We start from the raw sequence: 125,976 nt of genomic DNA, 5'->3' as shown, positions 1-125,976 counted from the left end.
TCAAGGGGTTTTATTTGCATGGATCTTTAAAATAGATAAACTTAATCCTTACACAAAAAAATGTAACTGCTCCCACAGATGATTCATACCTGGGAAATTTCAGACAGAATGGTTAACTTTTAGTTGTGACCTGGAAAACACAAATGAGTATAATGGAAAACTAGCTTCATTGTTAACTGTGGAGAGAACAATGTCTTTCCATAATCAATCAATCAATCACTTAGTTTTTTCCAGTGCACCCTTCATGCCAACATGCCTGAATGCTTTACGGTCATTAAATTAAATCAAAGAACACACCACAAAATGGACAAGGCCAGATCAATAAATCTTAAAACCTGATTCAAACTTACCAAGGACTCTGAACAAGTAACCATGAAAGGAAGAATGATTCCATTCAGAAGGGCATGTGTGCGGGTGTAAAACCGAACCAAGATGTAGGTGATGCTAGCCAGAAAACAAAAACATTTAAAGGAAATGATCATTCTTACAGCATCACCCAACTACCACGCACTCTACCCAGAACACATGGTCTTAGAGCCTTTTTGGACTTCTGAGTGACATTACAGAATAACTGTGGTGGTGAGGACTATTTACAACTGACCAGACAGCTATAGGCTTCAGGTTACATACTGCCTAACTTCAGATATTCACCTGTTCCTGTTCTCTGCATTTGATTATTGCAGGACACAGTATCAAAGAAAGATGCAGCACACGCCATCTGGTATTAAACATCGTGTGACTCCACACATCTTCATGGACCATCCTAGCAATTTGATCTATGTAATCACTCTGTACTGGATGCAGATCCAGGCCAAGACCTTCAGCTAGTTTGGCAGAACCTCTCTCTCTCCTTGTTTCAGAGAAGAGCTTTATGAAACCACAACAGCCTTTATGAAACTACCAATTAACGGGAAGCTTTGTACATTTTGCTTGTACAAATTTCTCAGTAGCTGCCACAAGCTATGAAGGTTCATTCACAGAGCAGATAAAATGACCACGGGCCTAACTACATCCCAAACCAAATGCAAAACCCAGTTCTTCAACTTAAACTTGCCTCCCTCCATAATTTTGCAAGGCATGTGCTCCTTAGTCTGTGAATTGGATCAAAAGTATTGCCTAGAGGCAAAGGGTCAGAGGAGATTCCACACATGAAAAGCAGGAGGCCCTCAAGAGGGTGCAACCTCAGTTGCTGAACAGACACCACAAATAGCATGGATAAAAGCCCACATGAGACTCTGGTGTGTGAGCAAGCAGAAGCTGACAGTTGCCCCTCAGGAATACAGTATAAAGCTCTCACTTCTGCAGGAGACGTGATCTGAAAGTCTGCTTCCTGGGAGCAAGCAGACCTGACCTGTTGCATGGTGCTGCAGTTGCATAATTTAGTAGTTGTCACGATTCATCCCAAGGTGAGTGTTCTTGGTCGGCGGTAGTAGACAGATAAAATTTGTAAGTCATTAGGGATAAAAGGGCCTATGCAAGAAGAGGTCAGACATTATCCTCATGACTGGCAGAAGGGGTCCATATTAAAACAAAGAAGGTATTTGATTTTCTTTTGAACGTGGGCAGATGATTCCGACCCACCTGCCCTTCACATGCTCTGTCTCTCCCCTTCTCATCTCCTCTCTTTTGAAACAGATTTAAGTCCATCTACTTTTATATTTTCAAACAAAACTCATAAAAGGGCCATAAATATCATGACTCGCTAAAATGAAAGCTGTTTTCTTCTCCTCCCAGGAGACTCCTGCCAGAGAGAGACAGAAAGAGTTCACCTCTTTGAAAATTCCCCCCTCAGTTGAAGTAAAGCTGGTATCTAAGAGCAGTCTTCAAGGCTTTGTTCTTATCATCTTGACCCGGCTTTGTACCGGCTTCTCTCTGTGTTGCTGGTGGAAGTGTGAAGGACGGGGTGAGGGGAAGGAATTTTGGCTATCACCGGCAGAGCAAGGGTCATGCTTGGAGAGGGATCTCATTGTGGCTTCAGAAAGTGTTATAAACTCAGTGCACCAGCAGAAAGAATGAAGAAACTCATTCCCCTGCTGGATCAGACCAGCGATCCACCCCTTCTCTCTCTGATGTTGGCCAGAACCAGATGCATCTTAGAAGGTACAAAGAAAGCTTAAGTGGGCAATTATGGGATAACCTGCCCTGAGTCAAATTTTCTCCCCGCCTGGCCCAAAGCCCTCCTTCATCTCTCTGCCTTGGTTAGAGTTCAGGTTTCTGCCCTGAAGCATGACGGCTTCTCTCCCTTCCAAACTGCTTTTCATCCTGGCCTGTCTAATGCAACTTCCCATGACAGTGTTGTGATGGGATGTATAGGTCTTGTCCATTGAGAGTCCGTGACAGATCACAGCCTTATTGGAAAGCAAGGCAGAGAGGTGAAGAGAAGGCAAGGGAGGAGAGCATAAACTCAGATGAAATATCCATCAGGAAGATGGAAGGAAGAGTGAGTGGCTGAGAAACTAATTGCTGCCTGCTGACCTGGGCTGTGGAGATAGCTTGCAAGTGAGCATTTTTGCTTTTCAGAAATTTCAGCCTGGAGCGCACTAGGAAATTCAGCTCTTGGTTGAAGCTAGTGTTCATCAATACTTCCCCTTTTATATATATTTTTTATTACAGCTGTAGAAGTATTAGAGTAGTGCTGAGAAAACTATTCTGTTACATTCTGAGGGAGCTTTTTCCTCCGCTGCAGTTCATTACTCATTTCTGAAAAGGAGTATTGGAGTAATTGGGAGCTACTAGACATTGAACGCCAATGAAAAACAGGTTGTTTTTCTACTGCCTGAAAAGGATTTGGGAACCTAAAGTCAGGCATTCCTCTGTAGGACCTCGTCACCTTCGTATGAACAGGGATGGCTGCTCATATATCCCAGGTAGAGCAGAAAGCTTATCTGACAGGTCAGGGTCTCAAATGAAAGAAAAAGAAACAGGAGGGTCATTAGTAAGATAATCTAAACCAATGTGTATTTTCTCATTCAAGCTCATTTCTTCCTCACAACAAAAAGGAATCCCAGTTGTGAGATAGCATCATATTGTAAACAATAGAAAAAAAAGTCTGTCTCTTGGAAAGCATCTCCTTTGCTAAATCCTAGGGATCAGCTTAGTAAAGTGTTCTTTTTGTTTGTTTGTTTCTGTATTCGTCCTTCTTAACACTGGAAGCAATATTATTTTTCCTACAGGCTCCCTGGAGAGGTGGCTGGGATGTTTCTTTCCAGCAGTAGACCTCTGGCAGAGCTTTGCGTTTTCTGCTTCCTTGGGTGACCCATGCCCAGGCTTTCTCAGTGCTAGCTAAAAGATTTCCCCCCCCACTGGCTACAAGGGATGCTAGAAATGTAGGATTTTAGTGCTGGCTATTTCTCATGCCAGATTTTCTCTGCTGAGCAGATACGTGGGTGAGCCTTTTACTTGAACAATCTAACAGGCAATCTGTAGCACAACAGAGCTGTTACCCTTTTAAGCTGCCATTTACAAGTTCAAACAACTAAGTATTTTCTTCTAATCCCATAACACAGTACCACTGCCTGGTATGGATGGGGTGATAGGAATATTATTTCTCTGGACTGATCTCATACATGTGTCTGCAGCTCGGTCTGATGACAGCTATATACCATAAAATAACCCCTCACGTCATCTGCAATCTCTCTCCTCTATCCACAACTAAGTCCCCTTTATAACTCCATTTCTGCCATGATGACAACAATGCAGCTATTTCAAGTGCATAGAAATTGTGAATAACTTGCCTATTATTTTTCCTAGTCACCTTTCTCCTCATCTCTCCTTCAGTTATGAATGCCTTGGATAAGAGAGCATCCTTGCTTAGCACCTGGAAATTCCTTAGCTCTTTGGGGGAGCTGCAGTAAATAAAAAATGATGCTAGATTCTATTTTCACTCAAAAAAAAAAAAAAAAAAAAAAAAGAGCCATGTTATGACCTGATTCGGTGTGATTATACTGTAAACAGGCCATAAACAGTCAAAGGGAAAATAACCCATAGTATTCACACCATTTAGAGACTGTGTATTGGTAATCAGTTTTCCTCCCCGCTGTTCAAAATATTTTCCAAGTATCCCTGAAACTGCATTGGCAGCAAAATGTGGCCCAATTCAAGGGCTTTAATGCTATTGCTAAGTGGAAATGATTTTTCTCCTAGAAATTTTCAGTGAAATAGTCTCTGTTTTGCAAAAAGGAAATCACAGCTATTCCACTACAAAAGCATTAGAAACAGGCAGAGACCATCAGAAGTATTTCTGAGAAGTCAGACCCGTGTTTTCAAAAAATTCGTCCAATTAAGAAAAAAGTAGTGATGTTGAATTTCAAAGATAGAGTGGCGTTTGCTACGTGATGATGTCAAATATTTTTTGCAGTGTTGGTTGCTGAAGTTAATAGGGAACATAGCCTCCATTTTATACACGGGGGGACAGGAACAGGTTTTTTTTGTTTGTTTGTTTTGTTTTTTTTCCTCTAGCTCATTTTCCACCCTTTTTCCAATAATTGTTATACTTTCCTTGTCACACAGAAAATGAACATTTTAAACCAGTGGTTAACTTTACCCCTACAACTACAAACCTTCTTCAGGAAGAGAACTGGGCCACCTCTGCCTGTCATAACACTATTGAAGAGCTGTGCCTGATGACCATTTCTAGCCTTGATGCAGACAGACTTATCCTCCCCTTTGTGGTGAAGTTTTTTTTTGTTTGTTTGTTTGTTGTTTTTTTTTTTTTCCTGATATCCATGCTGAACACTTCCAGATATTTCTCCTTTCCGACCTCTTTTTATGTCTCAGCATCCTTTTGGACGTTTCTATATGATAGAGTAACAGCTAAAGATGTTATGTACGTTTTCTCCATTAGCATCCAGAGGTTTTCACCAGCACCCAGGCTCCATTGTAATAATACAGCACAGAGCACAATTCAAGATGTTCTCACCCTAAAAGAGGTACAAATTAAATGAACAAAGTGGGCCCAGGTTGGGAGAAAGAGCTACAGACTGGGAGAGGAATGGTTGGAAAGCTGCCAGGCAGAGAAGGACCTGGGAGTGATGGTTGATAGTCGGCTGAATATGAGCCAGCAGTGTGCTCAGGTGGCCAAGAAGGCCAACGGCATCCTGGCTTGTATTAGGAACAGCGTGACCAGCAGGGCTAGGGAGGTGATCGTCCCCCTGTACTCAGCTCTGGTGAGGCCGCACCTCGAGTACTGTGTTCAGTTTTGGGCCCCTCGCTACAAGAAGGACATGGAGGTGCTTGAGCAGGTGCAGAGAAGGGCGACGAAGCTGGTGAGGGGCCTGGAGAACAAGTCCTACGAGGAGCGGCTGAGGGAGCTGGGCTTGTTCAGCCTGGAGAAGAGGAGGCTCAGGGGTGACCTTATTGCTCTTTTTAGGTACCTCAAGGGAGGCTGTAGCGAGGTGGGGGTTGGCCTGTTCTCCCACGTGCCTGGTGACAGGACGAGGGGGAATGGGTTTAAGTTGAGCCAGGGGAGTTTTAGGTTAGATGTTAGGAAGAACTTCTTCACTGAAAGGGTTGTGAGGCACTGGAACAGGCTGCCCAGGGAAGTGGTGGAGTCACCATCTCTGGAAGTCTTCAAAAGACGTTTAGATGTAGAGCTTAGGGATATGGTTTAGTGGAGGGCTGTTAGCGTTAGGTTGGAGGTTGGACTCGATGACCTTGAGGTCTCTTCCAACCTAGGAAATTCTGTGATTCTGTGATTCTGTGATTCTATTTGAGACCCAGAAGCTGAGCCCAACGTTGTACAAGAATAGAGGAAGTCTGCTGGAAAAGTTCAAAAGACTGAAAATTCATCTCACTAACAAAGTCATTCTCCCTGAGCAATCACTCAGCTGTACGTGGCACAATTAAATACTCGCTGGCCTCAAGAGAGCACAAGCATGACTCTAAACTAGTGATTAAGGCGTTCGCCGGAGAGGGGGAGACATATGTTCCAGGCCTTTTTCCAGAGAATATACAATGTGAGAGAGTTAAGGGTTCATTAGTGCAGGCTTATCCCCTCCCATGTGAGCGCTCCTGACCGCCAACCACCAAGCTGCACTTCATCTTTCTGGCCCAAAGACTACTGAAATAATCCATTCCAGGGGAAATAGTTGACATGGAACTCGCTAGCAGCACCCCAGAACAGCTGATAGTGAAGGAAAAGAGCCTTCCGCGTCCACACGCACACAGATTCGGCTTCTCCTGGCACGTTAAAGCTCCATCTGCCATCTTCTGAGATGCCTGAATGCTGAGCGGGAAAAGAGCCTGCCGACAGCTGTTGCTCACGGGCCGTGTCCTGTCTGTGGGGAAGGGTTGGAGTCAGAACCTCAGGTAGAGGTCAGGGCTGTGGGATCAGGCTGGAAAGAAGCAGTCTCATGTTTAGGAACTTCGTTGCAGTCTTGTGTTTAGGACTAATCCAGGATAACGTCAGGGCAGCACACAGGCATCACATCTCTGACATCACATCTAGCGGCAACGTGGGCATGTCAGATCAGTGTGTTGATTTGACATAAAATTCATCTTTTGGTAGAGGTGAGGGAATGGTGTTAGTGACTGCCCTGTGGCCACCCAAATCGCTGTCTCTGAGATGAAGGAGTCATCATGACTCTGTCTCGGGCAAATCCCCAGATGCACCAACATAAAACTCCACTGTAAGACTGGAGCAGACCTATTCTTTTCTTTTTGCTTTGTCCTGTTTTCCCAAAAAGCCTGCTAATGCCTCTGGAGTACCGAAGCTCCAAGCCCAATGTAGACTGGCTTATATTTCCCTCAGCTCTGAGCATGGCAGCTACAGGGCCGGGATGAATGCTCCCCCTCCCTTATTCTACTACATGGACTGTTACACACCATAAAAATGGGTTCCTCACAAAAAGAGCAGAGTAAGACATGGTTTGGCTTAAAACTAGCCTGCTTATAAGTTAAATCTGTTATCCATCATATGTCTTTTGTTCTGTTGCTTTTATCTTGGTGGAAACTTTTCCTGGTGACTCCTCAGGCATTCATCAGGCCCTGACTGGTGAAAACTGGTGAAAATAAGCTCTCCTCATGTCACAAGCTGTAAGAACATGTCCTTGGTATCTTGCTGTCTCAACCGGGGGCGGGATGGACTTAGAGAACCCCAACTAGAGCACATCGGTCCAGTGTTTTTTCCTGTCCTCTCCTGCACAATTATTTTGGGGACATCTACTACTCTAGGCCAGAGAAACTACAATATCAACACCCACTATTTAAGCTTTCCACTCAGATCTTTTCCTTGCAGTAGGGACTCACACACTGTCAAAGTTGACAGCGCTACGCCGGTTTATTGCACCAGAAGACCTGGCCTTTTCTTCCCTCCCATCTCCTGAGCTCGGCTGCTCCCATTATACGAGCCCCGGTTCACGACTGTCCTTAATAAAATCTCTGTGCTCCATATGCTCCCTCAGCCTCACTTTGATTAGTGCTCCCGCAGTCTTCCTCACGGCTGACGTCGGGCGCGTGCACAGCTCTGCAATTTCCCGACAGCCCTTTTCAAACGCTGGCTTTTAATCAGGCTCTGTTTTACCAGCACTTCTTTCTTTCACAGTGCCTTTGAAGCGGTGCCGCTGTTAGTGGTGGTGTTCCTTCTCCACTGCCCTTTTTTGTCATTTCCATGCAGAATTTCTTAGCTTTTCAGATGCTCTTTTTTTTTTTTTTTTTTTTCAGATTTATTATTATTATTATTATTTTCTGTATCATGATCCTAATTTCCTTCAGGATTTCTCCTTCCTCTCCTGGGAAATTTGTCTCTATTTCTGGCATCTGTCCTTCCTAACCCTTCTCCACTTTTTTTTTTTTCCCTTTCTAAAAACAGGGGAAAAGAATCCATTTAATATTTTTCTGTAGTAACGTCTATCTCATCTGTCAATAAATTACCCTTTGCCATCTCTGGGAGACCCCTTTGTCTCCCTTCACTGACCTTATTCTGTACCTTGCCTGTCTTTTTTTTTTTTTTTAAGGGAGGATGCAATATCCCTGGGCTGTCATTCCATGAAGAACAGCTGTCATTCCTCCCATAGTGCCTGCGTGTGCATCTGAGGAGGGAGGGGAAAGGGAGGGGGGAATTAGGGGAAGACAGGGAGCTGCCACTGGGAAATATGTTGGCCCTGGTCACAGTGGTGAATGTTTTTTCATTCATGATATTCAGCTGGCAATTCTGTCTCTTTCTTCTAGTGGCTTCAGACATTGGTTTTCTGACTAACAGAAAACAGTTCTATATCTGAAACACAAGGTATTTATTAAAGTATTTATTAAACACAATTTTAAAAGTCATTATGCGTATAATTAATACGCTTATAATTGCTTTACACTTTCCGCAACTGCAAATGCTCCATCATTGTCAGAGTTGCAGTCTGATGCTACAGAGTAGGATGCAGGAAGCGTATCCATGTGGCTAAAACGCACGTGACTTTCCCAAGCGTTTTCAGCGTTACAAACCCAAATGCTCGCTGATAGGGTTAAAGAGCACGGTGTACTCCCGCATGCAGCTAGCTAGCTGTGCAGACCTGCATGAGGAAGGGATGAATCCTTGAACGCAGTAATTTCTGTCCTTTCCTTGCCCCTTGTGCCGTGTGAAGCACTGCAGGCTCCCAGGGAGGTCATCACGCATGCTGGACACATGAAGCATGGATGCAAGTTGCTGTCTTTCTGCCCCTGCTCCCCTGCACAACGTAACCATAAACTAGAACAGTCTGGGAAAGCAAATTCTGGCTTTGATCAAATGCCCATGTCTTTTTACCCATATCTTTAAAGAAACAAAAGAACTGAAAGAAAGCTATTGAAGGTGCCTCACCTCTGTAGCATCTGGTAATTACACTGCTAAATGCATTTATTCTCACAATATCTACGTGAAGTAAGGAAATTCAGTTATTACCCTTATGCAGGCATCCAGCAGAGTCTCAGAAGCTCTGTCCAAAGTGACCTGAAGGCACAAAACACAGCACATGGCCCTCACCCTCCAAGCATCTGAACCAAAAGCCTGGCATAATGCACTGTGACTCGTTTGACCCACCCCGACATTTCTTTTGTTTGGAAACCAGCACACAAGCACCAAGTGTGTGCCACAGGACCATGGTCGGGCCAAATCCAGACACAGACAGGTACCCTGTGGACCTGTGAGCCCACAGGTGGTCCCAGGCCCCACATTAGCCAAAGAACTCACATTCAACCAGAAAAGTGTGATGTACACAGCAAACTTGCCATTTCCTTGTCCTGTGCTAGCAGGACATCGGAAGAACATCTTTTCTCTTAAAAGCACTACACTACTTGTTTTACAGCTGCTTGGTGAGTGCTGTCTGGTCTGGCCCTTTCTCTCCTGTCTGACAGCTCTGACTAACAGACTCTGTTGGATTTAGCTGCCCTAGCTGGCAAGGTAACCCATCTCCCCAGCTGGGGGCAATAAACTCCTTATTCTCCACAGTGATATATGTTGATATGATCCTGGATTAAATCACTCCTTTCTGCATTTCTTGGTCCAGGATATCAGAGTAAAGTGGTACCAGTGGTGGTTTACATTGGTGCATCAGGCTATGAGCTGAAATGGTTAGCAGTGGACACACCATTTGTCCAGCCACCTCTTCTTTGTGTTAACTCCCTGCGGCACCTCAGCAAGGCGGGTTGAAGACAGCAGTTTCTTCAACTTCTCCGGGGTGAGTCACTAGGGCTTGGGAACCAGAGCCCTCACTTTCCTGGGACATAAGGTCACAGTGCTGGAAACAGTCTCAAGCCTTCAGGAAATGAATGAAGCCCTTCAGGAGCTAAGGCTGTGATTTTCATACGTGTCCTCCTGCTGGTAACACCAACCCTGCATCACAGCATCACAGTGCTGGGAGGCTGATGAAGAATGGCTCCCAGCTGCTGCCATCTTCAGGACTATACCATGTAATTATTCAGGTCTTTTGTAAAATGACACCTGTGGCAACTGGCAGAGCACCTGCACAAACATTGCTGGCCCTCGGGCTGAGAAATTTTTAAATACCCTGAGTATTATAATACTAAAACCTTGATGATGAGAGAGCGTGGGTGGAATAATTGTCTGCTCTGAACAAGGCGCCTTTTTCTCATTCAGTGCCTGTAGCTGAATCCTTATCTCCTGGATAAATAAAAACAAACCTCCCAGGTTATTATTGTTCTCCTTCACCTTTTGACTCTTGATTAGATTTACCGCAGACACTTCCCTTTGGCAATGAAAGTGGAGCCCACGCGTTTGTGATGGGTGCCGGTGAAGCCCTCACCCTGCTCCACCTCAGACCCTGCAGCTCCTGGGTGCTGCACATTACCTGTCCCTGCAGCTTGGACCGAGACACGCCTCTCCTAGTGATTGCTGGCTCTGACCAACATGCTCCATACCGCTTCGAATCTTTATCTCATTTTTCACCCTCGCCACTTGGAGGCAAATCTGATGCCCTTCCACAGAGAGAAACTTGTGGCGATAGCTGCCCCGCTCAGGCTGCTTCCCCCTTCTATATTTGTTAGCGTTTTCCCTGATGAGGCCCCAGGATTATTGCAAACCAGTCCCAGGAAGAAATGCTGCTCAATTAGGCGAAAAGAAACTCGAAGGAAAAAAGGAGTAGAGCCAGCAAATTGCTTGAGATAACAATCTCCCCCCACCCGTGTGTCTCTGTAACTAAGAGGATTAGCTGAACTTTCTGTGTCACACCAAAACTGACAATAAGCAACAGTGACTTCCCCCCGCTGGCACTTGTACCTTCGCATGTTTCATTTTCTTGCCCATACTACTGCCTTGCCCCTTGCTGATTGTATGACAAACTTGGGGATGAACGTGATGGCTCCTTCCTTTCCTTTAAGATTTATGACTCAAAGCCAAACAAAAACCAACTCTAGTTATTACATGCTCTGTTTCCTCCTAACAACAACTCACTTTTAACAGTATAAGCTAACCAAGGAAACATGGAAATATGGTCTACTTGATCTCACCCCAGCTATGTGCTGCTTGCCAGAGACACAAACAGCAGCCTCAGGTCTGCTGCCATGGAAGTAGGCATAAAGGCTTCCCTGGGGAGCAGGACCAAACCTGCAGTATATATGAAGCTGAAGTCCCATCAAAAGTCAAAGTGACAGAGGTTCATGTAGATACAGCACTGCCAGCAAGGACATGCATGAAATAATTCCCGTTTCTCCAGTAAACCCACTGCATTTTGCTGAGCTGCCTATAAAGGTTTTAAAGCAGGTGAGCGTCTCCTTGTGCTGAGCCTGCCACAGAACTTGTACTTGGAGAGGAAGTTTGTTCCAAAGGCAGATAGACTGATCGAGGAGGATTCACCCATCGCAACACGCTGCCTCCCCTTCTCCCTCTTCCCCATGAGCTTCCACAGAAGACCACAGCAGGAGGCAGTGGAAATATGCAGGGTGAATCTCTCTGATACCTGAAGGGCAGCGTGCGGGCACACCGACAAAGCAGACGCACCACAGTAAGGAGGGAAAAGGAAAGCCAGAGGAGAGAGGAGGAGCAGAAATATTTTCAAATTGATGTAAAATGCCGTGATGAAACAAATCGGGATGTTTGCACCAGGGTTGGGATTCAGGTAAAATGCTGACAGAGCAAAATCTGCAAGAAATATTGGGGTTGGGTCTTAAAATGCTTGGGATTTGCCCGCTTTTGGAAAGTGTTTTACTGAATTAGGCATCTGTGCTGCCTACCCTCTTGTTGCTACACAGCTCCCTGAACCTAAATTAATTCACTATGGCATTTCTGCCGTGTTAAATGGTGTAAGCAGGTACTCTCAGGCCACATAAATTCAGCAAAGTAGTGTTTTGGGGGGTCCCCGTACAGCTTTATTTAAGATCAAAGGGTATGCGTTGTGGGGGAGAAATACCTCCAGACAGACTTTTACTCAAAAAATTTGTTCAGACTGAGGCATTGTGAAAAACGCCTGATGTATTGCCACGGGGTAAGACTGCCTTGTCACTCTATAGCAAGCCCTGTCTCGCCTATATGGAGCAGCAGTTTTAGTTCAAAGGGGTCTAGGTCCATTCTCTTTCTCCATATACGTGAAATGGGACCAGAGCGGAGCGTGGCAGCCTTTTAACAGTGCCCCACAGCACTGCGAGAGTTCAGACTACAGAGTGAAGGACACCGTGTCCAATTGAAATTACAGAGGAATTTGGGGTAGGCAGAATATAATTACACAATTGGAATTTAAACTGTGAAATTAAAAGGAAATATTCAAGGATGAAGGGGCAGAGAGAATCCCTAATCTCCAGCCAGGCTAGGCTGTGTGCCAGAAAAGTCCTTTCTGAAGAGGGAATAAGCAAAGCGCCTGTCCTGGAAGAAAGGGAGGTAGAGAATAAAGACAATGTTTTCAAAAGCACCCCAACTCCAGCTGTGTGTTTGTCTCGCGGGCTGTGTCTATTCGACAGAAAACCTTGTGGTTGCTAAAAGGTGTCAGATGCATCCCTCTTGGCCCCCTCTTCGCTGAGGTCAAAACCAATTTGGTTCCTCGTGTAAGCAGCACCAAAGCATTCCCGAGGGCTGCAGCAGAAAGCGCGCTCTGGGGCTGGCTGGAACAAGTGCAGCCAGCACTTGTTTCTCTATTTCACAGAGATGCAAAGCACAATTTGTCCTGTTACTGTAAAAGTCGGTCAAAAAAAAAATCACTTTGGAGTTTTAGAAAGCAGGCATTCTTTAATTGCGCCGCCGGATGCACAGGGCTTCACTATACCTAGGGTGCGGGTGGAATTGTTCAAGCTACAGGGATTATATACAATCAAACCATACATATTCATTGGGTTTCCAAGAAATAATTCACTTGTTCTCACTATTTCCTGAAACTCATTAAAGTATGTAAATATCCCTGAGTATTCACATTTGTTTCTAATGGTGGTCTTTCGGGGTCTTCCGGTGGTGTGGTTGTCAATGGCCAACTCAGGCATGCATACTAAGCTAAGTCATTTACACGTCCAAGGGCATATGCATACCATGAGTTCCTCACCTGATCTTTTCAGAGGCATCCTCCAGGCCTGGGTCACCATTTACACACACAAAGTTTCTAAACTTCCCTCCATCTCACTTAACACAGTAAAGGTTTGGCCTATCTGTTCATAAAACATTTCAGATTTTGGCCCTATTATTCTATCAGGGAGAGAACCATACCTCCTTCTGGCATGGTATCACTTCTATATGGGGTCTGCCAGGCTGCAGCCCCACTAATATATCGCCGTGATCTCTGAGCACTTCCCAAGGATTAATTAAAAACTTGAAAAATTTTCAAGTGTTCCTTCGCAGTGAGGTGGGAGGCAGAGAAAAGCGACAAAAAGCGTGGCAGTTTTGAGCGGCAGCTTGGATCAGGCAAATGGAAATCCCACTCCCCAGGAGCTCCGAATCAAGCTGCAAGACCCCAACCCTGTCCCTCTGTGGGCGGAGGGACAGGTTGTGGATCTCAGCGAGCTGAACAGGGTCCTTTCATCACTGCAGAGCAGGGAGAGATGGGGGCTCCTCTTGCACTGCCCTGCCACACAGGTGGCTGAGGACACACTCCTGGATCCCCTGCCCTGGTTTAGCATTGATAAAAAGGCACAGCGACAATTTCCTGAACCTTCTGAGTCAGTGATTTGTAAGATATAAATGATGGAAACTGGAAGGCGCTCAGAGGCTGCATTGATGACAGACACTGAAATGCATAAAAAAAATCAAGCTAGAGAAAGTAAATGCAGCCAAAGCAGCAGAGGGGGAGAAACGGATTGAAAAACCCACATGAAAAGATAAGTGTCCTCCTAGTGATTACCTCTCCCTTTCCTGAGGATGTGTGAAGGTTCTGAGTTATGTTTTTTCTTTTTTTTTTTTATATGAAAATGAAAACCATGTTTCTTTTTGTCTGTGCCCCAGTTCTTATCTCCAGAAAAGCAGTTAGCTAGCACCTGGGAGGGGTAGAGGTTTATGAGATAGCACAACTTCTCTGCTGGTTTCATTAGCTGGGAGGTTCACAGGACCAGCCACAGCTCTCAGCAATGAGAGATTCAGAGTCATCCTTTCTCCAATCCAGAGGCAACAAAAGAGGGACAGAAACAGAGCTAGAAAGCAGTTTGCTCCGAGGAAGCCTGAGGAGTGTGCAGGGGAAAATGAGAGCCTGCACGTGCAATGGACAGTCCACACCCCTTTGCTGCTCTTGATGCTCATCACACAGGAGCGGGCAGCGACTGATGGGACTGTCGCCTCCGTGCTGAGAAACAGGATGGGGATAGGGAGCAACACATGGGAGAAAGGCCAACAGCTCTGTGGTGGAAGGACTGGACTGCACAGCCTCAGTGCACCTTGGCCGAGGTCCCAGTCCCACCAGTGTCTGTGCTGTGACTGCGGAGGAACTGAGCGTGATGTGATCTCCACATTCTCCACTTCAACTAAGGAGCTACTGCTCCTATTTTTCCCTCATTCTCTGCTTGCCACCTCTCCAAATTGCAAGCTTTTGGAGACACAGGCTTCCTTTTTTTGTTTGTCTCTGCATTGTGTTAAAAGTGAGACTGTGTCCTCTGTAACTGCAACAGAGACTGCAGCAGAGAGGATGTCAGCTCTCTGTAAGGATGTGTATTACACATGAAAAGCAGTAAACAGAGGCATGCAGACAGGTTTAACTGAAGGTGAGACAATCTGAGCCGTCTAGAAGCAAAAGGAATGGGGAGGTTTGGGGTAGGTGTGCTTGAACACACGAGGGGCAAAGATAGGCTGTTTTAAGGCATAGGACTCTGCTGCAGTGTAGAGAAGGAACATGGAGAGCATAAGAGAAAGCTGCAGCCAACATCATTCTAGAAACTGAAGCACCCTGAGAAAGAGCGAAATCTGACGTGAAGAAAAAATGATGGAGAGAAGGGACATTGTGTGAGAAACGCAGCATCAGGGATTCAGATTGGAGTGGCGTAGTGGAGCTGGAGCAGAGCAGATAAGTTTGTTCTTAATTTCTCTGTGCATTAGAGCTGTGTGGTGAAAAGGCTCCTTTCCTTCCCGGTCTGCTTTCTGCTTAAATAATAGAATTCTTTTGTCCCTGTCTTCCCACCTTAAACTGTCTTTCTTTTGTCCCCTGCATCCACACCTTAATACAAAAACATATATTTTTGTCTCTGAAACAGTACTGAATTAATTCTGGCAGGAGATTTGAAATTGGGGAGGCAATATAGCCATCGTGGAAAATCTGGGGTTATAGGCACAAGTAGAGGAGGCCAAGGAGGGCTATGAATTAGGAGATATCTGAATCAAAATCAAAACAACAGACACTGATTTATTGCTGGGGTTTAAAAGATCCTGAAATACTATTTCTTCCCTTTGCAGGTGTATTAATTTTGAACTCTGTATTGTTTTTCACTGCCAGGAAGTATTTCTAAAGCAAAATCCCTGAAGGAAATCATTTTTACGGAGCAGACAACTCCAGTCAGAGAACAGAAACAGGGTGTCCTGCAAGATGCGCACCGCTTCGGGCCCTGCTTCAGCAAAGCATGTTAGCATGTGCATAACTGCAGCCTCACTGTCTGTGGCCAGATGACTCCAAGTTTTGCACTTCAGTCTTTCTGTGAAATGAATCTGGAGTGCTCAGCTTCTCATAGGAGTAAGCTTCATATCATTTTTGTGTCTAGCTGTCTCAAACGTTTCCAGCAATCTGCTCATGAATAAGCCACCGGTCAGGCATTATGTGGCAAATACCGTCTGTAGAAATCACAAGCTCTTTGCAGATAACTCACAATTCAAATAGAGGTAAAATTTACCTGACTGATTATTCATCATAGATGACTTGTCAGCTTTCTTCAATATACAGCCACAGGGACGTATGACATGTTGGGGAAGGCATCAGGTAGAGAGATGCATTTGAACCAAACTGGAGAGGATGCAGACAGAGACCCGGAGCAACTTTCACACGGGGAGGGTGAGCAGACCTGTGGCCAAATAGAAGGAAGTTCTCCTTAGAGCCAATTAGAAAACACAGAGCAGGTTAGCAGCTACTGGAAAAACCAGTAACTATTTGTTTTCAGACAGCATTTTTTTCAGTGGCTGTGGGTTCTAGCTCAGCATGCAGAAGCTGCGGGAGGGCAAGGACTAAACCAGGTGTACTGGGAGCAAATGCTCCCTGAAGAGAAGCTCCTGCAGGTGACTTGGAAGCAGCGTGCGGGACTGAGACGAGTCTGCGGGTGAGATGGGAAGATACGGGAGAATGTGGCGTAGGCAGGATTAGAGCTGTGCAGAGCCTTAATCTAGCCGGCCCTTTCTCTGCACCTTTATCTGTCACGGTGCAGCCACTGTGTGCTGCAGCGCTGGTATAACCTGGCCATAAAACTGGATTAACTGGCCCAGGAGGATCATGGCTGAGCAGAAGAGGGGCATGACAATATGCCTTTGTTTACATTTTCACTCCTGTGAGTTAAGCATAGATCTTCTGCATGACAAAGTGCTTAATTACCGGTAGGGAATATCATCTAATGAATGTGCAAGTGTAGAATTACAGCGTTAGGGCATGGGTTTTGCTGTTTCATAGCACAGTCCATTTCCATTCCTGCTTTCAGCAGTATGGAGGTGTTATTTTATAATAGAAACAAACAAACAAACAAACAAACAAAAAATAAAACAAAATGAAAACCAGAAAAAGTATTGCCAGAGGAGCTTCATTTGAAATGAAAATGCCAAGATTACCTCTTTGATTTGGCTCTCCCAGAGAAACCCTGCTGTGTCCCTCCCTCAGCCTTTCCTTTTTGGCTCTTCCCTGCAATGAAAAATTCCAGCAACTGCTTCTGATACAGCTCATAATTTCTTCAGCAACAGCCTGCAAGAATGAATTCTTGCTGGTTTATCTTATTCCATGACGTTTTGAGCCTCAGAAGAAAATTCAGCTTGGACTCTGACCCGGTGAAGTTAATGACCCTCGGAAAACGTTAAGACCCAGTCCTCAATGAACAAGATCGCACCTTCTGTTTGCTCTTCTTATGAATGCACGTTACAAAGCTTGGCGATAGCATATATTTGGTGCAATGTTAAGGCTAGGAACATTAGCAAGTTTTATTTTTCCTCTGCCAAATCTGTCAAGAGCCAGCAAAGTTCTGTCACTCTGCCTGCTTGGCTTATTGCTGTTGGGATTTGGAAGTTCTGAATCTAAACCTGATTTGCTTTGAGGGTCTCTCTAGCCTCTTGTTATTTATGCTTCGTAAATGATGGGGGCACGAAGCCTGATTCCTTTTTCCTTTGGGTTTAGGGAAATTTGAGGTGGAAGAGGGCAAAATGTTCATTGGTGAAAGATGCCCTATGAGCGTGGCAGTGCCCACGCCGTGAGGTGCGTTGTGAGGGGTTCCTTGAAGAGGAGACGGGTTTCCTTGTGTAATTGCTCTTTTCTGACGGAGCAACAGACTGCCACTCACACGCAGGACCGACGGCCGTTATTTCATTTTCCTTGTATTCAGTTCCTTTTTATTCATAGGGGATTAATTTCGCCAGGAGCTCGGGGCGCACCTGTCTCACGGAGGCGGTTTCTCTAATTTCCACCCCGCCACCTGCACAGACAGGTCTTTCGGAAACGCCTCCTCAGCCTACAACCTTTATTCCACGGAGCTTTTATTCCGAGCCTCCCGCACTTCGTCCCGACGCCGGGCTAACCGCCCCCTGGGGCGGCAGAACGGGAGGGAACGGCTCCCGCCGGCCGTTAACGGGCGGCAGCCCGGGGTGGGCAGGGGAGGGGAGAGCGAGCAGGTCAACCCGTCCCCCGGGAGGGCCGCCAGGTCAACCCATTCGCGGCAGCACAAGGCGGGGGGGGGCTGAGAGGCGGTTCGCGCCTTAACGACGCCGGGGCCGGAGGTGAAGGGAGAGCGGCTGCGCGGGGGCGCGCATGGAGGGGGGGTGAGGCGAGACGGAGCGCCGCGCGCACGCGCAGAGGAACAGGAGCGAGGGGGAGAGAGGGAGGGAGGGAGGGGGGCCGGGGGGAGCTCGGCTCGCGCAGGCGCAGAGCGAGGCGGCGGCGCCGCGGCTCGGCGGCTGCGCAGTGGGGGCGCGGAGGGGAGGAGGGGAAGGGAGCGGAGGGGGGGGGGCGGCGCGCGGCGGGGGGAGGGGAGGGGAGGAGGGCGGGGGGCGGGGGAGGGCCCGGCGGGCGGCCGATTTTGGTTAAAATATTCAAAATGGCGGACGGAGGAGCAGCGAGTCAAGATGAGAGTTCGGCGGCGGCGGTGGCGGCAGCGGCAGGTAATCATTACTGCGTTTTACATATTCATATTCATACTCGCACACGCGGCCCCCCCCGCCGCCCGCCCGCCCCGCTTAGCATAATTTATTAGTACTCCGGATTATTATAATTAACGGCGCAGGAGGGAGCGGGAGGGGGGGCGCGGGGGGGAGAAGGAAAGCAGCCTCCCCGTGCGGGCAGGCACACACACACACACACGCGCACACACACGCGCACACACACACACACACGCGCGTACACACACCCGGGCACACACGCACACGCCGCCCGCCTGCCTCCATCCCTCCCTTCTCCTGCCTCCCTCGCACCCAGCCGGGCTCGCACGGCCGGGGCAGCGGGGACACGGGGGGCGGCGGCGCCGCCGGTGGGGTCGGGGAAGGGGGGGGGGGGGGGCAGCCGGGAGGAGGAGGAGGAGGAGGAGGAGGGAGGAAGGCCGGGGGGGGGGGGTGTCCCCGCTCCCCTAACCCGCCTGGGCTCCCCCAACCCGCCTGGGTTCCCAAAACCCCTCTGGGTTCCCCCAGCCCGCCTGGGTTCCCCCCCCTTTTCCCCGCACGCCCCCCCCAAAAGCCGCTCGGCCGCCGGAGCCCCGAGCGGGGCAGGAGCAGCGCGGGGGGGGCCGGGGGCGCTGGGCCCCGGGGGGGCTGGCGGAGGGAGCAGGGCCGGGAGAGCCCCCCCCGACCCCAGCCCCCCCCCGCCGGCCGGGGTGATTTCCCCGGGGCCTGCAGGCGGGGGGTGGTTGGGTGCGGATGGCCTCGAGGAGGGGGGAGGGCGACGGCGTGCTTCGCCTTTATTATTATTTTTTTTTATATATATTATTATTTAAAGCCGCCCCCCCCGCCCCCAAAGGGCAGGCTGGGCGCGGGGTGGCTGCTCGTTTTGGGGTGGGGGCGGTGCGCGGAGTTCCGCCGTGCCCCCCCCTCCCCAGCCGCTCTTTACCCCATTTCTCCTCTTCTCCCCGACCCCCCCGCACCCCTTCCTTCCCCCTGCTTTCCCCCTTTTTCCCCCTTCTTGCCCCATTTTCCCCCTTCCCCACCCTGCGTGGTGCCGGCAGCCGCGGTGGGCTGGCGCTGGGGGTGCGGGTCCCGGCTCCCCCCCCCCTTCCCCTTCCCCTTCTCATTTGAATAATGTCTAATTCGGGGAGGTTTATATTATTGAAATGGCCGCCCGGCTTTCCCCGCCTCTCATGTTTAGTAATTCAGACCTTTAATAACAGCCACTCAGAGCCCAACGCCGTGTTTATATTTTACATTCGCCCCATGTGCTTTTGTGGTTCAATATGATTCTTCTTTCTCGCTCTCTCGCTTTTTAAAAATTTTCTTGGCAACCCACAGGGCCCCGAGATCAAACCCAGGCTGTGCGAGGAGAGGAGGGGGGAGAGCTAGGCCCTGGCTCCTCTGGCAGGCGCCTAGGCCTCACTCTCTGCTGCTTGATTTATTTACTAATAACCAAAATGACCCCCCCCCCCCCCCATCTCCTCTCCACCCCTGCCAGCAAAAACAAAACCCTCCTGGGGCTCGAGCAGCATCAGATCTGCTCATAGATTCTCAAACACTCATGTCTTTTAAATAAGAAGCTTATTTTTAATTTATAGCAACTCAAGACTGTAAAGCTGTGCCTTTCATATCTGCTTTTCAGAGGCTTGGGCATTTTTGGTCCCTTTGTCCTTGATTCTTTTCCTTAAAGGAGAGTTGCTTCTAATTTACGTTTCCTGGCACTGAGGGAGCTGTGGAAGACACACTCAAAATCTAAACAGCTTTTTTCCTCCTCCCTCTGAGCACAAACAGAACTGAATACATTGGGGATAATCTTATTCACCTTTTTGCTTAGTGTGGATTCAGTTTAACAGTGCTGTGTGTCAGATGCTTTTGTCGCTGGTTGTATCTCTGACTGCTCTGGTTGGTTGTTTCTTTTTTTTTCTTTTTCTTTTTTTTTTTTTTTTTTTCCCCATTTAGATTTGGCTTTCAAGGCAGAAGATGCTACTAGGCAGTACAGGGTCTAGAAAGGAAGATAAGTTTGCTGTGATTGTGCCCTAAGACCACCAAGTGAAAATTGAAATTAATCCTCTTAACACTGAATTACTTCAGATAATTTAAACCAGACATTAGGCTACTTAGAAAACAAATGGGCTACTTTATTAGGAAGAAGCAGTAATTATTTATGCAGGTATGGGTTTCAGATTTAAAAAAAAAAAAAAAAAAAAGGGGGGGGGGGGGTTCGTTCATGACTATTGTTTACACCCCATGGAGAAAAAGACCCAGCAGCAGGGTTCTTCAAAGTAACTGTGCCAGATTAGCATGTAAACATTTCAGAAGCATGCCCAGGAAGAGTTCACGTACAAATGCAGGCAGTGTGTTTTGCAGTCTGGTACTAAATTTAATTTGTATCAAAATGCTAAGCTGCAGCTAATGAAAAGCGTTTTGGTTTCAAAAAATAATAGCTCAGATTATTTATCCTTTTTTCTTCACCCTTGGTGAAGACAGGCCTTGAATACTACAGGAAAAAAAAAATTGCGGAAGCAGTAATGAGACTGTTCAGGTGACTGACTGTTTCACAGACCAAGAGCACAAGGCTGGCTGGACAAAAAGCAGTAATATGATTTCATGCCTTAAATAGCATATGTTTTTGCACTCGCTTCACAAGATGTGGTCAAGCCGATGATGTCATTGGCCAGAGGACAAGGTGCAGTTAATTTGATTTATTGACCTGGGGTGAGGTGTAGCACTGAAACCTTCTCATAGGGAAACCATTTATCTGAGGACAATTTCCTTTATAGCAGCAATTTAACCACTGCTGAGACTGTAGATATTTTATCCAGGATGATAAAAATGTACATTGCATCTTGCAAACAAAATTTCTTTGTCCCTGACGTTTTAGTAATTTTTATAGAACAGAACACTGGACAGTGGCCTTGCGCAGTCTTACAGCTGAGCTGGGGTTTATGGCTCCAAATTTAGTTACTTACATGCCAAAATACAAATGCTTTTCTCTCCAACATATATTTCTGTGCCTGTGTCGTAGCTTAAAATTTGACTGGAACATCCCAGTTGATGCGGATAGCAGTGTCTTCAGCAGGGAAGCCTATAGGCAGCGTGCTAGTGAGAAGTCCCTTTTCTCAAACCCTGGCCTCGTCTTTGCTTGTTGGAAGGTACTACGGCCAGTGTTGGGGTACTGCTCCTCAGCCTTAAACGAGGACTTCTATGATACTTTCCTGCTGATGGGTGTTGGATTTTAAGCTGCTTCTTGGGTCTTCTCTGTCACGAGAATAAAGGAAACATGTCTCTTCTTCCCTCTGGACTACCTGGCTGTGGTGAGGGTGGAGGGTCGCACTGCTGGTTTAGTGCTTCCTAATTATTGCAAGGTGAGCATGTTCTGGTACTCTGGCTGTCTTTTAAGCTTTTATTTTATTAGGGACAGAAGGAAGAAGGCTTGTCTCCCACATTAAGCAGTTTTACTGTCTGATTGCCTCTGCTTACTTATTCAGGTGGTTCTGCCTCTTTGTTTTCCCCTCAAAACTGACCACGACCGACCAGTCTAGCAGCTGGTTGGAAAAAAAGGTTAATCTGTGTCAGTAGCCATGCTGCCACATGAAGAGCAGAACTGGGAAGATGTGTGGATGTGTGTCAGTGTGGTAACCCCGTCGGCTGCTGGAGCTAGAGCTTAACTCCTCCCTTCCGAGAGGGAAGAGGAGAGAACCTGAGCTTCCCACCCTGTCATCTCGAGGGGAAATCTCAGTTTTGCTGTCACTAGCAATTTCTCAGAGATTACCCTGCAGTAATAATTCAAGCAAATAAGTGTTACACTGACTTCCTGATGTTGAACGCGGATAGCTTCTGAATGCTTGTCTTAGCGAGTAATGGTGATGATGTCTGGAGCTGCCTCAGTTGACGGGATCAGTGAGGTAACCATCAGCTCCGTCTGTCCATTCGGCCTGTGAAGCACCAGCGTATTCTCTGTTAGGAGCCTCTTGGGCTGTGTGAGGAACTGTTGTTCCCACTTGTGGTCAATCCCAATAATACCCAGAAAAAAAGATCCTGACTGCTACTGTCACTTAAATAATTATTGTCAAAGTTTAATAGTAAATCCCACATTTAAAGCAGCCCGTTTTTGCTGTTTTCGTTCTGTTCAAATATGCAAAGATGCATAGAACATCCTGTCCAGAATGCTGTTGATTGATCTGCCATCCAGCCTCTTTCTTTTACATAGTGTTTCTTTTCCAGACATGTTTTTTTTTCTCTCCCAATTCTCTGGAAAATTCGTGTTACTTGTTTGTACTATAAAATAATGTATTCATTTGCCTTCCTCAAATTTTGGAGTTCGAGACTTCCAAACAATTGCAGCGTTTTTAATGTGTACATCTAGTCAGCTTATTTTTGTACGTTTTTTTTCCCCCAGCAATACTCTCAGTTCCCCTCAAAGTGTTGTTGCCAATGAGACAATCTTGATATCGATGTTTTATACAGCTGACAATTAGGCAGCTACTTACAGTTATGGCTTTATTATTTCCATCTTGAGAGAATCAGTGGCAGTTCTGGCGAATGACTGCTTCATGACACATTTTCAATCTCTGTGACAAAGTTGTTGTCAAAAGAAGGGGTTGAATAAAATTAAGCATGACTTCAAATGTGATATGCGTGGTTTGGGTGCTTAAGCTAGTACGTGAATGAGAGACCAGCTCGTGTTGCTGGATAGACTTACAGTGCTGGCTGGCTGCTGCTGCAGAGATTTGCTTCTCTGTTGACAAATTTTCCCACCCCTTTTCCTTTTGTGCTGCATTGCAATACAGGCGAGTTAAGCGTGGGTTTCGCTGGACTGAGTGTGGGAGGGTTGATAAAATTAAGGGAAGATACTGGTCTTGGTTAGTGTATATTGAGCAATTGCTCTTTTTTGATTGAAATTGTTTGACAATTGTTAACTGAGGAAAAAAATATGCACATAACTACGTTTTCTTTTCTGTGGTTCTTTGCGTTAAATTTCATGAGTTTTATGAATTGACCCTTGCGTTGCTTCACGCGTGCTTATTTTTATCCCCAGAAGTAGAAATAATTCCTTACAATTTCAGTGTTATTCCTTTCTCTAGCTTCTTATTCCACAACTGCCTAGCAAATACCTGCTGTTGTTGTTAACGTAACTGTGTCAGAAACTGACCTCTCTGGTGCATTGCAAAGTCTTTGCAAAAGGGTTTTTTATTAGACTGCTACTGGCTAATTGAATCAGTTTAGGGTTAATAAACAGCGCAGCTGAGTGATGAGGTGGTGGTTCGGTATAGAGGATTTAGTGGGTTCCAATCCCGAGTTTGCCACCAGCTTTGCTTGCTTTGCAGTCCTGGGCTAAATCCGTGTAATGGGAATGATAGCGAACGTTTTCACAGGGGTGTTACCAGGGGAATAATTAGCTGATGTTTTATAGCGCTTCCGAGGATAAGAGGGCTGGGATTCTCCTGTTTGTGCGTGTGATTGTGTGAGCTCGTGCCCAGGTTAAACTTTGCTCAGGATGTTTCGGTGCTGACGCGTTTGTGTCCCCTCATTGGCGGTGGAGGCCTCCTGTTGTAAAGGCACAGATTACTGTCAGTTCTAACTACACCGTGATGTGGATCTGCTGTAGGGTATGCGGTTCGGTGACAATTTAAATCAGCCTGAGTCTGGCCTCCTCTCCCTGTGTGTTCCTGCCCCCTTCTCTGCGCTGGTGCAGATGCTTGCCTGATTCCTTTGCTGAGCGAGTTCGGGGAATTAAATTGGCAGAAAACAAGCCTTGCCAAAAATAATGAATAGGTTTTTTGTTGGTTTAGCTCTCTGAACTGGCTTACAATGCGATTAGACAAATAGCAGGGCCAATGAAGGAAGGGGACAAGAAGCACATGTGTTGACTCGAGTCTTCTCGTAATTTCATTCTATCTGATGGCTTTCCCGTTGGCAGAAACAGAGAGTCGTGCTCTCAGCAACATGATCGTACCACTTATTTGGCGCCGGTCCTGGCACCTACTGATTTCCAGGATGCTCAAATTTAACTTGCTAACCTGGTGGAAAACTAGCCCGAGATAATTTTAGATCTCTGCTTTTGTGAGTTGAAATAAGCTCAACAAACACCTGAAGCTGCATTAGGACCAGTGCAGGAGGGAGGGTGGGTGAGCCACGTGGGTGAAAGTGGAGGAAGAAGGGGAAAGAAGGAAGAGGATCAAAGTTTCCTCTTTTCAGAAACAGCAGCGAGCATTTTGGTTAGCTTAGTTGTATAGCTTCACCTTTAGGTTGACATAAACCACTGTGAAACTTCGGCTGATGAGCTCAAGGTGATCTCCAGCGGTGCTGACCCAAGGGAAGCGATGGGCTGTATGGCCACGGGTGCTGTGCAGCACCTCTTATTCTAGGAGTGGGCTGTACAGAGATGTCCGAAACTGGTGATGAAACTGCACTTAGGCAAAAGAGTGGCTTAGAGACCAACAGAGGCTGACAATTTGGCGTGGTTTATGCAGGCGCAGGTGTGATTGCATTAATGGTAGTCATGGCAGAAACGCTCAAATAAAAATTGTGAATGAGACCTCAGAGTGGCTCCTGTTGTTTTAGTGCTGCTTGCAGTGAGACACCCCTAAAAAGACCGTGGCTCAAAAGGACATACTAACAAAGGTACCTGGGAAGTTACACACACTATTACTTTTGCTAAATTTCCGACTGATATCCCTGCTTCAGCCATTTAACATGATCAGTATGAGACATGATCTTTCCTATAAATTATGGCATTGTGACAACAAACCTTTTGCTCATCATCCTTTTTTTTTTTTTTTTTTTTTTCCCCTTCCCAGAAATTAGATTTGGCTGTATAGAAATGAAGTAGCATATGGCAATCTCTGTAAAATGACAGTGTTTGACGCTGTATGACATGGCACAAAGTTTTGGAAAATGAAGACATGAATAGCTAAATTACTAAAACAGTAAATACTGTAGAAGACTTTAAAAAAAAAAAATATACATATGCACAAAAACCTGTTGAATGATGGTGGAGATGTAGCTTGTTTCTTTTTTCCCCTTCTCCTTTTCTTTAAGGCACAAGGGCTGTTAGGAAGCCACCATCCTTTTTGCAGTAAGCTCCTTCGCTGTTTGTTCTCTTTGTCCTTCTGATGATTCAGTTTTATTTGAAAAATACCATGTGACTTAGTAATTTGTGCCTGACCATACCAGTGTGAAGTTGTAGCTTTATACTGCTTGGATATAGCCCAAGGGGAGGAGTATACAGTGAATAAAGGTAGAAATGACTCAGACATTTGATGAATCACTCATTTCTATATTATTAGTTAATATGGTCTACTGAATGAGAAATGTGCTTTAAGTTTCTTTCAGGAATCCTGTTGCAAAGATGCCTTTCTATTTATCCATAATTCTGTTTCTTACCTGCTGATCTTTAGTACAGCAGGTTCTCTCTTCTATTTGAATTTTCAAAGATGGGTTTAAACAGGTAATTGAATTTGATTATTTCAAAGGCTGCAGAGATATAGCAATGCCAGGAAATGCTGCCCCCCTCCCTCCCAACCCACGTGAGCGTTTCCCACCCTGTCCTGCAGTACACACATCCACACACCCACACTTGTAGATGCTTTGGAAAATGTATGGGAAAGCTTGGGCTGCGGACGGTTTCTTCTAGTCCTAATTGTAGCAGGAAAGTCATTATTGCTTCTGACTGTGGAGTTTGCTGTTCCCTTGCGTATGTTGATGGGGCTGCCCGTGTGGGTGCTGTCTGATCTGTTTGGGTTAAAATTAGCTGGGTTAACAGGGACCGTGGTCGAAGCCGCCTGGAGTCACCCAGATAATTCTGATTGAGATCTGTGAGTGAGGGATTGGCTGAGTTGCTTTGTCATCATACCTGGGGGTACAGTTCATGTTACACTTAATCCAATTTAAGGGTGGGTTGCTGCCAAAAAGAAGTGGGAACAGAGGCAGGAAGAGTAGTGGGCTGTCACTTTTTGGCCTATTGTTTGTTGCAGTAAAGCCTATGCAAAACTGGCCGAAATGGGATGGGATCATGGGGAGAAACTGGTGGTAGGGGGGATAAGGGAGCAATAACTTTCCATTTGTAATGTTTGAGTGAGTGAGGGTATCTGTTCCAAGGGCTGGAAGTATGTGGCTTTCCAATGGTACTTTTTAATTGACCTTACATTGGTCTGAACTACAGAACGTAAATTATGAGTGCGTCCAATATCTCGAGCAAAAGGTGGGGCTTACTAGTTTCCCTTACACAGGCTTTGTCATAAGATTATCTTTACTTGCTGTTCCACTTCAGTCAGAGTGTAGTTTAGGAAAGCTTTTGGCAACAAAGCTGGTTGAACGTGGCACCTCAGGAGTACCTTTCAGATCAGCTGAGAACTCACTCTTTTGTATATTTGCTTAGTCCAGGTCTAGCAGCTTCTGATTTCAAATCAGTCTCACATGGCGAGTTGCTCTAATCACATCATTGCTAACCTTTATCCAACTATTATTTTACTGCTACTCTTTGGTTAGGCTAGATGTGCCACAGTAAGGAAGAAGCCTTCAGCTGCCAGGGTGCACCACTTCCTACCAGATTTAGCCAAGCACTGCCCTCAAAGACAGTGGTGAAGTAGCGGCAGTTGTAGGGCAAACTTCTGTGACTTATCAAGAGGAGACATCCACTAGAAAAGCGTAAACTAGAAACCTTATAATTTTCCAATGTTATCTTTACTCAGTTTTGAAAAAAAATAAATATGGATTTCCTAAGGCTACAGAGTTGTGGTTTTTTTTTTTTTTTTTTTTTTTTTCATGCATCTCAGTTTTAAACTGATTTCAAACCTCAGCTGCTTACACATTTGTCTGTGCATGGTACTACAAAGGAGGGCTAAGCAGACAGTTGCATGTTGTTCTTCACCTCTGGCTCAAGCAAGCACAGAGCTGCAAATTCTTGGCATCTGGGACCATAACCAAAAGCACTATCCCTGTGCTTGCCCTGCTTTTACACCTGTACCTGGGTGTCTGCTGTTGACTGTTGTTGGAGGGTCAGGTAGATCTTCAGTCCATGGTGATTTTGGTATTTTCTTCTTTCAAACAAATAGAAGGCTCTTCCCTACTAACTCTCAGTCCATTTTAGGCTTTATAGGTGGTTCTCTTTCCTATCCTAAAGTGCTCATCAGCATCAGAAAAGAGTTCCAGAAAGATGATGTTCCGTGCATGCTTTGCATGTTTCCAGCTCTGAAACAATCTGGTGGTTGCCCCTAGGTCTTTCTTACTAATTGCTTGCATGGGAACCAGAGAACTGGAATCTCTTTTTGCTGTCCCATACTTTGTGAAGATACGGGGAAGATAAGAGGGTGGGTGTTAAACATTCAGCCTTTGTTACTACTGCACAGAAAGGATCCTCAGCTGAGCAGATGTTCAGCTTCATGAGACATGTAGAGCATCTTCTAGAGGTATCCTGTGGGCAGAGACTGTGGAAATCTGCAGAATTTTGGAATTTGTTTTACTCGGAGATTGCTTCTTTTCTCATTATAGCAGGAGACAATGGCATTGTACAGAATATCTCAGTTTTGAGAGGTAGAAATGCTGTGCTCTATCATGATAGGATTTAATTTGTTTGGGAACCTACTTGCAGCACAGTTGCACCTTATATGGTTCTGTTCTGTGGTGCAGCAGGGACTCGCTCAAAATCTGCTGAGGACTGACTAAAGCCCACTGTCACAAAACTTCCAGAGAATGCGACAGAGCTGTGCCTGTGCTGAAAACTACTTTGTTAATATTGTTTCCAAGGTAGTTAAAATAGAAAATGGATCCAGGAACGTTTTGTAACAGTTTTAACAACATCCATAGCAAATATAACTATATACTTTGCTGTTAATAAATGGCATTGAATTTGAATGCTTATCATTTTTCTATGTTTTTAGATGATGAACTCTGCAGCAGTAGAAAGGATTTGCAGTGTGGAAGTTTGAATAAAGGGTTAAAGGGTTATTTTGCATCTTTAAGCTGCTAGAGCTTTTCAACTTGGTTTGCTGGAGAGAAAGGAGGGACAGGTAGAGTTTCTTTGCATTGTGGTGTCTCTGTCAGGATTGCAGGTGTTGTGGGCATCTCTAAAGATCTTAAAAATAAATAAATGAGTACTGTTAAAGGAAGCACCAACTGGTAAGTGAATAATATGAGGAAAAAATACCACATACAGAAACGTGCCAGCAGTTCTGTCTCATTCTCCATGTGTAGGGTTAATGTAAGCAAAGGTAAGGCTTGACAGAAGGGGTAAACCACATTCCACAAGCTCATTTAAAAGTTGCATAAAAAGCTCTCTGAAGTCTTGAGACAATCCGTAATTTTCTGTGTGCGTTCAGAGAAGACACGTTTGTTTTTAGTTGCTCAAGGGATCACTTAATCTGTCAATCTCTCAAAAAGCAAAATTAACTGCGGGCAGAGTGGTATCTTTTCATTATTTACTGAGGTGGTGATTTCATATGGTGTGGGGCTAAGCTCGAAACGATCTATTTACAAATAAGGAAGGGAATGTCGCTGCTATTTGTCGTGTAAAGCACAGACACTTCAAGAAATTTAGAATTACAGAGAAACTGAGAAATCTGAATGCATTTCTGGCATAACTTGCTTGAGGTTTTATCAACTTAGTAGCTTCTTGCAGTTTTCCAAGGTTGTGGCAGTTGTATTAACTGTACTTGGTGCATTAGGACTTGCGCCTATGTACACCAGTGATTATCACCAGTGGCAGCATCTCTTCATAAGGCTTTTAAAAACACTTGGAAGGCACCTTCATTTCTTTGCTCATTTCTGTGCTGGACAGTTTTTGTGTAATATACAGTCAAGTGTGGGCAGTTGTTTCCTGAGCACGCTTGGTGCTGTGGACGGGTAGTTAAACCAGGGGTCTTCCTGCTGCGCTCGTTCTGGTAGCGGCCATCATTCTTGGTTATATGTGATTGTATTAGCAGAACATGAAGATAAACACGTGGGATACAGCTGCCTGCTAATCATCTGCTTCTGAAAGTCCTTGCTTTGTTTGCATTCCCTGCTGTCTCTAATGCTCATTTGTTGAGACGAGTTTTATAAAGAGCGGGGACTGCAGAAGCAGATTACTTCGGTACTTCTTGTCCTTTGCTTTGGGTGTCATCAATGTGCTTGATAGCAAGAGAGGAAGGGTCCAACAAAGCATGAAGCCAGGACAGAAACGTGGTGCTGTTGTTTAGTTGGTAACCTGGACAGTCTTGTTTTCTTAAAGCTGACAATAAACATCAGAGCATACTGAAACGGTGCCGACAGGTTGACTAATTACATACGGTTGTGTGGAAGTGTTGTTGGGTCCGGCAGAAATTTATAGATTGCTCTTTAAGAACCATTGAGGTAGCAAATAAATGTACTTTGTACTTTGCTATATAGTGTGGTCTGTTCGTTAAAATTCCTTCTGAAACGATTGCTTTGATGCTAATCAACTCTCCTCAAGGTTGAGCTACAAAACGTTGTACATGGTATTGCTGACCTGAGTATGTGATGTTAAAGCTCCTAGTTTTTTATTCAGTGGGTTATTACGAAGAAGTTAATGTGCTGTTCTAATGCTGAAAAGATTTATTTTAATAAATGCCACAACTGATGCTGCAATCTCAAATATTTGTGCCTCTAATACTTAACCGTAAGTCAGAAAGCGAAGCGTGACCTGATAAATGGTTGTATTGACTGCCTAGCTTTTTTGGGAAAGATTTAATTTCTGAAGCTTTTACATTTGTTTGCAAACGGTGGCGAGCTGGGTATGGCAGCCATTCCTCATGGAAAAGGGCTGTTCAGAGGAAAGGGGTGAAGTTTTTATTTGCAAGACGACTGCTCTGCGGCTGCTCGTAGAAGCCTGCGGATTTGATGCACTGCATTTAGTGAGTGCATGAACAACACCCAACTGGTGTTTGAAGGCTCTGCTGGGGCAGCCCTTAAACAAAGGAGCTGTGGGCTCCCTGCCTTAGATTTTTTTTTTTTTTTTTTTTTCCCTTGGAGTCTTTCTTTACCCCGTGTTTCCTATTGGAACAGAGGTTTGTTGTATATGCCTGCAGATGCGTGTGTAAGGGAGGAAAGCTCAAATAGAAAAACTGCTCCGCGCTGGAAAAAACGATGAGCGCTGCGGAAGAAACCCATCAGTTTTTCAATTAGACCCTTTTCATCACGTGTATACTTTACCGGGCCTCTTCATACGTGCCCGAGCATTTAAAAGGTCTCACGCCAGGTGAACGAGACATGAGATATTGAAAAGGCCATTTGCTCGCAGCAATATCTGATTGCCTGCGCTGCTGAATCGCCGCGTGTTGGAGGAAGCGCGTTGCTTTGTGGCAGCCCAGGTGCTCCTGGTTTCTGCAGGGGAGGCAGGACTGGTCTGGAGACTGGCCAGTTGCCATGGCAACTAGTGTGATGTCATGAATTCAGAGCGGTGACTTCACTGCGGTCGGCTTTATCTTCATCCCCAGCTTCATCGCTCGGCGATGCTCCGGCTGGGCTATTAAATGGTAATGGCCGCTAACGTCATCCAGGCCGCTCCAATTAAACCTGATCGCTGCTTACCCCCAAGTCTGGGAAACTGACAGCTTGCATTTGTGTTTTTCTCATTTTTCTCAATTCCTTTAGCTCTGTTAGCCTGAAAAGTTTGCTGATGTGTTAGGAATGAAGAGGAGAATCAAGCCTTTAAAACCTGAAAACGCAACGTAGCAGTGGCTTGTTGTCTCTTCTCCCCAAAGACTTTGTTCGGTTCTGTCTTGCCTTTCTTTGTCCTGTTCTTTTCCGAAGCAGGTGAAGTATTTTCCTAGTCTCGTTTCAAGGATTTGTTGACCTGCAAATTGCACCAGGAAACTTCCTGCCCATCAGCCTTTGGAAATGGTCAGCTGCTTTCTGCTCTGTGAGCACTCCCATTTATCACTGGGCTGCGCACCTCCATTTCCCAGGTAGCAGGGCTGGCTGCTCGCTGCCTGCTCTCGCCCATCCTCCATTGCTTTCTGAGAGCCGAAGGAGTATTTAGCATTTTTCCTGTATTTGTGAAGAGAGATGATTTCCACGTTTAGCCCCAATAAAATGTGAATAAAAACATGGAGCTTAACTAGGTGCATTTATTTTGTTGACATAACTGTGTATCTGTTTAGAGCTGGCTTAATGGCTTAACTCAAAGGTTGCCTGAGACTTCGAGGCCATCTGACTTCTTACATTATCAGTGAATAGCACAAAGCGTGTTGGAGTGGCATGCCAGGTATTTTTATTTTTTCTACAGCCTCTTTGCATTGGCAAGGAAAAGATTCTTCACCTTTGGCTTAGTTTGACAAAGGTGGGTTTCTGTGTATAGATAGGGCCCGAGTTTGTTGTTATTAGAAAGGCTTTCAGCACTTGTAACAGCAGAAAATGTAGGATGTGTGGATTTCTTCTTGTGGCTTACTACTGCAGTTATTTGCATTAAATTGTATTGAGCATATATCCATTTAGGTGAGGTTAGAATTAAATGACCTCTTCACATTTTTCTTCCTCTGAAGAAAGATGGAGACTTGAAACACATCCACTAGCAAATGGGAGGATGTCACGGACAGCCTGTAAGGAAGATGAAAAACATAGCAAAATTAAAGTTGCAGTTGTCTCTGCAGACGAGAAAAAAGATATCCTGTGTAGCCTGTCATTTCTGATGAGCATATTATGGAAGTTGAATTCTGGCGTGCTGCAACTGGAGTTAAAAATGTGATTGAGATGTTTTTGTAATGAGCTCCTAATACAGAGCAGGCAGCAAAATGCTGTTGCAGGTGCTGTTGTTCCCATTATCTAAGTGTAGAGGTCCTGTGCTTGAAGATTTGCTGGTTTATGTTGGTAACAGTTGTGCTTAGTTGCTTTTTTCTTTAATCACCATAAATGTGCTATTGCTAGGATAGCTTGCGTTAAAATCTCTAAATGCTTTTTGAAAAACGCAAACATTTTTATCTTGCTGTAATGCCTTTGCACATGGAGGGTTTTATTAATTTGAGAGTACTGGTATGATTTGATTGCTAAAGCTTTTGGTCTTTAGGCTAGGTTTATATGATTCTCAGAGTAGTGTTTTGTAATTTAGCTGTTTTGTTTTTTTTTTTTTCTTTCTATTCATTTCTAAACACTAAACCACTGGAAGGAATACAGCTTCTTAATGACACACTGACGTAACCAACTATACATGAAAAATTGCTAACTCAAAACTCAAACTTTTTAGTCACATGGAGATTAGATCATTCAGTTCCCAGCAGCGTATGCATGAACTAGGGTTACATTTAGAAATAGTATTGTGGCAGTTAAAGCTAGACTGAATAAATACATGGATTTATATTTATGTGTGTGTGGAATTTAAAGCTCTGGACTGCAGGTGTCTTGGCAGTGGAAATTCTTCTGAAGTGAAAGGGGAGTGTAGGAAGTTCTTCTGGCATTCTTGGGAAAAATGATCACCTTAAACTCAAGTCTGGAAAAGGATGACAACTTTGAACAGAAGAAACAAAAATTAGCTTTACTGTGCAAGTCTTTTTACTGTCCTTAATGAACAGGCAGGCTTATGGCCTGTCTGCAATATATAGACCAGAAAAGAACCTGCTGCTGTTTCTTTCAAACTTAATTTCTAAGAGAACAGGATGATAACAGTCATGGTGGGGAGGAAGCAACAACAACCTCCCCTCTGTGTGTGTTTGTTGTTTTTTTTTTTTTTTTAAAGTATTAAATGAAACAACATAAACTGTTGATGCTTTTTATTTCACTACAAATTATTCTATGAGGGCCAGTTACGTTCTATTTATTTAGAAAATAAGTAAGCTAGTTGGAATGACCTCAGTTCAGTGCTGCTGCTTCTACGTGGAAATACAGTATGGAAATGAAGCAGTACATTAGTACTTATTCACATTAGAGACTTCTACGTGCTGGGCTTATACAGAGTCTAGAATCCACCTTGCAATTTACTGCCAGTGCTGGAATCGCATGAAAGAGTAGTAACGTTGGTGGGAGTATGTCAAAGTAATTAGCTTGCATTTCATGATATGGTGGCTAAAAGTGGCTTGAGTTTGCCTTTGTTCAGGGGTTGGGGCTAATGGTGGCCATTCAGTACTTTTGGCTGCAGCTTTATAGACTTTTTCCCCAGTTCAGCAGCTACAAAAGGATTTGGATGAAAAGAGCTAAGGTGCTTGATGTGTAGGTCACTTGACTTTTTTCACAGCCTAGAACCAAGCGTGGCTCAGAATCGGGCTGTGTGAAAGAGGAGTTACGGGAGGAAAGCAAAGGCTTGACTGAGTGAGGCTGCTAGCTTCTGCAGAAAGGTTAGGAGGCTGCAGGTTTCAGGGAGGTGTTTGGGGACACTGCTCGGTAGAAAGCTGAGCTTCTAAACTTGATCCTGCTCAGGGGTCCTGCCCAACCTATTCACAGGTCCCTCCGTCATGATCCTGCATATCAGGAGATGTTAAGCACCAGTCTTGTGCTGCTTCTGGATGCTATGGACCACATCGCAGGTTGAAAGACACCTCTTTAGAGGTGTCCTGTCCTCTAATAATAAAATCCGTCTTTAGAGGACAGGGTTTTATTGGCTTCATAAATTGCTACGTGTCTTGCAAAGACCTATATAGAAAATTCTATATCTCGCCTTATGATGCAGCAAGGGCTTGAAATTTAATGTTTTGCAAGCAATCAAGAGACTCTTCCTCAGTGCAGGGAGGCTGGCCTTGCCGAGGTTTTTCGAAGTTCTCGTGGGTGATTTTTTTTGTAAAACACATGAAGCACTAATTGGGAGCCTTGCAGGAATGTCCATGACGAGCTGGTGAACGGAGGCATGGGATTCTCCCCTGCACCTAGGTCTGTGCCTGGGAGTGCAGTGGGGTGCCGGGGTGACACGGTTATCTCGGCCTCAGCAGGCTGCCTGGCTCGCTCTTTCTGCAGCTCTCATTCAGATTACCCGGCAGCCCTTGTGCTTCGCTATGATCAAACGATACAGCGCTCGCGGAAAAATGTGCTGCTCAAAGCTCTGTGTGGCTCCTGTAGCCAACTTGATCTATACAATGGGAAATAGGAAAGCCTTTTTTATCTGATTAAACAGCCGACTTTGGCATGAAATCTCCTTTTTAATATCAACTTGCTGGAAGTGCTATGACAATAAAAATACTTTTTTTTTTCATTGTTGGGAAAGCAAAAAAATAACACTTCCTCGTTTCATGTATTACTGCCGGAGTGTTCTTTGACATTCTTTGGGTTTAATCATCAGATGTGATAGCATGGTTGTACTTTCTGACTTGCTATTAACTGCCAGCATCCATGCTACATTGCGGATGCTTTCCTGGTGACCTCAGCTATTGTTTCTTCTTGCTCGCTATATTGATGTTAAATTAATTGATAATGAAATGATACGTGTTTCAGCAGTAATCATTAAATTACAGAGATTGAATCATCAGTTTAGGAAATTGCTGTGCCTGTTTTAACAGCGGAACTCCCCTGTATCCCTGTATTTTTTTAGTTTTCCGTGTGCACGGTGTGTTTCCAGGAGGAAAAAATAAAGGCATTCTTTTTCAGCAGTTCCTTAATACAGAGCTCATCTGTCCTTTTGACATTAAGCCATGATTTTTCTGAAACAAACATACCATTAGCAGTTGAAGTACTGTGTTCCCATGCATCTTATTTTGTCCCAAAACACAGTAGAAGGTACTGTATTCAAGGCACAAACCTGAGCAAACAAGCTATTGTAATAACATGCTCAGAAAGAAAGGGTGATGGTTTGCTATAGCCCTTTGGGGATTTCCAGACCGTTACGTAAACGGTCTTAGGACAAATAAAGTTCTGAGTCCAGAACTTCCTTTTAAAAATGAATGTAAATCTTGGGAAATAGTTTGCTAGTTGACACACACATGTGAATGATATTTTAAAAGCAAAAGTATGCATGGTTGACAGGATAAAGTTTGATAAAGCTATCTGTATAAACCTGAAAACATAGGCACTTGCTTGTATTTATTTTAGGAGTTTTGTGTTCCTAACTAATTTGAGTATCCTGAGATTCAGCTCCCGAGGTTCCCTCTACAGTCAGAGTAGCTGATGGCTCCAGGCTGTAGCCCTGAAGCAGCACACCCTGTGTATCCAGGTCCTCATGCACAACAGGCACATCAGAACAAACCTCCCATGGTCAGTCTGTAGTCTGGTGATGGCCTCACATAAGGTGACTCTGTTTAATGATGTCAGGTGATCCAATTTTTTTAAAAACACAATTTGCTGTAAAATGTAGGCTGCCTCTGTAGTAAATGGAGAGAAGGAAAGGTTAATTTTAGTAATCTAATGATGGTCTTTATGATTAAGCTTGTGGGTTTGTATGGTTTTGCTTTTTCTAGACAAATCTCTTTTTTGGGGGGGAGGTAGGGGTAAGTGATGTGTTTACACCCTTCTTAATGTCTTGTGTCATGTTCTCACCTTGCTCACAGCACTGCAGCAGAAGCAAGCATGTGTGCGTGTTATGGTGGAGGAAAAAACTGGGGGAGAGGGGGAAGAAGCATGAAGATAGGGAAGTAAGCTATCAAAAAGTGTTTGCAAAAACTAAGGAAACAGGAGAAAGAGGAGCAGAAAAAGAACAGCTCTGGAGGAAAAGAATACTCCACATGCACTTCAGTCTGAGCAGCGCAGCATGTGGGTGATCTTCATGTCTATGCCAATGGTGTAGTAGGTATGAAGAGATACTTGCCTGGTTGTAATTGCAAAGTGTTGTTGGAGTAAATGCTTCTTGAGAGGAAAGTCTCCATGTGAAGAAGAAATCTTAGGATCGGTGGACTTGCTCTTTTTCATTCAATTACCTATTAATGCATGCATTTAAGAAGAGCAATTGGAGTGAGTGCAGTGTTTAAGTAAAGCAACCTCAAGATTTTAGGCAGAGACTGGTATTTTTTTTGGCTCTGAGTTTGTGGTATTTGCATTGGCTTCCACTTCTCATTTGTTAGCTTCTGAGATAGCATTGAATGTGTGGGAAAAAAAAGAGGGTGTTTACAATAAACACTTATCTTTCATTTGTAGACAGCAAACATTAATTATGGGGTGGGAATAATAAACAGGCAAGACGGATATCTAGTCAGACTGGAAAGAAGTACCCTCGAAGGGTTCTCCATAAAAAGGTTGCCCACAGCCTGTACTGCAGAGATGACAGCAGTTAGGGGGACATGGTGGGGCTCTGAGAGGATTGCAGGGTTTCCTATGTGATTTCTAGGGACGATTTCAGCTCTGAGAATATGCAGAGCATTGTGCTTGTGGCCCATCTTTTTTGAGATAGGGGAATTCCCTTTGCCATGTTTTACTGGATGCATGTACATTATAGTAGTCCAGTACTTTGTTCTAGAACGAAATTAAGTCTAGAGTCTCCTCATCTCAACGGGTTGAACTCAGTGGTGTTGTGTTTTGAATTTGTGCAGGGTCTACACCAGGGAGGAAACACAGACCTGTTAAGAAGAACATGAATGTCTGATATTTTCAGTTCCAGAACCTGTGCCTGAGAAGCTGTGTTGAATTTATTTCCTTTTTATATTTAAAAAAGACAGCCTGAACACTTGATTGTTTAAATACTGGGATGATGTGCCACTGCAGAGGCGTTTTCTTTTCATACTGCTTTCATTCAATAAGATGCGCATTTTTTCTGGATAAATGAACTCATATTCAGTAGTGCAATTGATGAATTCTCTTCTTTTCTTCCTGCTGTAACACTGGCAAGCAGTTCAGTTCATCCAGGTGTCAGTGCCTTTAGTTGTGTGATCAGAATTTTCTAATGAGGGGAGGACCCTGCAAGAACTGGTTTCAAATCACTTTTCAAGTTCCAAAAAAGAAAAAAAGAAGCGGAGCCATCTTAAAATTAACAGCTGGAATATTTTTTTCTTTATGGCACTTCAAAAGGGAAAGAATAGAGATTTTTTTTTTGCTTGTATGAGTGAAAGCTTACACAGCTTTCCTCCCATTTTTCTCTGGTGCTCACCCCCCATCTTTACCATAGAAATGTAATTCCCCCTCTGACTTTCCTCTGAGGTTTGTTCTCTGTGACGCAAGCTTAGTTTGGTAGTCACAATTTGATTCTGTTCCTTTCAGTTTTGCTCACTTTTCCCATGTCTCACCTTATTTTTGGGAGCACTGCCACTGTTGATTAGTTTTAATGACCTTTTCAGCGAGATTCTTTGCTGTGTGTGTGCAAAGGCAAAGCAAGCTGAATGCAGAAATAAAACCATGCTTGGCGGCTGCAGGGTGCTTAGGACAGAGCAGTGCCTGCACAATAGCACTCCGCCCCAGCCCGTGGAGAAAAAGCTCAAGTGAGATCTGCATTGCTAGATCGCAGTTCTTGTTTTCTTTTAGCAGTGGGGAGGAGAGTGATCGATCGCATTTAAATAATCATTTGAATGTTTTGTTGATGGCTCCTTTTTTTATTTTTTCTTTGAAAATGTTGCTATTAGGAGTGTAGGGATTTTTTCCCCTCCTTTCTCCTTCCGCAATACCCCAAGAAAGAAATGACAGCAGTTAACCATCCAGGCTTGCAGGATCATGGAATAAAAGCTCCCTATCTGAAGTGACTGGCTCCTGACCTTGCTCATTATCTCTGAGTCATGTCTGTTTTACGTAATATCTTGGAGAGAAAGAAGCAGTGCCAGATCAGAACACCTGAACAAATCTGTTGCTTGAAATGCATTGTTTTCTCTCAAAAGTACGCAGAGGCTGTGTTTCCAGGTACGGGATAGTTGTATGGCATTCAGAGTGAACTGGTGGGCATTAATGAGGTGCGTTTGGACTGCGATGTTGGGATATGGTGCTTCCATTTGACAAGTCTGATTTTTACCTCGTGAGGCATTGAGTGGTTAAGGCAGGTGATGGACTAGATGTATGTATAACTATTTCACTAAATATAGTGCTCTCATGATGTGAACACATCAGTGCTGCTGCTCTACTTAACCAAGAGAGTAAAAAGTGTTTTGAAATGTGAATTGGGACAGGAAGCTACGTAATACCTCGTGTCACTTCCAGACAGACAGAAGTTCTCCTGACAAGGCTGGTCAGAGACGGATACCTGCTAGTGTTACAGAGACGCGATGACACAAGAAACCGTATGAGCCAGACTGCTCAGGGCACTGATGCATTTGTTTCTGCCCACTGGAAGTTTGGTGTGTAAAGTCTTATGACTTGAAAAGATAGTCCAAGTTTACAGTAATAAAAGCCTATTTTGTATTTATAGTGAGAAAGTTTTTTGCCCTTCCAAAGTCTGTAGGAATAGAGTCTGTAAATGCATTACAAATTGAGATTGTAAACTGACAGCACAGTGCAGAACTGCAGTTGAGTGCCAGAACTTAAATGTGTAGTAGAAACAGATTCTCATGCGCCTGTGCTGCAAAGTGGGGCATTTGGTATTTAAAACAGTAGTTGGAAACAGCCTTCCCTGGGTTTTAGGATGAAGGCAGTTAGATTGCCTTTCAATTGAGTAGCAATTCAAAGACACTCTCTACCTTCCTGAAGCCTTGAATGTGAGGTTACCTCTGGAAGAACATGCTCCTCTCAGTAGATGGGTCTTACCAATGTGGCAAACTGTAATTCAAGGTAAAACTGGATGGACACATATGGAGAAATGATAGGGCACTTGTGAGCTTCCTGAGAAGCAAGCTTGTGGTGCCTGCTGCTGTGTACCAAGGCTACCCCAACAGTTAATTCTCAAGTGCAAAGGAGAAGAAATGAATATTCTTTCTGAATTCGTGCAGCTTGATGGAGTGCCAGACCTTCTGTAGAAATTGCTTGATGTTATAAAATAAATATTGTATTTAATGTGTTATTTAACGTCAACCAAGGGGAAATTATATCACAAGGTAATAAACTGTTCTTTTATAAGGTTGCTGTAGTTCTGATTACTTTCTTTGCAGAATGGGGAACCTGTCATTATAAAGCTTGGACAGCTTCAGCTTCCTTCAGCACTTGGAAACAAGCAGGTCTAATTCAGCAGCAACACTAAGTTCGCAGTTGCTTTTCACCTGAAAAAGATTATGTATATTCAGCTGTGATATTTCAAATCATTTTAATGACTTTACCAAAGTAACAGATGGTCTAGGAATGCTATTACAATTAATTAATAGTTAAAAACTTATTTTTGCATGGAGATCTTGGGGCTCTAGCATGCCTGGTCACCAGGATTCTGATGAAACGTGACAATAAATATGAGTGAAAGAATAAAAGCTGGTACTTGGATGAATAGGGATGGTTGGAAGTTTCCTTTGTACCATTGTAGAATAGTACTAGCCATGGCGAGAGGTAGGATTTTCTTTTTCAAATCATAAGTTTGGTGTGCTCGTGGAAATTTGCTGAAAGCCGGAAGGTTCAGCCTTTCAAAGTGGCACAATAAGCCAACGGTCTTGGCATTGTCTTCCTGCTTTCCAAGTCAGAGGCTTCAAGGTCTCTGAGCTTTGATCTTGGAGCCAGCGCCTGAGAGGCACTGCCTATTGCTGGAGTATTGCAGCTCTTGGCATCTAGCCATCATCACCAAATTTTAATTTTATTGTTGTTTAGGGATAATTTTGTCTCAACTGAAATTCCTTGAGGGGGTTTGTTTCATAAGCACGAGCAGGATTTTTTTTCCTTCTCCCTTGAACAAAATTCCACCCCGAGGTGTTGCTGTTTCTTGGCTCCATTAAGGTTGCATGCATTTACTTTGTGCATATTCAGCTACAGCTATTTCATATACATAGTGCAGTTGCTGTGTAAGGTTTTGGATATTGTTGGTAAGTGAGCTAGGAAGTGAGAAAACCAATTCAATGTGGTAAATACCAGGCTGTTAACTGGAAAGCAAAGAAATGTGATATGAAATATGTAATAAATTGAACAGTAATACTGTTTTGGCAACCAAATTGTGTGTTGACACAGCAAGAAAAAATTTAAGATACTAGGTTCCATAAGGCAAAACATAAAATGAAAAAATCTGGAAAATAAAGATTGATTACCAAGTAAAATATTAGTATACTGCTGTTAAATATGATCATCTGAGTAGCTCCAGAGATCAGAGGCTAGAAATTCATAGGTTTTCACCAGTCTATACTGCCTCTAAATAGTCTTAAGCAGGTTTCCAGGTTGACATGTTCCTCAGCTTCTCTGGGTGCGGGGCTTTGGTTTGTTTTCACTTTTCCTAGTTAAAAACAGAAACAAAAACCCACCCAAAACACCCCCACCTACCCACTCACACACACTTCTTTGTCTTGTTGGGTGCTTGAGGTTTTAATGTTTGGGAAGTATTTTGTGATCATTAGTTAAAATATACTAAATGAATATACAGTGATAGATAATAATTTTTTTTTCCCTTCTTCTCCCAGTATTTCAACTAACATTAAGTACTGCTTGAATAGGTAGTCCTTATCTTTTACTACTGGGACAGCGTTATTTTTAACTGCGTATGGTTCCATACAGAAAGGTATGTTCCTTTACTTTTCCTGCCGAAGAAATAGCAAGTGTCTTGAATTCAGTTTTTAGATTCTGATTTTTTTTTCTGAATCTCCAGTCTGTTTTGTGTTATTCAGTATTCAATTTGTCATTTTCACGGAGCATTATTCAAGCTGCAATAACCCTTTGCAGCATTTGGCTTCTATTGCACTACCTGCTCAGCTTTCTGCTTTCTGATTGCTGTCAAATATCTGCATTATGATATTCAGTTAGCTTTTGATAGTTCTTTTTGGGTATTCTGGAGCTGATAGCACTTAGTAGTAACCCAGCACTGATGACAGGAATCTTTTGTTTTGAATTCTCAATAATAACTAGTAAAAATAGCAAAAGTATGGCTACCAAGAAAGCTTTGACTCTGTATTACGTCAGCTTCCTGAAAACGAAATGACATCCAGATAGCAAAGCTATTGTACCAGTGGGCTTTTTTTGACTGAATTAGTAGTGAATGCTCTTAAAACTATCCTTCACTATTAACCTGAATCAGTTACTAAGACATGAGGATAGGTAAGTGAGGAGTCACTAACAGTGCATCACAAAAGGTAATTAATCAGTTGTCAGGAGGACTTGGTGCACTCTTCCCAAGTGGCATTCATAGGCTGCCTGGTGTGAGCTGCTGCTTCTGTGAAGCAGCAGTCGCGTATCTGCGATATCTTAATTGGTTGCTGTTAAAATGAAGGTGATGTCAAATGTTCACTCTTGCCATTTCAGTACAGTAAGACAAGATTGAATAAATTGCTAGGAAATGAGTCAGTCTGTGTTTAAATACCCATTAGCGAATGGTGCACAAAGCCTTGCCATGAGCGAAGTTGTTCCCTCTACTCTAGTTTCTTTTTAGTCTCTTGGCCACTCTAAAATAAACACAAAGGGAGGTTTTAGATGCTGTGGAAGTTGCACCATGCCAAGACAAGAGGTAGAATGACTCTTCGTGTGATTATAAAGGAGGTATCAGGGAGATAAGAGTTCTCTTGGTACAAAAAAAAAAAAAAAAAAAAGGAAAGTGCTGTTATCAATACATGGTAAAACAATGTATAGTTTTTACAGTACCATTTAACTGCAGCTTCTGGATTACACCAAAGCCATAGGTCTCAAGGCTGCTGTTTTCATAAGCTTGATTTGACAGCTTGTGATAAGGACGAGATTCCTTGTTTTTGTGCTCTATCAGATTTGGAGAGCTTAAGTAAACTCCCTGGCTGAGTTTGAGACTACTTGACAGTCTGTCCTCTATATGTACGAAACCGTCCTTCAGTTGGGGGACAGAAGTGCTGTCTAATCCTGTGTTTCTATAAGCAGTAGTGTACCCAGCTCTGTCATTCAAACAGTAGCCTTTTTTTTCCAATGGCAGCAGTTGGTGTGAGAGATGGATGGAGAGGCCAAAAAAGGGAGGGTTTCCAGCCCACAAAACTTGAGTTTCTAGCCCTTATTGCATAGGAAGAACTGATACAGTGACTCTCCTCTGTTCTTCTGCTTCCTTCATGTCAGTAGCAAGTCTGTATGAGAATGGCTCTTAAAGAAGGAAACGCTGCCTAAGCAGCTTTTCTTACATGCACATTCTTATCTTCTGGAAAAGGTTGTGAAGATGGGAATAGCTGTTGGTGGTGTGTTGGGCCACACTGTTTTTATACTGACTTTTGAATGGACAAATCGTAGAAGAGATAAAGAAGCAATATGGTAAAGTATCTTTGGCATGAGAAGATATTTGGACTAATTGCTTCCAGTTTTCATTTCTGTAGGCACTAAAAAGTCTAGAGTTCGTTCTTTGGTATGACTGAGAAAGGATATCAGAAATGTTTAAAAGGAGATGAGAATTTAGAAGGCTCTTATGATCATGATGTGGATTGTGTTTTTTTTTTTCCTCCGTATATCTAGTATAGCCTTTAAGTCTGATGTATCTTAAACCCCAAATACCAGAGCAATTACCTGGTTTTGGTAGCAACATTTCTGGAGACGTTCTTTGAAGTTTCCCTGAAGTATTCCCAGCGGATGCTCACAATTAAGAGAAGTAAATAGTTGGAGACAGAATACATAATCTACATAGTGACTTTGAGAATAGAAAGCCTCTAAGTAGAAAGGTGATTGCTGTGCACATCACAGGAGGAAGAAGACTCTGCAAGAGTTATTTATACAATATATGCATTCCCTTTCTGAAAGTGTATGCCTGGAAGCTGCACTAACAAAGTAAACAGATGAGATTTCTTTTTAACTTTAAAATAATAACACTGCTGCCTCCAGTCAGTGTCATGATGAATGACTTTTTTTTATGATCTGTATGCTGGATTAATGCAGTATGCTTTATTTGGGTTGCTTTATAAACTATTTTTTGATGACTGGTTCAAATACGGTATATGACTACTCTGCTTGTTGCCCTAAATGTTAAGTATTAGCTTTATTCTGGAAGTGCCTTTTCTTCAGAAGTTGTGATTAGCACCTTGTTCTCTAGTAACTTAGGATAAATCTGCTAAGGAATTAGTTTTTGACTGTTCTGCCGCTCAGTACCATCATGATATTAGATATTAGTTGTCTATAATGTTTTCTATCCATATACTTGAAACGTTCTTCATCCTACTTTTAGTCCCAACAACTAGATTTTAACAATCTCAGCTATTTGGTTTAAGGAAGAGGAAATGTTCTATGGGAATTGAAACATGAAACATATTACATAAAAGATCTTTTAAACTTTGTTTCCAGACCCCTGATTAACTTGCTTGAAATGAACCAAGATTTTAGAAATTTGACAAAAAAGCAGATGTATTTAGAAAATTTTCTGCAAGTTCCATGAAACTGAGTAAGGGGAGAAGAGGCATCCTAGGAGTGGAAGGCAGTATGATGGACTCATGACAGGCATTCAAGAGTTAACATTAATTAAAGCTGTCCTTAAAAACATTATATAAAAGAAAAAAATCAGTTAAACATGATGTAATGAAGACTTAGAAGACAAATCAGTGTTCGCAGGATGACATGTTTAAGTCGGTCAAGACTGGATTTGTGTAGAATAAAAGTAATTCTAATGTGTTCATGTATAGCTTGTTTTTAATATGGTAGGGGGATTCTCAGAAACAGAAGTCTCTGTAATCGTTAATATATTTTCTTTGCCAGCTGAGAGAATCTTAAATGCTTTCCAGCATCAAGTCAAATACTTGCTACTGCAGTTCTCTTCAGGTATATGTAAGAGCTTTGGGTGATAAAGGTAAACTACCTTTTGCAAAGAAACAAATGTGGGAGCAAACTAGATCCTACAGAAGGCAACAGGAATTCTGGATTCAGTGCTTCTACTCTTCCCCAAAGTTTCTTTAGTTTTAGTCTCAAATATTTTAGATTTCTATAATTAGCATGCTGTAAATATCCTAGTGCTGTCTGCTTCATATGGGTGTAACACTGTCAGTATTCAAAGTGTTTTATAAATGTAATTAATACTCAGAGGCACTCCTGCTGCACAAAACAGATTTGATTTTTATCTTCAATTGCTTAAATTGCTCTTTAAGCTCTTCGATCTATTTTTGCTTCTACTTAGTATCCATAATCTGAAATACATTATCTAGCTTGTAAAGTTGACATAATAAGAACAGATTCTGCAACTCTGTGGTGGAATTTCCCCCCAAATTATTTTTTTTAAAGCAGAATGACTTCAGAAAACACAATTCTTAATTGTACAAAGCAAGCTGCTGATAAAGAAACAACATTTCTACCAGTTTTATTTCATGATGTTTCCCAGGTTACCTTATGGGTGCTGTAGTAGGCTATCAGTCATTTTAGACTTAAGTTCCACACATAAAGGAAAACCTACGAAAGTAGGAAGCCTCTTTCCTCTTTCCAGACAAAGGGGTAAAATATATGATCTTAAAAAAGGGACTTGGGGTTAAAAAAACCCTGAACTCTGCATGCGTTTTGGCTTAGTTCTTAAGTTTGATAACTGTCAAGGAATCTCTTATTTTTTGTACATCAGGCAAAACAGTTTTTTAGTAGATGCCTGATCTTGTGAGGAATTTGTGCAGGTTCTGAAGCGGTAACATGGATTCTTGCCTTTAAGGATAGAAATGGTGGCAACATGAGAGGGAATCTCTTAGAGCACAGACAGCTAAACTCCACTATGTCCGTGGCTGCTCTGGCAGTCTGCTAGAGCTGTACTTGTTTGTGAGTTAGTATATAAATGTGCATGTTTGTATGATTTGCATAGGCTAATTGCGCATTTGGATTTCGAAATAAGATTAGCATTGTGCAAGCTCATCAAAATACAAATCCTTAAAAAGTAGACGCTTCATAGTGCTACTTGAAAAAAGAAAGAAAAAGGGGTGTAAGCTGTACCTGAACTCCAAATCTTTAAACTAATCCCGCCTTTTTTTGTTCAGATGGAGAAGCGATCTGTTCTCAAATTAGAGTAGTGAAGTAACAAGAAGAGCATTATCAAGTAGGTACACTGCATTATGGATGCTACTTTCTGCACTCTGGAAATAGTGTTCTGTAGGTAGACATTTATGTTGTCAGAATATGTAAATCAGTAGGGAGACAGGGTAATTGTCAATAAGGGACAACTTAAGATCCCTATGCATTAGAGGTCTCTTATGGAATTAACTTAATGATTAACTATTAATAATTTATCGTGATATTGACACACGACTGTATGCTTTGCAATCTCATTTTATTAGAAATATTATTGGCAAGGATGTTCAGTATATACATCGCAGATAAAAATCCACAAAGGAATATCTAAATTGCATGCATGTAGTTGCTGCACAGTACTGAGGGGAGGTGGTGGTCTAGAGAGAACAAAAAAGATGCTTGAGAAAAGTGCAGTCTGCAGTTATGAATTATTTCATATAAGTATTGCCTATGGCATGGATATTTAAAGAGGGTGAAAAGCCGAATATATTACGAGCGCTAATATTAACTGCTGTTGGTGAGCTAGTGGAGCATGCTCAACCAATTTCAAGCGGAGGAGACCAAACTTGGAAGTCTGTCTCAGATGCACCCTGATGTTGTGTTTTGTTTGTTGTTTTTTTTTTGATAACTGAGTTCTAGCCGCTTTGTATTCTGAAGAATTAATGTGGTGATTCCTACTGTAAGTAACGATAAACCATTTGGGGGGAGCTGGTGCTTCGGAGCAGTTTGTGTGGAGAGGTCTTGCGTGTTCTGCTGGAGGGATGCAGGCGGTGTTTGGCTGTGAGCTCGCCCCGCAGATGGCGCTGGTTATTTTAATGCTCTCTCGCTGCTGTCCGAGCAGGAATCGCTGTGCTGGGAATTCTGATTGGGCTGTGTGTAAAATGTATGCTTTTCAGGTGACTACTGGAAGCCAGATGTTTTTTGATAAGATTTTGATAAATGTATTGGGATCCACTGAGAATAAGATTTAACATGAAAATAAATAAAAAGCACCCTGGGGAATAATTCTATTGTGTTTATATTCCTTAGTTCAGAGATTTATTTATTTATATATTTTTGTTCTGTTCCTTCCTTCTACCTCTCCTTAATAAGAGCGCTGGACAATTTATCCCCATGATGAAATTATATGAAATGTTTTCTGCCCTTTTTTGAATCCAAAACCTTCAGCAATGCATATAGCACAAGTGAATTTTCAAAGGAAAACTCTTTGAAGTCCTTTTTTCTTTTTTCTTTCTTTGTGTCTGTCTCCCCCTTTCTCCATATTTCCCCCCTCCTTCTCTCTGTCAAGTTCAAGAGCAGCTCAGATGCCATGAATTAAGTGAAGCACAAAAGGGGAAAAGGAGACCCTTTTGAAGAACAAAGGCCTCCCATTAGGCTGCCGTGTTCTTTCTCTGACCAAAATTGCTCCCTACATGGTTTTTATTGCTGTCCACATGCTTGGCACATAAGGTAAATACAGTAGGACCCTCGTTACCTCACACTCTCTCTTCCTCTTCCCTCTTCAATAAATGTTTTGTCTCTTTGATGTCCCTAGTAATTCTTATACTGATTGTTCCCACCCTCATAAAAGCCCCAGGGGTAGTCATGGTGGTGGATAGCATTAGATACTGTGTAAATGCTTCCAGAAAAGAAGACAAACTGCAGCCAAAGAATTTATTTCAGGTGGAAGAGAATGGGAAGGAAATACAGATGTTTTCTTTTCTTCTTAACATGTTGTCTCTGTGTCCCTGCTACACTTGCATATCTCATTGAAGTTCATAATTTCTTCCTTTTTATTTCAAAAAGGAACAAGAAAATAGGACTAAATCAGAGTTATGAGGAAATGCATGCCACAAGACTTTAAAGGTATAGAAATCTTTTCTTAAGCCTTCTTATTTTTCTGTATGATTTGGACAGCTATTTGTTCCAGAGTTTTGGTGAAAAGTACCAGCAAAGGTTCAGACCTGGACAGGTTTCAAATTTGAACTTAATCAAGTGACACTTAAAAATAGCATTGAAAAGTATCAAGCATATGCAAAAACTTTAACTAGTATAAAATGCTGTACCTTAAGTCTAAAACAGCCACTAGACTTTCTAGTACTTCAGTGACAAAATTTCCCAATAGTTCCTAAGGCACCTTTTGGGGAGCTGATTTTTTTTTCATTTTTCAAAAACTCTGCCATAAATAATTTGTATGGAATAGCATAATTCATGCCTAAGTTGTATGCTTTACTGTTTCCAGACAATTATTTCCTGGAATTTGTAATTTATGTTCTCCCAACTTCTGCTTCTTCACAAATCATTTTCAAGGATATTTATTTGGTTTGAGATTTGTTTGCTTTCATCTCTTAATTCTGCATTTTCACTGACAAAGTATTTTTAGTAGTTTGTATAACACAGTTAAATACACAATTGTTAAAACAAAATGCCATAGCATTTTTATTTTGTTTTTGGCACTGCCATTTAATGCTACTACCTTACCTCATGGAGTATATATATATATATTCTGGTAATTCCAGACAAAATGTCAACAATGCCACTTAAAGAAGTAACAGTGACTTTGATTTATTTTGTAGATTACAAAGCAAGGAAAATCCACCTTGAAATCTGACTTTTCATGGCGAGTTTTTTTTTTTTCCCTGTTGGTCAAGTTGTGTAATAAACCTTGTAATAAGTTATATCAATTGTAATTAGTGAAACTTCTCTTCACTCTGCATGGGAGTAAGGTTTTATGCATCCACACAAGCACACAGCCCACATCCCTGCAAAGGAATTGAATTCACTTCCCTGTCCACTTGGAATTGGCCCATTTAGCTTTCTGCTGTGTGTGTGTGGAGAAATGAGGCTAGCACTTAATGTACTTGCAATAAATAATTGGCTTATTTTGATTCATATTTTATGCAAAATCCATAATTCAGGTGTTGTGGTAGAATACTGTGTAGCTAACAGTAGAATCTCCACTCGAGCGAAGTGTGGATGCTGTGATTAATGGCGGTGGCTGTAGCTGTCTGAAACTGGAAGATGAACCTTTGTTTTGTCTGTCTTCTCCCAGTTGCCGTGCACAATTTGTCACTAACTTAAAACCACGTGTTCTCAAATTCCATCAGATTACATCATTTTTTTTTCTGTAAGAACAAACAAAACACATGTGAAAAGCCAGCTTAATTGTTCTGATGGGAGGTCTGCTTCTCTACTGAATATTTAAACTCCAAAAGGGACCACTATGTGTCTTTAGTGATATGTCTGCAGGCCTATGGCCTGAATTTTATGAGTTTTATCTGGTTACTTCTGTACAAAACCCAGTAACACATAATGGAAGTAGGGACTTCGCCTGTTGAAGCCTTCTTGAAGTAAGTGATGAAATAACCTTCCTGAAATAAGTGATAAAATAACATACTATCAAGAGGCTTAATTTTAATTACTGAAAACAGGGTTCGTTAATTACACAAACTCAGAATTTTCAACTACAGTGTCCAGTGCCTTGAGATAGAACCTAACAGTGGAAAAGACTTCTATAGCTGTTCTTGAAATAAGCTGGATATTTTAAAGAAACAGTGATGTCTTCAGGAGGGTTTCGTGTCACCATATTGACACTTGCAAAACCAGATTTCAGCTGAGATCCCTGCATTAGCATCAAAAAGTACTGAATGTGACGTGGAGATAGGAATCTTTCAACCAACTGAAATACAGCTGTATCTCCTGTTGTGGAAGTTGGGACACAGGACTAGTGAATGTGTGGGTTTTCTGATAATAATTCAGGTGGATTTGAACCTAACACCGTGCTCTGACTACTTCAAGAGAGATCCTACTCTTCTCTGCCACCAGTTGTGTACTTCTGCCTGTTCTGTTATCATCTGCTGCTGACCTGATAAGGCTGAAATGTATCCTCCAAGAAAAGAAGAATCTTATTCAGTCAGAGCAGCAATCTCTACTATCCTCTTGACAGCACGCGTTTCTGGAGTTGATAGGGAGCTGCAGAGATGGAGGGGGAAGAGGTTTATCTGGCAGCCCCACATGCCTGAGCCAACGATGCCATCACAGGGTGCTGCAAGCAGGTGGCCATCCCATCACCGAGTGCCTTTCTAGCCTCCACGCTGTTTTCTTGTTTTTGACCTAAACTCCTGTAACTCCCGGAAAGAGACTTTTAAAAGAGGATTTGGGGTTATGTTCTTTTTACAAGGGCTGTGTTGACATTAAGATTGTCACTTTGCCGTTACATTTTCAAGATCTCAGCTTTCTTGCATGTCTGTGGTGTCCTGAATGCTCCTTAGTGCTAGTGCCAAGCTGCCATATGTGACTCAGCCCTACAGATTGAATGTTTGATACTGAGATTAAAAGGGCTTTCTATATCTATAACTCTCTCCCACAGTGTGAAAATGGAATTTATTTCTTTCGTGTTGGTGACACGAGAAGTTTCCCAGGTTTGTCTTCATTTTGAACTCTTTAGTCATTCAGGAAAGGCTTGCTTATCACAGCTCTGAAATGTGAGGTTGGTAATTCTAGTCATTGAGATTCTCACGGGGTCAGTCCAGGATAAATGGTCCATTACATCATTTACTCCTTCCCAAAGGGCTAATATTTCTTATTAGATTCCTGGTAGAGCTTTGAAGCTGTATAACTACTCTCATTCTCATCATGCAAAATGTAAAATGTATTGAGTTAAAACAAATAAAATTTTCTGCTGCTTATTCCTTGGTTTGCAGACAACGATAAGCAATACTCCATGCACTGTGAACTGTAAGAAGCTTTCTGAATTCTCTGCCACTTCAATGGACTCTTTTTTTTTTTTACTAGTTTTTTTTTTTTACTAGTTATAATATGGAGATTTGTTTAACATGTTTATTCTAGTTAGCTCTTTTTTTTTTTTCAGGCAGCAGTATGAAACAGGAACTTTTGAGAAGTTTGAGTTGCATGTTGGATTTTGAATGCTGAGTTAAACTTGACGAGTTTATTACTACTCTGCTCTGTGTACCTTACAGTTGAGGTTTTCCTTGCTATGGGCAAGATAAAATGCGAAAATAATTAGAAATAGGTGTAGCAACAGTTCAGCCACGTTCAGTAGAGTACCCCTCTGGTGAATTTTTTGTGCTCTAGTGCTTTAGGAAAGGACTACCAATATGTTCTGCCATGATAGCATGGACTTCTTGCCTAAGCATTAGAAGCAAGGAGATTTTGGACTTGGCATACAAAAAGATTACCTTGTGGTAACCTGAAGGACATACGGTAACTGTCTGCGTACATTGCTTGGTCAACGTTGTTTTGACTGCGGTCTGCTTTCATGGAAGACAAAACTAGTCTGAGCTATTCTATGCAGCTGTAGGCACACAGCTGTTCAGCACAGGTTATTGACATACAATTTGTGATACTGGAGACCTGGCTTTCTTTTACATGCCATTCTCTATCAGATCAAAGGAATCATCTTGTGTGTGCTTCTGTCTCTGGAGTCATCAAGAATATTAAGACAGGTTCATCACCTTGACTTCTAGACATGGCAGTGCTGGCTTCTGTCCCTAGCTCTGGTGGCTTTTTTCCTCTGTGTGACTTTGGTCTTGCTGTTTTGCTATAGCATCCTTTCCTCCTTTTTATCCCTCACACATTTTTGTTGTTTAAAATGGACACAGTGGCATCAAGTCCTGGAGCTTTTAGATGTAACTGAGAAAATTAGTCCTGACTTAATCTTGTCAGTTTGGGTTCTTTGTCTTTAGTCACTTGAATGTCTGTTCTCAACAGTTTTTGGCTGTTTTTCAGGTCTGAGGAGTCTCCAAACTAAAGTCAATGTATAATCAGCCATCTTAATTCAGATTACTGGTGTCAAATCCAGTGAGCTATATTTTGAAGATTGCATGTTTTGTTTTAAAGTGAAACCTAGTTGTTACTTCTCACCAATACAAAAACAACAAAACCCCAAACCAACTGTAACTTTTAATCTTTTATATTGATTTTCCTATCTACTCTCATTGACCCAGTCTAGGCTATTCTTGCTCTTACTGATCTATTTGATCTCACCATCATTCCACTTTCTGGTGCTGCACATCTGAATGTGGAAATTTTTAAAGACTTTATGCTCAGAACTATTTCTAGCTGATTTTCTCTGTTCTGGGATTGGAATCAAGCCATATATCTCTGTTTTAGATCATTGTCACTGCAGTATCTGAGAGCCTCATGATCTTTCCTCACAATATCCTGTGAGGCAGGAAGGATTTTTAGAGATAATAACTGAGGCACTAAGGGCAAGCCCATAAAGGTATTTAGATATAGCACTTCTCTCATGTGGAATTACTTTGTTAAAAGTACCATCAGGATAAAATTGGTGCCTAATTATCTCCTGTGGATTTTCTCGTGACTTGTCTGCACGTTAGAAATGGGGAGGTCTGAAACCAGGTCTCCTATGCCCGAAGTTAATATGGTGAGCATTATATTTCTTTCTTCATAGATCAGGATTTTCCACTTCTAGGAATATTAACCCTTCCATTAGAATTTTTTTGCTAAAAGCAGCAACAGGAGTGAAGAAGGCCATGAAACCTATATTCTGATCAGATCTGTTCATTTTTCTGCTTACCATGACAGAGCAGTCTATACAGAGAAGATAGGACTACTGTCATAATCTTAACTCCTTTAAGTTAGATCCTTTCTTCTGTCTGTGTATCTACCTGTCTAAACCTCATTTTAGTCCCTGGAAAGTCTGTTGCACTGACTTTTGGATGTGTGTGTAGTGATTAAAACTTGGAGAGATCAGTTCTCAACAGAAGGTTTTTGATGTGGAGCACTTCTTAAAGTGTAGTCCTAACCTGTCACCTAGAGAGATGTAAGCTGTCTCCACTTAGCAGTTCTCTGATTTACTTTGAGAGAAGATGCCCCAACCTCAGCTTTCTCCCTTGATTTCTTTTCTGAAATATTTATATGAGGATATACTGTAATGCTGTGTTGAAGTAACTTTGACTATTTGTGGTGAGGTCAGGGGTGTTGTATAGATGGCTTGTGCTTTGGAGTTGCTGCCTGGAATTTGCGGTCTGTAAGAAAGCACTGGGTCTTCCTCATCAGTTTCTGGGCATAGTACCCGCACTGGAAGAGGGTAGTCCAGCAAAACGCATTTTTACATTGAGGCCATGTGGGTACTTCTGGTATCACAGAATGGCTGTGGTTGACAGGGACCTCTGAAGATGACCTAGTCCAACCCCGTGCTGAGCAGGATCACCTAGAGCACGTTGCACAGGATGGCATCCAGGAGGGTTTTGAGTATCTCCAGAGAAGAAGACTCTGCAACCTCTCTGGACATATCTGTACCTGGATAGTTTAATTAACATAATGAATTGTTATTTCAAAGAGATCTACATTTCCTGCTGTGTATTAACATACAATGCAAGAAAGTAGAAAGGAAATGAAGCTGTCGTGCTTGTGGCTGCTTATCGACTGTTGTTTGTAAGCGCTCAGCTCTCCAAGGGAGGCATGGGCACGGCCCAACAGTTCCTTTCCCCAGAAGATGTAATTTTCTCAGCTGAGAGAACACAGGTTTCCTAAACAGAGAACCACTGCTGACAACCCACTTTCAAAATAAAAATTACAGTTAGTGAGTAAAAACCCCTGTCTTCTGGCTCACCGGTGTGCACTGAACACTTGTGTGATCCGAGGTACTGAGAAGTAGTGCTCGTGGTTGTGCTCACCATTAGGAGCAATGCGTGCAGCCCTTCCAAGAGGCCATTCTGCTTTTTCCTTTGCATGTCTGGTAGCCACAGTGCTGCTTTGCTTTGTCTCAGCTCAGAAAATTGCTGCTGCTGTCGGCTGCATGGGTTTGTTCTGCGAACGCAGGCTGGAAGTCTCAGGAGGAGAGCAAGGCTCGCAGTTCTAATCTCTCCTTGTGTTGCCTCTGGTCAGGCAGTGGATTGTTTTTCTGGTTTTGTTCCTCCGGGTGGCATCTGTCTTCAGGAAAAATTTCCTTACAGCAAAGCGTAGACTGATGCTGAACTGTGGGTGTCTCAGTATTGCTGTTTCTGACTGCTAGGCTGAATTAATTATGTGAGCAGTTATAATGTAGGTGCTTGAGATGTTTGTGGCTGTGCGAAATGGAAGGGCTGCTCTTAAATTAACTTTTTCCCTTCCTCTGCAGTCATTTATTTTTTGTTTCCTTGTTTTTACTTTTTTAACTTTTTTTTTCTTCTGAATAATAACATTTTATATTTCAAATGTATAAAATTGTTTCTGTGTCACTTGGGATACCTCTTGTATCTGCTAATGCCTTTTGTGATCTTTTTGTCAATATTAGAAGTGTTTCATGTGCCTACACAGCACTTCACTTCAGTCTTCAAAGCTTTACCTCACTGTGACTTTCTAGTTGGATATTTTTGTTATAAACTAATCAACTGTTTCTTTCTTGTTCAGAATGATACATTTTAACTCTGTAAGTGTTTTGGTATTTCTGGAAGGTTTGTCTTAAGTTCCTGTTTTAAAGGACTGAGAAACACTTATTTAAAAGATTAGGTTGAAACTCCTTGATGCACAAAATTAAAAATGTGAACAATATAGCCATACACAGCCAGATGTTGCAAGATCAGCACAAACCTGACAAAGCCTAGAAGGGATTCTGCTCTCACTAGGTAAAGACTTGAACAAATACATGCGACTCGCAGTGCTCCCAAAGGCCAAAAGAAATGAATTCTCTCAAATCAGAGTGTGATTTCTCTGGAAAAGTTTGCTCCACTGAGAACACCTTCTCAGCATCTCCAGGGACTTAAAACCATAAAGGTCTTTGGTTTAAAGCAAGCTGGAGTTTGCACAGGGCACGGGTGGAGAAAAAATTAATCCAATGAAGACTGCAGAGCCATGGGTATTTTGTTTCTTGGAGAAAACGTGCATATCTGGTTGTGTTCTGTGCTAGCAGAGGTATCTTTTTTATTGTTTAATTTTAAGAAATCAAGGTTTTCTGGGCTGGAATAGTGACGTATGCCATTTATACCTGTAAAACTTATGTTATTCATAGTAAAAAAGACCCAACTCATGCAACTTCAAAAAATCTTCCAATATAACAAGTATTTATTATACCATGTTTATATTGCTTTGCCTGAAGTAAGCTGCTCAGCAATTTTACTAGGCAGTGGCAGAGCAAAATTAACAGGTCTTCAGGTAGTCAGAACCTATGTAGGTATTAAGCAAGAAACTTAAAATGTTCCCTTTTTGCTCATAGGGAAATGAGGATTAGTGGCACAGATTAAAAGTATGCTGTGTACAAATGGGCTAAATGCTATTAAAATAACAGAAATGCTACTTAGTGTTCACTGGTGTGTAAAACATTGCATAATGTATATATACGATATGAAATGTCATGTAGCCTGTCGTCCTCATAGGTGGTAACAACAGTATTTTTTCAGGTGGAGAAAGTTGAACAGAGCCAAACCGTTGTGAGGCAGATACTTACAGCATTACTGGGACAGCTTTACCCCCTCTGCTCCTGCTACGTTTGTTTATGCAAGCTGTACTGGAGTCCAGGCTTTTTGGAAACGTGTGTGTTGAAGTTGCAGACATTGTTTCTTCAAATGTGTTTTGAGCTTGTTTGATGTGCTTAGAAGTTCAAAGTGGCTGCGCTGCTTTAAAATTAAAATGTTTTTTTTCTTGTGTTTCAGCATGTGCTATTTAAAAAGGTGTGTTGCTCCAAGTAACAGATGGCAGCTCTCTTATTCTCTGAGAGAATTTCCTGAGGAGGAACCTGGAAAAACACTGCTTGTGGAACTTTCCTCCTTCATGGGGAAAGGTGGAGAAGTAGTGAGGAATGGAAGTGAGAACTTGAAAATAGTTATCTTCCTGTCTATTTAAACTACTTTTCAGGTCACCAGAGCTGTGAAGTCAACTGCTGTGCCCAGTGGATTTTGATTAAATATAGGTATAGCATTTCCCTTTGTGCAAAGTTGGATCTCTGAGGCTTGTCCTCCTAGAGCACGTAATGTTTCAGTCCTGATTTCAAACATTTGCATTCTTTGCATCTACTTTGAGACCTAGACATCTTTTCTTGCACCTTAACATGGGTTTACAGTGCATTTATGATGCAAACAAGGTAGATATAAGAGTGGCTTGTCCCACAAATCGAGGGTGAGTGGTTATGGAATACGCAGTGTGTTTACAGAGTGGGAGAGAACAAAATGAGATTTAAGATCAGAGTGATTATGCCTTTACGTAGCTTCCAGGTGGCGAGGAAAAATGATGTATTGACAAGAGATTTTTTTTTATGTGGGAGTATATTTTTGTTAACCTGTTTACAAGCTCTAATTTAAATATGATACTGAAAGCTTGTGTAAGCTTTATTAAACCTCACTTTGACAGGATTTATTTTTTTTTTGCAGAGTATCTTTAAGCCTGGCTTCCAAAGAAAGCTGGGATCAGCAGTCAACACGATCAAATCTTTTCTCTTACACCTTTTTCCATCACTTGTCCACTTGCTTACATATGACAGGGGCGTGGATGTCTCAAGGAGGCAACTGGTTTCTAAAGCACTTTGTAGTAGGTGGTCAGACAGAAGAAATTCTGCTAATGCTCCAAAGAAGGAAAAGAATTCAGTACTAATGGAGGTCTCATCAATTATCAGAACATTAATGCAGAGAAGTCGTCTTTTATAAACACGCTTATTGCAGGAAAAGCTCATGAAATCAGAACCTCATCCTTAATCTATAGTGAGTATTTATAGAACGTGCCCTTCGGGTAGACAACTCTTCTGTATGGTGAACTGTACAGTTACTTTCAACCTGGATCAATTCTTTAATCCTGCTCCTGGGAGGCAATACAAGCAATCACACGGGCACAACCGAGGGAGTAGAGCAGGGGTGGAAGCAAATGCAAGGGCATGGAATGTGTTGCAGGAGACACAGTTGCCAAAAGAAACGCTTGCCAAAAAGATTGCTTCTCTGCCACATGGGTTCTTGTTCTGGGGTGATGCGGATTTAAACTTTTCTGGAAATGAGGACACGTAGAACAGCTTTTTTGTAGGTGGAGTCCCTGATGTACCAAAAGGGACAAGCTCTTACTTTAGTCATAATCTGGTTGGAGAGAAAACTGCAAGAGGCAAGTACTTTAGAAAAGAACCTTTGCTAGTTTGATTGCCCGCTGAATTACATTGATACTGCCTGTGTTTTCTTAACGCTTCTGTCTTGCATCGTTTTGAGGGGGAAAAGCTTTGTATAACTTGAGCAAAATATGAGAACGATATTTAGCCACCTATATTTTCTTGAAGGCTTTATTTCTGTTAAAGTGCAAATAGACTGAGAGTTTAAGGAAAACCCTGAAGCTGAGCAGTGCTGTGTCAGCTTTTTTAGCTTTCTCCTTTAGAATATTATATGTATCAGATCTTGGTTCAACCCAAGACAAATATTTCTATGGCTTGGGCTCTGTCATCTTGTTCCTCATTACCAGGGTGGGAAGTAGAAACAACACAGAAGAAGGAGGAGTTTCAGGATGTCTTTTCACTCTCCATCAGTAGAAAGAGTTGACAGAACTCAACCTTGTGTGTTTTTTTCTTTTGCAGTCAGAGCAGTATATCAACTGATCTTGAGCATGCTTATCTTTCAGCTGTTGATCAATACCATCTAACTAGTAATTCTAAGAGATGAACACTGCTTCAACTGTCCTGAGTCAGTGTTGATAAAATGTCTTGATGTGGCTGTGGCTTTCTCTTGGCGCTGTTCGATGTATTAGTTTTTGCATGTTGCCTTGTAGGTGAAGAAAGCTCAGAACATAAGAGTGCAAGTGTGTTTTGCAGTGTGAGACTTGAGGTGATCACAGTCCAGTGCTTTTGCTTGAGAGGAAAGCTAACTTTACAATGTACTGCTGTTAGTGTACCAAAGAAGGTAGCAATTGGCTACCAGCAGCACTTGCTCTGAACTATGGATGTGTGATGGTGACTCCTATGTATATCCATTTACAACATCATTCTTTACAGACCTTACAGTATAACCATACGCTGCTGTTTCAGAAGGAGGAGTCTATGTACTGAATTGTGGTTCTACACATAGTTAAGTCAACATACTGTGCCTCCAGTGTGAGGGCAGAGGTAGAGCCACCATGTTGTGACTGGAGGAAGGAAAGAAGAGGAGAACCTTCTGTTCCAGTAGTGGATACTGTTAGATTGAATTCATTATGATATCTAAATGTAATGTGAGGCTGTGATTTAAACAACAACTCAAACCAAACTAGACTTCTGTTCAGTCCCACCCTCAGTAGCATTTGCTCCAATGCACTTGTCTTAACACCGGAGTCATCCAGGTTAGGGGGCTGAGTAGGTAGAAATTGTTTTTCAGGAGGGTTAAGCTTCTGCTGTCCAGTTCTCTGAACTCATGAAACTTGTCATAAAACTTGCTAACTGGGGGGTGTCGGTTGAGTGCTGGTATCACGCTGAACAAGATATGACCAGGGAAAGAGGGGGATGCAACTGCAGCTTTGTCAATTTAGGTTGTTTCTGCTGCCACACCAATAAAATGCTTCAGGTACTTCTGCATTCACATAAATTATGTAGATGAGATAATTGACAGCCATAACTCTATCAAGCGGGAAATATTACATGAGTCAGAATAAGGCGGTGTTTCTTCAGTCCTCAGGAAGAGTGAGCTACAGTGGGAATAATCAGGAGTTGGTGAAAAATATGAATCAACAAAAGAGATAAAGGAGGCTCTAATGGATAGAAGGTACTTGACTGGGGCTTTTGGGAGTCAATATGAGATGTTGTGCTTGGTGTGTTCCTGGCAATCACGTTCCCATGGTGATAGGAAAGCACTCAGTTATCTGCCTCTTGTGCCGGACTTGTATTGGACAGATGGAAATCAAAATACAGATCTTATACTTCTTGCATAATTAACATTTGCATCTCACTGCTGTGAGATGTAACTGAGGCCAAAAGATTAACAGGATCAGGAAAGAAAGGGGATTATTCATTTACAGTACATTATGTTAGGTTAAATGAAAGCTTTGTAAAGCCTTTGTAAAGAATTGAAAAACCATTATACAACAGGGAACAAATAACATGCTAACTAAAGGGGATTAGGAAGAAACTTCTCTGATAAGTAGGCTATTCCATGGGTGTCCACTGTGAGGTTTCTTGCACCTAGTATTTATCAGGCAAGTTTTAAGGTAGGTGAACCATCTCTCTGCAACAGGTTCTTATGACTGTTTAAACAGATTTTACCTGTTGATTTGAATGTTAATGTGTAGCTGGAAAGACGGCTTAAGGAAGCAAAGTTTAAATTTTGCTATGCACAAGATCTCTTTCCAGACGAGAGAGCCTCTGGAGAAAGTACAGGGTCTGCTGTAATCAAAGTGGAACCAGAAACCTGACAAAGAAATAGCAAGGATGATTACTTGCAGCAGGGGTGTATGATGAAAATTGTAAGTGAGGAGGAGCACATGAAAGGCAAAATCAATGCTGGGGAGGTCGGTGCTGTTAACATTATCACTTAGAGAATTTTAACAGCACAGCTAAAATAGCAGGTGCATGACTTAGAAGTGAACGTACCTCTCATTTCATGTGTGGTTATCTTAAAAGATTACTAAAAATCTCTATTAAAAAACAATAAGGTGAGCTACTCGGCAATAAAATGTGATGTGCGTGTTTCTGTAGTTGGGCAGGACAAAAAAAATTTTAGTAGTCAAACTGATGATTTATTACAAAGGTAGGACAAATCAGTTGTAAGCTGAAGTAATGCTGTAAGGTTCCAACTTGCACCATGAAGTAAAATTTAAAAGAGAAATTGCAAGGGACACTGTTCAAAGGAGCTTTCAGACCGTGGAGCCTGGCTGTTGACTATTGCAGCCAAGCAGTCTGAGATATGCAGAACTCAGTGAAATATGCAAATACTGATGGCTGATATTTTTAATAATGTAAAAATAAGGGAAATCAAGAATAAGTTCAGAGATGCTGGCTCATTTAAGGTGTCCATCTCCTACCTGGTACATACTTAACATCAACAGGACTTGCATGATGGTCAATTGCCCGTACACTGCTATTTAAAGGGATGCTATAGATTAAAAATAACAATAATTCAATGAAAAATAAAATATGGTAAGTTCTTTAAATGGCTCCCTTCCCCTTTTCCCATGGATGAGGTAGAGCAGTCCAGCTAGGTGTTTGGTCTTCAGTTACCTTTCTGGTGGTTTGGGAGATGAAGTCCCAGCTACAGCTTCATCAGTCTGCTACCTGCTGCCCTGTGGAAGCAGCAGCCTGTGTTTTCTCTCCAAAGTGGTCATGTCCTGGTTGGCAAATAAGGAGGACAGGCGTGGTTTGGAATACGTTGTCTGATGCGGTCATACAGAATTACAATGTCTGCCTTTCTTGAGCTATCAGAATACAAGTGCATAAAGAATTGTTTAGAATAATACCCTAATCTGCTTTTCCTGCTTGTATTGAGTAAGCTGATAAAGCTCAAGCAATGCCAGTAAATGCCTCTGTTGCAGAATTTACATATAACCCTCAGTTGGGTGTCACTGATAAAGGATGAATATTTCTGCAGATAGGATTTCATGAGGCAAAGTGAACCACCGCAGCAGCTTGCTGTTGAAAGGAGCAGCGCTTCTCCCCCTGCCTCCAAACACCAGAACAACCCAACCCACCAACCAAAACCAAGTTGGAGGACAAAAAAAAAAAAAAAAAAAGATACAGGCTTCTTTAGGCTTCTTATTTCCCCCCCCCACTGGTGGTAGTGAGCTGTTAGGTTGACTGACCAGCCTGTGGAGCTGCGGTCTGCAGGCACTTGCTGAAACGTGCGAGGGTGAGCCTGCATTATACCTCGGATAGCTGGCAATTTGCAGACTTCCAAACCTGTTTTCTGAAGAGATTTTTCCCCCCTCTCCCCATTAAACTTGCTGATTGGAGCTGGCATGACTGAAAACTACCGTGTTTGCTGATAAGGAAAAGGTTATACAGGTTCTTAACTCTGTAACATCAGGGTCATGAGTGAGAATGCAGGCTTTGAGCGTTGTTGGATACCTACCTGCTTCTGAGTGGCCTTAAGTGTTTCCTAAAAATGGAGATAAAATGCTGTTCTCAAAGTAAATGAATACAGAAAGAGGGGGGAATGTTTCAGGCTATATCTGAGCTGGATTTCTAAAATCTGCAGCATGAGTCAGTTTGCATTTAGTAATTTACAGTGACTGGAAGGAAATCTCTCTAATTTGTTGATCTTACATTTCAGTAAATCTAAAATTGTCGAGGAAGCTGCAGAGAGGTGGTGGGAAAAACGAGTGGGTCAATAATGTGAAAAATGTGCAGGTTCATTTCAAAGACTAGAAGCCAGTTGCACTTACTTGAGAGACTAGATTATTTTTATTGATCAAAAATTATCTCATGTCAATATATATGATTTTTCTGGGGTAGGAGAGAAGGTCTTGTCAGATGAATTTGCTGTAAGCTTTTTCATTCCTTGTTAAGATTAAAGCTTTGTTTTGTAATTATATTGATAAAATACACTCTTTTATAATACATTTGATTTAGAATGGCTTGCTGTATTGATTAACAAATTAAAGTGATACAAAATCAATAGGAACACGTACTAAAAGGATTAAGGACAGGATAACTGAAAAATCCAATGTAGTTGTTAATGGAGAGTCAGAATCTACTAGCTATGTCTTTTTCTTGGGTAAGTACTCTTCTGTATCTGCCAGTGATCAGGAAGAAATATAGAAACGGTCAAGTTTTTCAGAGGATTCAAATGCCACTGGGTGGAGTTACAGATATCAGATCAGTTACTAAAATGGGATCTAAGATTCACCAGTCTTTCTGGGAAACAAACCAGGTATTTTAATTTAGCCTCAATAGTGCTCGCAAAACGTACAGTGGAAGACATGTAGATTCCACTTCTGGAAAAGCCTGTGCTCTGAAGCATGTGGACTCTAAATATGAATTGAATTGTGATAAATTACAATTTGGGAATGTTTAGACTGGTATACCACCACTTAGGTTGGTAATAGGAGATTTGTAGTACTAGAAAAGTTGCTAGCAAAAGAAAGATGCTTTTGAGAAGAGTTGTGATGTGTTCAGAGTTAAATTCAGTTTGATAAGCTGTTCTAAAATTCAGAATCTTTGATTAACCCAAGTTAGAGCAAGCAACGTGCTCACAATATGTAAGGGGACTTCAGTTTAAGGAAGCCTCATTAACCAGCCGAAGGTGTATGACAAGACCCAGTTGCTGGAAGCTGATTCTGGGTGATTTTAGTCTTGACACGTGCCTTTTATTTATATATTAAAAAAAAAAAAAAAAAGGTGTGGGGGGGCCTCAAGTTTGTAGCTGAAGCTAAGAAAATGGAGCTCCATCTCTTGGAGTGTTATACCGAGGGTACGCTATCGTTCGTATAATTCCTATCACCTGGTAGTTGAGGCCTGAGTTAGACAGGAGAGCTTAATGTTTCAAAAATGTTGTGCTTGTCTCCAAGACTTTTCAGAAGTGAAAGCCTTCAGTCCACCCTGTTGCCTTTTCCAGAACTGCATCTACCCCCTCACCTGACTTGTTTATAAGTGCCGATCTGGCTAAGTGACACTGTAATCACACATAGGCAATTTCACTGCAAGTTTATCCTCACCATGCATCAACTTTCACAAATAGAAACTTGCAGCAGAGATAAGAGCTGTAGAGAACAGAATCAATGTGTGCTTAAATATTTTGTGGTTTTGAGATTTCCAAAACCTGCCTCTTCATTGTAGAAAAGATACATCTGAGTCAGATTGTGTATTTGTGTGTGTGCATACCTGTAACTTCATTTGGAGTGTCTTCTCCTTAACACCTGACATTAAATACTTTTGTTATACCAGTATTAACTGGTACTGTATTTTTTTTAAATGCCATTTCTGTTTCCAGTGCAGAATCTATTGAGTTTTCACATTCGCAAATTCCAGACTCTGCCATCTTTAAGCCCATCTCAGTTCTCTCTGTAAAATGTATATGCCTGTTGTTTGCAATACAGACCAAAAGACTTCAGGTTTTAATTCTTTGCCTTTTATTAATCTAAGATGGACTGTTAACAATAATACGGTGTTTGGTTCTAGAAGTGCAAACTGTGCCAGGCCTATATGGGAATAGAAATACAAATCACACCCCTAGTGAATCATGATTTCTTTCAATTGAGTGGGCTTGCAGTCATTTTTAACACTAAATGGCATGTTTCACTTGCTCAGTGGTTGTACCCTGTTAAAGCTTTGTGTGTTTCCCTGGTCATTTTAATGCCACCAGCTCAGCTGTTCCTTTGAAGTGCTGCTGATTAGTCTGAAAAGAAATTTGGAAGGGAATGCAGAAAGGGTAGAGAAGGAAAACTCAAACTACTTAAGCAAATGAGCTTAAGCTTTCAGGTTTGATGGATGAAGGATAGTTCCCACAGGTGAAGTAACAGGTGAAGTTCATAGCTTTACAGTGCTTTATGTATGTTGATGGATGAATGAATAAAATGTGTACCCTGGAAGTTAGCTATACATTAAACTGTTTCTGTTTGCTTATTTCCCTTTTACACATAAATGCCTAATCTTATATAAGATGGCTAGCATAACAGTGGCCCCTCATATGTTTACAAGCTGAATGTTCCTGGGTGAGCTTGCCTTTATCTTCTTGAAAAAGAAAGATCTCTTGTAGACAGAGGGTTAAACAAGGTACAAGGACAGGCGTTCTGAGAAGTCAGCACAAACGGAACTGACTGATATTGAGTCTATTTCTATCAACAGCCTACTCTTCAGAAATAAATAAGCATCATGTTGTTATTTTTATATTTAGCCAGATTTTCTAAGGAAAGAGAGGCTTGTGTCATTTCTGTCCAACTGTTTCTTTCAGCTCTCCCTCAAGGAATTGGCCAATTGAAACCAAATTAAAGAAATGGTATTTCAATGATACCAAGCTCCTGTAGCTTTCATGAAAGTGATGAAAAAGTCAGAGAGAGGATCCTAAGTATGGTGTAGGATAAGCACTCTTCCCGCTCCAGGTGCAAGATCTTTCATAGTACGATTTCTCATGGAAATGCCTGTTATATTTTTGTGCTCAAGAGTAGCCAAAAAGCAAATTGAATGCCAGGACTTCACCAGGAAAAGAACAAAGTGCAGAGCAAAATTAGAAAAAAAGTGTTGTGTCATGGACTGTTAATGCTATGTTGTTCTGCATAGCTCTTCTCCCCCTACATGAAAAAAAATGCAGAAAGCAGCATTGGGGATCGTTGTGAGGAGGCCATTCCCACTTTTATGGATGTCTGTGTAGGCTAGAGATTGTCAGCTTTGTGCAAGAATTAGGGGAATGGAGTGATGCTGCAGAAGAAAACATGAAAAAAATAACAGAGGAAGGTCTTCAGCATGTGCTTATGCTATGGGACTTATTGCTGCAGGATGGCTCCTAAAAGTTTACATGGACTCAAAGGAATGTTGAAAAGATTCATGGGGGAGAAAAATCCCACAAGGATTGCTCAGTGTTGATAAACATCCACTGCCCCAACGAGTCTGAATTGTAATCTGTGGGAGAAAGAACGTTGGGGGGGAGGAAGATGTCTTATGTGCCTTCTGTGTTTTTGCGCTTTCACCTAAATATCAGCTTTTTGCGACAGACCCAGTAGCAGGGAGATGTCCTGTGCGTGACGATGTTAAAGGCAAAGCACAGAGCACAGTCCTTACCTTTGCTGCTTGTCTGCTCAGCCGACCAGCAGGTAGGTACATTCGTATGGCCAGTCAACTCCCTGCAGCTTCAGGTGCGCCTCTGGCCTTCTGCCCCTGGGTTAGCCCATGGGGACGTGGTGAGAGGCTGGGGGAAGCAACCAGGAGCAGAGGTGTGGGCGTAGGCAGGAGCAGTGAGCTACACGTGCAGGGTGCAGGAAGGAGGGTGATGAGCAGAAGATAGGATACGTGCTTGTAAGCAACAAACTGCGTTCCTTACCTACAAGTCTTCCACTCTCTCTTGTTGTCAGTCACAGGAGAGCTGTGTCTGTAGATGGGGACTTAGCAAGCTGAGACAGAAAGAATATAATTAAAACTGGAAATACCTAAAAAGTACTTAGGAGAGCCATTGTCTTGTGGAGGACCTATAACTTGATCTGCAGGAGTTGTATTTATCTTTTGTCTCTTTCTGCTGCGTTTTCTTGATTACAATTTGCAGGATGACAGGCGTTTTCTGAGTGGTGTAGTGTTTCTTAAACTTCAGTACCTTGCAGCAGAAGAGAAAAGCCATTTCCTTTGCAGACATTGCCTCCTGTTCTGTAAATAGCAGATATTCATTTTGCATGCTGAGCGGCTGCTGAACTTCGGAGCGTATCCATACTTTTATTTTCCTGTATTAATCAAGGCAAAATGGATGTGCTTTTTAGTAGATGTTTCCTTTACAGGATGCCATAATTGGTGTTTCGCTTGCTGAGTGTTTAAACTGTAGCCAAAATGAAGCAGATACAACCTCTTTCTCATGGCCAGCTGTGCAAGTTGCTATGGGAACTCGGTGGGGACTATCTGCAGATTACTGCTCTGGGGACCACACCTGGCTTATTTGCATTCAATTTAAGTTGGGGAAAATTCAAAAGAAGAAAAAAGGAGTGTAGACTAGCCAGTAGGCAGGCAGAAAGGGCTTGTCATTTGGAGACTGACACTTTGGACAGCAAAGCTGCTCTTATTTGTGGTTCTTGCAGACTCATGCAGGGCTCTGAATTTCATAGCCTTTCATGCGTTTTGTTGTGAGGCTTGTTGGAAATTTAATGGCACAGGGGGCTTCTGGTGTTAATGCCTCTAACTTAGTAAATCTCGGTGAATTTGCAAACTTTTTTAGTATTATTATTTAGCAATTATTCATATGTAATGAATAATTACTTGGTGATGGTGAGGGATTAGGAAGGCAAAATGCAACACAGGTCATTCTTGTAAGCTGGCATGTTAGTTCAGGTCAGTGCGATATTAAAATGTCAGTGTAATATTGTGTTGCTGGAGAGCTTAGCCTGGCTTTTTTTCCTGAACACTGAAATTGCTCTTCTTCCAGCGATGACTGTGACGACTTCCTAAGAAGGCTGCGGAACAATTTTCATTCAAGTCAGCAGCAGTGGTCAGCTAGCAGCTTTCAGGCTGTTTGTAGCTGGATTTCTGTGGATTATGACGTCCTGGCACATAAGTAGTTTGCTTCTTTCTTGTTCATTCTTGCTACATCAACTTGCCTGTTGACCAAGACCGGACAAAGTGATTAAAACAGCACTGTATGCTGACGTGCTCTTCGTGCTATTTCCTCCGCTGGTTTCAGTTTTCACCTGCTCTTGTTTTCGTACCACAGAACTGGCAGACTTCCTTGGTACCTTGCTGCAGGAATGCCTTACTGGAGCATGTAAACTCTTTGTAGAACAGTGGCCGTGGAAGCCTTGAGAAATATGGGAGAACCTCAATGCTTAATAATAAACTAATAAAAATCTGAGGGATTATGGGTGGCTGCCTGCCTGTAAATGTTCTGTTCTTAAATCAGGTAACATCAGCATAGATCAGATTGTTCCCATTCTCCCTTGAAGATCCAGGTTTTTAGACTGTAATGATGCTGTCGAATTAGTTAATTAGTATCTTTCAAAATTCTTCAAAGCAGTTTCTTGAATTTGGGGTTTAGCATTCTAAGCAAGGTCTAACTAAAGTCTTGCTGGTGTAATTGCAGATGTTTCTCTGCTTCTTTCTCTGTTAGTTATTTGTCAGCACATCCCATTTTCTCAATTTTTAAACCTTTTAGTTCTAATGTTTTCTGCAACACATCTGAAAAAATTTAGAAAAAAATGTTTAAGTAGTTAAGTCTTACAGTGTACTAATTGAGTTTCTATTTTTGAGTGTGGAAGTGGTGTATGTGGGGAGACCAGAAATCAAAAAGTATCTACTGAAGAGTGGCATTGGAACGGTGCGTGCATGTGTGAGTACACTAACGGGTTGAGTCATCAGCATTACGGCTGAGAGTCAGCGTCCCAAAGAGGAAATAGTAGCTGTTGTGAGACGTTGATTTCTTCTGTTTGCCGAAGTTGTAAGTTGTGTGATAGAGCTCAAACCCAAAATATAACATACAAGTGGATTTAAGCTGTAGCCAGTGAAAGTTTTAAGCTAATACTGCTGCTGCTGAAGCAGTCCTGCCTGATTCCTGGTTGTTCGTTTCTGCCTCCGTGCTGCCTTTGCACTTCAATGGGGTAAACATTTTTCCCCATGGATTATAAGAAACTGAGCTGGGTTAGTGTTTTCTCCTTGTGGTTGGATTAGTTTTAACACGGATCAATTCTCTTGTGTAGTTCCCTGCATGGCAGCACAAGCAAGGAGGCAGCAGAGCGGTGGGGATGAAAGGGGCTGCAGCTGCCTCTGCTGACTCAGCACTTGTGTCCCATGGCCCTCTGTAAGTGCCTGCTCACATTTACATGAGATCCTAAATTTGGTGTCCAATTCTTAATTTTTGGTGCTCGTAGGAAGTGTGTTTTATTGAGGAATAAATGAATCTTTTGGGTATCAATTTTTAAATTTTGATGTTGCTTCTTTTGACTTAATTTGTTCAGTTGACTTCTTCTACCATGTAATTTGGGACTAGATCATGAATCTCTTTGGAGAGGATTCTGTATCTGTCAATGAATGATTCCAATCAAAACCAGGTTACAGAAACTGGGACAGTTCAGAAAAGTTTTTCTGCTACAGTTTGCTCTAGAAATAAATATCACATTCCTTTCTTCAGTTGTGTCTATGTGCATGTAAAGAAAACGTGCACATCTTCCCAGCAAATCCTCTGCAAATGTAGCCGCAGGTGGTAGTGCTACTGCATGCCCTGCAGCATTACTGCTAGTGAAACTGTTCTTGTGGTTATTTCCTGGAAAAGCTAATCAATGTCTTATCTGCTTTAGCATAGCTGCTAAAACTGGCAAAACTGTGCTTGTGAGCGTTTCCTGGAAGAGTTGATGTAGATGATGCAGATAATACTCCGTATGTGTAGTTATGGTGAGGTTTTCACTTTCTACTGTTCCTAAATTATAAATTAAAGACCCAGGTGCCCCGTAAATCTTTTTGATTGATAGTAAATTCCATCTTATGCTACCTCTGACCAGCCAAAACGATAGATGCTCAGTAGGTTTGCGGGTGGATGGAATCAGTGTCTGCAGTGTGAATAGCTCTGTTGCTTCTTTTGGACCTTGCATCTTGCAGGTTTTTGTTAAATTTGTAAGATACAAAGCAGCTTGTCTGCAATTTGGCCTTTTCCTCTTTAAGATCAAATAATTTAAGCTTCAGAAAGTAGCATTCTCATGACATACCTCGTAGTTCCTACTACAGGTGTTAATAGTGTCTGGATTAATGTGTTAAGGGCACTAAGGCAATATCCTGCTTCAGATTTGAGATAGCTATTAAGGAAAAGAGAGCAAAAGCAGCTTCTGCAAAAGATCGTAGTAACGGTGGTGCAACTTCAGTTCATACCATGATCTGTAGATGTTTTGCATGGGCTTTTTTCTATTAATTTGTTTGTCAAACACTCCGAATGCTAACTAGAGCTAAATACCACCTCTGCGGCTGATCTTGATGTATCCGCTTGGCTCCAGCAGCAATCATAATAAACTTAAACTGGTGACTTTGATTTATGTATTTTGAGAGTGAACTGTAGTGTATTTAATGACAGGTAGTGTGGAGGCTCTGGGATTTGAATTGAGCCGAATTGTATGGTTAAGTTATATATTGAATTAGTCTATTCTTTGTAGAGCCCCTATTCATCAAGCTAGACTAGTAATTGCTACTTTATCAAAGCGGAGAACAGAGAAACAGCATGTTTGTATAATGCATTATGTTTTGATTTACAGGTGAGTTTAAAAATAATGTGTTTCACTTCTGAGTGCCTGTCCCTGCTATGTGTGGGCATGGGGAGGCAAATGTAATGCTTTTGGAATGCACATGCAGTGCTATTTCATAAATACAACAGGTCAGAGGACCGCTAAGACAAATATTAGAGTTCAGTAGTTGGACTTAGCATAAGCAGTGTTCATATATTGCCAGACAAATCAATTGTGTTGTGATTTACGTATTCCAGTCTTTTACTCAAATGCTTGTTTTTTTAATGTGTATTGGCATAACATTCGATATTGTAAATTGTTTTGCTATCTTCCTTGTTTGGGATGTAGGGCAGATGCAGGGCAGAATAGTAAGGGTGCCATGACACAGCATGAGCTGTTTATTATATAGTCCATTCAAACACATGCACAGTGGTTTCAGCAGCCACTGCACGTATGGCAGATGCATTCCAATAAATGTCATCCCAGCACGTGGCTAGTAGAAACGACCACTGTGGGATGTGCTCTGGAAGCTGGTGTGAGCCCCAGGGGATATGTGAGCATGGGCTGGCTTTCCTGGCAAGGGAAGGGAAGCCAAGTCACCCTGCTCCTCACACTGCCAGGGTGGGAGTGCTCCAGGTTCTCCAGATCGCACAAGCTACTGCATGCATACCATAAAACCATGCAAGCTTTCAAAAGCATGCAAGGCTGTTTTTTTCCTTAGTTTCAGTACTGCTGTGATGCAGATCTGTGCCCTTGGACTGCTTCCTTTTTTTATTCATTAAATTCTGAAGTTCTACTGATAGTGTTCTTCAGCCCTCCCTTGTGTTTTGTTCATGTAACTTCACATCAGTCTTTGTTTCAGTCTTCCCCTACTTGGTGTCCTGTAGTACTTCTCTGAAAAGCAATGTAGGGTGTGAAAACTTGTAATGAAATAATAAGAAAACTTCACTAGTTAAACAATATGCACCTGCTCCGGGTGTTTTAATATTTGTCAGCGTGAAGTATTTCAAATTGGACAAAACAGCAATTTTAAAGGAAGGCAAGACCTAGATATATGTGAGTAAAAACTCAAACAGGTGTCTCCCTTCAAATATTTACATTTAAAAAATGGTTTGACAGACTTTAAAAATTTCTGCATAACTTTGGAATGCTGCACATGGAAAGTACCATGTGTAAATGTAGTAGAGGAATGAACATCAATTCTAATGTTATGGATCCATACCAAGCGTGGCAGAATCCAAGCATGATTTGCTCTTTTTCATGCTATTTTTAGTTAGTGTTTTCCTGCAACTATTCAAAAGTGCAACTGTGCAACAGCTCTATGGCAAATTCAGCATCCTAGTTAAATAACACAAATTTGTTCTCAAATGTGCGGTAGGGCACACTTCTTTTTTTGAATTAAGTTCCTGGAGCCAGTGCTTATGATGTAGTGCTCAGTATAAAAATAAATAAAACTGTCTGAAGCCGTTATGTGATGGTGATGAAAACCTTGAAAGCATGATATGAGTGAAACATGAGTTCTTAAATCAGAAAACGTGAAGATCTAATGTTTGCTGGTCTTCCAAGTATTCCATGCTTTTGAAGAAAATGTTATGACTTGTGGATCGAAGGTGTGGTTTTGAACACAAAGGGTTGTCTGTACTACAGAATTATTAAACTTGCACTGAATTTATATCCTTTCTTCCTGAAAAGAAAACAATCAAAATGAAACAGAAACTTGTATGTAGATGTTATATGGATCCATTCTTGTAAGCTATGGCTTAAGGGGAGGGCAAAACTGTTGAGATGATGCACTGGGATGACAGTATCAGACATGAGTTTCAAATATAGCTGTCGCAAGCAAACTAAGCTTTAATACTGTGACTTTTGAATTAAGTGTGTTTAATTTCTCTTCTGCCTCCATGACTACTCGCCCTGTTTTTTTTCCCCTCCCCATAAGGTGGTACTGTACTATGAGTCTCTCATGACCACAGTTCTCTTACCATAAAAATGACTTAAACCATTATAGCTACTATCATCTGAGGACAAAAATAAGTGAGATTTTTAAACGCACAAATGAAACCCTTTATATTAATGTGTCAGGTGCTTATGAATGTCTGCTGTCCTGCACTGATAAGATGAATTAGCATTTATGGTTTGCTGTCTCTGTACTTAATAGCCTTCAAAAAAGGTATGTGAGAGAATTATGAAAGACACTTTGCAATGGAAAGTTTGAAAGGATAGTTACGATTTGAGTTAGAGAGAGAAGTCAAATTAGATGTAGACTGAAATTCCAGTTCATAGTAATTGTATAATGACCTGTAATTCTAAAACAGGCCAATTTTATTAGACTTTTCCAGAAAACTGCTCTTTGGCTTTCAGAGCAAACAGCAATTTTCAGATAAAATCAATTTTGTTAGCCAAAGTCAAAGGTGGTGGCTAAAATTAGAGCTTAGTTTGCAGCTCTAACTACGAACAGGCTGCTGTCTGTCTGTCTGTAATTACCCTAAGAGGATTGTGCCAACTTTAATCACAGTTTATTTTTGAAGTACGTGATTTTTTATTTTTTTAATAGCACATTGGAGTTGTTTGAAACTTTTATTGGGTTTCATTTAGTTTGTGGAACAGAGACTTGGAAATGTCTCGAGTTAAAATGTAGTAGCTCTGTGTAATGTCAGACTAGAGGTAGCTGCATCTACTGGTCTTGGTTGGCAGGACGCATAGAAAGCAGCCGTGCTCCAAGTGTATCCAGTGTGTGTTGGAGTGCTAAGTCATGCACCATTGTGAATGCTTTTGTTACCAGTCTTCTTCAGTGGTTCTTCACAGTAAAATATACTAGACACTGATGCAGTAATGAAGGCAGAATGCTAATATGTTGTGATTAATACCATGTTTTGTTCCAAGTACACTGTACAACAGTGTAATAATGTGCTGTTGGTTTATTGGGTAATCTTGCCATGTTCCATCAGAAATCATGTCGGGAAGTTTACAAAGGTCACGCTTGTCACAGAGCTGCCTAGTGGCAGAAATTTCCTAGCTGTCATTGGGAGCATGTAATAAATAACATTTTACTAATATATGGAAGCATGCCTATATCAAAATGGAGGTGCTTTTTCTCCATAAAGGTGTTACAATGAAAGAATGTTGTAATAACTTTGCCTTTTATCCCTTTAATTCTGCATTGTTTCTGTAGTCCCCCTGCCTTCCCTCCTAAAAAAAAAAAAACAAAACACCAAAAACCAACAAAGCACCTGAAGATAAGGGTTTAAATATCCTTATCTCCTAGTTTATAACAACCTTCCCTATTTATACCATTTTATTTATAATATGTTACATTGGGGAATAATTTTGTGGAATTTACAGTTACAGTGAATTGGGCATAATAAATGGAGGAAGTGGGAGGAGGAATAAAAGATTCAAAAGCAAGTCTAACCAGGAGCTGCATAAGCTGCAGTGGGAAATGAGATATACCTTACTTTTTGGAAAGGGTAAACTATCAAGTATAATCATTAGGACTCTGTAAATGAAGTGACAAATTGGTGGTGACAGTGAAGCAAAAACATTTAAAGTGGGAAGGTATGGAAGGTATTCAAAAAGCAAAGAGAAAAAGAGAAAAAGGGTAGAAAGTCTTCTGAAACCTTTCTGCAGTATTTGACTGAAGAATATCTGCCTTTGCCATACCTGCCTCCATCAGTGGCTTTAGTTCCTTTACTTTTATGGAAGAATATGAACAGAACAAGGGGCAGGGAGGAATCATCAATATCACAGTTGTAGAATTGCTTTAACAGTGTGGGAAATGGAGAGGGTTTTACTTCTCCACAGATGATCACAAGGTGTGCACCATTCTCTTTCTGGAGGCACCTTTGGAGGAAAAGGCATGACCTGGAGTGATATTTTGTTTAAATGCAGGTACCACAGGTGTGACTTTTGGTTCAAGGTATTAAGTAACTTTTAACGTGAGAATTCACCACAAAAAGTACTCAACGACATGGCAGAACCTAAACAGAAAGTTGTGTGCTCTGCCACTGGTTTTGAGGCCAGGTGGTCCATGCTGTTCTTCCCCGAGTGCTTTCCTACTTCAGTCTTCAGGCCTCCTTCTGTGGCCTACCAGATAAACTGTTGGAGTAGTGCAGCCTAGATGGAACAACAGCTTTTTTTTTTTTTTTTTTTGCCAAAAATTCATAATTTACATAAAATGCAGGATAACATTATGAAGAATGAAGTGGTCACTGAAAGTACTGTTTCTTTTGGTCAAGTTTAGTTTGAATAGTCAAAGTATGTGGCTTTGCAATTAGCAGGTCAATGGGAGTTACATTCAAATGTGCATGTTTGCCTGGGGGGGTATGTTAAGGAATATCGGCCGGCACGGTCAGAACGGGAAGAAAACTTGGTTGCCTTTTCCTTGTTAGCTGTCAGCATAAGGTTGGTAGTGTGGCTGTTGTCCAGCACTGGGGTGCTACAGGGCACTTGCCAGCCCTGCTTGAGGCACATCCTTCCCTGGCCTTGGCTTACTGTTTCACCGTCGTGCTGTTAGCCACGCATCGCGTGTCACTACACACATGCCTGCCTTTAACGGTCGCTTCCTGCACTCGCACACTTCTGATGCTGCACCTGTGTGGGACCAGCTCCTCCTGTTAGAGGAGGGTCCCAGGGACGGCACTGCTGACCTCTTGCTGGCTGCCTGGGCTCAGCCAGTGCTGGAGCTGGCACCGGCTTTGTCCAGTGTCACCATTCGTGTCCTGCCTCCTCTGATGAAGCAGGTGGATTATGTCGCAGCGTGATCCAAAAGCATGTGTGGACGGACGTGGTCTAGTGAAAGTCTGTGAACCGTGATGCGCCTCAGAGGTCTTGATGGGACTCGCAACTCTCTAGAAAACAGTTGGAAACCAGGTATTAGGAAAAGCTATTTGGTACACATGGTTGTTTCCCTGTGGTTAGGAGCACGTTCTCTTCTTGCAATCTTTTTCAAGTGTAGATCACTCATGTTAAATATATAGTGGGGAACGTCTTGTGTTAAGTAGAGATATGAACCTGAACAGAAGAAGAGGTCAAGCGTGGAAATAAATTCCAGTCAGTAGTGGATGACTGAGAAGTCCCTTTTCTCTCGCACTCTCTTGTTTGGAGAGGCGGTGCTTGAATTCACTTCAGAAATGAGGAGAAGAAAAGTACAGCTAGCTTAAAAAAAAAATAAAATAAATCTTTAAATTCACACTAACATCTGGCCCAACCCTGTAGTCCCCAGCACTGATCATCACACTTCTTTTTCTGATCAGAACATGGAATACTATGTGTTGGGATGTCCACGTTACACTTTGATGTAAATGTTCTTGCTGTTTTGGACACTGGTATTTGAATGGTAATCAAACTATTTGCAGTGGTTCAGTGTAGCATTGTAGTTCTTTGGTACATTTAATTCTGTGGAACACTTCTGGAAAAGAGGATTGACTCCTCCGTAGACCAAAGCCTCTTCCCTATTTCCCAGTTCTTCAGCGTATTATGGACACAGCAGCAAGTGTGCTCTGATTATCGTTGGGTGGTTCAAAGCTGCAAGCCTGGTGTAAAATGTCCCTTTTAAAAATCGTAGCGCTGCAGTAAGCTTTGTTTAGCTATATTGTGTTTGCTTGTGGAAGGGATTAATAATAGCTTTTTTTTTTCTTCCTTGGAAGTCATTGGAAAGCAAAAAACTAAATCTATTTTGATTTCACTTGGGATAGATTAGTGGGTGTCAAATGTTACACAATACTTGACACATCCACTGCTGTTAACTTGGCCGTTGCAAAGGGATTACCAGATAATGAATCACCAAGCTCTTTAGCCATTTAAAAAGAATTGTGCTGCTTCCTTGCCCTGGTATTCCTCTTTCCTGCCCAGGACCTTCTTGTGACAGTCCGTGTTGCGATGTGGAAAACGCCACACAGATGTGCAAGCACCAGTTTGACAGCTCTGTGTTCGGCTTCTACCTTGCTAATTGTTTTCATGGGATTATTTGGATTGTGTAGAAAGCTTTTTCCAAATCCCCTTTATTACTGAAGTTATTGTTGCCAGCAGGAATAAGATTAAAGGTGCTTAAGTCTGTAGAGTTGTTTCTAATTTGTACGTGTCATTTCAGTGGCATTTTAACAGAACTCTGTCTCTCTTCCCTCCCTGCTCCCCTGTGGTACTGTGCTTGAGTTAGGGCTGAGAAGCCAAGCTATTGGAAGAAATTTCATTTTGTTCCCTAATTATTATGCTGGCACTCAGGAGATAATTTTTCCCTTCATGCACTGCCAATTAATATGCAAATGAGCTGATAAATATTTATACCGTGATTTAAATTATGCAGGGAGCGCTTTCAGTGTACTCTGCAAATGAATTGTTCATGGACTTCAAAGTGCTGGCTGCTGTGCTAACGAGGGGAGATTTGCATAAGGCCCTAATCAGGCGCATACTGATTAAGCTTCATTATGGAAACTGCCAGCTGCAATCTTTGTTTCTATTTTATTACAAAAAGGGGAACTTTTCACGCTTCAGTCGCCTTGACAATGTCAGACACAGCTAGTAGGAGAGACTAAAACTCCACAGAGCAACTGAAGTTTCCCTGTTCAGTTGAAGATTGCTATGGTGTAACTGAAGTTGTATTTCTTCCCCCACCTCCCCACTCCCTTTCTTGTGCCGTTGAGAGCAGTAGTGTAGATTTGATAGAAATTGCCATTCTCCCTTTCCTTGGACTGTCTGAACCTGTAGAGGATACCACAGCAATGCTGGACTGCAGTGACTACGTTCTAGGTGGGTACCAGCTCAGCTCTTTCTTATAAGCGTTTAATATGGAAATAGAGGGTGTGAGGTTGACTATGCATAGAGGCTTAATCACATATGCAGAGACTAGAGAAGGTGCTTGCAAGGCTGAAGCTCACCAGTGAATCGGCAGCAAGTAGCTGCATGATATGTATATACTGTATGTATCTATACCAGGGAAATGTGTTGTTTTTTTTCCCACTTTCCCTCAATCCAGGAGAATTCTTTTCCTCTGCACTGAAGAAATTTGCAGTTAAGCTTGTGCTTGGATGATATTAATACAGACCTTTTGCTTTTCAGATTTCAATCTGAGAAGCATTTAGCCTTTAACAGACATTGAGACTTAGGACTTGACTTGCATGTCTGTGTATCTGAAATTTCAGAGCATTAAAATAAGAAAGAGGGGGGTCTCAGTCTCAAAGAATTTACTAGCTGCACTGAGGCATTCCCAACAGAATGTATATTATATCTGTGTGTTTTTAATGTAATAGCAGGGTTCTTCAAGCGTAAGAGAAAATAAGGTGGAGTCCACAGTGGTTGCCATTGATACCGTTGCAAGCTGTGCCTAAGGTTACTGGGATAATGTATTTCCTGAGCTGAGATTCCATCAGGACTACAGAACAGGCATGCCATAATTTCTTCTAAACGTATTTTTAAGTTATTTTCAAAAAAAAGATCATTCTAGTTTTGCAATAGATTTTGTTTTCAAGGCTCTTTCCTTGAGCTTCACTATACTGATTTCTTTAATTGCATTATATATGTTCATAAACAGTGCATTTTTGCACGCTTATTTTAATTTAAAATTTTGCACTCTTATTTTAATTTAAAATTTTGCACTCTTATTTTAATTTTAAAGCAGACACATGAATGTTTGTTTCTGAACATGAAATGGTTTTCTGAAAATGAATTTCTACTCTAAATCTACTCTAAACCTTCAGCTGAGTTTTCGGGGTGTGTGTGTGCACTCACATTGAACTTTGTTTTATTTCCATGTGCATCAGTGAAACATTTTTGCTGGCTGTGATGGAGTATTAGCCAGTTTCACTCATATGGATGAAAGGATATAGCAAGAGAAATTCTGTGTTAGGATTTTGTTTTGCTAGGCATATACAGTTCCTAGTAGTCCATGTTGGTCCGGTGTCTGCTTCTTTCTTCCAAATGCCTTCTGAAATGTTACTGAGGGTCTGCGAAAGCGTGGCTCATTGCTGCTAGCAGAGCAGCAGTACTGACTGGAATCACTCCTGAGAGTTTGATTTCAATCATGCACCTGCTGCTTTCGATCCTTCCTTCTGTGGAGTTTACTTTGAGATGATGTTGGCTAAGTTGTAGCCCAGGGCCTTTATTTGAAACCCTAGAAAGGTCTAAAGGAAGAAGAAAAGGTGAGGGCATTATGATTTCTTTTATTATTATATGTATATATATTATTTTTATATATATATATATATATATATATATATATACACACATACACACACACATACACACACACACACACACACACACACACACACATATATATATATATATATATATATATTTAGCCCACTTCATGTTTTTATTCTTTTAACTTTAAAGCAGAGAATTTATGAGTATATATATAAAGCAAATCTCTGTTGATAATGAATCTGTAGGTTTCGTATCCTGCAGGAATATGTCTGTTCTGCTGGTGGCAGTTCTGTGCTTCAGATGTATGCCATACCATTTGCAATGGAAATAGCGGCATTGTTCTTGATGCTTTACATGCAGAAGGCCCACAGACTGAACAAGTAGCAGTCAGCTGGTGGAATAATGGATGCTATCCTTCATTTGAACATGAGCAGTACTAGAAAGATGTTTCTTCATCCAACTTGCTGCTTTTTCACAATTACAGCTTTTGAGGTCTTTGTCAGGGATAAATCCTTACAATAAATTATTTGTCATTTATACACACTTCTGCTACTTGAGTAAACTTTATTTGTATGTCTAGTACTAGCAAACACTGGAACCCCTTTTTTAAATGATTGGTTTTACACTATAGCCTGGCAGAAAAACATGTCTCGCCTTGTGGAAAGGGGCCTGTACCATTCTGCCTTTGTCTTGAACCAACCTGCTTGTCATGCAGGAAGATGTGTTGTATGAGCATCCTCGTGCAGAGGGAAGAGTCAGTGCAGAGCTTGGCTTCCTGCTGAGGGGACAGACCTGTCCCCTTCCAGGTGCCATTGGTTGATAGCTATCCTTCCTGGTGATACTAGTGCTTTGGTTTCTGCTACAAAGTAGTAGCACAGGGTGCTGCATGCTTTTCTTCAAGAGCTTTACAAAGGTGTTCAGCAAGCAGCTCCTATGTTGTTGAAAGGTGATTCCCCAGCCTCTGTTCTTCCCTTCTGTGATCAGTCTTATCATGAGCTCAGGCTCTCCTGCTGTGGGTTTAAAAAGAGATCCTACATCAAACAGCCCCATAAGTTAGCCTACTTTCCACAGCAGGGTATATTGGGCTTGTAAGCTCATGTTCCTGCTGGATGAGCACTCTTCATGTTTGTGTCCAAAAGAAGTGTCCTGTTCAAGTGTTCTCTGAACCAAAAAACAGTTCAATAGCCACCCGTGTGTCAAGGAACTAAATCAATGCTATCAAATGAATGTTACCTATAGTCATTTCAAATAAATGTGCTGTTACCACAAAAAACTCAAGGTACACATAGCTACTAAATAAAACCATAACTTATTTCTTTTTTGAGACCCATCAGCAGGCAGTGGCATATCACAGAATGGTTTAAATTGGAAGGGACCTTAAAGACCACTCAGTTCCTACCCCCTGCCATGGGCAGGGACACCTCCCACCAGACCAGGTTGCTCAAAGCCCCATCTAAGCTGTCAACCAACATGAAAAAAGCTTATTTCCTGCATAGTCAGTGGAACTGTGTTCTCTGCTTCTGGAGTGTGTATGATGTTATCCAAATGTGTAAAATGACAACGTGAGGAGCTGGGAAGCAGCAGGTTCTGTACCTGCAGCCTTAGCAGAGCTCTGTTCTAGGCTGCAAACTCTTATCTTGAATGTGCTACTCAGAGGTTGTGGAAATCAGGGCAAAACTTCAGCCCTTTGCTGATATGTGGGCCAGGAGTGCTCAGCTGGAATGGCTCTCCTCACTTGCTCCCTGTTCCAAAAGGCAGTTTAATGCATTTGCCTTTGTACTAAGAGTAACATTTATAAGGGAGTATGTTTGAGGCCAGTTGAGGTATCAGGTGTACACACAGCTGACACTTAAAAGATGTGATCCATAGCCATAGAAACTCCCAAAGAAGAGTTGAGACTCTGGAGAGGCTGAACTAACTTGAGGCAGGTTCCTGTTTGTTACAATCCGCTGGATTTTCTAGGCCCCACTTGGTTCCACTGTAGTAGTTGTTTATGTGGAAAATTACATTAGTTTTAAAAATATTTACATTTTTTAAGACTTAAGACAACAATACTTACTGGAGTCTTTCCAAATGTTACATCTTCTACCTTTTTCTGTCTTATATGCTGCATTTCTAACTAGTTTCCCCATCTAGTTAATCAATATGCCCTTTGATGTGACTCCTGTTTTCATTCAGACACTGCCCAAGTGTCTTCTGTTTGGTTCATATGTGTGTCTCTCCTCTGCCCTTGCCCCTGGTTCTGATATCCCGAGGAGGGCGCTGGTTTCCTCTGGGCAGCAGCACGTGGTATGGTAGCACATGGCAATAGTCTGGCTTCTCATCTGCAACTCTCCTAGACTGCAGAGCAATGAAGAGTCTGGGCTCTCTTGGAAATACCTGGGGAAAGATACAGGCGTTTATGCTGTTACTGTATTCCTCTTCAGGCCACTGGTATTTTGGAAATCACTGCTTTGATGAAAGAGGTAACCTTTTTAAGCACGTAGAAAGCAACAGAAATCCTGAGGTTAAAGACTTAATTTTGAGGTCATTTGATTTGTATTTAATGGGCTATGGGAATGGAAGAATGTGCTTAAGGATTTGCTTATGCTTCATTTCATGAGCTAGTCTGTCTTGAGATTCTTTTTATAGATTTGGTTTGCAATAATGTGACACACTACGGTTGGTAGCTAGGAAGGAGGGGGTAATAAGCTGTGGAGTTGATGCTGTACGTGGAACATCTGTATGGATTCCTGTGTATGGAAACATTAGTCTCTGCCTACCATCTGGAGAGGCCCTCTCTGTTGCACTGTACTCAGCTGACAAGCTTTCAGGTCCAGAGCAGACTTTTCAATAGGTTGATCTACAGGGAGAAGGAAGAGAAATATTTCATATTCATAAGGTTTTTGCATGAATACATAGGGAATCCCAAATAATATCGGTGACATTCCTGTAAAATAAAAATGAAGAATTACATAAATGGTATCTATTTGATTATGTTGCCTGAATTTTCTTTTTCTTGTGGAGGGTTTAAGGAGAATATAGGCCTTGGTGGTCAGAACTAGTATTTTTGAATCTGTTCATAGTTTTCTTCCTTTTTAACTATTTTTCCTTCTTGCTTTTCAGTTCCACTGAACTTACAATAAAGTTTTACTTATCCTTGGCTTCCAACATGCTGTCTTTTATTCCTTCAATTCTATGCTTTCGCATATGTGCACAATGACAAAAAATGTTGGAACAGTATTTATTTGGAAGTTGCAGTATTGTGTTCTGCTTCTGTTCATTTCTTATTATAAAATCAGCTGAATTAGGGTAAGCTACCTACCAAATCCCAGATGTTCTGTATGTCTCCTGGACAAGGAAGCATAGATAGGTTTGTGTGTTTTTTGCTCGTGTTACTTCATCTTTGTTTCTGTTTCAATGCAGACTCAAGAATGAACAATCCGTCAGAAACCAGTAAACCATCGATGGAGAGTGGAGATGGGAACACAGGTAAGAAATGCTGAATCGGTGCACAGATACTTTCTGATGGAATGAAATGGATATGAAATGAAAAGTGAAATTTCGTTACCAGTTTACAGGAACAGCAACACAGACCCCAGAAAAATCCTGCACCTACTGTTTTTAGAGACTTGAGAAGGCTGCTTGTCTCCAAGCTGAAAACAAATCATTAGTCCTGCTCTATGCAGGCCCTACTCACACATTATCAATATTTGTATACGATCTCCCCTTCCTTCTTCCTCTTATTTGTAATGCTTCTGATGTTACAGAAAGTCTTGTGCCACTGTTCTCCATAAGTCATCCCATCCTTTCCTGTCAGAATGTATCTTTGGCACCTCTAACCTCCATTTATTTTGGGGCTGAAATTTTCCCTGGCAGATGTGGGCTATTGGCTAATCTTATTTCCATTTTTAGACTTTATCCGAGTGACAGCAGTTCTCAGGAACAAGGCAAAGGGAGAACGCATAACTCCTCAACGTTAAAAAACTGTTAGTCCTCTATGTAATGTTGTCATGTGTTAGAACAGAACCTTGAAATTTGGCTGGGACAGAGTAGCTTTTGTATTGGGGCCATTGTACCTTTGGGCACATCATCACGATGTGGCCAATTTGTAAGCCGTTAAAGAAGTTTAAGTCACCATAACTCAGTCATGCTATCTCATGCCTTAATTCCTTTCTGCAGGTAATTTAGGGTTCATTTTAGAAATGAGAAATTACAATTCTGAATGGACAGTAAATAGTTCTATCAAACACAAAATCTTCTCTGAGCTCAGGGTAGCTCTCAGGGAGAGAAAATTGTAATAGGAAGGAACCTGTTCTTGAGTTAAGAGAAGTTTAGTTACCTTATGTGAGGAGAATTATTTTCCTCCTTTTTGCTCAATAATTTTTATTTTAAATTCTGAAGATGTGCTGGAATTAGCAATTTACTTTATGCTGGTGTTTCCTTATTCTTTGTACGAGATTTCAATACAGCTAACAGTGACTGAATGTTCCTGATGCTGATCTCAGAGGCTGGATGTTTTCTGTCATGGATGGGGTCAGTCAAAAGGAATTCAGCTCATTTACCTATGTATTTTTTTTATTGGCATCTCTATTTTTATGCTTGCAGTTGTTTGGTGCTTCCCCTATTACAAATAGCTTTCCATGTACAAAAATGATGTATTATCTATTTAATACTCCTTTAGCATGATTTATAGCATTATTTCAAAAATGTACAGGCTAGAAATATTTCATAATCAAAGCATCAGGAGAACAATGGTCTTAAATATCCCTTTTCTTATTGAACCATTGTATCTGACAGGTTTGTATAAACCTCTGAGAAAACTCAGACTTGCTGCTCTGTCTGACTTCAGTTCCCTGAGTATACTTTCTCGAAAGTTTAGATTTACGTGCAGCTTTAACTAGCATTTCTGCTTCAACTGAGCTGTTCAGGAGGAGGACTTGGTTTATTTGGAGGTGGTCCATTATCACGGAAGTGTTACACCTGCTTTAAGCAGAACCCTGGCTCTGCTGCCCTTGGCACATACTTGTCAGTGTAAGGATGGTGGTCATGGTACAAAGAAAGGAAGAATTGTTGTAGATGCTTTTATTACAAAAGGGATTACAATGTATTTTTTTTATTATCATGCTACGGTAACTTTATTAACAATGTTTGACTCTTATTGGTGTTTGGACCTTCTGCAAACCTTGCTTCTGTAACTTAAATGTTCCCAGTCATTCATTTCATATGTTTCATGACTTTTAGTGATCTATTTTTCTAAAGTTACCCAGACTACAACAATATTGGAATTTTGAGGGCCCTTTGTTCTGTGGTCTTTGTTTTGTTCTCAAGCATATAGTGCTCATAAACCACTGGAGGTAGTTATTAATAACTTTTGTGATGTTCTCTGGGGTCTCAGTTGTGTTAGTCAACTGACAGACATTAAACCCTTAAAGCAATACTCATGGAAAGTAATTTTAGGTTTCTGATCAGGGTATTCTGGTTTTGGTTCTGGGCTCTGCATACTTAGTAAGAAGAAGTCAAGTCAGATGTTAAGGAAGGGGGAGTGCCATTGATTGTCTAGGGAGCATAAGCTCTGAAGTTACACGCATGAAGATTATTTTTATGGATGCTCAGAGTTCTGATTTTTGTGGCTTTTCAGTAATCGTCTGTTTCCTGGTGACACTTATAAATCACTTGAGTCTACCGTGTAAGCACGGCTCGTCTGTCTCTTGATCCTCAGTGGCTGTTTGTTTGGATCATTCCTGCTTTCAGTGCAATGAGCTGATGGGACTTGAAAATTTTAAGAGAAAATACTATGGGATATGGAATTGGGCAGAGCAAACACTTGAAGGAGAATAAAAATACAGTTACCATTGGTGAAGATGACAACATCAAAAGTTCTCAGTTGATAATGAAGTTTCATTAAAGTTAACAAATGAGGCTTTTGTATTTCTAACACTCTTTAGAAAACACAGTGAAGTTTGCTGAAATTAGTCACAATAAAATGCCTGAAACAGATTTTAACTTTGTGTGTTAATTTGACTTCCCATGCAAGGATCTGAAAAAGTAACCCATATTTCAGATGAATTAAAAACAAAGTCTCAATGCGTGCAAAAGTTGTTGGACAGCTGTTTTCACACAACTCTTTTCCAACCTTGAGCAGTGGCTGGATAGGCCATCTAGTATCTACTTGGAAAAAAAAAAAAAAAAAAAAAAAAAAAGGAGAGAAAGTAAGACTTTGTCTTAAAGAAAACTGATAGCTTTTTTTGATTCCTTTATGTAGGAAAATTTTCCGGAACAATTCAACTTTTTTTCTTGTTTAGTGCATATTCTTTTTAAAATGCTGTGTGAATGCAGTAGTATGAAAGCCAAAGTTATAATGTCTTTTGAAAACTGTAGCCTTGGGGCATGCATTGACATAGCAGCAAAATAATAAAATTTAAGTGTAGTATTTGAAAGAAGGTTTCTAAGTATTCTTGTTTGCTTTGCCTCATTTTCTGAAATTGAATTTCCAGTTTCCAGAAGAAGAAAGTCTATGAGAGAGGGACTGTGAAATATTCTTGAACTGCTAGCATGTTGGGTGTATATTGCTACTAAACTTTTCATTAGTAATGTGGATAAGGAATCAACAAATTTTGGGTACTGGGGATCTGTCTTGCTCACAGTATAGATGGGGAAATGTAATGCCAGTGCTAGAAGACGTCTCCCACGGCACAGTGCAGATAGATACCCACTCAAGTTAGTTTGGAAATCTTCCTTCTCTCTGCTTGCTGTCCCTTCATAAGACCTTTCTCGTACCTTATTCCATGTCTCCCCAGACTTGTAGTTCTTCTCTCCTCTTGCTTTCTTGGGCAGTTTGTGAGATTGGGCTAAATTCTGATGATTCTTGTCTTAGGATTTTGAAAGCATGTTTTTTTTCTGATTGCTGATGCAGTGCTTCCTTCCTGCTCTGTTTAGTCCTGTTTGTCCTCTGGAGGGTATGGTTCTAAGACAGTACAAACTAATCCAAGCTCAGGCTGCCCCAGTAGTTCATGTTCTGTTCCTCTCCCTGGAGTGGCACTGAGTGAGATGGTTCAAAGATATGATTCATCTGAAAATTAATTGCACTTTCTATATTAGTCTTCATCCAAATCAGCTCCCTGAACTAGCTAACTTCATGACTAAATTTATTCCAGAATATAAAGGTGCTTAAGTTGCATTGGACTCAGGCTATAAGGGTGAAATTTCATCCTAGTGCTTGCTGCAACCCAGCAACTTGGAAATGGGGGGAGGCTTGTTTGCGTACTGCCAACTCTCCATTCTCCCCTTGTTTGCATCATCTGCTGCTTATCAGGCCCTAAGCTAAGATAGTTGTTTTTTTGTTTTTTTTGTTTTTTTTTTTTTGCCAGTTCAGTGAGATATGAATTAACTTGTCCAAAAGCGAAAAGGAACAATTCACCAGAATAGTTTTCTACTCAGTTAGCAGTGTGAATTGACTTACTGTTGTGTCCATGAAATATCAGAAGGGGTAGAACAGGTATCATGTATCTGGAAACAAAGAGATAAGAGACTGAGATTTTCTACTCCCACTTTTTTTGGTGTTGATGAGCTGTTAGATCAGCTCTGGCAGTTACGTGAGAGCTAGGAAGGAGATGGAAAACATGTAAATGCTTGTATTATAATCACAGTACTTGTGATTCCATCTGCCATGTTCTTAATATTATTTTCTTTTACATTTAACTCATCTTGAGAAAAGTGGCACTCTGGTCTTTCCACGTCCTTGCACTGTGTTGGCCTTCTGATTCTGATAGCTTCATTTTCCAGTCTCCTTACCAGATTTCTTGGATTCCACAGGCATGCTGTCACATCCTTAGGAGCACCTTAAGAGCAAAGCCACTTGTATCCTGGACTCAAAGTTCACTTTCCCTGCTGTTCTTCAAAAGATGTAGGCATCCTGTGATAAATGCAAGCAACCTTGGTAGCGTTCCTTCTAAAACTAAGGCTTCATCCAAAGGGGAAAGGGACACTACTTCCAGTTATGAAAGAAAGCATAGGGTGCAAGTAGCACAGAGTATGAACAGGTGGGGTTTAGTTTTTGTTTTTGCTTGGAGTTGAAATTTGGGAGGTGTGGGGGGAAGGAGTTATAGTACTTCAAGGACTGACTTAAAGAAAATGTTAATTTCTCTCAGTACCTGTCTAAACAGCTTTTTGGGACCAATGAATATTTTAAGGCTCAGCCTTTTAACTTGCTTTGTTCAAAACTGTCAAACCTATGGGGCTTGTTTCAAGTCTCCATATGAAGAGTTGACAGAAGTGCCAGCTTGGAGCATCTCTATTCGCACTTGTAGCAGTGCTTTTTTAATATGGTATCATGATTTGAAGCTCTTTTTGTAAGACAACTAACTGGGACAACCTCACCTGTTTATTTAAGGTGAGGGTTCCAGGTAGTTTGCTCGGAAATGGGTCACTTTTTTTGAAACCTGCAAGTTTCTGATTGAAATGAGAAACACCTGCCTTACACTAGATTTTCTTTATTTTTTTTCCCTGCTTTTGGCGATTCCTTGGTGCAGATTGAAAACAACTGATTCAAAGCATCTGTTTAAATTAGGAGGTTGTAGATTGTTTTCCTTGAATTACAGTAGCTGTTCATTGGAGTTTAATTTTTTATATTGACCTAGTCATTTTCCCATTGAGAGAATCCCACTTTTGCATTGAGAGAATTCTGCAGTTTATTCTAAAGAGTGGACATAACTCTTCTAGCTCTTCCAACAGATCTTCTTACCTAACTTTCTTTGGCAAAATGCAACTGACTCATATTCATGATCAATTCAGGCCAGTGATAGCCTTTCCATGCACTTTGAATTGGAATTTTAGATTCACTGTGCAAAATAATTTTATGTAGTTAGAAATTTCAGTATTTTTAACTTGTCTATGGATCTTTGGCTGCAATAGATTTCTCTAAGTCTGTAAAACCTGGTCCAAAGCACAGAGTGAAAAACAGAGTTCATCAATTCTTCCCTCACACCACCTCCACCAAAAGAAACACACATCGAATGTCCGCCTTAGGTACACCTTAATGGGTGCTTGACTGTCTACATTATATCTGGATTTAATTGAACTGTGACCTCATCTTTGGAATTTTATTTCTGTAAGCTGTAGGTCAAAACTGCAGTGTAAAATATTGTATAGTGTATTTTCATAATCAAGTTTTGTGCCTCCTTGCTTTTTGCAGATATTTCTAAGGGATAGCAAACCCCCGTTGTTACTTAACAACGGTGACTCTTTTGCATAGTAGATAAGCTAGGCTTTTGCAGAAGAAAAAATGTAGATGATGAAAGAGTTCTGAAGCAGGAATTAGTTTAACACCTGTCCATAAGCAATGAACAAGATCTGTTGTGAAGATATGAACATGCAAGTCTAATGCTGTTTGTACTTCATTTTAGTCACTTTTTTTTTTTTTTTTTTTAAGATTGCATCATAAGTTTTAGAAATTCCATACAGCCTGACAAACTCGCTCTTCCTTATTGTTGTTAGCCATGGTAGGTAGTAACACCCAACATAAAGAACCGGTAGTCCCCAACACTGATTATTATCATCTCCCCACAGAACGATTCTTTGAATTTTATAGTTGTGTAGTTCATAGTATAGCTTATGGTTCTCTTTACAGAAGAGAGTTCTCTGATTCTTGTGGAGAAAGTGCTCAGTTGTCTTCCTCACAATATGATTACCTAGGGATAGTTTGAGGATTTTCATGTCTTCCAAGCTCTCTTGGAAGAAGACAACAAAAATGTAGGAAAATAATCAGTTTGTAGCTACATGCAAGTGGATGAGCAAAAGTAAGCACAGTCAGTTATGTCATGAGAGCTCTGCACAATTATTCATGCAAATGGGGAGAGATCTTTTATCAATAAACTGTGGCCCATAACTGCTATGTACATTGTACTTCTGTTTGCTTCACGTGTTATTTTTCTATATTGAATGAAAGGTGACTATCTCTGAACCTTGTTCTTGCCGCTTTCTGAACTTAAAGATTGTATTCAGGTACTGAATAGAGAGTGTATGCAGAACTGAAACATTTCAACCGTATCAGCACGCAGCCATTTGATTCACAAACCATGGTCAAGAATGATGGAGATAACAGTTTACATGGGGTAGGGAAGGTGATTTTAAAGAATTTAAGTATGGAGCTGATTCAGTTCAAATGAGGAAAGGTATATTATCAAAATCTGGAAGTGACAGTTTTTTTCAGTTAAAAACCTCTTTTCAGTTAAATTCTTGTTATTCTTGAGTGTTTTCTAATTACATTGAAATATTTGTAAGTCTCAGTACAATCATATTCTCTTTCAGTAAATATCATAGCTAATAGTTCATATCTCTTTTCCTCCAGGCACGCAAACAAATGGCCTGGACTTTCAAAAGCAGCCTGTGCCTGTCGGAGGAGCAATCTCTACAGCCCAGGCCCAGGCCTTCCTTGGGCACCTTCATCAGGTAAGAGAAGACCCATTTCAAAGTCAAGGAGACTCAGGCAGGTACAAATGCAACTTCTCTTGTGTACTCTTTTTCTGTGAATAATGGGTAGTCATGTAAAGGAATATGTGGGCACACCACATGCTTAAGTAGCTTAGCCAGGGAAAAGTTTTTACTGTGGCACTCATTTCATTGCATTAGACTGTGTCAGGGTGAGAGCTACTGGGGAGAACCAGAAAGCATCTATTTGGGACTTGTAACTGCCTAAAGTATATTTTTTAAAATTGTTAATGGACATACAGAGTTGAAATGTAAGGTCAAATTTAGCCTTTCTGCTAAAGGATTGCGTTAGCCCAGCAGCTGCCAAGACTCTGAAACTGTCACTGCCTAGCGAGGGAAACAAAAATGGTGTTGAAGGGTAGTCAGCGCTATGTTCCAACCTTCTGAGCTCTTACATAGTAACTAAAAATATGAAATGATGGAACGTACTAAGCATATATGGTTCTGTGAGTTTTTAAAGAGTTATTTAAAGAAAAAGTACCTGTGTATAAGACAGTACATAGCTTCTACTACCGTCCCTCTATTCTTCTGGTACTGTGTTTAGGAAATCAAAGCGGATCTTTAGATGTAGGCTGAAGCAAAATGGGGCATTCTTAGGTGAAGAAGAGCATGAGGGGTGTATTTGTAGTTTTTTAACCTGATCACACTTTATATATATGAAAACAAATGTCCTAATTTCTTTCCCTTCCTTGACATCAAGTTTGAAGTTTAAAAATACTGCAGATAATTGGCTGACCTTGAATGCTTGGGGTCTGGGGTTGCACGGTTGTTGCGGTATAATTGAGCTACTGAGGCTTTTATGCCATCCTAAAAGAGCATAACCTGGCCTTGCATTTCATGCCTATGGAAAAGCAGGAAAGATGTTGGTGGAAACAAGCATGATTGGGTTGATGTTGGGAACTTGCTTTGCTTTCTATGTTGTCATTTGTGGCTTGTCACTATGTGTTTAACAGGGAGACAGAGCTGTCCTGAAGAGTTTTTAGGGGGCTTGTTGTTGTTGGCTGGTTGTTTTTTAGGCTTTGTTTTGTTGATAGAGGGCAGTAGTTTTATTTAGTGCACTACTTTCTCTTGCTCTGGAAATGTATTTAGTTAAACAGTTGTAAGGATCTTTGTAACTTCATGTTTGGTAAAGTGATTAATTTCTTGGAACTCTAGTTCAAAGAAAAATCTCAACTGTTTTTATGTACCTGTGGGTGTGTGGTACTCAAAAACTGGCTATCCTCTTTTAGTATAACTGCTCTTTGTGGGATGTTATTCAGCCTTAACACATGCTGCTTTCCTCCAGACCAATACAAAATATTGGTATATAGGCAATATTCAGGAGCAATTTAATTCCTAATTAGAGAATGTGTGTGGAAGGGGTGTCCAGACTGTGTTCAGAGAGATTTTCAAGAATATTCTGGCTGTACCTGAGTGTGATGCACTTAGTCTTTTATGGTCCTTATCATTATGCAATTGATTAAAAAAAAAAAAAATCTGAGTCTGTTACTTTGGACAATAGGATATTATTATTTAGATTTATTATTTATTATTCTGCTCTTAATTCATGTTAAAAGCTCAGATTACATTAATTGGAAACCGGTACTTTCCTTGTGGTGAGGAGGAGCTTTTCTGAGAGTGTTTGCTTGCATATAGAACGTGCTTAGTAAGTCTAGTAGGATTTCATCCATAGCAGTAGGAAATACTTCCATAGTGACTCTTAAGGGTTGCTTGTTCAAATACTCAAGTTACTAATTTAAATTGAAGTATGTTAAATTAAAACTCTCCTTCCTGTGCTTACACATATGTTGACACATTTGTGATGTATGTTATGTGTGGACATATTTTTATAGATGCCAGAGTGGTGCATCTTGACTTTATTTTTTTCTTGTGTTATCTGTCTTTCCAATGAGCTGTGGTTTTCAAACGTGGTTAGAGATGGACTTCACTACGGGCTGTTAATCTGACCTTTGAAAGTGTTGGTAATTACATGGAATTGCTCATTTGTAGCAGGAGTGGTGGTAGAAACAAGGAGAAACTGATTCAAACAGTCTTCAGTAAATAAAAACTTAGCATTTGTTATACAGAGAAAATCCTTCTTATAGGTAAAATGCCAGTGTTTAAAAACCTGTTTCTGAAACATCAGATTCTTTTTGCTGGTAACGCAAGATCTACTTTGGATCTGTCTGTTAATCACAAACGTTGAATTCAAGTTTTGAGTATACCTAGATCAATACCACCTTTGTGAAGTGTTTCCAGTCCTCTGTTTTGAGACAGTCTTTTCAGTAGCTGAGGACTGACTGCAAATACTTCATCGGGTTGATCTGTGGAAGAGTTTTCTGCTGTGGGTTTTGTGCTATGCAGGTGATTGCTCCTCTGTCTTATAAGGAAGCAGGTGAATGCAGTGTGCATATTTGGGGTAAGACCTATTCTGAAATACTAGCAGGATGATGAGTAGAGCTTAGCACCCTCCCCTGAACTGTGGATTTTTATGCAGCAAGCAGAATGAATAGGCTGTCCACCCTGAAAATGTTCTGTTTCTACTCAATTCCACTTTAATATCTGGGTCCCTAGGCAGGAATACCTTCCACAAGAGATAGACAAATAACACTGAGTCATACAGATATACATCTAATTTTTTTTCTGGTCTGAAGCTCATCCCCTATATTTCAGTGATTCGAGTGTTAGAGGGACAGGCATTGTTCTTGGGGCAGTTTTTTTTGGGGGGTGGGTACTTCCTTCTTACACTGTTTTCTGTGGATTCAGCATTACTTCACTTCCATTTTTGCACTGTGTTGTAGGTCCAGCTCGCTGGAACAAGTTTACAGGCTGCTGCTCAGTCCTTAAATGTACAGGTAAAGACTGCTTCCTTCTGCTGTTCGTCCTTCTCTCATTCTGCCTTCTAAACAACTTGTTGGTCCTGTCAGAGATACCTTTGAACCCCTGATACGTTACTCTGTTTTCTCGTTTTGATAGGTCTTGCAAGTGGTAGATACAGAGGGATAGTAGTTTCACAACTCTAAATTGGGACTAGGGTTGTAAGGATGCAGAAACTGAGGTAGTTAGAACATCCAGTGGTCTTCATTTTGTTCTGATGTTCAGTCAGGTGTTGTAATGTATTGTGAAAGCTGTACAACTCCAGGAGTATTTCATGTTCTTCCACTTCACTTCCTTTAAACATAGCAGGTATTACTTCGTAAACTGTTCCTATTTCTGGTAGCTGAATATAGGAATATAACATGACATTAGCTGTGTAATATGGCTAGCATAGATTGCTTGTGTAAACAACATGCAGTAACTTCAAAATAAGTCAAAGTAATTGCTTAATAATGTATGTGAGACAACAAAGCTTTCAAACTTTTTATGATGCTGAACACTTCAGCGTATTGGTTAACGTGCCACTTCTTCCCAGTACTATATTAAGGGGCAAGGGACATAGTTTTATTGAAAACTGGTTTCGGTATTGCTTGTTATTAAAGGACGTAGGTAGTGCATTACATGAAATGCAATAGAATGTGGACCCACTTATACATAATAACAATCTGGAAAGAAGAGGAGGTATAGTGACCTTCCTTTCTGAGAGGAAGGAGGCAGAAAATTGCCTTGGTTGCCATGGTAAACTTCCATCCCTGAGAGAGATGTTGGCAAACAGGCTGTATCTCCAGTGCAGAATGTTTACAGTCCTGCGCTGTAATTATCGCTCAATGACTGGCAGAATTAATCAGAGCCTTTATGTTAATTAGCCTGCTCTGCAGTCCCCAAAACAGGTGGTGGAAAATATGCAAATCTATGCTGAATTTTAATGTTCTGCATAACCAGTTTTAATTATCATAAAACTCTCTTCCCCCTCTTCATGCACTTGTATTTCCTCCCTCATGTCTTCACAATTTCTTCTGTTTAAGAAAAAAAACAAAAACAAAACATAACAACAAACCTTTCAAAATAAAGCAGCATTCAATTAAATGCTAAACCTTGATTATTTTGAAGCACTGTATGTACTGTGCATTCTGCTCTGAGTGGATAAACCTGTGAGGATTTCTCAGACAAGTTCTCTATAAGCCAAACAATATGATGACTTAGAGGTGCAGGATGCAAATACAGAAAATGGAAACACAATCTCCTTTCCCATGTTCCGTTGTTGAGGATTTTAGGCAATGAATAATTTTAACAACCTTTTCTTTCTTTACAGTGCAAGGTAGTGTCAGCTTCAGTTGCATTGCATAAAATGAAATGAGATCTGAAAATAATGTCAGAGTCACAAAAGACCTGAGAGTCTTTTTGTTTTGTTCAAACTGCATTACCTACAGACATATTTGAGCAATCATAGCTGAGATGGTGGGCACACAGAGCCATTGCTTAAACCCACTCTTAAAATAAACCCAAGGGCTTTTTGTATGCAGATGAAAGATTTTTATTGTGCAGTGTTGAGATAGCAGTGTTATACATTAACATCTGTTTTACACTATAAAGAGTTGTATTCTTTCTTCCTAGTCTAAATCTAATGAAGAATCTGGGGACTCTCAGCAGCCAAGCCAGCCTTCCCAGCAGCCTTCAGTGCAGGCGGCCATACCCCAAACCCAGCTCATGCTGGCCGGAGGACAGATCACCGGGGTAAGATTTACCCACGAGTACTGTAGTAAAGCCTCCTGTCCGGCAAACGATGGCACTATTGCTGTCCCCGTAGAATTGTCAGTGAAGGTTACTGTCATTTCCTTTAATATAGGAAGAAGCTGGAGTGAAAGAGAAACTAGAAAATATTTTCCTGTTCAAGGAAGCACACTTCAGTCATCTGTTTTTGTTGCAAACTGTTTGCATTCCCCAAAATAAAAATAAAATTCTGCAATAAAGCTGTGTACACATCAGGAATTCACTGATGTCTTAAAGAGGAATTTTTATTTTATTGCAAGATTAAAATGAGGCGTGCAAGGACGAGAACATGTCATACTGGATTACCTGAGTTAAGATAATGAACAGAAATGATGGAACTGCTGTCACTAATTTTCTCTTTTCATATAAATTTCTTTTTAAGTAACTTCTGATGGTCTGTGCCTTAAGCTTATTCAATCCTTCTATTTTAACCTACCAATTTTGAGTTTTTGAGTTTTGCAAAGTTTTTGGAGGAATTGTAGATAGGTGTTCAATTGGTGCTTCTAAATAGTCCTAAATGCTTTCAGTCAGTTTAAAAACACCAATAGCAACAAAAAAAAAAAGTAAGTTTTGTGAATGGGCTGGTTTGGGTAGCGAACTTGCTTCCATGTAATCAGCTTTGCAGCTTTAAGAGTTTTCATGTTAATAAGGAATTTAGGGTAGTTCTAGCAATATACTTATAATTTGAAGTGTTAAGTTAGGTCATCTCTACAGCTGAATGAAATGTTATCTTAATTTCATGTTCAATAGTTGAATCTTCTAGTAAGCTATATTGCAAGGAATATCCTATGTAGCTTCTGCTTAATTATATTTGGAAGTTTTAAAAGTGAGACTGTTGTAATAGAGTGTGTGGGGTTTAATAACTTCAAGACTTTTTGAGAATGAGAAAAATGTTGGTTTTGTTCTATGAATGTCTGCAGTAGTGGGACACAGAACTCTAGGACTAGGCAGATATGGATTGTAGTAAATATGGGCATCAAGATTCATTTACATGTAAAGGAGAGACTGCTGCCACCTGTTTCACAGAGATAATGCGTATTTGGGAAACGAAAGGGATGTAAAGTTGCCAACTCTATTCTATTTAATAACAATGAAAAAAAAAGGCGGATGGGGAGACTTGGAGAGAAACAAATGGATCTCATGTTCTTTACTTATATCTTAGGGCATAATGGAAATGATGGAATATGGCAGGGATTCATGCTAATGTGAAGCAGCTGGGGTGTTATCAGTTTGTTCAGTAGCCATAGCCAGCATTCCTGCTTCTCATTCATCTGGCTAATCACTTGCTGTTCTGCTGGGTGTAAATTTCCTTTCAAGTCCTGGCATTACTGATTCTTTTCTTTTGCTTGCTACTTAATTACCTTTTCCCTGAACCTCCTGGTAGAGTTATGGAGAAAACTTAGAAGTAAATTTAGGTTCAGTGGGTTCCAGTAAGTGCCAATGTTTCCGTTTGTTCGGTTTGGTTTATGTCAGTTCTGTGGTAGGTTGATTCATACAGCGTGTTTGAGTAGCCAGCTGTCCTTATTTAAGGCCAAAGTCATTGGGTAGGTAATGGCTGAACTGTAGTAATAGTTCTAAGAATGTCTGGTTAATATAACTAGTAATGGGCTAGTTAATGACTCTGTAGCTAAAGTGGCTGTTCCCGATATTAATGGCTGTTTTCTAATTATTTATAGCTCACGTTGACGCCAGCCCAGCAACAGTTATTGCTACAACAGGCGCAGGCACAGTTGCTGGCAGCTGCAGTGCAGCATTCAGCCAGTCAGCAGCACAGCGCTGCTGGTGCCACCATCTCGGCCTCTGCTGCAACGCCGATGACGCAGATCCCTCTATCTCAGCCAATACAGATTGCACAGGTGAGCCTTGAGGCTTGAGAGGGTGGAAAATGAAGGAGTTTGACAAATTGCATCATTGAAGTAATATTTTTATTCCTTATTCAATGAGTTTCCAGAGTCCTTGAGGTACTCTTAGTCTTTCCTTGCTCATCCTTAGCTGTGAGGTTGGTGGCTATAGCTGAGAATGTAAACCAGGTGCTTAACAGTTCCACTAGGATTCTGAATTGGTTCCAGAAGCTGAGCAGATACAGTATTTTCAGTATTTTGCTCCTTGTAGTTAGCGTGAAGGGGAGAAAAATGGATAGAGAAAGAGGCCCATAGATATGCCACTTGTTGAGACTTAGATATGGGAAGAAATATCCACGTACCATGAAAGATGCTTCTTAGGTCCAAACAATAAAATGACAGCTGAAAAAAGGCAGCTTGACTTGACAGATAAGTGTGCTAACTTGGCTTGGTGCTTAATGTTCAGAGTTCAGTGACAAAGAATATTAGTGTTCCTGTTTGTCTAGAGAAAATCTTGCCAGAATGAGTCGTGTCAGAATTTGTCTAGTTTTATGGCCTGTTGCTAAAGACCTGTTAATTCTTACCTCTGACGAACTGCTTGCCAAGGAAATTCTACTTACTAGGAGCAGCAAAGATCCTCCTGAATCTTCCAGTATTGGCTTAATTTAGTGTTGAGAATGAGGCACCACTGACTCAACAACTAACACATGTAGTGTTGAAACTGCTTAGGCTTCTGGACAAGAATAACCAAATGTAGAGCATAGGTATCATGAGTACTATTTACAGGTGATTGTGTTGCTAGTGTTGGGGTCCATTTCTCCAGAGAGTAAAGTTATTGATATGTAATATTTCAGTATGATTAGTCTAGCTGTACAATGTTGGGTAGGTAATCTCCAAGGTCACTGCTTCTTACCATGAGCAGCTTTTAAAGGCTTTCCAATGCTTTCTATTCAGACTGTTCACTTGCATTCAATTGGGGTGAAGTGTCTAAGAAGTGAAGATGAGAACTGATTAAGAACGGAAATATCACAGCTGTTTGTGAAGCCCACCGTGGAGCCTGGTTCTGTTACTGTTTTTTCTTTATTAGCTGAAGCCACTCTTTGTGGTGTTGGTCTAAATGTTCTGACCTCTGGCAGTCCCTGCAGAGGCTACTGTGATGCCATACGAGAAGCCCAGATTCAAAGGCTAGTATTGACCTTGTCTGATGAGACTCTTGGCGTACTGTCATGATCTGGAGATGATTCGAGGATATAACATTTAAGGAAACTGAGTTACCAAGACCATCTCTTAATTTTGTTAAGCCTTTGTATATAGCCTTAAGACAGACTTTATTTCAACAAAAGAATAGAAAATGTCCATGTCAAGGAAGTTGACAGCTAGTTTCTTGCATCTCTCTGTGCATGTGTCAGAGCTCTCATCTGCTATTACGCAACCTTTTGACCTAAATGTAAGTGATCCATAGTCATGTGCCTCTTATCCTCTGGGTGTACAACTTAAGGATAGTGAGGTCTGCTTTACTGAAACACTGAGTGTTAGAATTTCATATTAAATCTGTACTTTGAGCTTTCTGGCTTTACCTTTACCTGGCCAACATGGTCGATGCTTTCAGTGTCATTTTTGTTCATGTGTGAGATGTTGCTATCCTGTTCTTCCTCTTCAGTGGGAGGCTATGAGAACGTGTGCACTTCCAATTACTTATTTAGTGCTGGGTTTTTCTCTAGAACTTGCAAAGCCTTCTGAGAAGACTTTTTGTATAGTTGAAATGATTAAGCGTATGCCATCAAACAGGATCTTCTGAAGTGAACATTGTCTGTCTTGTGTGCTTGAATGAGGCTCTATGGAAAAATAGTATGTGATCATGTAGTTGCCACTATATAATGTGTATTTGTAGTGCAAGTAGAATAAAACTAACGTTTCATTTGTTTTCTTGGGCTTCTGAGTTCTTAAATTTGTGATTTAACAATCTCCTTTAGGATAGGCTATTCTGGTATATAAGTGTAGATTTGTTGATTTGTTCTAGCTTCCTCTTACAATAAAAGTTCAGGGCATAACTTTTTTGCAGCTGCTGGACATAGCTTGTGATATGTTATGGAAAACTGTGTAAGTTTGTACTAGGATATCAGTATGTCTTTTGACTTGTCTCAACACGGTTCTATGAGCAGTGCTCCTCATTGTGTTGCTATTGTAAACACATAGCTGATTATACAAATAGCTGAGTGTTTATTTTATTTGATGATTTTTGAATAATTGATTAACTGGCAGGTCTCTGCAGCAGGGGGATTACCATATTTATTTTAATTAACTAATTGCACAAGCATGACTTCTTTAATGTGCACTGCAGTTAACGTAAGGTATCTGCTGCAGAAATCTGTTAAGATGTTAGTGCTGCTGCTGGGCTGATGCGAAATCATCACTAAACAGTTGTACCAAGTTTTGGAGTACTTTGTAAACTTCTTGTTTTCAGATCCATCGTCAGTGTTTATATGGTATAAACCTCAAAATGGCAGACATACTGGAATTTAGTGAAGATCTAACTTGAAATAATGGCATCAAATTTAGAATTTTAGCTTGAATAAAGTCCTCATATCAAGATATTCCACTTTTCTTGGTGGATTATTCTGCTGAAGTAGGAATTGGATTGCTTTGATCTTGCTAGCTTCTTGGGAAGCACCAAAAGACATTTCCACAAAAATCAGTCTACCTCTTTCTACGCACTTGCAATAGTATTGTAGAGTTGACAGTTCAGAAAACAAAGAACAGCCTAGGAAAACCATGTCAGGAGTTGTTTGCATGGTTGCTATTGGGAGATTTATTGTAGTGAGACAATTAATGAAATAATCAAACTTTGCCAAGGTAGAAATAAAGTTGGATTTCAAATGCATCTGAGGCACCAATAGGGCTATTTGAGCAATTAGCCTTGGAGGTATCACTTCCATTCTACATTACGTAATTATATTTCTGTATTTAAACAAGACTCAGCCAAGATACCATTTACCAAGACAGATGCAGAGAATAGGATTGCTTATACCAGTTATCCTGAGGCCTTGATTTAAAAACAGCTTTCTCATATTAAAGTATAAGAGTCTGATGATAAGAGCTGCAATGTTTTAGCTGAGTACTGTGTAATGAATATTTTGGTCTTAAACAAAAAGCTCTCCTTCGCTTTGATCTTAGAAATACACTACTCAATACCCTGTCCTGTTATTTGTACTCTTTCTTGTACATAATTCTTATCTTCCGTGGTGGTTTTTCAAATCATGCAAGATCTACTGGGTCATCTGGGGACTTTACATTTGTTTTCTTTAGTGTTGGAAAGCCTGCAACCTGTATATTTCTGTCCGTGCTCTTTTCTTCAAAACTTTCTTCTGAACTCTAGCTTTTGGATTTATACTTTTTTTTTTTCTTATCCACCTGTATTTTCATCCTTCAGCCTCTCTTTGTCTCTTTCCACACAGGTTTCTCTACCTTTAGTCACCTTGCCCTACTCTTTTTTTCTTTCTCTACATCATGGTACTCACGTCCAATTCAGTGTAAGGCCCTCTGTGCTGGAGGGTCTGCTCAGTTTGCAAAGATAACCTGTAGAGTATTTAATATCAATGAATAAATGAGTGGAGGTCTATGTCACACTGGCCTCAAGAAGTAGGAGGAGTTTTTTTTAATAGCAGTTCGTCCAATATAACTTTGCCGTGAAACCAGAAGAAACATAGAATGTTCCTGGGGAAAAAAATGGAGCAAGTCCTTTTTTTTTTTTTTTTTTTTTTTTTTTAATGAAAGAAATTGACCTTGATTTCATAGGAATGGTTGCAGTACTTCTCAATTTTTCTGAAAGCAAACTTAAAAAACACTCTCTTGTGCTGGGGGCGCTTTTAAATTATTTTACCGTTCTCTTGTAAAATAGAAGTTTCCATTTCTTAAAGGGCATTGTTTGGTCAATGCCATCTGGTGTCTGTCTACCGTATTATTACACTGCATGCTTTTGACTTAATGTGACGAAGTTGCCTCAGTGATTGATGGCCAGTGTCTTTATAATGCAGGTTAAGTAGTCATTTTCTTGTAATGCATGTTTGTGGTCTCATAAATCAAGGGACTCTTCAACCCCCTAGTCTTCCTTTCCACCCACTGACACTCCTGTCCCCCTTCCCCAGAAAAAGATGGTTGCAGCTTTTAGGTCTTAGTTTAGCATCTTTAAAATACCGTAAGGGCACAGGTGGGTAGATATATTCTGCAAATGGTAGTAGTTAATGTTGGTTAAATAAAAAGTTATCCTTGTCAGTATGTCTTGACTTTTCATCACCATTTCTGCTTCTGGCAGTTGATGGCCTGTCACATCTGCTGGCAGAGCTGCTTGTGTGAGAGCTCACTAACTTGTGTCAGTCAAAATGTATGGGGGGTTAGTTTATAAGCCTTAAGAAGCAGGTCTTTGTTAGTCTGGCTCACTTTAATTGAAGTACATTAGGAGGTATGTTAATGGGAGCAGCTCTGTTCAAGCAATCAGACTGAGCAAGGGTTTAAGAGTTAGGCTGGCATTGCTAATGTTTTCTGACACAGGTGGACCCAGCAGAGGGAATCTGTCAACAAACAGATACTCAGGTATCCGGGTGACTTATTTGAAAGAAAGCTTTGGGAAGTGTTTTGTTTGTTGAATTGGAGCTTGTAAGAATGGAAGGTATTTCTGACTTTGCTCACCAGCTTGGCAGGGAGCAGCTGTTTTGAAATAGCTGCTTCTGGGGAAGATTGAAAGATTCTGCATATGTGTATGGATAACTCTCATATTGACTGTTCAGTTGGCTGTTTTTATGCTGTGCTTTAATTTTCTTCAATTATCGTCCTTTCTGGAAAAGAAAGGGGCTAGTTTTGAGGGATTTTCTTAAAAAGTAGTTTTGTTTTCATTCTCCAGCTAAACAGCAAGTTGAACTGTGATGATTCAGTTTCTCAGAGATTAGCATTTACATCAAGACCAATCATTTAATTATAGAAAATTAACAGTTCTGAATGGCTTAAATACATAAAAGTAGGGTTCTACAATAGTGCAATGTTTGGGGTTATTCCTTTTGCCCGTAGTTGTAGCCATATCTACTAAGCTTATTGTAATTTCATTCAAAACTAATCAAATATGATTGTATACTATTTGGGTTAGCAGCTTCCCAAATTTTGACCTAAACAACCAGAGTGCATACTAAGAATCTAATTTTTTGCTTTCCTGTTGCTAATTAAAATGCTAATTGCAGATTGTTTTTATAAACAAAAATAGCTCCTAGCTAATGTGCTTGATTTGGCAACAATGAATGTTGTAGCAGAGTTGCATCTGCAAAAAACAAGTCTGAGAAATGCAAGTGCTGACAGTATTTGTATGCTAAAGTATTTGAAAACTTACACACTTTGAGAGGGGAACTGATTATTATTTTTTAAAAGCAGAACACTGTTAGAAAGGCTTTGATGGGTTATTTAGTAAGCATTTTTTTTTAAGGACGGTGAAATTCATATTGCCAGTCTAAAAGATATTTAGTAGCAGAACTGCTGTGTTTGACATACACTTTTTATGTCTGAATGGTATAATGTAATTGGTTGGGAAATGTAGTTAAATTGGGATTCATGGATGACTTAAATGTCTAACACACAGCTCTATTCCACCCTTCCCCCCCCCTTTTTTTCCCCCCCTTTTATTTTCCCTCCCCCCCCCCCCCCCCCTCCTGTTTCCTTAAGGATTTGCAGCACTTGCAGCAGCTTCAGCAGCAGAATCTCAACCTGCAACAGTTTGTGTTGGTGCATCCAACAACCAACTTGCAGCCAGCACAGTTCATCATCTCACAAACACCGCAGGGGCAGCAGGGTAAGTGCTCCTTGCCAGAAAAAAAAAACAAAAACAAAACAAACAAAAAAAAAAAACACAACAGCCGTAGCTTCTTGGAGGAAAAGCTGAAACTCGGGAGGTTTATATGCCTTCATTAGATGTTGATATTCCCTTGGAGAAATAAGAGTATTGCAATTAGGAGACTCTTAACAGGTTGGCTCTTTCTTGGTGTTAGACCTCAGCCTTATCAAAGTTTGTATCTTACTTCCCTACAAGGATCAGCCCAGAGATTATGTTATGGGAACATTAGTTAGCAAGGACTCTTGGGAAATGCAGCACGTGAATTTCTGGGCCAGGGTCTAGAGAAGGAGGCTTCCTGGGAAGACTGCTTTCCAGAACTCATAGTCATAATCCTAGGAAGTAGCTACCTGGAGAGAGTCTGGGCTTTCTGGATTAGATCCATGCTAAAAGGGTTACAGAATTCTCAGACTGGAAAAAGGTTACAAAATCTACCATTCTTGTGGGAGACTAAAAAAGACCTTAAGCCTAAAGGGAATACAGGTAATGTTGTCATAATCTAAAATAGTTACTATTCCTTGGGGAAAACAGCTAGGATGCTTGTTTTCATATAACAGCACTTGTAAAGATTATTTTGGCGATAGAGTGGGTATGGCTTGCAAGTTAAATGCAAATTGATTGGTAGGTAGTAGCACTAGACCAGTTAAGATGCTGTATAGGAGTTTCACTCTAAGAACTAATGCATTCACGATTAAATACATCACAGTACCGATTACACTGTTTGTTGATACCCTCAGGCAACTGTATTTGGCCATGGCTGATATACTCCAATGCCGATAGAATCCAGTGGCCTTTTTTTCCTGTCTCTTCTACATGAATTCTACTTAGTTGTTCAGGTCTAGTAATCCAAAGGTTCTTGTTCAGAAGGCATATCCTGTTATGGCTAAAGAGTCTTCCAGAGTTTGGCTGTCCTGTAAAGCAGCTCTTTGCACCTCATTTTCTTCTATTCCTTTCAATTTTGTTCCATGCATCATTTCTTCTTACACACTATGACTTGGATAGAACTGGCTTTCCATTGTGCTGAAGCTCTCTTACCATCTGAATGCTCTAACATTTGAATAAAGGGCTAGTCAAAATTAACCTTCTTTTAACAGTACTTGATTTAGGAGAGCTTTTATACCAACACTGGTAGAGGATGACTAAAAGACTGAGGCATTTAGTGTTGTACTAGTTTCTTAAAATGAAGCAGAACTTAAAAGCTTTTTTTTTTTTTTTTTTAGAAGACATGGAACTTCACTAAAGTTTTGTTCAAGGATATTCAGCATTGTTAAAACTTGAAAATATTCTTTTAAGCTAACAGCAGGCAAAAAAGCATTGTTTTGAAAAACTCAATAATCAGCATTCATGTCTGCCTACAGTTCTCAGGGAATTTCTCCTGGGTTTTCTAAATATCTGTAATATCTGTATTTCTAAAAAGTCTCTGAAGTTGCTTCACAAAGAAGGAAACTGACAGAAGCATATTATATTCATCTATCAAAATGAGTTGTTTGCATTATAGGAAGGAAGGCTTTTTGTTTTAAGTCTTCTGAAATAGAATAACTGCCAGAAGAGGCTTTTATAGTATATTTTCCAGGGGCCTGCTCTGAGAATGATTTCTTGACTACAGTTAAGACCTGCATATTGCTGTCTTCAGTGACACAGTGTGCATGGAAACACCATGTTTTACTGGTAATGTGCAGCCTGGACAACTGAATAGTTCAAAAATGTAGGAAGATTTATATTCTGTATTCTGACCATCAGCCACTAGTGTGACAACCTTCCAAACTGGAATGCTTGAATGGATCTAATTTTCTTCATGAGCACTCAGTGATAAAGCAATGTGTATGTCATAATAGTCCTTATCTTACTTTCTGGGTATGGCTTTCTGCAGTATTTCATAGTTATTGTTAGAAGATCTCAAACAGCATGTTATCATTTATGAGAGAGATTGAGAAAGGGTGTATTTTTTGTCTCTGCTGTTGAGCTGACTTTTCCTTGTTCTTGTCCTATTGCTGCATTAGTCAACTTCATAAAATAAATAATCTGAAGAAACTAGCATAAAAGCTTTTATTTAAAACTAATGACATTCAGGTTTTTTTTGGATGCCTTATTGGTATTGCATACAACTTTATATATATGCACCCATTTAGTAGTTAAGTAAAAATTCAGATTTATTCATCAATTACCTATTCTGGAAGAAATCTGTTGCTTTACATACTATACTACATATTTTTTGTCATGTCATATATGTGAGACATTATTTTTGATACAGGAGAACAGTATTGAAAAAAATGAGTAAAGAATAGTATGCCTAAGCAATGTCATAGAAGACATGCAAACACTTGATAGATAAACTTCTTTTACTTGAAGAGATGATGGGGGCCGAGCAACATGATCATCAGCAGCCTTATATAGATTCTTATAAGGGGTTGAATGCCGTGGCTTAAGCCCTTAAGATCCCACTTCTGCAAAATTCTAGGAAATTCAATACTAAAAATATTAATTTGTTATTCTGTATTCTTCAACACACAGGTCACAGCAGCAGATGTGAATTTTTCCCTGTAAATCCACTGCCACGTGTCCAATTCCATTTTCACGATTTCTACTTATTCAGTGTTATGTTTAAAAAAAAAAAAAAAGTTTGTTTTTTTTGTAACTTTTAATAGGTAATGTCATACCTGAAGGAATTGTTTCAAGCCTCAGCAGATAAGCAGAAGATTACATGGAAGTAGAAATTTGGAACAATTTTTTATTTAGAGCAATTATGTCCTTGCCTATAGTAGGGGGATGGGAATTAGATGATCTTTAAGGTCCCTTCAATTCAAACCATTATATGGTTATTGTTAAAGTTGCAGGCAAGAAGGTAGCATGTTATGTTCTCTTCATACCTCTTGTATCTATTCTGTGAAGTGATAGATATGTTGCTAGAATCATCAGTTCAACATCATTTACTGTAACTGTACTTGCTTTTTAAAAATATGCTCAGATGACCATTCACCTTTCTATGTGGAAGATATTGCCAATAAAAATTATATTGATAAAAATCTGAATGGAGGGGGAGAAAGGGGAACGGTGCTGCGTTTCATTTAAATTCATCTTGCAAACAAAAGTTAAAATGTGAGAAAAGACTGCATTGTTACCAAGGCGTGAGAACTGGTTTAGAAACAAGATAAGGAAAGTATTTAGAAAAACAAATATGGAAGACAAGCTCCTGTTCAGCTTTAAACATTAAGTCTGGGCTTACCTCTTCAAGTTACTGCTGTTTATTATTAAATGTGTTACACGATTTCCATTTTTTTTTACTGTAAAAATACCTGAGATGATGGCAGCAAGCCCAGTCCAGCCCTGTTCTTGGATACTGTCTAGTTGTACTACAGATTAAAAAAAGTTGCCTCTGCTCCTTCTCATATGCATCAGATTTGTAACACAAATGTTAATCTCATCTGTGACTGTGCACCTGCACTGCCCTTACAGGACTCATTATTTTGTTGATAATATGCTATGTGAACCAGGTGTAAGTGCTTTGGTGCCATCAGAACACAGATGAGGATGCCATGTTCTTCATTCTCAAGAGAATCTTAATGACAGCGTATTTGGTGACACAACTGCCTTTTATTCAACTACTGACCCAAATTTGTGCCCCAGATGAGGGAAAATCTTAAAGTGGGATGGGAAAGAACTTGGACGAAGTGATTTAAAGGGTGACTTCTCCCTGGGCTGCAAGTACTCATTACCAAGTTATGAATTTAATTGTTAATGCTTACTGCCTACTTTGAAAGTCTTCTGGTTCTAACCATCCAAGTGGCATCAATAGGTGAAAATGTTGATTTTTTTCATTGTAGTAGTGTGGCAGCACCTTTTCATGGATCACTGAAGCGATAGTCTTCAAAACTGCACAGCATATTTGCAACATGTTCTTGAACTGATGTTAAAGGATGCCTTGGTACTGCAAAAGGGGCAGCAGTTTAATATCTCAGTGCAACACATTGGTAGGAATCCATAAATCAGTACTTTCTCTACTGTTTTTGCTCCCAGTATGATTTCATTTCTGAGTCCCCACTTTGGAAGGACTGGGTTAGATGAAACAAGGCACACCCAAGCGCCCTGGAGTTTCTTTGCATCAACAGCTATCAACAAAGTTAATCAAATAACACTATGTAATGTGTAGTGTGATACCCATCCTTCTTCCCTCTCTGTTGTTTTCAGTTAATCAATTTAAGATATTGTAATGGTTTAGCTTTACACACCCACTTCCAGGATATGTTAGTGAGAAGATGAACATATTTGGCAGAGAAAAAGCAGTCAGGTTTTTCTTTGATTAAAAATTTCACTCTTTTAGGGAGATCAGTTAGAGATGAATTATGCATTGTGTGTCCGGGCCAACTTTAAAAAAAAAATCATGCTGAAAAAAATGGCACTTAAATGTTAGTTTTATCTGTGGTTTCTTTTTTGACAGTAACAGCTGAAGCCCAGGTCAGTCCATAGGGACTGTTGGCTGGCAGGAGGATTTTTTTTGGCTTTGGGCCATTATTCACACTGTTTGTAGATATTAAAGGAAAAAGCCTGGGTGATGGTAGATGGATTTATTTTAACTATTTTAAACAAAAGTAGATACCTCTAAAACATGATACTTTTATTACATAAATCTTTATGTCCATATGACCATTCTTTGGAGCTCTACACAAGTGTTTTATTTGATATTTTTAATGCAGTAATAGTACTGGGCTCTTGCTATTTCTGACCCTCTGCTTTGGGTTCTACCTCTGTAAAGTTAGGTATGCAAGTACAGTAGTTCTTACAGATTCAAAAAAAAAAATGTAGGTTGGAAGAGACCTCTAGAAGTCATGTGGTGTTGGTCACACCCCATGCAGTTGCAGTAGGGTATTTAGTGGCATGAGTAGTGGAGATTTGAACATCTTCAAGGCTAGAGATTCTGCAACCTCTTCAGGTACCTGCCTCAATAAGAAAAAAACATACCCATCTAACAACAACCCCCCCTTCCTTGAAGAGGAAAAATTCTAGCTGAAGTTTTTCATGTTCTGGTTTTTATCTGTAGCTGCTTACTACTTGCACGCACCCTCAAGAAGACTCCATTTCTGTCCTTGAGGACAACAATAGCCGAAAAATCCAGCACTTGTACCCATTCTTATTCCTTCCTTGTACGGATGTTCCAGCCTGTTAGCCATCCTAGTGGGCCCTGAATGTGTATAATCATGGATGCCATTGTTTCTTGTACTGGGAAGCCTAAGGCTCAACGCAATGCTCTAGCTGTGGTGTCTCAAGTGCCAAGCGGAGGGGCAGAATCACGGCCCTTAACCAGCTGCCTATGCTCTTACTAATACAGCCCAGGATGTGGTTAGCCTCCTTCAGCGTAAGGGCACGGTGCTTACTTATATTTGTTGTGTTTTCCCCCAGCATCACCTGGTCATTTTTTGCAAAACTGCTTTTTAGGCTAACAATGCCTGGCCTTTATTGCTGTACTACAGGGTCACTCCAGCTTATAACTAGGACTTCACATTTTCTTTCATTGATCTTCACAAGATACCATTTGTCCAGCCAGTCTAGACCCTGGCTTCCAACATATTCTACTCTCTACTTTTTGGATACTGTCCACAAAATAGCTGAAAATTTGTTCTGCTCCATCATTTTTGTAGTAAAGACATTAATCAGCATTGGCACCCATATCACTCCCTGAGGAAATGAAAAAGTCTGAAACGCAAATACCACAGCAGTTACCTAAGAGGTGCAGTTTTGAATTTACACTATATTTAAAGGCAGTACTATGCGCCCTGTATATTGTCACTGAAGTTGTCTTCAAAGTGGGGATTAATAGTCTCTTCTCAGAGAAAATGAAGGTGAAGCTTAGGCTAGTCTAAGTCATGTCTGGAAAAAAAGCTAAACTATAGCTGCCCACTTAGGGAAGCCATTAAGAGTCCAAAGTATATGCATGACATGCTTTGCTGAAGCAGTTCAGCTGCTTTCCCAATTATTACTTCAGTCAGCTAGTGGCTCGGCTTCAACAGACTTGTTCTTTCTCCCATTTCTACCTGAGAGACCTTGTATGGGTATTTCCTAAGTAGGATAAAATGATGTAAAAACTGAGTGTATGGAACACGTTCAGAATATTTTATTCTGTCCTTCAGCGATAATTAATTCAGAATGTACAAGGGAGAAGAAAATGAGGAAAAGTGTAGTCATCTCATGCTCTTCAGTAGAAGTGTTATTGCCAGAAAAATATCCTCTGGGATTTCTTTGAGGACAAAAAAATCACAAAAGGACAATCCTAATTACTCTGATTACAGTCACAAGATGAGTCAGTAACTTGTGATCGATTGTGTTAGCAGGTGGATTACGGGTCAAACGTGGTCACTGTCAGCTGCCTGTTTCTTGTGTCGTTGTTGGTCAGCTGCTCTATAGCATCGTTGCGATGGCTTGTCCCTTTCTGTTTCAAGTTAGTTAAAATTTACAGTCACTAAATAAAGTTCAAAAACTCTTCGCGTATAGATGACTGATCACTAATTAATAATTAGATTTGGGTAGTTGAGATCATCTTTCAAGAGAGCAGATATTTGCCTTGCAAAAAGTATTGTATAGCTACCAGTATGTAGTGATCTTGGAAATTCCTTGAAGTGATCCATTCCCACCCTGAGGCCTTTTAAAAAGCAGCTGAAACATGTTGATTACGGGACACAAAGAAAATGTATGTAGTTGTCTATGGTGCCATATTATGTTGCATAAGCAGCCAGCTTTATTCTGTAGGTCTTGAGCATTTTAACAGTAATGCATTGTATCTAAAAATAAATATTCAACATTTGTTGCTTTTTTTTATGATAAGATCAGAAGACAGTTCTGTAGTTCAGTATCCCCCTTTGAAGTTACATTTTCTCATTCGTACTCCATGATAGTCCTAGCTTTTGTCTCCTATGGCCTTAACCTCTCATAAAACATCCACTTTCCCACTCACTATTTATCAAGTCCTGAATTCCTGCGTCCCATGTCTGTACTCTGGTAAGAGATAGCTGGTCATGAGTGGTGCACATGATGGATTGGCCAGCTGATGTGCCAAAACAGGCCATGTTAAACTCAAATTGCACAGTTTTCTTTATGTGATACTTATTTGGTGTTCTGTCCTCTTAGTGGCTATAGTGTCCATCTGTTGTCATGTCACCCCTGTTTTTAGGAACTTGGTATATTGAAGATGCTTGCTAAACATAGATTTAATTAGTCAGGCTCTAAAATAATTATAGGGGAAGTTGATAGATGTAGTCAGAAGTTACATACAGAGTACAGTATTATTCATAATAAAATCGAGGGAGTTGACTAACCATAGGTCTATCTTTGTCAAGATTCTTACCCTTTAAAATGTATTTTAGTAATGCAGAAAAAAAATAGATAACTCCTGTTTAAATTATGTAGATTCAAGAGTATACCTCAATTTTAGAGAGATTTGATAAACAGTGCAAATAGCAGACTGGAAGAGTTTATTTTTAGAGTGACAGCATATTGTGTATGTTGGTTGTATCAGTCTCACTTGTTCTTTAATGTTGTCATTTCATAATAGTGGAGGTTTTCATATATTAAGTGCAATGTTTATTCTATTTGTGCAATTCAAACAGTGTTCTATATCTCGTTACTTTTGTAAAAGATTCCTTCTTTATTTCAGCCAGGAGGAGGTAATCTGGGCTTGTTTTTTCTTCTGGCACGATTTGCTTTGCTGGAGACATATGTCTTCTTGTTAGGCGGCTGGCATGGGGTAGCATGGAGAGAGAGAAGAATGATTAGAGCCCAGTCTGTGTATTTGATTAATATTCAGTCGCTGAAGTCCTTTTTGCTCCCTGACTCTTGGTCAGCTTTGATTACGGAAAGAAATTTACCTGTAACATCTGTAAGCTGAAAGGGGCAATAAATGATTCCTGCATACAGAACTGGAAGAACTTAGGTCATTACAGTTTCTACAGAGTGGTGTGGCAGAGGCTACTTCATTTCACCTGTCACTGTAAATGCTACAGGAAAATACAAGGATGTTTTGGATTGAAAAGCCCAAGGTCTGGAAATATCTCTGCAGGGATAAAAATAAAGGCTTCCTTCTCAAATTTGTTATAATTTTAATTATTTGGCAAGAGTCTTGTTTCACCTCATGTCATGTTCTAGTTGTTGCTGTACAGATGAACCAAAACCACCCTTTCCTCTTTCCAGGTCTCCTGCAAGCGCAGAATCTCTTAACGCAACTACCTCAGCAAAGCCAAGCCAACCTCCTGCAGTCTCAGCCAAGCATCACCCTTGCCTCGCAGGTCAGGCTTGTTTCTACAGTTCATAAGTTGCTGTGGGGGGGGCCGTGAATTATTATGAGTGAGGGGACTCTTTGTATTGGTTACAGGAGTAAATGTAGCTAAATTATAGCTGCAAATATAGCAATAATAGTGAGTTTGTCTTTCTGGATAGATTCAGTATAGAACTGAAGTATCAGTAACTTCAGTTTTATAAGTTTCTACTCTAATATGCTTTTTTTTTTTTTTTTCTCCACACTTAACACTCTTAAATTCTATTTTTAGCTGAAATTTTTCATGTTTGATATTTTGAGTTAATGGGACTACAGCAGCGTTTGATCTCCTGTAGGGTTTTCTTGGACAATATAAGAGTTTCTTAAATTTAGAGGAACAAGGTGTGGGCTACCCAAAAACCTCAAAAAGAAGATTACAGATTAGTATTGTTTTATTTTTTATTTTTTTATTTTTAAAAAAGGTTGCAGTGGTAATCTGTTTCTATTCTTGCCTAGTTGTTCTGCTATTATTACCAAGACATTGCCAATCTTATTAGTTACCTTTTCTGAAGGCAAAGGTATTGTCAGAAATGCATTAAAATATTCTGTTAGATATATGTTAAAATATTAAAGCTCGGTGATTAAGCTTTCAGACTGTAAGAAAGGCAATTTTAAGGTTGCACGTGCCTGCAAATTTAATTTTGATTCACTCTGGATTTTACTATGCAGTTTAGTTACATGACTGCATGCTGTTTCTAAAATAGTGTGTAATATCATCCAGTATCTCCTTGCCAACCTGGCTACATGTAAGAAATTTTTAGCCTGTAATAAGACACCTGGGTCTATCAGAGTCTTAGAAAACTGTATTTTCTGTCATACCACCTATAGTATTTTTCATGTACTATGCGGAAAATGGAATTTGTCTCACCTCTGTAGTTCATACTTTGGTTAGTAGCATGATTCCCTGCTAAAGATTATGCTTGGATTAAAAGAAGTCTCAAAACCACAAAGAGAAAACAAATTATATAATGGGGATGAAGCCAATAAAGACATAGCAGTAATTATCCAGTATGTTTAATGTAAATTTAAAAACTCTAAAACCCCCTATAGGGTGACACACATATCTGCAATCCTAGAAAGATCATATATGATCACATTATTTCTCAAGTAATGGAATTATAGATGCTGACCTTCCTCTACCATCTGTTGTACACTGCACAATACTGCTGTACTAAGCCAGGAGAAAAACAACATACGGAGCTACGTAAAGACTCTGCTATGTATGGAGAATTTCTTTTAGAACAGCCATTTCTGGATATTTCCAAGCTATTCTGGTGTTGCATAGACTTGAAGCTGTTCTTAATTGTGCAGAAGGAGCCTGTAGTTTCAGATCTGGGCATAAGATATAAAAGCTATTCAACTGAACTGAACAGAATTTAACTAGAGTGAAAGATTTGTCTCTGCATTTCAGTTTATCTATTGCACAGAAAAAGTAGAGTTATACACAAAACATATTTCCAGTGTTTCTGTTGCACATAAAACATGCACTGTGCAATACCAGATCTTAATATATATTGTTCACCTGCGAATATTTTCCATCATGCTCCGTTTTTTGATTATTTTTTTTTAACAGATTCTTCTTACTGCTGCATAACAAAATATTAGCAGTATGCTAATATTCAGGAATATTGAACCTTGTGCTGACTTCCTGAAAAACTAGCCTTTTATGCTGGGAAAAAAAAAAAAAAAAAAAGATCTAAAAGGAATTATTTTCCCTAGGTTGCTTTTGCTTAATTTCTCATATCACCAGGGCATCTACCCTTATTGTTGCAAGTCTAAATGGAAGGGTTAGAGAGAGATCTGTTTTTTCTTACTGGAAGAGTTAAGTCAGTCCCAAGAGATGGCATTAGAGGAAACTTCCTATGTTTGCTGTCCCTGTAGGTGCTTGCTGTTCCAAGATTCAATAGAAGAGTTGAATCTTCGGGTCTGATGACAATCTGCCACCACACACAAGCAGTAAATTCAATTTAAAAATGATTAAAAGGGGATGAATGTCAAGCAGTCTATAAATGATAGAACTGTATGAAGTAGGAGTGTTCAGCCTTTCTTTGAGCAGCTTCTGTAGCAAGTGAAAGTTGTTGGTTATGTGCTGCACTGAACATCTCTTTTCTTTAATTGGTTCTGACAGAGCCTTTAAAAGACTGTCATACTAATACAGTTTTCTGGATTATGACTTGAGAGGAACGTAAATAAATTGGAAGAACTTTCAGATTACTGGAAATGCCAAATTCGTTGATCTTTCTCATAGAAACCATATGTACCTTTTCTAAATCTAATTTTTGCTGAGTATTCTTTTAAGTCTGATTTTCATCTTTTCCTTGCTCTCTGTCTTAATAGCCAGCAACCCCAACACGCACAATAGCAGCGACCCCCATTCAGCCACTTCCACAGAGCCAGTCAACACCAAAGCGAATTGACACTCCCAGCTTGGAGGAGCCCAGTGACCTTGAGGAGCTTGAGCAGTTTGCCAAGACTTTCAAACAAAGACGGATCAAACTTGGATTCACTCAGGTGAGACTGCGTACCTTAGTGCCTGCCAGTGTGGAATCTGAGGTCTCATCTTTCAAGTCTGGAGGGAGACTACAATTCCACCTTTTCCTAGGAGTACCTTCTTAAATAGGGTTATGCTCTGGCCTTTATGTAGGGGATTTCTCAGAAATAGCAGAAAAAGCCATACATCCATCTTACATCCCTGTTGGTTTTAAAGCATAGCTGTTTTCCCAGCAGGTCCATGCATTTACCAGCTCCAGATGTCATTGCATGTGCTCTATTCATTCTATAGGATTTAAAATGAATGGGACAAAGCACTTTAAAGCTGCCTTCAGAAGTACAAAGTTCCAGAAAATCATACAGCACAATTAACTGCTCTGTGTGTTTAAAAAGTATGTCACAACTGTGAATTTGCTTTGGATGTCAAAGGGTTTTTATCTCTCAAGCGTATTTTGCTATTAAACATCAATGATTTCTGTATTTAATGCTTTTGCTAAGGTTCCTAAACAAAACCTGAAAGGGCTGTTACCTTTGAAGTTCACTGCTTACAGAGGTGAACTGGAGTAGTGATTTTTTTTTGTTTTATTTAAAAGCTCAGAAATACCAATAGAGATGAAGAAAACTAATTTGAACATATTGAAAATGGAGTACAATTAAAAGTACAGTGTGCAGTTCTGTGTTCTGTTATTCTGCTGAAGGGAAATGCTGCTTGCATACAAGAGTCCTTTCTTATTAATATAAAAATTAAATGTTTTCCTACAAAATAATCTGTCCAGGTAAACAATTCCTTTTGGTAGGAGCGTATGTGAAGCACAGGCTTATTTTGCCAGAAGAAATACCAAACAAAAATCAAAGTAGGTATTTAAAATCCTGAGCTCAGCAGTCAACCCAGTATATGTGATTTGTCCACCCCTGGAATAAGTAAACCTACTCTAGTCGAAAGTTTGTGCTGAAGTGAGATTTATTTTTCTGATAAAGTTCTAAATGCTTGAAAAGTCAGGGTTCATAATGAAAGTTCCTGGCAGCATCTTAATTACAACTGAAGAACAGAATGTTGCTAGTGAAATTAGGTGTGTTTTGGTGGCATGTGTGCCTTCTTCCCTTCCTTCTTTCCACTAGAGGGAGGTACAAAATACAGCAGTGATGGATGAACATGAAAAACAGAATAAAGCAGAGCAGAGTAAAATATAAAAGCTTCCTTATAGCCTGATTGAGGAGGTTCATGTAGATCTTTAGTTAATTACGTTTAATCTGCCCTACTGTGAGGTAATTATTAAGCCTCAACTCAAGTTTTTAAGCTATGGGTTAACCCTTCCTTATTGACCCTGTTGTGAATTTTCATGGTCAGGAAAAATGAACATAACTGCTCAGGCTTGCAGTTCAGTATTTTTTTGAGTATAAAAAATGTAAACCTAGAGAAAGTGATCAAATGGCATTCAGTCATTCTTACCCTGCATTGAGTGTGTACCTATATAATTAGGCAGCTCTAATAACTTCTATTTAATTGCATAGTTGAATAATTAGAAATCCCTGTTTATTTGGTTTCTTATATCTGGACAAATAGATTGCCTTTCAGAGGATAATACTTTTTTTTTTTTTTTTTTTACAGTAGTACTGTAAGCTTTTTCAAACTCACCCCACCCCTGCTTTTCAAAGATTTAAGTTTGCGTTGCAAACTAATCACTAAGTTTATTCTATCTGCATAGAGCAATATAAAAGGTTTTGAATTTGAGCAGTGTCTTTTCCTCCTGCCCCCAAAATTCTCCAGAGTAGATGTATTTAAATCTTTTTGTTTAGCTGTTTTTCCTTAAAAATGTCTCTTACGTTTGACATACAGAGATACAATGAACACATTGCATCTTAGTGTTATTGCAGATGTGTGACTGATTGGTCAGGACAGATTGAAGCTATGTGAACATACGTTTTAGACAATGTTATTGTTGCTCTCTACAAGATATTGCCTTTGCTCGTCCATCCAAGCTTCCTAGCAGAGCAACATATACAAGAATGATGTACCTTACAATCAGTTTTATTTCATTACCAGAGTGTCATTCAAACTATTAAGTAGATCAGACATCGTACCTTCATCCTCTGTTCCACCCATCCTTTCAGTGGCCCATCCCAAAACATAAAATTATCATCCTAATATATAAATTGCTTTGCCTACAGCTGAAATGCTGCCACCTTTCGGCATCAAAAACTCTTGACAAAGAAATGGTTAACTATTCATTTTAAATCAGATGGCAAATGTTAGTAAGAACAACATAAATACCAGAATTAAATTTGGTCAGGGGACTGGAGCAAATTTCATAAGTCTTTCCTGCCGAGATATAAATCAACTTATCTCTAAAATGGTTTACATAGCCAGGTTTTCTTCTTCATAAACTCACTAGAGCATCCATGTTACTTACTTCTCTTGGAATGATTTATGAGGTTCGAAATGTACAAAATCCTGGGATATGGGTAGAGATACAAATGTGTTTCCACACATTTCCTTTTCTGTTTGAAGGGCTTACAAACCAATTGTTCTGGTCCCCTTCTAGGAAGGAATTTTTCTTCATGCAGTCTGCACAATTTGCTAGGCTTAGCAAAGGTTCTCTTCCTTGCTTGGATGTAGCCACTCTGCATGCTGTTAGTATACGTGTCTCAAGCGGTGCTTGTGGATCTGACCTAAAGGAAAGAAAGCAAGCTTTATGCAGCATCCAACTAACTCAATTGCAATTAAGCTCCACTAACTATGCTCAAGCTCTTCAGTCTTTTCTTCTAGACTTTTCATTGCTTCTTGTATTTAAAGATCTAAATTTATCTAATTTAGAGCATATAGCAAAAAAATTACTAAGTTTTCAGAAAGGGCAGGACCTTCATGCTTTAAAACAAAACCGGAGAACATTATGGGTTTTTTTAGTGGCTATGATCAAGAATGGATTTTTTTTTTAAATGAGACTCTGCAAGTGTAAACTATATAGAAGTGTATTAGGTATGAGCAGAATGTCTGAAAGCCAGCTAAAACTGAGTTTTGAAAAGAAATAACAGATGTAAAGATGTGATCATCTGTCTGTATAGCATAAAAGCTATTGTGGATAGCTTTTAGCAGATGGGTAATGGTAGCAGAGACTACAGTTAATCAGTATTTGATATGGTTCAACTTCTTGTCTGCTTTGAAATGCATATCTGTGGGGAAAAGTTTGATTTGAACATCACAGAAAGTACTAAAAGTTCAGATAAGAGTATTTTTGCATTTATTTAAATGTGATGTAAGTTTGTAGACAAACCTCATTCATCTCTTCAAGAGTGTTTTACTACTAATACAAGGACATGAATTCACTGCATTTCTTATTTGAACTTTTCTTCTTCAGTGTGAAATATGTAGATACTTAAATCTGCTCCCAAAGCATTTGGCTTTTCATTTTTTTTAAAGAACTAAGAGAAAAATTACAAGTTAATATTCAGTGGAATGTTCTGCTTAGTGATAATGCTAAAAAGACAGAGCATGAGGGAATTTCTGCAAAGAGTTACATGGTTAAATTGCCTGTAGTTTGAAAAGATAACATTTCTTTATCATTATTTGCTTTAGCATGAATCTTGTTAGTGCCAAGCAAGTTTCTGTGAAACCGAATCCCACCCAGCAGTGGAGTCACTAGGAACACAAGGATGTGGCAGGATTCCTTGCTTTGGAAGTACCTGTGTTAGTGAATCCCTTTTTTCTCTTTCTTTGTCCAGGGTGATGTTGGGCTCGCTATGGGCAAACTCTATGGAAATGACTTCAGCCAAACTACCATCTCTCGCTTTGAAGCCTTGAACCTCAGCTTTAAGAACATGTGCAAGTTAAAGCCACTTCTGGAAAAGTGGCTCAATGATGCAGGTGAATGAGTCTGTGTATTTCTTCACCAGCCTACCAAAATCAGTAGGATTTTGAAAAACTGAAAAACTGCTTCGTTGGTGCCCTTATGGTTTTATGAAGCCACCAATCTTTGTAACTGTCCATGGGACAAACAAGGGTATAGGAATAAGTGTCCATATTTCCCTATTTATGTGCCCACGTACATCTGAAAGAGTTCCACTGTGAACTTCTAGAATTGTGTTCTGCAGTCAGCTGAATAATTGCATGGGGTGAGGTATAATGTGTGTCATGGTTTTCCTCCTTCGTGTATGTTAATGCATATAACTTCTAATCCTCTTCTAGCTTTCTTTTTCAGATGTGTAATAGAGAGAGTTGCATGGTTTGTTGTTTCAGTAAGCAGAGCTTATTGCATTCATCTCCTCCCACGTCCCCTGTGTGCATTCTTTTCATCTCTCTCCAAGGGTCCTTATAAATGCTCTCTTTCTCCCCAAAGGAAGAGTTCTTTACAGCTTAGGGTTTTTTTCCTTCCAGAATTATTTTTTTTTTCCTGGGAGAAAAGTTATTCATGATGACAGCATGTATTTTTTTTTTCTTTTGTGCCAGCAAAAGGAGCTTGGATGATGGTGCTAGGTGTTAGGATAGAAAATGTTTAAGAGTGCTGTCAGCCGTTTCTTTCTTCGAAGGATACAACTGTACATAGTACAAAACTGCTGATGGATCTGCTAAACATATGGCAGAGACAGTGTGTGCCCTCCTATTTTTATCAAAATGAAGAGGGCTTAATGCCAAAGCCTACAGTATTCCCTGAAATTTTGAAATTAATTGGATGTAATGTTTAAAATTTGTCCTACATTGAAAGAAGGAATTGTCATTTCTGTTGTGCTGACAGGGGCTATCCTTAGGTAATCTGGGATCTATGATAGAAAACATAGAAAGATCTTTGCAGCAAATGCTCTAGTCCACAGGACAGTCGTCCCCAAACCTTGCAGCAATACTGAGCAAGTCTGATGCTGCAACCAGTGTCATAATTTCCTTTTTCTTCTAACCTGAAGAAATACTTAGATCTGTAAAGTGAAGTTAAGGACTGTAAACAATGTTGGGGTCCTTCACAGCCTGGAAGTTAGGAACCGTTGTCTTTGGCTCTCATTCAGTTTCTTGAAAATCTTTGGAAGAAAGATTCAGGTGACCATAAAGGCCATTCAACTACTTTTACATAAAAGCAGGCAGCAAAAGTATACCAATGATGCTTTCCATTATGTTACATCTGAGCGTTGGAGAATTTACTGTTATAGAACTCAGCTTGTTCTGTGGGATTTTCACAAGGGAGAAGAGTTCCAGCAGATTTATGGGTGCTATTACTAAAAAAAAGTAATCTAGAAAATAATGTGGTGAATGTACTTGCCCATTTGAGCCCAGCAGATTGGTCTAAGGCATTGTGATCTCTGGCATCTGCTTATCAGGCACAAACCACTGTTCAGAGAGGGGTCTGCAATGTTGTGCAGCCATAATTAGTCATTTTGATAAAATTTCCTGTTGGAACCTGGCTATCGGTTATTTTGCACTTTGGTGTACAGAGTGGATTAAAGTGTGTCCTCTCTTCAGTCTTCTGTGGAGCCAGAAAGACAGGATTAGGGGTTGACAGAGAGAGACCTTCTGAAGCTAAGGAGAGGGGGAGCTGTTGGCTGGGTAGGCTATCTAGCCGAGCTGCATAGCACAGAATATCCGCTAGGATCTCCAGAGAAAAGAGGTTGAACACTGTAAAGCTGGCTGTGAGCTTTCTTCTTCTTCTACTGTATTGCAGAGTAGGTAAGAGAAATTTCAGGCTTCTCAGATTTTTTTCAGTCTGTGGCGTATAGCTATGGTTTCTAGATATCAGCTACTGCATTTTTCTTTAAACTGTGATTGCAGTGAGTGAGTGTGGGTTGGAATGAGATAAGGGAGAAAGAAACTTTGTATAGATATAATAAAAGGGGTACTGTGGTAGAATACAGGAACAAAGACAGCACCCTCTGGTCTTACTTGTAGCTTATAAGTTTTGAGTATGTGTTGTAATTTTGAAGTACAGTAATTAATAAATGTGATCTTCAGAAATCTCTATATATCTGGAGTAGATACAGAGTGGATTATAGCATGCCTTGCACAGTTGAAGAACACTTGCATGAAATTGCAGTGTATTCAAATAAAATCTCCTCATTTGTGTTAACTTTATTTTTTTCAGAAAACCTCTCATCTGATTCAACACTCTCCAGCCCAAGTGCCCTGAATTCTCCAGGGCTGGGGGGCGAAGGCTTGAACCGTAGGAGGAAGAAACGCACCAGCATAGAGACCAACATACGTGTGGCCTTAGAGAAGAGTTTCCTGGAGGTCATTGATCACTTTTGTTCAACTCAGCCTATACAGCAATGAAGAAATTTCGTTTAACATTGCTTCTGCTATTACTATACCATTTAGGAAACTGCTTGTACTAAAGAAGTTGAATACAAAGGCTGTTCCAAGGACCACACAATCAGTGCCTACTTTATTTTAATTAAAACAAACAAAACCATACCACCACCCCACCAAAATCTCATGGTTCTTGCAGTTTGTTGACCGAGTGATACTGAGCAATAGCTCAAGGTTTGTTACTATGCACCTCAAAAATAAGAAAAAAGGATTACCTTTTCTGAGGTTGGATGAATGATGTGACAGTCTAGACATACATAAGATGAAGTTCTTAGCTGGCATTATATTACTTTTGTTAGGCACTTTGTGCAGCTGTATGTGCAGATAGCCTCAATCTATCTTTTATTATAAGTTGAGACAACTTGAGGTTCGTTTGGCTAGTGCTGTAGTTAATCTTTTCTGTTACTTTTTAGGAGATGATAAAAGAAAGATTTCCTTATCAATATCTAGAATTCCTTGAAGGATTATTCACAAGTCAGATCCCTTCTCTCAAAAAGAAGCATATTGGTTTAGTCTTCATCATCCATCCATGAGGAACACAGCTTACCATTGGCAGAAATTTTCCTGCAACTTGGAAAATGTAGGGCAGAAGTATCTATTACAGTCTCTCTCTAGAGAGTGTACCACAGATTCTGGGTATAAATGGCCCACCCACATTTCTGCCTAGTGAAGGAAAATCAGAATCACAGAATTGAAAGGGTTGGAAGGGACCTCAAAAGATCATTGGGTCCAACCCCCCTGCCAAAGCAGGTTGCTTAGAGCAGGCTGCCCTAAGGAACCTATAAAAGCTATAATGTAAAATGTCAGAAGGTAATTTCACAGCTTTTCAAGTACCCGTTTCCTTTTCTCAGAACCAAAAGCCTACCTCGGAGGAGATCACCATGATAGCTGACCAGCTAAACATGGAGAAGGAGGTGATCCGCGTTTGGTTCTGTAACCGGCGCCAGAAGGAGAAAAGGATCAACCCACCCAGCAGTGGTGGAACCAGCAGCTCGCCCATCAAAGCAATTTTCCCTTGCCCAACCTCACTGGTAAGAGTCAAGAATCTGTTGGCAAAGATCACTGGAAGAGATAGTCTTACTGTGCTCACTGTGCAAGTTGCACATACTACACCTTCTTTATACAGCAAACTTGTTCTCACAAGTCTGTATTTTACTGGCATTTTAAATATCCTTCTTGCATACTACAAAAGAGAGGGAATGCTTACAAAGCAGTCTTCAGTTCAAGTATTTTATTTAGCCAGCTCATGACTAAGTATTTTGGCCAGCAAATTTGCAGTTGGGTTATTGCTTTGTAAATTTGCCAGGTAGTAACTCTGGTTTATTTCTGGATTTTCTCTCTTGACCAAACCTTTTAAAATAAAATAATAGTAATAAAAATTGCTCAACAGTTCTACCCCCCCCATCTTACTTTGTCTGCAATGATAAGTAGATGAGCATCAGTAAAACATATACATGTATTTTGGAGACTTTAGTCACGCAAGTCCAGTGTTATTGTTGTTGTCACTTTTGGTCACGGATGGTTTACATCTAAAAAAAAGGGCATGGAACAAAGGAAAAAAAATAGCTAATGCTCATGTAATTAATTTCCCAAACTTGTATTTGCCTCAGGTAAACACAAACTTCATGAAAATAAGAGTAACAAAACACTTGCATCAAGGTTCCTTCAGCTCCTTTGCTACCAATGCCCATGGAGGTCTGTTTTCATAAATTGAAACAGTAGCTGTTAGATTTCATAGTAGCTATGCTAATAGGACTGTGGTGGAATTGATGTAGCCTGTAGCTGTCCTTTTGTAGTGTTTATTCCACCTTCATCTTTGTAGTAGCTAATATCTTCCAGTACTTCATTAAATCATTAATTTTGGTGATGCGTCATTCTTTCCCCTCATCCTTGTCTCAGGATGTGTGCATGCAACTTTTCGTTTGAGGGGAAGGGATGTGTTGACTGTACTTAGTACTTTTCTTTCACCCACAATTGGAAAGCAAGGTTACATGCCTTGCTACCAAAGTGAGATTTGTGATAGTGTATTTTAATAACCATGCAAGCATACTTGGACTGCAACTTAAGAAAGCTTCCCTACGTAAATTCCTCTTTTATTATAAACTGCCATTGTATATGAGAAGTTGAAATGTTAACCACAGTCTCAATTATTTCAGTGATGTTTCCCTAAGCATTTTCACTCATTGTGAGCTTCCTTTAAGATTGTGCTACCCCTCAAATGGACATTCTAGCCCTGCCACCCCCAGCTTTCACTGGCTATATGCTCTGTTGATTCCTTGTGTCAGGTCTGGAGACTATGTGTCTGTAGAATGATTGAGCTCAGTTTACCAGCCTGACTGCAAGTTAACCATGTGAAGAACAATGATTAATTTTCAGCAGTATGTCTGGATAACCAATTTAACTTGCACCCTGACTGCACAAGTACTAGAGCTCTGGGACAGGATTGGAGGTGAATGCTCCTTTAGATGGCAACCTCCTTTTGTATTGGCTTAAGTCAGTCATCGTAACCACAAGGGTTAGCTGTATTAATTTTAGGTCATTTACTGCCCTGAAATATTGATTTTGACCTTGGCCTTCACTGTTTGGTGGACAGATGACAGATGTGATGTGTAGGCTATGTTAGTGTGAAGTATACTGTATATCTAGTGCTTCTTTATTTCATGGACTATTTGAGATGAACAGAAAGCTCTTAGACCTGTCCCACTTGCCCCAGCCTTGTTTAAAATGCATAAAACATTTGACTTCCTATAAGAGAATATTCAGCATGAGGGAGATTTCTCTGATAATAAACTTAGGTACGAGATGGGAAAGGAGGAAGGTTTTAGCCTGTATTTTTGCTATGTTCTCTTGGGAAATTTTTAAGTATTTGTTTCTCTCATTGATGTATAACAGCCTTCAAATATTACTGTTGGACACCATTTTTGTCCATAAAAAGTCCTTTTTTCTCCTTATATTTAATTTTTGCTTATAAGCTATTTCCTCCAGCCTTGAATCTTAGGATGTTTCTCTCTGCATTATCTTGTTTATTTGTAGCTTGCTTATTTTAAGCTATTCTTGAGTAAAATAAGCTAATGACATTTGTTTGTTTTTTTTTTTTTAATTTATAGAACATTCCTAACACACAAGGAAACTTACCAAGATAGAGCTCATAGTTTGGTTCAGTAAAAGGGAAACGTTATACTGTTTTTCCATGTAAACACATTACTCTAAATACCTTTGGTAATGCTGTGATGTTTAAATCATTCTATCAGAGAAAGAGATTTGGAGCTGAAAAGACATTTAAGCGAGAAAACACTATGAATAAATAATATGTTTTGTAAATCTTTCTGGAAAAGTGACTTTATTAAAGCAAGATTCTGTCATTGTGGGGAGGAATAGGTGGAGGGCCAACTTACAGTCAGTCTTGAAGCAGTATGGGTATAATGGATGTACCTGCCTTCAAATGCTGAATGATTACGAATAAAGATATTGGTGGTAATTAGAGAAGATACTATGGCTGACCCACTGAATGCTAAAGCAATGGATTTACAAAAAAGTTAGTGTATGCATGGTATTTTCCCTGGTAATTTCCTTAGCTGAGGATGAGAAGAAAGAAATGCAAGTCTAGTAGCTAACTGCTTTTGTCTTTTTCCTTAACAGTTTAGCAGTTGTATTCTTTTTTGACCTCCAGGTGGCAACCACGCCAAGCCTTGTGACTAGCAGTGCAGCTACTACCCTGACTGTCAATCCTGTGCTCCCTCTGACCAGTCCTGCTGTAACTAGTCTGTCAGTCACAGGTAAGGTGCATGCCATGAGCGTTTCTTCACAAGTCACTTGTTCTTAGTTGTCAAGTAAGTTACTATGTCAAACAAGTAATTGAGATTTTATGAAGGTAAAGATTTTGTTGGATTTCTAATGTCCTGTCTTATAGTTTATTATTCAGGATAAATTTACAACTCTCTGGGTTCTATTGCCCAAGTTTCATATAAAATAGGTTTTTGATTTTGCTTTATTGCTGTGCATAATGTGAAGATGTCTCAGACATTCATAAGCTGCTTTGCTGCAATTGGAAAACAGGAAAGAAAAATGTTTTTATAACAGATAAAGAATCTTTGAGATATCCTACATTTGGTTTTTGTATGTTGGTTCCAAGTGTTCCTCTTCTCTCAATATTAAAAAAAACACTTGTGCTGATTTCCCTTGTCCCCACATTAACGTCTGCCATTTTCCCCTTAATATTCTTCAGAAAGTCTTTCTTTATCTCAGTACTGGTCACTCAGGTATCCCGGGACACTTGTCATTGCTCCTTGTTTCTCCACGATGAAACTTCAGTCTTTATGACCATTTGGTTGACTTTTCTGGGGATAAAATCAAGGGTGATAGTGAAGTGAAAGATGCTACCTTCCTTTGCTAGCTCCTCAGCCTCCTCTTGAAGTGACATTTCATCGTAGTCTGAGCCAAACTCAGCAGTCCTTCTCATTTGCACTTGGGGGGCTTCTTGGCCCTATAGAAATGTGTACTTTTCTCCCTTTCAGCTGGACATACAGGTTCAAGTGGGTAGTGGTTTCAGCTCAGTTATATCTGTTTTTTGTACCAATCTAACCAGATTCAATCTTCTAGGCACAACAGAAACCAACTCCAACAACACAGCAACAGTGATTTCAACAGCACCTCCAGCTTCTTCAGCAGTGACATCACCCTCCATGAGTCCTTCCCCGTCTGCCTCAGCCTCCACTTCAGAGGCATCCAGTGCCAGTGAGACCAGCACAACACAGACAACCTCCGCTCCCTTGTCCTCCCCTCTTGGGACCAGCCAGGTGATGGTAACGGCATCAGGGTTGCAAACAGCGGCAGCAGCCGCATTACAAGGAGCTGCACAGTTGCCTGCAAATGCAAGTCTCGCTGCCATGGCTGCTGCAGCAGGACTAAACCCAGGCTTGATGGCATCCTCGCAGTTTGCAGCTGGGTAAGGATGAATGTTTTACACGCTAGCAAGTTAAGTGACAGGAGAGGGAAGGAGAATTCTTGGAATAATTTGCATGGGCTTTTATGTATCATTGTTTTCTGGTAGCTCGCTCAGCGATTCTAGTGTCTTTTACCTGAAATTCTGAAGGTTTACTTACAGATAGTAGACTTTGCCATTCCCGTCAATGTACACAAATACTGCTTTCGTTTTACAGATGAAAAAGCTGTGTTGCAGCAATGTTCTGATTTGCTAAGTCATCCATCCCACCGCAGAGTTTGACTGCAACTTAGCGATGAATCATAGAATCATCTATAGTGGAGAGCTAGCCTAGATCCACTTCTCACCTCTGTATTCATTTCTTCATCATGACCAAGAAGCTGTAAAAGATATTTAAGATATATTGGTGAAGTTTTAGTTTTAAGAAGAGTTGCTGTGAAAGATGACTCTCTGTTTCTTCATTTCATCTTGACTGACGTCGTTTTTATCTGAATCTGGAAGGTGATGATAGCTCTCTAACAAGTTGCAGTATCCCCCAAATACCTTACAAGAATGTTTTACAGCTACAATCAATACAACTCATGTAGTTTCAGTGCCTGTACTTCAGGCATATTGCTAACCACAGAGCTGAAAGGCCACATCTACTCAAGACATCATCAAGGAAGAATGAAAATAAAGACTAGAATTAGGCCTTAATGTTTGATCCCCCTCCTCTCCCCTTTTTTTAACATGATGGTGTACTTCTGAACAGTGGCCACTTTAACACTTTGTCTTTGTTTCTTCTTCCATGATCTTGCTTCCTGCAGAGGTGCCTTACTCAGTCTCAATCCAGGGACATTAGGTGGTGCTCTCAGCCCAGCCCTGATGAGCAACAGTACACTGGCAACTATTCAAGGTCAGTAGTATTCTTTCTAATGCGTCTCCATCGTACAACTTGAATTTATGCTTTATTATTCTCTACCAAAAAAGAGCACTGGGCATAAGTGTTATAAGAGTAAAGGTTTTCAAAATTCAAATGCCCAAATACATTTTATGTATCACAGATTCAAGAGCAGGTGCAACTTCAGAAAGCGGGTTAGAACCATGTATGATCTTGTAGAGATCCACAGGAAGACTTTAAGATGCCGCATGTGATCTGGAATTTATTTAGTTATCCTCCCCGCATAGGCATAAAAACACACGTGTTTCCAGCAGGTTAGAGATTCGTGTTTTACAGTTCTTCTAATGTAAACTTGAGTGGAATCACGCTGTTTTGAGTCTGTAAGGGGGCAGTTCTGAGCAAGACTTGATCCTAAATTCAAGTCCCATATGTCTTTTAAACAAACAAATGAGGAAAGAAGATCCTACCTCCCTAAAGTCCTTACAGAGGAACTTTAAATCCATAAATGCATATTCAGAAGAATAAAGATTTGTTTTGGAAGTGCCATGCAGCCTAAAGTTTCCACTGACTTTAACAAGAGTTGTTTTCAGTTCATAAGTTGCCATCTGTAAAACTAGATGGTGCAAGTGCCTAAGCAGCTACTAACCTTGTGTATTCATATATTTCTAAACTAGCTTAACAAATCTTATTTGCAGTGTACGAGAAAAAAAAAGATTTCATAAAGTGTCACACTTAAATCTAGACCATAATGTAAGGCAGTGAACCCTGTAGCCTTGTGAGAGTGAGTTGTAACCATGGTTATATGTCAGCATTTAAAAAGTTACACTCAAGGTTACATGACCTTGCGTTCATCTTTTGATACCTGTCATTTTATGTGAACACACATCTCAACCCTTTCCAATACAGGTTACCTGAGCGTACAGTTTTTCTTTGGCAGAAAACATAGACCAGTGTTCTGCTTACAGAACTGAAGAAAAACGTGATGGAATTAAGAGCAGATGACAGAAGCATCTTAGTATCTGCAAGGTCTCATCTGCTCTTCATAAAAAGTTGTTGTTTCAAAAAAAATAAAAATAAATCAGGTACCTGTGATGACTGTCCTTAGTGGTAGAGAGCACTCCCACTAGAGAAAGCAAATGCAGAGACCTGTTGCTTTTAGTCAGGTTTTGCATTATTGCTTACTACTAATGTTATCTCCTTCCTGCTTAATATTCTTCTTTTTTAGCTCTTGCATCTGGTGGCTCTCTTCCAATAACATCACTGGATGCAACTGGAAACTTGGTGTTTGCCAATGCTGGAGGTACTCCTAACATCGTAACTGCCCCCCTGTTCCTGAACCCTCAGAACCTTTCTCTGCTCACCAGCAACCCGGTTAGCTTGGTCTCTGCAGCTGCAGCCTCCGCAGGGGCCTCTGGACCAGTCGCCAGCCTTCACGCCACCTCCACCTCAGCCGAGTCCATCCAGAACTCTCTCCTCACGGTGGCCTCTGCGAGTGGGGCCACGTCCACCACCACTACTGCCTCCAAGGCACAGTGAGCCAGGCTGAGCTGTGCTGCCAGCAGCCTGCTTCACTGTGCGGTGGGATTGGCTGCCAGCGGGGTTTATAAACTGAAAAATGTGATGGGCATCCTCTCGCCGTGTTGCTGGGGACAAGGGAGAGAAGGAAAAAGATAAAAACAAAAGCAAAACAGGAAGGATTTAAAGCTGGGACAGACATTTGCCTAATTTATAATAACACTGTCTTTTCAGGATCGCTTCATGGATCGGAGAACTTTCTAACCAAAAATGTAAAAAAAAACAAAAAACAAAAAAACACAAAAAAATGAAAAAAAAAAACCACAAAAAAAGTGAAAGGACTACTTATCATTTCCAGCAGTCACAATGACAAGTTAAGGTGGGTTATCAATTCAAACATAGGAAGGGGATTTCTTGTTTCTTTTTGGTCTAAATATCTTTCTTTTTTAATTATCATTTTATTGGTCTGTTGTACAGGCCATTATGTCATACAAGGTGTTTTATAATCGTATCAAATCGTGTTGGGGTTCCTTTCTTAACTGGTACAATTTAGGCAGGCCTGTATTACTGTGTATCTCTATTATTATTATGATATTATTATTATTATTATTTTTATATATATAGTTTGGACGCGTTTGTCTTCTGCTCCTGGATTATTTTCAGCGAGCTCCCACACTGGGGGGGAGGGGCGGGAGGGTGAGAGGAAGAATGGAGCACACAATAGACTTTGTCCTAATCTTCTGGAATGTTCTGAACGGTTTCCTCATCCTTGAATTTGTCTAATGGCTACTTAAAGGGGTCAGAAGAGTTAATTTCCATCACCTGTGCAGGAAGCTCAGTGTAGCCATAGAGATCATGGTGTGCAAACTTCCAGGCTGGTCTATGCTTTTTAGCAGAGGTAGGAATTAGTTCTGAACTGCAGTTCTTCTTCCCTCGATTACCTAGGCGAAATGGCCAAATTTTGCTCTTAGCTTCGTGTGCATGTTTCCTCTTTCCTTAGGAGAGTGGGATTGACCTCCTGAGTCTAGATTGTGTGGCATACTGATGGCTCTTTGTTCTGTTGAATTGATTTTGCTGTTAAGAACACACACAAATATTTAAAAAGGTTGAGTTGCTCAAGCTAATTGTCAGTACATAGAGCAGCATTTACAGTCCTAGATTTCTGACAGATGAATTGGTGCAGGATGTCTAAATGTCAGACTCTCACTAAAAATAGCAGTATTCCTCTCCATTTACTTCTAATGTTTCCAACGTTGCATTTAGGAGAAATTTCTAGTAAAAAGTGCTTCTGCCTGCAAAAGACGGCAGCAGAAACCATGGGAACAGAAGCTGCCATCTTTGATGGCCAACACAGTAGAGTTTGACTCTGGGGCTTTGCACATACCTTGGTGATCTCATGGGGTCTCTGAGCTGTGATGCTGCGAGCTACATAAACACCGCAAAAAGCATCTCTGACCAGAGTGTCAGGACTTACCTGCCACCATAACCATCTTTCGAGGTTGATTCTGCCTCCATGTAGCTAAGAATATCTACGTGGATGAGGAAGAATAACAAACTGTACAGAAGTTAGATCTGTATATTCTTAAATATACAATCTAGTATCTTAACCAAAAAAAGAATAATTTTAAAAGAGAAGGACTGGATCACTGCAATGCAGTTCACTTTGAACTTTCCATTCCTGATGGATTTAAAGGTTTCTGCCATGTGTATAAAACTAAATTTCTTTAGTTAGCAAGGTTATTAGAAGAGTCCCTTCCTCCCACCTGCTTTTCTGTTGTCACCAGAGTGTTCAAAAATAATGAGCTAATGCAGCTATGTTTGTTTTGTTGATGATTCAGGGGGATCCTGGAGTTTCTCATCCAAGATCCAGAAGGCAGCAACTTTAAACTCTACATATGCTTTGGTTTGCGACCTGAGCATTGTGGATTTGTGTTTGCACTCAAGTGGCAGAATCCCTTATCTCTCCCCCCACCGCCATGGTTTGCTGTTCATCTCTAAATCTCCACCTTCCTGTTTACTGAATATTTAAAAACAATTATCCCAAAAAAACTTCAGAACTAGTGAACTGCAAGCAGGGAAACTAACAAATGTCCGTCCACCGTTTCTAATGTGTTTTTGATTTTTTTATGTTTTATTTTTTTAAAACTAAGCTTGAACCAAAGTCAATTTCTAGCAAGCTGCTGTACTAATGGACTAGTTTGTATAAGTGCAGTTCCGATGCAGAGAGGCGATAGATGCTACTGACAATTTCTTTTTCATTTGTCTTTTGTTTTTATTAATTTATATAAAAGTTGCTGCTTGTTTTAATCTTTTTTTTTTTTTTTGGTTGGTAATTTGTATTATCCTTGGGGCAGACTCTTAACTTGATTTTAATTTGTTTTTTTTTTTTTGTTTGTTTGTTTGACATGTAAATAGAATGGCAATGTCAGGGGTTTGTTAATCCAACAGGTCCCACCCTCATCCCACCAGTATGGATAAATCTAAACATTTTTGATGTGTCTGATGTCTTTATGACTTCAGGCTGCACAGAAGACTTTAGGGCTATGAATAATACTGCATAAATGTAAATTTCCCACAGGTAACAGCTTCAGAGCAGAAAAAGGTAAGCTGGGTGAGCTTCAGGGAGGTAGGGAAGAAGTGGAAGAGGAGATGCTGGTACCCACCTATATTGGTCTGGAGGCCATAGCGTGGGCTAGTTTCTACCAAAGGAATGCAAGCCCATGGGGCTTGAGTTCATGTGAAGTAAGAGGATGGGGAAGACTGCCGCTATAGACGTTCATTCATTGAGTCTGAAAGTTCCCACTTACTTTCACACCTGTGCAAAAATGGATTTATCAGGAAGCTTTTTTTTTGTTAAAGAGAGATACTGTCGTTCTTTTCTCCGATGTATCTTCTATTCCTAGTGATTTTGTGGCAGGGTGGGGCATGGCCCCTTGCATATATCTAGGAAACTCAAAGAAGGGTGGGCCTTAATCAGCATGAAATCCTCTCTCCACAG

General features: G+C 40.6%; 1 protein-coding gene across 1 annotated transcript; it reads left to right on the top strand.

Annotated features, from left to right (window-relative positions):
• Window positions 1-18,101: 18,101 nt before the first annotated feature.
• On the top strand, window positions 18,102-123,652 carry POU2F1 (POU class 2 homeobox 1). Its single transcript, XM_032208155.1, has 16 exons — window positions 18,102-18,154; window positions 79,172-79,237; window positions 86,094-86,194; window positions 89,014-89,067; window positions 90,704-90,823; window positions 92,536-92,715; window positions 98,404-98,530; window positions 106,745-106,839; window positions 109,206-109,379; window positions 113,079-113,220; window positions 115,418-115,563; window positions 116,493-116,672; window positions 119,312-119,417; window positions 120,241-120,586; window positions 121,390-121,478; window positions 122,689-123,652. Exons 2-16 carry the CDS (start codon window positions 79,180-79,182, stop codon window positions 122,997-122,999), a joined length of 2,229 nt encoding a protein of 742 aa, XP_032064046.1. The 5' UTR covers window positions 18,102-18,154; window positions 79,172-79,179; the 3' UTR covers window positions 123,000-123,652.
• The last annotated feature ends 2,324 nt before the right edge of the window (window positions 123,653-125,976 follow it).

The sequence above is a fragment of the Aythya fuligula genome, chromosome 1 (assembly GCF_009819795.1).
Source record: "Aythya fuligula isolate bAytFul2 chromosome 1, bAytFul2.pri, whole genome shotgun sequence".
Classification (NCBI taxonomy): domain Eukaryota; kingdom Metazoa; phylum Chordata; class Aves; order Anseriformes; family Anatidae; genus Aythya; species Aythya fuligula.
The sequence above is the reverse complement of the archived record's forward strand: the minus strand, read 5'-3'. Positions and strand labels throughout refer to the sequence as shown.

What these genes read in the sequence shown, in the direction of transcription:
- POU2F1 (XM_032208155.1), top strand. Translation starts at nt 79,180, where the DNA reads ATGAACAATCCGTCAGAAACCAGTAAACCATCGATGGAGAGTGGAGAT. An exon ending in AAAGTGGCTCAATGATGCAG is followed by an intron (nt 113,221 to 115,417) that starts GTGAATGAGTCT and finishes TATTTTTTTCAG; the next exon opens with AAAACCTCTCATCTGATTCA. An exon ending in TCCTCGCAGTTTGCAGCTGG is followed by an intron (nt 120,587 to 121,389) that starts GTAAGGATGAAT and finishes TGCTTCCTGCAG; the next exon opens with AGGTGCCTTACTCAGTCTCA.